This window comes from Elgaria multicarinata, chromosome 5 (genome assembly GCF_023053635.1).
Source record: "Elgaria multicarinata webbii isolate HBS135686 ecotype San Diego chromosome 5, rElgMul1.1.pri, whole genome shotgun sequence".
In the NCBI taxonomy this organism is placed as follows: Eukaryota; Metazoa; Chordata; class Lepidosauria; order Squamata; family Anguidae; genus Elgaria; species Elgaria multicarinata.
Genome location: NC_086175.1, coordinates 82,340,273 through 82,484,451, shown reverse-complemented (window position 1 = coordinate 82,484,451; position 144,179 = coordinate 82,340,273). Strand labels below are relative to the sequence as shown.

Here is a 144,179-nt window from a genome sequence, read left to right as displayed (position 1 = left end):
CTGTGATTGTGAAGAGGGAGGTGTGTGTATGTGTGTGTGTTTGCAGTGCTGGTGCATCCTTCTTAATTCAAAGTATAAAGAATATATGGCAAACTTTCCTTTGGGGTGGCAGTTCCTCACCCAAGCCTCTTAAAGTTTAAACTTTATGGAAATAAATATTCAGACTAGTAATGAGAGGAGGTTAACCCTGGCCTATCTGCCATGAGTTTAAACTTCTTCAGGTAGTGTGTGTCTCTTTAAAAGGTGCTGAACTACATTTTAAGCTTTCTTTTATAGATTTGTGTGTGTTTTGAATTTGAACACAGATATAGGTCTCTTAAATAAAACTCTGGTGTGAAGGAAGGTTTTGGTGTGAAGGAAGGTGAATAGTTTTGGTTGTATATAGAAAATATTTTCCTTTCTCTGTGTACCTGCTTCTTATAAGCTAAATCTGCTGCTTTATGTTTGTATGAAAGGAAAATGTTTTCTAAAATGTACATCCATGAATCTTATACCCAAAACATTACTTCACACCAGAGAAATTTGCTAAAACCTGGCACCCTCCAGTTGCTGTAGACTTAGATTCACAGAATTATAGAATTCAATGCCCCTCAGTAGTTGCAGTAGTCCAGGGCATATAGTCCTCTTCATCCTCCTCTTCATTTTTTCCTCATAACAACCCTGTGAGGTAGTGTAGGCTGAGGGAAAGCCGGGAAGGGGGGCATAAGGATTGCATTTATATACCGCCTCATAGCCTGGGTGTATTTATTTATTACATTGATATACCGCCCCATAGCCAAAGCTCTGCAATAAATACCTAAATGTGTTGTTAACAATGATCTCCAGTTATGGACATAGCAAGAAAATACGAGCAAGGAAGCAACATTTGGTGATGCCTTTCATCTGGAAGTTCTGTGATATGTGGGTTATCAAGCAGTTATATGAAAAATGCTAGATACTCTGATCCTTGGTTTAAGTGGATTCTTTACATAGTAAAAATTATAAATTTTAGTGTAATTTTTAAATAATTACACTATAGTGTCATAATTTAAATTTTTAAAATAGTGTAAATTGGGAAATTATTTAAAAAATAATTTTTTCTCCCCTGTGTGGGTTCTTTGATGTCTACTCAAGGTCCCACTACAGCTGAAGTTTTCCCCACATCCCATACATTTATATGGCTTCTTTCCTGTGTGGTCATCCGTTACACAAAGCCATGAAATTCAATAAACAAAAAACCTATGGTTTATAAAACAACATTAAAGGCTCTATAGTTTTCAACCAAACTCCAAAAAGCAGGGAAATTGGGAGTTAAGGCTCACAGGCCTATAACGCCACATCCTCACTAAGGATGCAGAAAGTGCCAGTGAAATTCTCATTCCCCCAAAGCAGATATAAACCATGAGGACAGGATGGAGAATAGGATATGCAGAGGTGACTGTGGGGTTGTGGAAAACTGATGACGAATAACTTAGGGCCACCTACTTCTTTTTGTTTGTTTGTTTGTTTATTTATTTACTTATTTATTTATTACATTTCTATACTGCCCAATAGCCGGAGCTCTCTGGGTGGTTTACAGCAGCCCTTCCCCAACCTGGTGCCCTCCAAAGGTGTTGGACTACAACTCCCATCATTGCAAGTCAGTATGTCCCATGGACAGGAATGCTGCGACTTGTACTCTCAAACATGTGGAGAGGTGACTGGGGTTCTGGAATGTAGATCTCTAGATGTTTTGGCATTCAACTCATAAAAGTCTCTGTCAGCATGGACAGTGATCAAGAATGCTGCGAATGCTGTGACCGCAGAGGATTTTTCTTATGTGTTCAGCAGTGTGAGATCAAAGGCAGAGCTACCACTTAATAGATTCATGTGTAAGGAAGGATTGTTTTAAAAAACTATTGATGAAAATGATTTTTGTCCTCACCGTAACATAGGAGTTGCAGCGCAGCACATCTGGAGAGTACCAGGCTGGAGAAGGATGGTTTATACTTGGATCCTATACATGTCTTCTCAGAAGCCAGTGCCACTGAGTTTACTAGGGCTTCCCCCGAAGTGGTATAAGATTGCAAACTAATCTCATCTCAAAGGAGTTCAAGGCACCCAAACTAATCCTTTTCTGTTCCTCTGTCACTCTGATGAGATGATGTATTGTGGAGGGATTGTGGGGAGTGAACAGTATATTTTGTATGAACACATTATAAGAAAAAACATTGGTTCTTTGAAGAGCAGGATATTTACTAGGGATGTGCTCCGCTTCTAATCGGACTGGCGAATTAGAAGCAGAGCGGGGTGCTTCGCCTCCCCTTAAAGCGGAGGCAAAAAGGATTGGGGGGCCGGCGGAGCGTTGCAAAGAGGATCGAGGTGAAGGCGGATCCTTCGCCTCGATCCGGAGCTCTGCAAGAAAGGTAAGTGGGGTTTACCGGGCCCTGCCGCTGTCGCTGTCGCCCATGCGGTGACAGCGGCAGGGCCCGGTAAACCCCTCCTCCCTCCTCTCCGTTACCTGCATCTGTCCGCGGTCCCTCGGCTTCTTCAATTGAGCCTGCGGCTCAACCAGGAAGTCTAGGCCGCACTTGCAGCCCAGACTTCCTGGTTGAGCCACGGGCTCAATTGAAGAAGCCGAGGGACCGCGGACGGACGCAGGTAAGGCCCCCCTCCCCCTTGGTCCCTTACCGGGCTCTGCAGGTAAGGGAGAGGAGGGAGGGGGGCCTTACCTGGCGCCACTCCCCTCCACTGTGGAGCTCCGATTCAGAGCCGGAGCTCCGCGGCGAAGAGGAGCGGACTATGGGTTGAGCGGCGCGGAGCGGGCCTGATCCAAAATTTTCGGATCGGCCCACGGGGCAGATTGGGGGGTCCGTGCACACCCCTAGTATTTTCCAAAAGCTGAGAGTACCAGCCCTTGCTCTGGTTCTACATCTCCAACAAATAGTGCCTCTTCTGTTATCAATCGTGCTGCTCTATACGAGATGTGTGTGAGAAAAAAAATATTGCACAGCCCCTGTATTTGGTAAGGATATAGAACAGCGTTTCCTTTCCTGCTGTCCCAGCTTTCCTGACCATGGGACATACTGACTTGCAATGATGGGAGTTGTAGTCCAACACCTTTGGAGGGCACCAGGTTGGGGAAGGGCTGCTCTAAACAAAAAAAGAGAAGCAGGTGGCCCTAAGTTGTTCTTCATCAGTTTTCCACAACCCCACAGTCACCTCTGCATATCCTATTCTCCATCCTATCCTCATGGTTTATATCTGCTTTGGGAGAATGAGAATTTCACTGGCACTTTCTGCCTCCTTAGGGAGGATGTGGTGTTATAGGCCTGTGAGCCTTAACTCCCAATTTCCCTGCTTTTTGGAGTTTGGTTGAAAACTGTAGAGCCTTTAACGTTGTTTTGTAAACCATAGGTTTTTTGTTTATTGAATATAAGCTACGCTGTGAACAGTTTACAGGATGGCATATTCTAGATTTTCAAAATAGGAATTTTTTTTGCTAATGAAGTTATATTAAAGCCAGACTACAAAATATGAACTAGGCTTTAGAGAAGTCGCGTGGGGCCCATCCCGTGAGTTCGCCAAGCACTGCTTGTGCAGCCCAAGGAGCTTCCTGAGCAAAGTGCAGGCCAATGCGAGGTTAAAAGGGCCTTTAAGGCCCCGATTGATGTGCAGGGGAGGGGGAAAGACACAGTTTCCCAAAGGAAAATCTGCCTGGGCCCATGAGGGCAGCAGATGCCCCTGTGTCCAGCCCTCACAGGCCCAGGCAGACTCACCCAGCACTAGGACAGGCCCATGCCCAACTCCTCTTGAGCCTTTGAGAGCAGTCAGGCACGGGTCTTCCTGACATGTGCCCTTTGACCTTTCCACCCACTGCATTAACGGCGGCTGCCATTAGAGTGGAGGGGGGAAATACCTGGTGCTTGTCTATACGGCTTCTTTACCCCAATGTAAATGCGCAGATTCACATTTCAGGACACATGATGCAGCTGTCCATTTGCCACAGCGCCAGGTTTTTAATGCGATAATATGCATATTCACATTTGCGATTTAGTGAAACTTTTAGGTCAGTGTCTGGTCTGAGTTTGCACTGCATTATAGTTGTGTGTCATTGGGGGTGATATCCCCAACCTTGGGGAAATTGTGTTTCTCACCCCCATCTAGCATGCCAATCAGGACCTTGTTAATAGGGCCTTTAAGGCCCATTGGCGTGGGCCTGTCCTAGTGCTGGGTGGGTCCATCTGCACCCATGAGGGCCAGACTCAGGAGCATCCACTGCCCTCATGGGCCCAGGTGGATTTGCGCTCCAATGCTAATATGAACATTTGCCTCAGAAAATATCTATTTATCTCTCTATATATCTCATTATATCTCTATCTATGGTGACACAGTTCTTCAACCTCCATTTATTTAATCAGAGGAGTTCCAATGAGGAACTTGAAGTGATTTTTGCTGGAGGCAGGGAGAGGCACTCTTAATTAATAAACAGTCATAAATGAGTGTTAACTTTTTCAGCACTATTATCAACAAATGGGCAGGGAAACACTTAACCAAGAGCACCTATGAAGCATTTGCCTTTTGCATTTGCTTTGAGAAGTGCTCCCCTTTTTCCCTCTGCAAAAATTCTTCTTACCCATTTTGCTGCAAGAGCTGACGATATATGACTGTGATGCCCAATAATGTGCAAATTGAATCAAACTAACAAGAAACAAAAGCCAGTCTGATGTTTTTGGAAATGAAATCATGGCCTAGTTCTACTTCCTGACCCGAGGCAAATGATTGACATTGGAGTAGAGTGTGACCTGCTTGGAGTGGTTTAGTGTGTCAACTGCCACCTGGTTTTATGTCACTGGGCATGTAATGAAGCTGACTAAATAAGGCAGAGCTAACCTAGAAAAAGACATCAGACTTAAGTTATATTTTTAGGCTGATTTCTTTTCACATAAATTTAAATACCTACTGGAGTCATTCACTATGAAAGATTGTGCAGGCTTTTTTTTATGCTATCACGGAAGATTAAGGGCTCAGGTTGCGTACGTGGTGTTCTGGTTTTGCCTGGCTGACCTCCTTGGGTTGAACAGAAAATCTCTAGTAAACTAGGTTTCTTTTCTCCTACGATGCATAATGCAAATGATGGCCCCCTTTTCCCTCTGAAATACAATTACATTTTGCCTCTGTAAAATACAGAAGAAAAGCTGCCTTAGCAGGCAGTGTCAGCACCAATAACAAGGCAGACGGCTGCTTTTGACTGGCGACAGCAAATATTAAATCTATTTTTATTAATGTAATTAGAGTGGTTTCAAGATTTGGCAAACGTACCCCCTGCTTTTTGAATGCTGTGGAGAAAGACTGCACTGCACTGGGTGTGTCCTACATGAAGAACTACATTTTGTTCCTCCACTTAAATAATCAAGTCTAGATTATTATTTTTAAAAGCAGTGCTCAGTTCTTATTATGGATGGAAAAAGACGTTGAATAATGCTGTGGCAATATATTGTTCCCTTGAATTCTAACTATACATGCAAAAGGTGTCCACTGTTGTACCTTCCTTGGGTGGCTCAAGGTGCAGACTGTTTCATTCCCAAAATATCCTATCTGGATTTGTAATATCAAAGTGGACTGAGACTGAATTGATGGGAATGAATTTGGTAGTCTAATTTCTTTCTATCCCTAAAACTGGCTGAAGATTATTTGTGTCACCTAGTCCATGGCATACTGTAGTCAGGATGAATCCTGGCCAGAATTGCTGACTTCCAAGAATTTCAAATTATCTATTAGCTCTTCAACCCAACTGAGATCAATAGGCACTAGAGATTTTAGTATACTTCTAAAGCATCCAGTCAAGCTGCTGTCAAAGACAAGATGTTGAATTAAAGGGAACAACCCATCAGATACAGTAAAGATATGCATTATCTTCTACCACTTACAATGTCTTCCTTTTTAAATAGAGGAAAAAAATGTGAGCAATGTAGACCAATTCACATGCAGACTGTATGCATTCAAAAATGTTAAATATCAAGTTTTTTCTGCCCCAGATATGAAGATGTTTGTGAATTTTGGTAATATGTTATCAGAAATTAAATTCTTACCCATCTGCACGAGCAAAATTCAGTAGGTACAGCTGTTCCCAGCATGTAGAGGACCAAGATATACTTGCCTGCCATATTGCTGTTATAGATGAGGAGCCTGTCAGAAAAAAAGAGGTGGCAACCCCAATTCAGCACTAACAGTTAAATTTACAAGGTTTCAAACCCAATTTTTAAGAGCTAAGCACTCAAAGCCCTGGGCTTGGAGGGACAAATCTGCCTGTTTTGGTTTCTCCCACATTTGATTTTAAAAATAATAATAATCCCAAATTCATTTGTCCCTAATATGAAGAAATTTGCATGTTGTGGTGCTTTCTTACTTCCATTCTTAGCTTTATATACCATTTAGCTGACAAATGCCTTTGGAGAGGTTTACAATAATAAAATCACCAAACGACAGTAAAATAACAATATGGCTGATGAAAATGTCCAAAAATAAGATATTAAAGATATTGACGAGCCAGCAGTAAAATTGTTGATAAAAACAACAAATCAATGTCTAAATGCCTGCTGGAAGTGGAAGGTCTTAGCCTTGCCTCGAAATGTATATAACTAGAATGCCAGGTGGCTCTTCCTGGGAAGGGCATTGCACAGATGGGGCTGCTAGAGGGAATGTTCCTTCTCTGCTAGCTGCCCATCAAATTATTGTAGGTGGTGGCGTCCAGAGAAGAGTCTCCAAAGATGATCTTAATAGTGGGGCAGGAACGTATGGGAGAAAATGCTCCTTCAGGTAGGCTGGTCCGAAGTTGTTCACTTGGACCCAGAAACTGACTGGCAAGCAGCGCACGTGATGCAGCACTGGAATAATATGTTTGAACGGGCCAGTCCCAGTAGGCAGCATCACTGCTCTACTCTGTACTAACAGAAGTTTCCAGACTATCTTCAGAGGGAGCCAGACATATAGTGCATTGCAGTACTCCTGCTGCTGCTGTTGGACTCAAATAAATGCCCTTCCCTCACAGTTTCAAATCAATGGTTGGTTGGAATGCAGCTAAAGTGATTGTCACTTCCACCTACCCCGAAATACAGCTGGCTCTCCTAAAGGAATTTTATAAATTCTTATTAAAAACAATCTGAAACAAATTTCTTACCAATTCTTAGGAGAGAAATTTCAGGCTCACAACTGTTCCCTATCATCTGTATAGCCAAGAATGAGAATGAGAGTCAACATGGGCAAGCCCTATTTATTTGACAAGGCCTATAGGTTCCAGTTCTTGCTTCAGGTCATACATGCAATGCAGAAGCATCTCCACATCCTTCCGTGTCAGTAAATGATGAGGCTGTATAAACCTGTCCCTAGACTTTGTAATTTTTGCTTTTTATCAGAACAGAACAAGTGTCTTTAAGTGCCTGTGGTGGTGCTCCGAGTCTGGAATGCCCTCCCAAGGGAGGGACACCTGGTGCCAGCCTTGTACTTTTTATCAGCCCCAGGTTAAATCCTTTTTTTTATTTGCCTGGTGGTTTTGAAATTTGTTGGTTGTATATTTGAATACATCTCAATTATGTTTTATTTACGGCTGTTTTTAATATCATATTGTGCTTGGTTTGCTATGTACAGTAAACTGTTCTGAAATTTATTTTTGATGAAGTTTTTTAAAAAATAATAATGTGGAAATGGAGGTTCTTGTGTAGATGTGTGTACACCAGGAGCAGGGCATTTATGACGTTCAAATATGTGTGAATTAATAAAAAGCCCAGTTTGCTGGATGTAGCACAATAGTCTGGACTTAAAGTAAGATCTGATGTACATGCATAGTTGGTCTAAGAACATAAGAAGAGACAACCTGGATCAGATCAAAGGGCAGCCAACCAGCTGCCTATGGGAAGCCCATGAACAGGATATTAACTCAACAGCATTCTCCGACTCATGTTCCCAGCAACTGATATTGAGAAGTATCCTGCCTCTGATAATAATGTAGCCTTATCCTCCATGTATTTGCTTATTCCCCTTTTAAAGTTATCACCACACACTTCCTTTTATCTGCCCTGCATCTCCCACCATTTAGCTCCATTGGATGACTCCAGGTTCTAGTACTAAAAGAGAGGGCATAGGTTGCTTCCATTGAGATATTTTCTCTACACTACTCTAAAGTTTCTTTTGGGCAAGAAACTATCCATCTCACACCTTCCAATCTTCACTGCATGCGGTTATGCATCAAAGGAACACTGCGTGGAGGCAATTTAAGACTCTGCTTGTTCATGTGCATCGGTAAAAGCCCCTCTTCAGTCCTCTTTACATTACATTGTATGACCAGTGTATATTGTCTTTTTTTCTACACAGAACCAATTCTAGCAGCCATGTCATCTAGTCCAAGTTCAGGCTCTGTTTCCAAGATCAGATGTTCTGGAAAACCAATCTTTGAATTCATTCCTGCCTCTCATTCTTTATACCCTTCAGGATGTGAAGGCTGAAGCAAATTAAAAGGCAAATTTGTTTTTCAGAGATGAGAATTGTTTAAATTGCAACTTTTATGTCTAATTTACTAGCAATTTAATTCATCTTGCAGTCTCAATCTTGCTCTGTTGTTTGTTTGTTTTCCTCCTAAATTCTGTATACAGTGATGTATGTTTGTGTAAATATGGTATTGTAAGGCTTATTGCTCAAGATCTACCAGACCAATTTTTCTTTTGTTTGTTTGTTTAAACTGAAGCTTGAGCAGTGTAGATGTGAAGAACATTTTGCAAGTTTGAAGATGTTCAGAGTTCAAGCTTTAATAGCTATTGAGTTTCTCCATGCCATTCAAGTAGGGCAGCCTGTCCGCCAGCGCAATGATGGACAGCTCTGATTGGCCAATCAGTTTTGTGCAGAGGCAGGCCCTGGGCGCAGCCATGCAGTTAGGCTGTCACCACTAGAGGGAAGGGGAAATGGACAGAAGTGGCCAATCAGGGTGCATGAGGGAGGGGGAACCACGCTGCATGCAAATTTCACAGGGGGATTCACTATGCATGAGCCGCATTATTCATGAGCCCCTTAGTAGTAAGGGGTCTGAGGGGAAAAAGCGGGAAAGGAGCAGGACTACTAGTGCCCATGGTGGCATAGGCTTTACACTAGTATAGATATATAAAAACTAGACTAAGAACTGAGTAAAATATCTTTAGAGCTAAATGTTTCAGCTTCTACTGTGACATTAAAACACAAACATACATACACACACACACACATATTTTACATACATATGCATATTACCATACAGGAAAAATACAAACTGTAAAAAAATTACCCCCAAAAAATGGACGTAGGCAAACAACCCCCTCCCCGTGAACAAAACATGGATAACTGCAAATGAAAAAAACACACATTAATAATTAGAAAAAATTGGACTGCTGTAAGCATTTGTCTTCTAATTTGTATTCTTTTATGATATAGTGGATTTTTTTTAAAAAAAAGATTCCTAGGATCATTACTCTGAAAGTCCCTTTGCTGGCAATATCTCCCCTGAGTAGGTGATTAAGCTGATTAAGTTGTTGGAAATGGTTACTTGCTTGGCTTTCATCCATAAGCATTTTTCCTGTACTTTTTATCTGTCTATGCCAATACGGCCCCCAAACGATTATGTATTAAACTCGAAACTTTCATTTTTCCCACCATCAAAGATAAGGTCTGTAGCCCGACCAAGTTCCTATAGTTAGTTATATAAAAACAGAGTATCTGCCAAAGTCTGCTTTTTAAACATGTAGCTTGGAGCCAGTATTGGCAAGTGGAGGTCCACTTGCCCAATGGGACTTCTCTATCCTCTACCCTGCAGCCACCTGCATGCCCCACCGAATCTTATCTGGAGGGTACTCCTGGAATAAATGGGGATGGAATCTGGTAAGTGGTTTCCATTCTACTGGCAGGATGGCACCACTGTATCCAACTCTCCTCTTGAAGTACAATCCTATGCATGTTTACTCAGAAATAAGTCTCACTGTATTAAATGGGGTTTATTCCTGGCCTGATCAGTGTGTTTAGGAATGTAGCCTTAAAAGATAATAAATGAAAGATAGAAGTAGTATTTGTATAATCAAAGTGTAAATACCATTTTGAATACAGGTACTTGGATTTGTGGATTTGACCAATATGCACAGAGTGGCTTTTGTTTCTTCTCAGTGCCTGCCTACATGAAAGAGTCACCACACAACGCTGGCATCCTTCCGTATAATGGAGGTGGTTGCAAGCATATTAGAGGGGGATTATGAGGGGGCTGTGCTATGTTTTAAAGCTGTGTCTCTTTCTGTCCATCATGGTCATTTCAGCACCTCAAGAGGCTTCACTAAAAGAATGTTTCCAAAAGATAAAAAATGAAAATGGCTGGAATCATGCCAGAAAGTTATTAAAATAAAGAGAATTCTCTAGGATCTCATCCTTGTTATTTGCTGTTGTTCTATCTGGCTGAAAGAGCTATAAGTATTGAGGGACTTCAGATGATTTTGTGGTTTTTTCTCCAGGTTACTAATCTTTACCATAGGCATGTTCTTCACAAAATGCAGGTGTATTATTACTGTAAACAACATCAATTGAAGTCCAGTGCAACAGAGGGTCTAGGATTTTATCAGTGCAGTGAGAGGAGTGTTAGACTTGGACAGAGAGAGATGAGATCAAATTTCTGCTTACTCATGAAGCTCATTGGGTTGTGTGGCCATGAGCAAGTCACTATCACTCAAGTTAACAGGGTTGTTGGAAAGATTTAATGTACTCCTTGGAGAAAGGATAGAACACATGTATGGTAGGTCTAGGTTTTTGTACATTTATTTTTCAAAATTGTTCAACTTTTATAATTCAATTTGGCATCATCCAGTTATTCCTGTACAGGCAAATTCTTGCATGAAGCATGCTATCAGCACAGTAAGGAATTATTTGCCTAAGGTAGGAGATGATATATTCCAATTAAAATGCAGCAAGAGCCAAATTCTAAAGAAGAGCTGATGCATCAAATCCTTTATTAGATTGAATGCTGAACCTTGAATTTATTGCACTGCACAGATTCCTAGGGTGGAAAAAGGAAATAAAATATAACATTAATGGCTTCAATTGGTATTAATAATTTAATATATGTTTTTCTTAATATTTCCAGCCTCATTAAGTGCATTTTAAAAAAGGCTTCAAAACGTTGCCAACATGCTCTTTCAGTTGTTGTTTTTAGCATAAAATCTATTAATGCTATTTAAAACTAATTTATTTGTTTATTTTTATTTTTAAAGTTCTATAAGCTCCTTTTTTTAGGGTCAATAATCTCATGAAGATGTTCCAGAAAACATGAAATCATAAAATATAAAACAAAGATAAGAACAATGATATAAACCACAATAAAGTCAAAATTAATATTTAAAACCATATAGCACCATATGCACAATGGCCCCAGTAGAGTCCTATTTCAGTTATATGCCAAGATAAACAGATAAATCTTTAGGGAAGACTTCAAGGCCTGAATTGATGGGATTTTATTGGATCTCTTCAGAATATTACCTCATGAAAAGTGTATTGTAAATGTTACATATTATAAGAAATATGGGGCTGCCATAAAACAAGTTCAAATCAAGCTTCACTGTCCATAACATGTAGTATTACTACATTATGTTGAGCATTTCTTCACCAACCATACTTCATATCATTGCCTGTCAACAATATTTGCAGGAAAAGGCTCAAAATAGTAATGTTGGAGGACAAGGTAAGTTGTCCAAGGTCGAAGACAAGTTATTATTTATTAATTTATTTGAAGTATTAATTTATATGCTGTTCCTCAAAAAAGACACCCAGTGTGGCCTACATATAACCAATTAAACAAGGTAGGAGGAGCCTTCATGGGGGAGGTCTTCAGCAGGACCATTAGAACTGCCCTGCTCTCCCTCACCTTGTATGGGCAGAAACAGTTTTGAACCAGGCAACGCCACCATGGAATATAACCTGATATCTAGTTCTGCCCTAAAGCAACAGTCTGTGTTTGCTATGAGGTTTGCAACATGGCAGAAACTTTTACTGATCTTGAACATGATTCAATATAAGTACAGGGGCTTGATCATGTGTGAAGAAAAATGAGGAGCATAGATGTCATCTTATACTTTCTATGTGCCATCTAACAAGCAATATCAGTTTTCCCTTGAACAAGGCACCATAAAATAAAGATTTATGGCTGTGATCCAAAGAATCTATAGATATAATGACCGTCTCCCTCCTTATGGTTTACTCACCAATTGAGATCTATTCAGCAAATCTTATTATCTGTTCCAGCATTGTGATAGGTTTGGAGAGCAATGGCAGGAGCACATGTTGACAGTGCTCACCCTAACATTATGGAACACCTTCCCTGTAGAAACTAGGTTGCAAGCTGGTTATGATCTGGATTGACCCAGTTGCATAGTTTTCAGTAGTGATGAGGTGAAGGTTCTCCATTCAATCAACATGAGACCTGATTTGTGAACATTGCGATCCCTCAGAGGTGCTGCTATCATTTCCAGCTTCCTCCCATGTGGGGATGTACCATGAGAAACAGACATAGGTATGGAGCCTGGAAACTCAACTTCATGTTACATGAGGGTTAGACTCAGTTCTTTTCTTAGTAACTCTGTCTACCATGACAATGTATTATTATTTATTAAGAGCAATATACAAGGGGCATTAAAAAAAACCCAACCCCAAATATGCTACAATATAATATAATGATAAGCATCTGATCTATCAGTTAGTACATATCTGCTTCTTCCAGGTGCTGATGGGTGGCAGAAAATGAGAGAGGTAGAAGACAGCTGAATGACATTATCTGCAATCCTAAAATTAATCCACATAATCCAGTCCTGCATAAACCACAAAACACTGGCTGTGATCCAACAGAGAAATACAGAGCAGCCACAGCTATATATGCATAGTCCTTTTTTCTTTTCTTTTTTAAAGTTGTAACCCCAACTACTGCCTGTTTGAAAATCCTGGGCAAGAACTGAATCCACCCCTCACTCCCTTCCTTGTAACTAGATAGTGAGGTTTCCGTTAGGGATGTATGAGCATTTTGTTTCTGCTTGCAAACCATGCAGGCATCTTGAATACAAGTACAAGCAGGAGTACTGTTCGCAAATTCCCGAAATTGTGATCACATTTAACAAAAAAAAGTCTCTTTTTTAAATGCACTTTAAAAGGCACCCCCCTGAACCCCCCCCCCAAACAAACTCATTTTCAACCTTCGATCAATGAGGTGAAAGTGCACACTTTTGAAAAATATGCAGAGAAATAAGCACTTTCCTCATTCAAATGAGCTGAAAAACAGGTCGAAAATGAAAACAGGAATGAGCTGAAATGATTTCTGGAGTATTTAGGTGAACTCAAAAATGGCTGGGTCTCCCATCCTGAGTTTCAGCTTTGTTAGGGTGACCATATGAAAGGGAGGACAGGGCTCCTTTATCTTTGACAGTTGTATTGAAAAGGAAAATTCAGCAGATGTCTTTTGTATACATGCAGCACCTGGTGAAATTCTCTCTTCATCACAACAGTGAAAGCTGAAGCAGCCCTGCCCTCTTGACCAGATAGAAAAGAGGGCAGGGCTTCTGCAGCTTAAACTGTTCGGATGAAGAGGGAGTTTCACCAGGTGCTGCATGCATAGAAATGATACCTGCTGAAATTCCCTTTTCAATACAACTGTTAAAGATGCAGGAGCCCTGTCCTCCTTTTCATATGGTCACCCTAGGTTACACATGTACACTTCTAGCTGTTTGATTGAGAACTGAAATGGCACACAGACCCATTTGTCTACACTATTTCCCATCTTTTGTTTATGAAAATTCTAACTGGATTTTGGTGAGACTTTTCAAGAGAAAATATCCCATTATGCTTAATCTTTATTGGTTAGGTGACTGTTGGAATACTTGTGGTTGTTTTTGAATAACTACTCTATGTAACTTTTATTTATTTATTTATTTATTACATTTTTATACCGCCCAATAGCCGAAGCTCTCTGGGCGGTTCACAAAAATTAAAACCATCATAAAACAACCAATAAGTTAAAAACACAAATACAAAATACAATATAAAAAGCACAACCAGGATAAAACCACGCAGCAAAATTGATATAAGGTTAAAATACAGAGTTAAAACAGTATAATTTAAATTTAAGTTAAAATTTAGTATTCAAATACTGAGTGAATAAAAAGGTCTTCAGCTGGCGACGAAAGGAGTACAGTGTAGGCGCCAGGCGGACCTCTCTGGGGAGCTCATTCCACAACCGGGGTGCCACAGCGGAAAAAGCCCTCCTCCTAGTACATCGTAGGCCTGCATTAGGGGCTTGAACTCCAGCTTCCTTCCCCAAAGAAAGCAGAATGTTAAGGCCTTGCTCTGTGAGTCTCAAATGAGTGAGAACTGGATATATATAAACTGGACTGCGGCGGTTGTGGCCGAGCCAGGTAAGCCCCCCTCCCCATTTCCCCACTTACCTGGCTCTGCCGCCGTTGCCACATGGACTGCAGCGGCCAACGGGGGAGCCAGGTAAGCTCCCCTCCCCACTTACCTGGCTCTGAAGCTTCTGACCGGTCTGAACTGCTTTGGCCCGATCCAGACCTCCCCCGATCCGCTCCAGAACCGGGCTTTGGAGGTCCGGATTGGCCTGCTCCGCCTCGGATCCAGGGATCTGTAAGAGAGCGGAGCACACCCATACTACTAATATATATAAGATTAAAAAATTAAGTAATCAATAGTTCCGCTTAAGCTGCAGTAACACGGGGTGTAATTTGCATCAGTGGATATGAAATGTAATCCTGTTTGGGAAATGGATTGTTTGCCTGATTATTCATTTATTTCTTTGGCTTCTTGCCAACATTCCAGGGCAAAAATAGCCTCCACTTAATGCTTTAGTTCTAATACAAGATGATTTCTAAAATGCTCCTCTCTTCCCATATATCCGATCAAATTGCCCATCCCATCCAAACTTTCCACTCTCTTACTCTTGTCTTCAAAGTCTTCTATATCTACATTAATTCACTTATGCTGTGGATCTTTAATATAGCTGAGACTATATTCCCATGGTTTACCATTACTAGCAATTACTTCATAAACCCACCCCTCCCCCCTGTGATGTTTGCATAGTGCTGAACTCCAGCGATATCCAAAATGCAGCATTGGAGTAAATGTTAATGCTTTATAGCTTCAAATATCTTGTCCTGTCTGAAGTGTTTCTCAGATCTCATAGTAATGGCTTGATGTGGCATGATCTAGAGGTTAAGCATAGGAGGGAATATTATCCTGTATTCTTTATTAGGGATGTAAGTGCAACCAATGTAAGTGCAACACAGCCAGGTGTCTACCCATTTGAGTGAGTGGTCCTCATACAGTTGGGTGGATTAAGTTGTACCTCCTGCCTTTCCCAAACCAAACATGTTCCATAATTTTAGTGCTTAAAAAGTATTTAAAATTCAAAGTGCTGTGGTGTTGCTAGTAGACTAAAGAAACTGACCACTGTAACTGTTTAACACTAGACCCAGTTTGCATGATGAAACAAGCCATTGTTTGTTTTTAGTGCATCCATCTCTGGTGCACTAAAACAACAACAACCCCAAAATCAAGGACACTGGGTCCTTTTTCATGATGTCCAAAACTGGAACACTGGGTTGTTGAGAGAGAAACAACTCAAAGTTATAACCCAAGAACAAACTATGGTTTAAAACTCTGGGTTTGGATGTTAAGAATTCTGGGTTTGGATGTTAAGGAGAACAACCAGGGATGGAGTATCCCTGGGTTGTTTAGCACACCAGAAATGGTTGAGCAGTCAGGATCCAGCATGTTCACTTCCTTGTGAACAATGTTTAACAAGCCTGAGTGGGTTCATCAGGTAAACTGGGTCTTTACGTCTAAAACAGAGCTCCTACAACAGTGCCACTACTACCACTGGAGCAGCAGCAAGGTAAACAGTTAGGGTAGATCGAGAGTCCTGATGAAGAGAGAGATATGGAAATTAGCTGGTGAAGGATTCGGGATTGTATGCAGTGCTAGAATAGCTGAAGTTCCATTCATTTCAGTGGGTCCACTTTAAGTAGAAGTAACATTGGATACAAACTTTAAGATCTCCTTTGACTTTAATTAACATTCAAACCAGAAAAAAACCAGTTTCCCTCATACTTGAAATAAACATTATGAGTTGCAGAGATTTCTATTTTAAGCCAGGGAGTATGACATCTCTGTTCATCCACCCTTGCTATGTTCAAGGAATCACTGAATTCTGCAAACACCAGACCAGCCATGATGGGCCAAAATTAGGGTGACCATAAGGAAAGGAGGACAGGGCTTCTGTATCTTTAAAAGTGGTATAGAAGAGGAAACTTCAGTGGGTGTCATTGGTATGCATGCAGCACCTGGTGAAATTCCTTCTTCATCACAACAGTGAGAGCTGCAAGAGCCCTGCCCTCTTCAGTGACCAGATAAAAAAAAAGAAGGCAGGGCTCCTGAAGCTTTAACTCAGATTTTGACACCTGCCACTGGGCTGCCACAAGTGGACTTCCCTGTCTTCTCTTCCCTATGGCAGCCTCCCCAGATCCACCCCCTGAAAATGCTAGTGGGCTCTGGGGAATAGGGTGAGCTGTGGTGCAAAGGGGAGAGCAATGTTCCAAAATTAGGCAGAGCCATCTTCCATGAGCGGTGCAGGACAGAGATCCTAGCTGTATCTAGAGCTATATCAGCCTTTCCCATCCTGGTGTTCTCCAGTAGTTCTGGACTAAAACACAGAGGCCATAATTATAATTGCAGAGGCCAATTATAAATTGAACTGTGCCTCAAATTATGTGGTCACTTTATGGTTTATCCCACATTTTAGGGGAATTCCGGGAGTTAATGAATTAAAATCTGGTCATTTTGATAGGACACATCATCTCATCCATGGCTACCTCTTGGTAGCTTCACCTTGTTTCCTCATCAGCAATTAATTTGAATGTAGTTTCAATTATGTTACAAAATGGGCCAAGAAACTGGAAATAATTTTTTAAAATCTTTTTTTTAATTGAACCCATTGTCAATTAATCAAAAACAAATATCACCTATGGTTACTTTATTAAGATTTCCTTGTAAAATGTTACTCGAAGGATGGCAAAGGGCTTCACATTGATAATTGGTATCAAAGTGTTTGGCAGATTGCCCTTTTAGAAAATTGACAGATAAAATGAGGGAAGTGCGAGGACAATTAAACGAAGATCAATTTGATTTGGTTTGGAGGAAGTTTTTTGACTTTGTGAACAAAGAAGAAGAGAGTGCCTGTTTACCCTACCCTGTGCCTGTTTGCATTCTCTTCCCCTCCTTATTGTTTTATTATGATTTTATTAGAATGTAAGCCTATGCGGCAGGGTCTTGCTATTTACTGTTTTACTCTGTACAGCACCATGTACATTGATGGTGCTATATAAATAAATAAATAAATAAATAAATAAATAAATAAAAGAGAATAACATCCCCGTTGTTATATACAGACATTTGGAGTGGATAGGAGGATGGTAATACTAGAAAAAATAACTTCTGAACCAGGCAGAAACTTGTAATTTGTATCTGAATTGATATGGGATGTATAGATATATGTGTATATATAAATGATGTAACACCTGACTTATGTAACCAGAACTACCAGAAATAAAAATTAAAAAAAGATGTGAGCTAAAGTTTACTCCATTTATTATAATGCTCTTAGTAATACAGTGCAGTCAAGTGCAAATGATTTTCCACCTTCTCAATTAACAGAGTATTAAGTCTTCCCTGAAGAGCAATAAACTCCTTTAATATGACAGGGGTACAAGTTCATTTAAGCTTCTATCAAGGTGTGTTTCCAAATCTGTGTGAAATTCCCTAAGCTGCTTTTTGATTGTCAAGGTGAAGCAATGGTGTTCAAATCACATCCCACAGGAGATAAGTTAGGAACTCGGGCGATAAATCTCTTTCAAAATATTATTTTAGTGGTTTCTTCAGTGGCTGTTTTGAGGGGAGCATGAGCTAACTTTCAGAGAGAGCTTCTCCCCTCACCACCAATTCTTCTCCTGTTCAATATTTTACTTAAACTATCTGCCTATTGAGCTGTGCTGTTGATGTCGTAGACTAAGAGCTCGTCTACATCAAGCAGGATATTCCACTATGAAAGCAGTATGAAAGTGGTATATAAAAGGCAGGAGCCATGCTACTGCTTTATAGCAGTATTGAAGTGCACTGACAACTGTTGGGGCCCATTGACACATACCATATACCACTTTCATAGTGTTATAGAATCATAGAATCATAGAATAGCAGAGTTGGAAGGGGCCTACAAGGCCATTGAGTCCAGCCCCCTGCTCAATGCAGGAATCCACCCTAAGGCATCCCTGACAGATAGTTGTCCAGAGATGCTTTAGGGTGGATTCCTGCATTGAGCAGGGGGTTGGACTCGATGGCCTTGTAGGCCCCTTCCAACTCTGCTATTCTATGATTCTATGATTCTATAACACTATGAAAGTGGTATATGGTATGTCCTGCTTGGTGTAGATGTGTTATGGGCTCCAACAGTTGTCTGTGCACTTCAGTACCACTATAAAGCAGTAGTGTGGCTCCTCCCTTTTATATACTGCTTTCATAGTGGGATATCCTGCTTGGTGTAGATGAGACCTAGGCAATAATGTTCTTCTCCAGCTTGGACATGCAGTTCTGTGAAGGAGTCAGATGATTAGATCAACACATGAGATGTGCACATGGGCACAAAAAGGAATGACTGGGCTAGGGATGGACGAATTTGTCAGTTCCGTTTTCTCTTGCATTCCATTTGTTTAAAAACATCTCCATTTCTTTTCTTTCCCCAAAGATGACATTTTTAAATTTTGATAAATTCTTATTAAAAAAATGAGCTGAAATTTCCATCCATTCCTAGGCTGGGCACAATGGGATCCTTAGGCTGAGAGGCACCAATCCCAGAGAGATCAGAGAAAAGGGCTGACTTGTAGGGAGAAATGGACACTTGCCCATAGGTGTTTTTTTTAAAATAACTGTGCTTCAGCATATATTTAGACACTGCAGATATGATACTCACCACAATTCAGAGGGGCCATACCTCTGTGTGATAGAACTGACATGCAGAAGGTTCCAGGTTTTGCATGCAGGTCTCAGTTTTGATTCCTGGCTGTTTCAGGTAGGGCCTGAGACCTGGGAGAGCCACTGCTCAATTTTTGTAGTGAACATTGGATTGTGGCTGCACAGGCAGCTGTTTTACTTGGAGATGGCTGAACTGCAGTCAGGCATTCCAATCTCACCCTAGCTATACATAAAACATTGATGGTAATGCACAACTTATTGATATCAATCACGTTTGGAGAAGCATGTGACATACCTTTCTGTTTTCTGATCCAGAGAAGTTCTGTGCATTCAAACTGCTTTTGCATGAGGATTTCCTACTCGGGATTGGGATGCATATAATCTAGATCAATCAAAATATTTTTGTGATCACACTTTTTTTGAACTTGCTTGTTTTTGACATTGTCTAAAAGGAAAGGTTGAACAGACAACATTGGACATACGTCTACACCTGGAAATATCACTTTAGTAATTGGCATTGGAATAAGATAGATTCAAATTAATTCAGAATGAAAAACTGTGAAATGATTTCCCCTCCAATTTAATGTAAAAGGAATACAATTACACAGGGATGGTAATTACTTCCAATGGGACATCACTGATCTCTGATATATTTATCTTTCCATTTAAAATATCAATGGATTTCAAAGTAAATACAATGATTAACTTCTTGTCACATATAATGCAACGGCATAAAGCAGCTATTTTGCTCTTAAATGTGAAATTTTGCTACATTTCAGTTGTTTAGATCCCAGTACACTAGAAGTGCTGAGTTTCACTTGCCCTTTGATTTCTAATGGAAATGTCAAATTAAAAAAAAAGCACAAAGGGGAGAGGCATTGAAACATTACTGAGCAATGGACTTTACTGAGAAATAACACACTGAGTATGAAGTAGGGATGTGCTCCTTTGCTTAGAATCGGAGAATCAGAAGCGAATTGGCCTGCTCCGCCTTGCCCAGAGGCGGAGTAGAAGCGAACCGGGAACCCTTAGAAGCATGGCGAAGAGAAGCGGCCATAGGAGAAGCGCTTCTCTTTTCGCGGAGCGATCCGCCTGCCATTTTGGATAATTTCGCCCATAAGATTGCATTGCAGAAAAGATTAAGGCATAACTGTGTTGTTTTTAAAGCTATCTTTCTGAAATTTCTTGTGCTTAGAGAGTTGTGGTTGGGGGTCATTTTGAGCCTACTCTCAGCACTCTGCGTGGTGCAGTTCGCTTGCTATAATTTTTTAAAAAAACGGGTAAAAAAAGCGGGAGAGGTACCTTTTTGAAGTGCTGAGAGGCAGATTCAACTCCCAGTCATGATCACATGATCCCAAAGTTGGAGGAGGGGATAGGCAAAATGGGATACTTAGTAACTTGGGATACTGGGAAACTTCTCTTTCTTAGTCTGAACGGACTTTTCCCAGTGTTTTTTTAAAACAGTAGCCCCACCAAATGCACAAACACAACCTGAAATCATATACTAAGCAAATTAATAACAGATAGGAAACACAGCACTGCTACCCACCCTAACCTTGGTGAACAACTGAATAGATGTGGTGCAAGGGGATGAGGTCCCCTAGGGCATGTTGACATGCCCAGTGCACACACTCTCCCACCGTGGAGGGTCATCAGAGCCCTCCAAAGAGTAACCCAGTGGAGAGACTGAAGCTAATGCCTGTCATGAGTTGAAGTGACAGGTAGCTTCTTAAGACTGGTACTTACTTAGGGCCAGTCAAAAATTGGCATATCCCCCTCCCCCTGGGCACGTCCACTTTCCTCTTACTGGTAAATGACAGACAGACATAGCCTTTTAAAAAAAATTCTTCTTGTTGTTTATGCAGCAACACAGCTGCTTTTAATTCCACCCCTCCTTTATTTATTTATTTATTTAGTTATTTATTTATTCCATTTTATATTTACACCCCATAGCCCAAGCTCTCCTGGCTTTTCCTCTTCAGTGAAGTCAGGCAGGCTTTCATTGTGGTTCAACTCCTTATTGTTGTTGTTATTATTATTATTGCTATTAATATTAATTAGTACTGCTATTATTGTTACTATTGTTGTTGTTGTTTAATAATGGCTGTGATCACAGTGCAGTCAATCAACTCTGAAGCAAGGATCACAAAGCTTTACTCTTATCCTCCTAGGCTCCTAGCTATGGGATGCAAAAGAAAAGGCATCTCTCTGTGCTGCTCCTGCCTCACAGGGATGGCTTGCATTACTGGCTTTGAAACTATCCTTGGCTCACTTCCTTGTGCCCCCAGAAATGTCTGCTGCCTGCCTGCCTTCCCCTGGGGAGCTGCTGTGGTGGGGCATCTGCCGGGACTGACTCCCCCATACTAGATCTATGGCATATCTCTGCCTGGCTCTCTGCCCGCCTGTCCTCCTCCTCTGTGACCGCCTCGCAGGGATGGTTTGCAATGCGTTACTGCTGGCTTAGAAAGAAACAAGCCATCCTTGCCGCACTTCCTTGTGCCCCCAGAAATGTCTGCTGCCTGCCTGCCTTTCCTCCCTCCTCCCCTGCCCGCCTCGCAGGGATGGTTTGTGTGTGTGTTGCTTTGACTCAGGGGATAAGTCCTTCCTGCGCTCACTTATACTTTTTGAAGTTCCAAATAATTTTTTCAAGTGTGGAAGAAGATTCATATTTAGGTTTATCTACTCCCCAATTCATGGCATGTTGGGATTTCCTTTGAAATGGCCCCATTGAGCTGTCTGCAGCTTTTAATCCCTGAGATACTGGGGTGTCCGATTTTCAAAATTTCCCCCAAAATCAGCGGAGGCTTGGATTGGCTTGAGTCTTGGCATGCATGTGTATACGTGCATGAGGTGTCATGGTGCCTAACTTGAGGTTTCTAACATGAAAATTGATGGAGATATAGAAAGGGGTGTTTGAATTGGGGTTAGGGGTGCTGCGTTGGAGGTTAAAGCCCCCCCCAAATCAGGGGATGATGGAATTTATTTATTTATTTATTTATTTATTTATTTATTTATTTAGAATATTTATATACTGCTCCCCATTGAAAAATTTTGGAGCGGTGTACATGGTAAAATGAAAATAAAAGAATAAAACAGTTAAAACAAAATTTAAAAAGAAGCAAAAATCAGAAATCCAAGGCTGCATGTTAAAGAAAGGCTTCTTGGAATAAAGATGTTTTCAGGAGGTGCCAAAAGGAGTACAAGGTCGGAGCCTGCCTGACCTCCAGAGGCAGGGAATTCCACAGGAGGGGCGCCACCACACTGAAGGCTCTTCCCCTGGTGGATTCCAATAGGAGGATGGATCCAGGTGGAACCACCAGGAGCAAGCCCTTGGATGACCTCAGTGACCGGCAGGTTGGTAAGGGAGAAGGCGCTCTCTCAGGTATCCTAGTCCCAAGTTGTTTAGGGCTTTGTACACAAGTACAAGAACCTTAAACCTGCTTGAAACTTGCCATGAATGCGGATGTGCCTGCTTCCAAGTTTTTATCTGTCAAAATGTCGGAGAACAGTCCATGTCTGAAAATGGGGTGTCCGATTTTCAAAAATTCCCCAAAAATCAGGGGAGGCTTGGATTGGCTTGAGTCTTGGCATGCGTGTGTATACGTGCATGAGGTGTCATGGTGCCTAACTTGAGGTTTCTAACGTGAAAATTAACGGAGATATAGAAAGGGGTGTTTGAATTGGGGTTAGGGGTGCTGCGTTGGAGGTTAAAGCCCCCCCAAAATCAGGGGATGATGAAATCTGCTTGAAACTTGCCATGAATGCGGATGTGCCTGCTTCCAAGTTTTTATCTGTCAAAGTGTCGGAGACAGTCCATGTCTGAAAATGGGGTGTCCAATTTTCAAAAAATCCCCCAAAATCAGGGGAGGCTTGGATTGGCTTGAGTCTTGGCATGCGTGTGTATACGTGCATGAGGTGTCATGGTGCCGAATTTGAGGTTTCTAACTTTAACAGAAAAAAAGTTGTAGGTTTTTTTTTTATTATTTCAATGCAAGCCTATGGGGGGGAAAAGCGGAGCCCCGATCCGGATCTTCGCAGCGAACTGGAGCGGACTATAGGCGGAGCGGACCCGATCTGGAAGTTGCAGATCTGGAAGAGAAGCGGATCGGGGGGTCCGTGCACACCCCTAGTATGAAGAAAGACTGTCACTCTCTCTTTCTCTCTCTCTCTCTCTCTCTCTCTGTGTGTGTGTCTGTGTGTGTGTGTGTGTGAGAGAGAGAGAGAGAGAGAGAGAGAGAGAGTGTGAGTTGTACTTTTAGGAATACTTTTTGGGTTATGACAGTCCTGCATATACAGGAGCTGCTATTTTTTTCTCCTCCTTATGCATAAACTTTTATATAGGCACTAGGGATGTGCTCCGCTTCTCCTTGAACCGGAGAAGCAGGAGCGGAGCGGGGGGGCTTCGCCTACCCTTAAGGTGGAGGCAAAGAGGATTGGGGGGCCAGCAGAGCGTGGCGAAGAGGATCGAGGTGAAGGCGGATCCTTCGCCTCGATCCGGAGCTCCGCCAGAAAGGTAAGTGGGGTTTACCGGGCCCTGCCGCTGCCGCCCATGCATCAACAGCAGCAGGGCCCGGTAACCCCCCTCCCTCCTCTCCCTTACCTGCGTCCATCCGCGGTCCCTCGGCTTCTTCAATTGAGCCCGCGGCTCAACTAGGAAGTCTAGGCTGCACTTGTGGCCCAGACTTCCTGGTTGAGCCACGGGCTCAATTGAAGAAGCCGAGGGACCATGGACGGATGCAGGTAAGGCCCCCTCCCCCTTGGTCCCTTACCTGGCTCTCCCGCCGTCGTCGCACGAGCAGCGGCGGCGGCGGGAAGGCCAGGTAAACCGCTCTCCCTTACCTGCGTCCGTCCGCGGTCCCTCGGCTTCTTCAATTGAGCCCGCGGCTCAACCAGGAAGTCTAGGCCGCACTTGCGGCCCAGATTTCCTGGTTGAGCCATGGGCTCAATTGAAGAAGCCGAGGGACCGCGGACGGACGCAGGTAAGGCCCCCCTCCCCCTTGGTCTCTGCAGATAAGGGAGAGGAGGGAGGGGGGCCTTACCTGGCGCCACTCCCCTCCACTGCGGAGCTCCGATTCGGAGCTGGAGCTCCGCGGCGAAGAGGAGCGGAGTATGGGCGGAGCGGCGTGGGGTGGAGCAGGCTGAATCGGGGGGTCTGTGCACACCCCTAATAGGCACTAAATGCTTTTGTGTGTTGGGCTAAGGTTAAGTTAGTTAAACACTGGTCCTACTGAAATCAGTGGACCACTCATTCATGGCTTAGTTCCCCTTAAACTCAGGGGGAATGATGTTCAACTAACTGTATGATCCAACCCTTTGCCTTTGCTGTAAATGAGTACGACCCTCCATCCAGTTGTATTATCTCCCCACACTACCTCTTCTTAGTTTATTTGATCTTCCATGAAATGTTGAAAGAAAATGGCCATGTTTCCCCTAGTTTTTCTTTTCTCTTACATTTCCCGAGGATCTACTGATGTACTTTCGACCTACATTCATTGGAAGATAAAACTGATGAAGTGATCCCCTGTACTCTGCTTCTTTTCCATTTTGTCATTCTCAGTAAAAAATGTATAAAAAATGAGTGAGTGATGAGGGCACTTTTTTAATTCTTAATTTCCAGACCTACTGCAGTGCCTCAGCTTAATACTGAGTAAAAAGAAATAATGTAGTACATATTATTTATTCTATTTCTTTCTATCAAAGTTCAATCCTACACACTTACAAGGGAGTAAGCCCCACTGAACTCTATGGTACTTTCCTCTGAGTAGAGCAAGCATTCCTATACATTCCTCTGAATAAGGAAAAATATAGGATTGCAGTCTGCAGCACATCTGAATAATAAAACACATCTAGATCTAACCATCCAGGTGCTCTGGACAGGATCCCAGATTAAGACTTAAGAGTAGACAAGTCAGAGGACAAATATCTGCATGAACTTTGAATTCAGGCAGAAAGAAATCCTCATAGGGATACACAACTATCCCAAATACTCCCACTTAGATGATGTATTAAGAATTAAACCAGCACCAAGGATATTGTTCGCTGGGATAAAATTCGTGGCTTGCCCAGTTTAATGTGACTGAAAATAACCAATCATATAAAATGGTAATGATGGTAGAAAAAACCCACTGCGCACACAGATGTATGCTTCGGGATCATTCTAAAAGCATGTGTTTTACAATGCGTCTGTTTCAGTATTCTACAATTTACAAGTTCCTGAAATGCTCTTCTGCCCCTTTTATGATATAGGAAACTTAGATGGTGCTAGCTTGTCTCTTAGACATGATTGGGTTCACACAACACAACAACCCATATACAAGGTTGACAATACTTTGTTGTATTGTGTAAACCCAGCCATGCTAACAAACCAGTTTAACTACAAATAACAGTTTATTTTGGGGATGTGAATTGTGAGTTGTTCATTGTTAACAAACGATGGTTTGTTAGTGCAACTGGGTTCACACAACATGGTTTAGCAACCCACACTCAACCCTGAGTACGGGTTGTCATGTTGTGGGTGCCAAGTCAATAAGACTCTGCTCCACAATTGTAATTTAGCAACAAACTTACAGCCACACAAGGGGAGAACTACCAAATATATAAAATGGGAGATAACAAGCCTAGCTACCCATTTCAAAGCAGTGCGACGTGTAAGGCGCTTCAGTGGTATTCTAGTGTTTGACTTTAGCAGTTTTGAATGCTTTCATTTTTTATCTAAACTATCTTTAGGATGGGATAAGATATAAGCAAAGCAAAGAACATTTTTTGTACTTTTACACGTTCATAGCGTTTTACTTTGCTTTTATGTGCTGCATTGTTTTTACCTCTTGCTGATGGTTTTATCTTGTGCTTTTACAATTATTTATTGTTTTGCAGCAATTGTTTTTAATTTACCCTTACACTGCCTAAAAACTCCAATGTATAGTCTAAAAGTGTGATAAATAAATAAATACTTAAATACATTGTTTCTGAGTTAACTAGCATATGAATTGTTGTCTGTTGTCTGTATATATATTGTGTGTGAATCATGATTATGATTCATGAATATTCCCAAATCACAACTCTTCTGGTGGTTGAGCTGGAGTTTGGCTCTGGAATCAGTGCTTGTTTGGAAAACAAAAGCCCACTTTGGGCCCAAGTAGCTCTTTGTCTTCTTCTGGTCCTCCTCACTATGATTGTGGCCACAGCTAGACCTAAGGTTTATCCTGGGATCAATCAAGGTTCATCCCTGCCTGAGCACTGGATCCCCTGTGTGTCACCTAGATGAACAGGTTTGACCCCTGGACGATCCAGGGATAAACCTTAGGTCTAGCCATAGTCTTCATTTGGTCCTTTGCCTATGTACATTTCATTTCCTGTTGCCAAACCTTGTAAACTATGTGTACTGGTGTTTTATTGCAGACAGGCTTTCTTCTCCACTCTACAACACTTCACTTTTCTAACACTTTTCTGATTCCTTAGCCTTGTCAGTCCCACTTCAATTATGCCATTCTCATCTACTAGGAACTGATCTTGTCTTGCCTGTCTGCCCAATGAATTTGCTGTGACATCCCAATCCTACAGGGAGGGCCTAGGTTCCATTCAGCGTGTATAAAAATAGTAAAACAAAATAGGATAGCAAAATCAAACATATTTGCAAAAATAAAGGAACAAAAGCAAATATAGTAGGAAGGACATGAAAGGAAACTTTATTTTACTGATGTTACGAATATTATACAAACCCTTCCCCTAAGATGATCATTGCTGGGATTTACTCACATGCATAGCAATGATGAACTTGACATTTACTTTTGGTATATATGAATAGGTAGTTATCCTAGGGCAACACCATTATGTACTTTCAATGGGATATCATACCTGGATTAGAGAACAGGGTCTGAACTTGTCCCAAAAGACTTATGGCACAAATATGGGGCTATGGAACCAACACAACTGCTCTAGGAAGGACATCATGATGGTAGATCAGCTGGTCAATAAAATAATCATAGAGCTAAGTAAACACAGGCCCAATTTAGAAACTTGGTGGACTCTATGTGGTTTTTACACTGGAGGACGTGAAGCTGCTTGCGATTTCCAGATCCAGCAAGTATTGCATGGGGTTACTGATTGTATGTGTCTATGTGTGAATTATGCATATGGCATTCCAAACCATGCATTGTTCTGTATGACTAGAAAGTGCTATTCCACACTGCAAACAACAGCCCCTGCCAAAGGAAATGAGGCAGGTGGCTACCAGGAGGAGAGCCTTCTCTGCTCTGGCACCCTGGCTGTGGAATGAGCTCCCTAAGGAGGTTCACTTGGCACCTACATTATATGCTTTTAGACGCCAGGTGAAGACTTTTTTATTCTCCCAGCATTTAAACAGTCTATAAATAAATTTTAACTTGGTGTTTTAAATTTGTAATTTTGCATTGCTGCTGTTTTTATCTGGTTGAGCTTTTATATTGTATTTTATATTATGGTTTCATATTGTTGTTTTATACTTTGAAAGGTTTTAATTTTTGTGAACCGCCCAGAGAGCTCCAGCTATTGGGCGGTATAGAAATGTAATAAATAAATAAATAAAGGGGACTTTTGTGTAAGCATGTTTGATATTTAGGGTGCAAATAGAGAGTGGTACAATAAATAGATTAAAACTACATATTCAATGCATTTTCTCATTTATTCAAATTTTCTGCAGGAAGTAAACACTGAAAGAATTAAAAAAACTTCACACTGCAGTATATACAGTTTTGTGACATCACATGAATAAATCATTTACTAAAAAAAATTGAGAACAGTTAAATTAGTGAAAACTCCACAACAAAAGATTGCATAAACCCCAGAATTCTTATGTATGGCAATGAAAACCAATATTACACTATCTGACAGTACTATAATAGAATTTCAGTAGTTTGAAATGGAATCAAAATGTGAATGATGTTTGTGGTTGGGGACAGGGAGATGCTTTTTATGTTTAAAAAGAAAAAAAGTTGATTTTTTTCCCAGACCCTTTCATTTGAAGCACATTCTTTTACAAAGCTAAAATACCACAGCAGAAGTCATGTCCAGAAACAGAATACAGTTGTTTGATAAACATCTGGTTTGACTTAAGACATTTTTGCCGTTGCCGAGATGCACAGGGTCCCCCATGCATTTTTCATGCAGCAGGTAATTACAATTTTAAATAAAACATTTTCTATACATTCTTCCAGACTTGCAACTGTATACATACATGCAAAAAAATTTAAATCTGTGATCATATATACACTTAATACATGGAATATACATAACAAAAAGATTAAAATGTTTATTCCTTTGCATTAGAATACAAAATATGTATTTTTCATTAAAGAAACCACTATTTACATCACTTTTTTAAAAACCAATTTCAACATGTAGGTGTAACAAGTCTCTATATTTACATATGTATACATATATATATATTTATCTATAAAATATAACTTCCCAGTTTACTCAACTAAGATGCAGCAGAGAATAAACTGGTAATATTTTGCTATCATAAATGACAGCTCTATCACATTTGACTGATGTTTTGTTGGGGAAAATGACATTATTTATTTTGAAAAATGTAAAGTAAGCACTTTATAATCTATTTTTTAAAAATATATAGTTTAAAAAGTAAACACATGGCTGATTTCCCATTAAAACTATTGTGTTCTATCTTCAAAAGATGAACTGCTTCTACAGAAATGGTTTTCAGGGTAATCCTAAACATGTTTACTCAGTAGTAAAGCTCACTGAATTCAATAAGGGTTACTCTCAAGTAAGTGTGCATAGAATAGATGTGCAATGTCTACTTGGAAGCAAGATCCACTATCCTTAATGAGGTTTCTTTCTAACCATAGATAGGACTGCAACTTTAAGCCATTTTCTCAAGTAAAATACAATGCAAATGTTTTCTGAAGTCCTGGATTGTGTTTGCCTTTATGGAATGGTAGAGAAACGAGAGAGAAATGTTGTGCTCTACCTCAGTCCTCTTTTAGATTACAAGGGAAGAACAGCTGCTTATTTTTCTGCTGCCCTTATTGTCAAAGTCTGACTCCATTCATGTATCAACTGTATTTTCGATTGTATTTTCCACTCCCTGTAGCTGAAACTACAAAGGTTCATCGCAGATTCATGTTTTAAATCTTCTACAATCATGTAAAAAGTGGAGAATGTAGGAAATCTGACTTAAGCAAAAGAGGTAAGTAGGTGAGAAGTGCAGAATCCCTACTTCCTTAGTTTATTTTCCTGAGCTTTTGTTGTTGTTGTTCTCAGCTGACTTTGATACCAGTAGAAAGCCCATGTGAAAGAAACACACTCGGAAGGATGAACTGCAAGAATATTGCATGCAGGTATGCGTACTTGCATGTGCCTTTTGCTCAAATCGGACCCCCATCTCCCACTTTATACATGTTTGTGGCAGATCTATGCCACCATCATGTATAATTTGATCCTGTATCACATATTACCTTGATTATTTGTCTGGTAGATACATGCCTTTTATAGTGAACTATGTAACACTGTTACAACCAAAGCATAGCTTTGCACACACCCTAAGTTGCTTAACTGCATGTTATTGGCCAAGTGGTTAAGGCAGCTGATTTACATATCTAAAATCTTTTGGTCCAAACTCATTTGCTACCCAATTCTGAGATTTGTTTTATCAAGGAAGTAAATGCTTGGAATGGGATATACCAACTGCTGTCATTATAAAAATGTTTGTAATATGGAACATAATTTGTAATATTTGCCTGTCTTCACAAAATATACACAAGTTAACTGATGTCTGTGAGCATTTAAATATTTGTATAGCTCTCACCCGAAGAAAAAATATGTAAACTGTCATCTTCTTTAACTTCTGTGTTGAATAGGCCACAACCTATTGAAACATTGCTTTAGGGTACAGAATTGCAACCTATAGGATTATGTTCAGATTGTATAAGGTAACATACATTTGTTATGGAATTAGTACATGCATAAGTACACCTGAACGCTCTATCAGAAATAGGAGTGGAATGACTAAAGATTGTGATACAAGGGTTTCAAGTCAAAAATTTCATGCCAATTTGTATTGGATTGTTTATCTAAAGACATAAGGAGGGCCTCCTGAGTAAGTTACAGCTTAGTATTTCCTCCAGGTCTGTTAGCCCACATAGCCTCTGGTTCACAACTACACACATACATTATTTCAACAACAATTACAACAACAACGATAATAAAGCAATATTTCGTAGACAAATTTAATAGAACAAAAGTCAACTCCTCTAACAATGATTTCACCAAAAGAAGAAAGAATGAAGTCCATTAACAATGATCTAAAACATAACTGTTAATAGTTTGTGTGATATTTGAATTCTTACTGGCTACATCAAAATGCTATGAGACAAAATGAAATACTTCAACAGGGCAATCCTATACATATTTGCTCAAAAGTAAGTCCCATTTAATCTGATGGGCTTTCTCCCAGGTAAATGGATACAGAGTTGCAGCTGAATTAATATACTGTTACAACTCAAGCTAGGCCATGCTAGAAGTTAAAACCACATCTGATTTAAAATATGTAGCCTCTCTCTCTATAAAACTGAACGTTATGTGTGTGTGGATTTGTATGTCCAGAAATGTTTATCCACTTCTAGATGAGCTACAAACTTGAAATTTGGGGTGCTGATAGGACTTCCTGTATAATGTACCAAATAAATAAATCCACCCCACTTTTTTTTTGCAGTTTAACTATTTTTAAACAATTTAAATAAAATATTACTCTGACTCCTACAATTAACAGCATGCCTACAACTCCCAGGAACTGTAGGTGTTTCAGAGATCTTGGGGAATTGTGCACAGCCATGTGGGGGGATCGCCAGAGATCTCTGAAATGGATACACATCCCAACATGCCTTGCCTGGAGCTGCCCGCATCCACTAAGTGCTGCTTCCCTCCACTCCTCGGTGATGCTACTCATTGAGTGGCGAGGAGCAGAGGGAAGCGGGTTAACATTATTTGGAGGCCCAAGCAACACCAGGAATATCTGCTAGTCTTATATATAAAAGCTTTATCTATGCTTTCATCATAGTTAAAGTCACTCAGCGAGATGAGCTGCAATGAACATGTCTATTTTCCCTAAAACACTGATCAAGAACCCTTCAAAGTCAATGGAAAACTTCAACTATTCTGGACTGGGTTGTAATAAAATCATGTTGAGTAGAGTATTTTTATTAAAAGAAAACTACAGGAAATTATACAGAAAAGTAAAAGCAGTTTGAAACTTCATATCTATGATTAACCACAAATTCTGAATAATCTGAGTATCAGAGTCCAACTTAATCATTGATATCCTGATTTAGAGTGCTACGTGTTTCAAGTTACTGCAGTAGATAGAAATATATTTAAAGTAAAATTCAAGGCAAATTCAAAATAACCTATCCAGACAAATCATTTCTAAGAATTATGAGGGTGGTAAAATGAGTTTTGATAATAATAATAGTGAGAGTTTTTGTCTGGTTGCTCCCAGACCTCTAATCATTTATGAACAGGGTAGTCAATTAAAGAAAAGCTTGCTTTTATATTGGGGAATGTTTCTTTTGTTGATTTCACCAGTTTCTCCAGTACAAAACTCAAATTTAGAGGGTGTTCCAACAAATTCAGTGGTATATACTGGGAACATGTCTCGACTAGTAACTACAATGAAATATGTATTTTGTTTTGTTTTGTTTCATGCGTTCTAATTTTTAAAACTGTCATTCCACTCTTCCAATTTATAATAGCCCCTTAATTCTGGGATAGTAAAAGTTAATGAGCTATTCACAAACCAAATTATGTTGTTACATATTCCATCAACATGTCAGCAACATAATTTTCCATACTTTAGTAGCGCTCATATTGTACACATGCATGAACTGATGGGAAAAGAGACCAAGGTGATGGATTAATCATTATATTCTTCTCTGTCTTATACACAATTAAACATGTGTTTTGTAAAATCCCAACTTTCTTCATGTGTTAATCTAATTGGATGACTTGTCTAAGTATAAATGAAAAACAAAACAAAAAAACAAGTGAGGAAGAGACTTATCTTTTACTGCCAGCATTATAAATCAAGCATAATAATAATAATAATGATGTAAAGTCATATACCAGATTTTATATTTATTCCAGCCGAGTGTCTTGGGAAGGCATTTTCCAAATGCAACTACAGAAAGTACATTATATATTAGTTATGGTTCTCCCAGATATCAAAACACAATAAAAAGCCATTTGGAAGCACTAAAAGTTTCATTTCGGTACATTTCCCTAATTAATACTGATGAGAATTAAAAGTACAATAAACAAATGCCTTGGTCTGAGCGTTCCATTTATATATATAAAAAAATCTTCACATTTCATAAATGTATGAAAAAACACAAAATCATACTGTCCCAAGACTTAGAATTTCAGAAAGGAAAATATATCATGTAGCAAGACAAAATGGTGCAAAATACTTTGCCACCAGCATAGGCTGTATGTTACATTGCATGACATGCTAATACCAGTAGTTCAAACAAGATCCTCTTTTACATTTCCCACCATAGTTGCTGCTGCTGCTGCTGCTTCTGCGTTTGTTCCTACAGTAGCCCAGGTATATGCAAAGAATTCCACCCATGTGGTTCAGTTTTGTCATGGTTTGTATCAAACATTAGTCTAGTCCCATTCATTTCAATGGGTCTACTCTAGCATAGGATACAACCCCATGATTACAAGCTCTTAAGGAGGTCTGTGGTTCATCACCTGCATGATATGGAAACATATCAGGAAGCTGAATCACCTGGGATAGAATTCTCACCCATACTCAGACCAGTGTGTGATTCCTGTAGTTGGCAGAAGCAACTGCGCCAGGAAAAGCAGAGGCCTTTATCTCCAGTCACAGATTTCTCATGGAGATTTATATAATTAACAACTCATGAAGATAGATACCTTGTGAAAAAATTCCTGTAATGCAAAAATAAAAAATAAAGAAAAGCTAGATGTATTTTAAATATCAGTAAAACGTTCAACAAACAAAACCATGTTTTAGTTATACCATGCTTTTCTCAAATCATGCTAGATTTATACAACACTATTTTTGAAACGAGAATTTAAACCTGACTGTAAACACTTTATATGATTATAATTTACTCTGGTTCTTTTTTTATTGTTAACACTTTTTCTAAGAGTCCATATACTTCTCCATTCACATTGTGTTGAAGGGACACCTTATTACTTGAATGGCTATTGTATGTATTTCTTATATTATGAAATGGTATTTTACATTCTGCAACAGGTGACAACTCTTTCTTGAATGTGACAGCTGATGAATTTTCTGTAAATGCATCACTCCAAACATCTTTGTCATGTGCTTCCTGAATATTAACAGAACTCCCCCCCTTTTGTAACATGTAATATAGTATTGGATTTGTTTTGGTCAGTCTTGGGGAATCTCTCTCATGTTCATTTTTGTCTGTATCTGTGATGACCCACTTCATAGGTCCTCTTTCATTAGGTACATGGCAAACACTAAACCGGTCACATTCGGGTTTCGATGACACAGTGCCTCCCAAATGTTCAGCAAAGGGAGAACTGCCAGGGCTCTTCATTGCAACTGAATACTGAAATGTTCGGTGATCCAAACAACTGCTTTGTTGCCCAGGATTCGCCACTACCGAATGTACTGAAGCGACACTGAATTCAGCTTTGTTATTGTTTGTTAGATTACTTTTGTTTCCTTTATTTTTGCCATCAGTTACTGTTAAATTATTCCTATGTGGAGACATGTCTTTTTCACAATTTTCTGACAGAAGCAATTGTTTCAATACATTAAATCCTTTGCTTTCTCTAGCCCAACTCCTATTTTCACTTTCATTATTTGAACCATGGCCTGAAGAATATTTTAAATCAAGATCAGTTCTGCTAAATTTCAGTTCTTTCTGGGTAGGTCCAGTTCCATATAAGGCATCCACAGAAGACTTATGATGGTTTGCAACATCAGAGATATTACCTTTGTTAGCTTTTAGTATTTTTAAAGGACCTTCTGAAGGCTCAGAATGCAGCTTCCTCTTCTTTGGGACCATGCTCTGACTTTTTGATTCCAGAAATGTCCGTTCATTATTTCTGTGGCTCCTGTCCAGATCATCTGCAGAGTAGCTATCTTGATTCTGTCTCAGCAATCGACTTAGCAGGCCATTCTTTGAAAAAGAAAAGTCTTGAGGTGAAAGAGGGTTGGGTTTAAAATCCTCTAATGCTGGAGATGTAGCTGTGTTTCTCTCTAATGAATGAGCTAGTCCATGAAATTTCTTACTAACACTTTCCCTTATTTGTTGTGCATTTGGATTCTGAAGGGTATTTGAATCCTCAGAAGGTTCAGCTTTTATTTTTACAGTTAATATTTGCTCATTCAAAGCCTTTTCTGTTGGATCTTGTAAATTCTCTTCTTTTGAAAGCATTCTCTCTTTTGTTTCACTCACGCCTTTATTGGAGGTTCCCAGAAGCAGTTGGAGGACAGTGCGTCTTTCAAGCAGATTCTGGATTTCTGAACTGGGAAATTTTTGTTCTGCTGGAAGAATCTGATTACTGAGTATTTTGTTTTCTTCAAGTGTACCTGATGTGCTAGTAAGCAGGGAGCTATTTAGCCCATCTATCAATCCTAATGGTTTCTCTGTATTTAGAGTCATCATCTGTTTGCCTGTTTGCCTTTGCTCATCCAATGACATGGAAGACTGCATCCCACATTGAGCTAAATTCTGCAATAATTTACTTGCACTAAAAGATGAAGATGTTTGTACAGTTTCTTTCCTGTTCTGCTTATTTCCTTGAAGTTCTTTGTGTACTGTAAGATCTATCAAATGTTTAGAAGCTGGATTAATTAGTCTCTCAGGTTGTATGATGCAAGAATATGGTGGTGAATTATGTTTGATCAATAAAGGAGAATGATGTGAAAGGTTGATGGGTGAATCAGGTTTTGAAGATGCTAGCAAAGGGGGAGTGTTTATTGGAGTCATTCGATTTGTACTAGGGCAGTCTGTCACAGGAGTTCTGTTACCAGTGGGTAAATTAAATTTTGACACATCAGGTGTAACTAATGTTCCCTCAGTTTCTGAAATTTTCTCTATATTGTCTTCATTTTTATGGCCAAGTAATAACTGAAGCAAAGTTACTTTCTGATGTGGATTCAGTTTTGCACTTTTAGAGGAATCTTTTTCTTCTATATTTTCTAGACATGGAACTTTGGATTCCCAGTTATGAAGCAAGGATTGGGTTAAATTATCTAGAGAAGCTGTCTGCTCAGAATCTGGTGTATTTGTTTTCTGTTTGAAAGATAAATCTATAGGAAGACAATTAGAATGGGAACTTTCATCATCACTGCTGTCATCTTCTGTAAAACTTGGATTGTTGTCAGAGTACTCATCAATAGTAGTTGGTGTACTACTCTCCTCAAAAATACTGGCTCTCTCATTCTGTTCATACCCCTTTATCTGCTTAGTAGCATTGTGATTTTTAAGGAGGTGCAGAAGTAAACTACTGTTGGTAGGTGGCTTCAAATTGTTTTTTTCCACTGTTGCCTTGTAGCCTATGCTTTTGGGAGATGAATGAATTATGCCCATAGGACTCTGAAAATGTGTCATATTGCTTTTATTGGTTATTGACTTGTTTGAAGATCTTACATGACCATTCAGATGGCTTTCCATTCCTTTCGATAGTTTGAAATGGCCAACATCTTTTGGAATACTTTCTTTTAATCTTGCCATAGCAGCAAGCCTCTCACTTGCAATTTGATTTGCATTTTGTGCTTTTAGAGCATGTTCCCTTGAGTACTGCTGCAAATGTGCTTCGCTTGAAAGAAGCAAAGCTAGCTGACTGCAAGCCACACTAGGTTTAGGAGATGTAGCAGGACTAGACCTTTTTTCCACCATGCTTGCAACAGCTTGTAATCTTGCAGCACAAGATAGTGACTCACTCATCACCTTTGGACCACTCTGTCCTGTGTGTGAAGACTCTATAAACCGATCTTTAACCAGGTTTGTTGTTATCTCAGGGAGACTGGGCTCCAGCTTTTCATCTTTTGCTTTGTTCTTCTTCAATAGAGTCTTCAAGTGACTGGATGCAGCACCATAGCACCTTAAGTCTTTTTCAACTTGTAGAGAATCATGGCTGAGGGAATAACCTTGCTCCTTGAGGCTCTGCCTAATCTGTTGTGACAAAGCAACACTCTGCAGCCTAGAGCTGAATGACTGAAGCAAAGAGGCCAGTAATGTGCTATCCTGTTTGCCTTTAGGCACATTTTCAACCATGCCAGCTAACAAAGCTTCTTTTTTCCCATTTAAATCCACAATAGAATCAGACAACCGTCTTCTCTTTGCAGCATTCCAGTCTTCAGAAGACTGTAACAATCTTGCCTTTTTGTGATGTAGCATGCCAGAACTTCGATACGTAAGTGTGTTAGGAACTGGACCATCTCTCCGACAGCTGGGAGATGTATTTCCAGAAACCTTGAAGTTTTGATCTTCTGTACCAGGCTCAACAGGTTTTTTGTCAACCACAGAACCCGAACCTCCTGCTGCTTGATGCATTAGTAATCCCTCTAGGTAAGTTAGAACAATGGAATCTTGGTGCATCTCAGAGACAAGCTCTTCTCCATGAGTCATGTTCAATACAAGTATCCACACAGGCTCCCTTTTTACTCACTTTAAAGTCTGTTATAGGTGAACTGAGATTCAGCTTAATAAGGATGTCTATAGCCTTCTACAAAATTCGATGCAAAACAGGTGCAACAGTCCTTGGATGTTTTTTCATTAAGTATTTGTTGAAGACCCAAAGTTCCATTTTTATCCATCTCTGTTGTAATATATGCATGCATTCATTAAGATGATCCAGAAAGTCTATTTAAAGCACAGTTCCACAGTAAAAATAGTCATGTTCTTCATAAACTTCTGGGACAAAAGATTTCTTTTTTCAATCTTTTCTTATTATATTATGCATGATTCCTATAAGGTAAGAAGAAGAAAAAATATATCAGTCAAAGTATTTAACACATAACTAGGATAAATTCTAAGAGTTCCACTCTTAAAGGTGGCCTGGAAATAATTTTAGTTAGAAAGATAAAAATAGAGGGGCATTCCAGAGATGTGTATATAATCTCTAGACAAACTAAATCTTCCTGAACGTTCTTATAATCTTGCATTTTCTTGTGTATACAATCTCTAGTCCAGTTAAATATTCCTGAACACTTTAAAATCTTGCACTTTCTTTTCCTGTATAACATTCATTGACAATCCTACTTACTCAAAACAATAGATGATAGTTAAAGTTAAAGGATGCTCATTAGATTTCAGCAATTGAAGAAATCACTGTCTTGGACAGTGTCTAGGACTTACTAGGACCACTACTAGTTACCCATCCTTACCACGTTTGAAAAGGAAAAATTTAAGAAGGCTTCCATATCATGTTCCCAACTGCATCCGTTCATTGGATAATGCATTAATTCTGTTTAATTAGTTCTTCAAGAATAAAGGCAGAAGAAATCTGCCCAACATTAATTTAAAGTCCAGTTTAGGGTTTCCTGGTAGTGGTGAATGGGAGAGGGAGATTTGCTAATTCAGAAGCGCTTTAAAATAGCAAAGAAGTAAAAAAAAAAGTGTTGTGCATGGCTTGATTATGTCACCAAATTTTCAAGTGATGGGTTGAGAGATGGGAATAACAATGCACATACAAAAATAGTATTTTATAGTAATTTTCTGAATACATTTAATGCACTGAGGCTTAAATCCTAAGCACACTTGTTAAGAAGCAATACCCATTCAATACAGTAGGATTTAAGTAATCATGTACAGAATTACACTTTAAGGTTGTTTTTCATTCTACAACATTGTGAAATTGTACTTTTACTCATATTGCTTCCAGCTTTCAAAATATGGTTTATGTTCTATATTTATTTTTAAAATGCTGTTTGCACAGTCTAGGACTCATACATTAACAAGCTGTTTTAGATCAATTTCCAATTTTTGAGAAATATTCTGTAATGCTGCTCTAATATACAATTTTAAAACTGGGCATCCCAACAGTCAATAAATATTTAGTGACCAGGAGACATCACAGTCATTCTTGCCAAAAGTCCCTGAACATCTAGGGAATTGGCACATAGCAGCCAAAGAGCAATCTTTCATTCAGCACCCATTATTGCAGTTCACCCAAAAGATTGCTCTACTCAAAAGAAAACCTAGGCAGTGGCTGCGTTCGGACATCACTTTATGCCATGATGGGTTAATAAGCTACTCACAGTAGCTTATTTTGAAAATAACCTACTATCCCCCACACCATCAGACAAATAAGTTACTGTGAGTAGCTGATTAAGAACATGAGATGAGGATGATGATGACGATGATGATGATTTCATTTATATACTGCCCCATACTCGAAGCTCTCTGGGCGATTTGCATGCTGGATCAGACCAAGCGTTCATCTAATTCAGCACTCTGTTCACCCAGTGGCCAACCATCTATCAACCAGGGACCCACCAGCAATACACGTTGCAACAGCACTGTTCCACCCATGTTCTGCAGCAACTGCTGAATATAGGCTTACTGCCTCTGATACGGGAGGTAGCACATAACCTAGTAGCCATTGATATCCTCCTCTTCCAGGAGGTACTTTGCATAAACTGAGTCATTCCTCTGTCCTGCTGCAGTCCTCCCGCTGCAGCAGTGGTGCTGTTTCACCCACTGACAACATCTCAGCAGCTTGTTTTAACCTTTGATATCCCAATTAGAGGGGAAGGGTGAATTCAGCACTTACAGCATCACCACAATGGGATGGTGGCTTGAAGTGCTGGAAGTTTGCAAGGTCAGAACCAAACTTTATACATAGCCTCCCCTAGTCAGGAGGCACCCGAGGCACCATCAAAACCCTGCATGATTACACACAAAGGAGCAAAAACTCCAGGTGCACTAAAAAGGGGATGACACAAATAAATCGTTTGAGGTTTGCAGGATTGGGACCATACTTCATAAAACGCCTCCCCTAGAAGGGATGCACACCAAGCTAATGGAAAGCCCTGCACACTGGCAAAGCCAGACGAATGAAAGCACCTTTTCACCAAAAAAGGGGTGGCAGCTATAACTCCATGGAAGTTTGCAGGAGCGGGACAAAATTTCACACACAGCATCCCCTGGCAAGGATGCACACAAGGCAAAATGACAAGCCTGTGCGCAGCTGCGGCCAACGGACCAAGACACTGTTTGACACTTTGGGAGGCTGCCGTGTGCACTGCCAGGTGAAGTTTAGGGTGGGGTTGGGCTGTGAGCACAATCAGTTGCTAGGCAGATCTGCTGGCTGAAGGAGAGAGGCAGCTCTTGCCAAGTGACTTTGTAGGCAACCCAAAATAACTTTCAACAAGTTTTTAAATCTCCCACTTAGCACAAGATTCGTACTTGGGATTCCTTACAACCCCATTTACATGATATTTTGAAGGTGGGCATTTTGGTTCTTTAAAAAAACAAAAGAACGAAACAGCCAGCAAGTCAAGTATGCTGAAAGTGATAGAAATATATTAGTATATTCTTCTGTCTAGTGCACTATAAGTTCACAAAGTAGGGATCTCCCAAAGTTATTTCTTTCAATATTTCTGCTGCACCGTGTATTTTTACAGAGCTCTGCATAATCTCTCTCTCTCACATGTATGTGTATTTTAAATATAAGCGTAACATTTAATGATCTGAAAGCATTTGCAGCTAAAGCAGAATTGATCTTTATCATTTTATCAAATATGGGCAATATTTTGAAGCTTTAAGAAACAGAAGATTGACATGACCACAGAACTGACGACATGGAGAAGAACTATTCTTTTCTTTCCAAGAAATATAAACAGATAACTGAAAAACCTCGGTAGTACATGCTATTGCTTTGAAACATCACTTACTTGAAAACTAATATCTGAACCATAACTTGTTTGCAGAACCAAATATGAAAATAAAAAGGCCCTAAGAAAACCCAAGATAAACGGAACTAATTATAGTCACCTCAGTGATGTGGGGTGGAAAATTATTCCAGTACTATACTTTTCTGTTTATTGTTTTCTGCTTTTAGAAATGCACTGTTTCATAAAATTGTCTAGTAACATAATGACCAAATGTAATATAAGTTAAACTAGGCTGAAATGGATCAATATTAGTCAACTCTAAAATCAAACTTGGAATTATTATTTTTTCAGGTGACTGTCACGAGGAAGCACATATATTTATAAATACAGCACTTTAGTCCTACTAAAATTCATATCCTAATACTTTTTAGACTTCTTTTTTTCTTCCCATCCCCAGGCTGCAACCCCAAATGCACGTACTAGGCAGTAGGCTCCTTGAGCTCAATACCACTTCCTTCTAAGTAAACATGCCTAGGATTCTCCTGTTAAAAACTAAATAATGTAAAAAAAGTATATGCTATTCAGTTGTCATATAGTAAAATATTTACGAATATTCCAATAAAATAATTTCAACATAAAGCCTTCAATTCATTTGAATATATTTAAGCTACACTAAGACCCCAATCCTGTACACATTTACCTCACTGAACTCAATGGCACTTACTTCTAGACATGTATTATAAGTGTGGTTTATTGATTTCTACGTATAATTAAATATTTCAGTTCAACTATTTTGGCTATTAGAACTCTTTCCAGGTATTTTATACAAAAAGATCAACAAATTTTGGCGGGCCTTGGTAGTTATCAGGATGTAAGGTCTTATTCTTGACTTCATGCTGCATCTAAGTGAGGGACCTCTGCTGCCCTCACCAACTCAGAACTAGTGAGGAGTGGATGTGTACCAGCTTCTCTGACTCTACCTGTTGGGCTGCTGGAAGCTCCTCCTTCCCTTCAGGCACAGAGACAAATGTCTGCTATGCCCCTACCACCCAGAATCAGTGTAGGGAAGTGGAGGTGTGTCTCTGAGACTGTTGGACATCTGGAGACATAACCGTCCAGCAGACACAGGGCCAAACTTCTGCTCATTCAGGAATGGGAAAGGACATTTTGAAAGGAAGCCTTGGGCTTGTCTCACTCATCAGAGCCTGGCTGACCAATCAACATGTCAGGGTGCAGGCAGTGAGATTGTTTTCAAATGGGAGTGACACCCTCTACCACATAATTGTGGGAATTGTAAAGTCAGCCCAATTAAATCTCCAGGGAGCATACAGCAGCCCACATTGGCCACTGACGAAGACTTTGTGTTGAAACGCGTTTGGCCTTTTTATTCAACGTTGTTTCTGCTAGACATCTGTTTTTGTACAATATGCTATTGCGCTTTTAATGCAACTTTATTGTTTATCTTAACTTTATACTCGTACATTAAATACTATTGTTTTACCGTATACATATCCTTAACTTTTTGTTTAGTATTTATTAAGATTGTTGGACTTGTCTTTTCAGCATGTAAAATTAACATAACATACTTAAAAAAAATTGTTTATTAAATGTAAGTCAAACAGACATGCTAAATCAGATTTCCATTGATTTAGAGCAGCAGAAAATATTCTAGTTTAAAAATGTCGAGGAAACCTGCATTACTTAATTTCAGATGTGTTTTCAAGATAAATGGGTAGAAGGTCCCAAAATATATACAGACATTTATCTTCTGTCTAGACAGAGAAGGGTCACTCAGTACAAAGTGCAAGAAAGGGGGCAGGTTAATTCTAAATGAACATTTGATATTGCACAATTACTAAAAACATATATGTGACAACTGCTTTTTAAAAACATAGGAAAATATGAAATGAAAAAAGGTAGTAGACCATGAGGTAATGTCAATTCATTCAGGTAAAGAACCAATATGTATGGAAGAAGTGTTAAGGATCTACTTACAATTACCCTGCTTGGATTTCCCTGCTAATCTTTTGGATTTTGGCTGAAGTCCGGTGTTAGTTTGAATCTTAGCCAGAGCATGCTACTCACATCTAATACAGTGCCTTTTGCAACCAACTGAGATTTATTCTATAAGGGATTTGAGAATATAAAGGAATGCTCATATATTTATAGTTTGAAAAAAAATCAAACATCAAGGTGTATAAAGCATATTTGATTTCCTAAGACATGTGTTAATTGATAAACAAAGGAAACTACTCTCCTCTTAGCTATTATTATAAGGCAGCTGCTGGCTATGACAAAATGGTACTTGTTTTCTATCCTCTCTAAGAACAGACCCTGATGAGTTTTTTTCTACTGTGGGAATTGAGGGAGGAGAAAGATGAGAGCATGGGGGACAGGGTTTGCTGAAAGTTGGCAGCCCAACTAATGAAGGGTCAGAACCTGAAAGACATCTGCCAGGTGGGAATCAAAGGAAACTATGATCTGAGGCAGGCAAACAATCAGGTCACTAATGAGGAGTTGGACCAGGTACCAGGTCAGGTTCTAGAGGTAGCATGTGGAGGAGTTAAACAGGATGAGATTCGTCTCACTAGATTATTTGCTCAGATTCAAGCATAGGCCCCAAAGATGAGGTTTTATAGGTCCAGGTTGAGCTACATCTGCTTCCTTGGTCACAAGTGTGGACTCTAATGGTAGTGTTTGTAATGCTGTCTTGGTTGGTCCATAATAAGATCTACCTCATCCATGGTATGATCATGGATTACGGAGCAGACCTAGTGTGCACTACAGAGATCTGGAAAGGTGAACTGGGCAGTCTAGATTTAACTCAGCTTTGCCTGCCTGGTTATTCAGTTTAGCAGCAGGTCGCTCCCTCCATGATCCATAGAAGTTCCATCTTGCTTACCAGGAAACCCCTCCACCCTGGGATGATGGCGTTAGGCCAAAGGGGTTTGCGCCACAGCCTATTGTCCTCCCTGAATAAGCTGGCTGAAGTGGTCTTATCTGTAGTTTTGTAAAACCTTAGGACTCTTGCCTTGGGGAGCTTAACAGGGCCTTAACAGGGCTGGCTTGTGATTTCATGACGTCCATCACAATCATGGGACTTTCTCAATTTGTCATTGGCCTGACACATAGGGCAGGGTATACATGAGATTTGACCTTCACCTTGGAAGTGTGAGGAGGTGGCATGGATATTGGGGTGGAAAACATCCCATTGTTATTGTGAGAACAATTCCTGGTGAAGTTGGTTTCACAGTGACGGTCCCTTCTTGCAGAGGTGGGAGAACCATTAAGGCAGAGACATAAAGAATCCGATGGATTTTGTAGTAGTAGGAGGACCTTGATGCTCTGTGAATGGCGAGATGCGACAGGTCATTGCCACAATCACTCCTGAGTGTTCTCTTTGGCACTGTGGAGTTTACATGACTCCTTGGTTTATCAGGGAGCTCTAGACCATAATATAGATTGGAATATGGAACAACACTGATCTTGAAGGTGACTGAATATGAGTAAGAGCACATAATTGTATCTACTCTGCCACCAGCATCATGTACTTGAGTAATTATCCAACTGAATTTTCCTGAGTTTTAAAATTTAATTTATATCTTGCCTTTTTTCCAAAGAAGGGTATTCAAGGCAGTTTCATGCCAACTTGAATGCCATTATTGATACTGTGTCTGTTGATATATCCAGAGCATTGTCTTGTCGTGTTTTGAGGAATCAGTTTCAGTTTTTGAAGAGTGAAGATGTGGACACGATGCTTGCATCTGTGCAACCCACCATACTCTCTTGCCCTTGCCCTTCATAGTTTCTTCAAATTAGCTGTTTCAAGCTAGATCAGGCAAGTGGTAAGCACATCGTTGTATGAAGGTTTGGGCCCTGCTGCCTTGAAGGAAAACATGGTGTGACTACTCTTGAAGAAGAAGAAAATTCCCTGGAACCAGGGATTTATACTAATGATCATTCAATCATAACAACTCCTTTTGGGTCCAAGGAGAGAGGACAGCATTTCAGTTGCAGGTGTTCTTGAATAAAACTGATTACCTTGACCCATTCTAGTTTGGGTTCAGGCCCAGTTTCAACACAGAATCAGCCTTGAGTGCCCTGACCTTATTCAGGAGAGGGAGAACGCAACCAGTTATTTCTTGATTTCTCAGTAGCTTTTGCCACCACTAACCATGGTTTCCTCCTGGCCTATCTCCATGACTTGCAGCAGAATTTTATGATGTGTTGGCTCTTACTTACGGGTTCCAGAGAGTAGAATTGGGTGATTGTGGGGTATCACAGGGCAGTATTTTGTCCCCAATGTTGTTATCATCTATATGAAGCTGCTGTGAGCTGTCATTTGAAAGAAGGTGTCATCAGTATGCTGATGACACCCAATTCTATTTCTCTGTATCATCTGAATTAGGAGAAGCCATGCACGTTCTGATCCAGTGTTTGGATGCAATTATGGGCAGGATGAGGGTTAATGAACTGAAACTGAATACTGATAAGACAGGAACATATGGGTGAGTTCCCAGGCACAGGAATTGAGATGTTTACCTGTTCTATATAGGGTTGTATACCCTTTGAAAGAACAGGTAAGTAGTCTGGGGATGCTCTTGGATCCATCCTTGTCACTGGAGGCCCAGTTAACATTAGTAGCCTGGAGCTCCAGTTATCAATCTCAGTTGATAAATACTTCTTCTCCTGGATAGATATAGTGTAGGCACTATGGTCATGCACTAGACTACTGTAATGAGCACTATGTGGGGCTGTCTTGCAACTGGTTTGGAACCTCCAGCTAGTGCAGAATGCAGCAGGTAGGATGTTCAGGGGCACATATCTCTATATATTACAGCTATATTTGAAGTACCGCCTATTAGCAATCAAGCTATGTTCAAAGTTCTGCTGTTGGCATGCAAAGCCCTGAATAACTCCAGACCGGGATACCAAACAGACTGCCTTCCCCTATATATACGCAATCAACCCTTGAGATGCTCAGATGAGGTCTTATTGGTTGTTCCACAACCAACAGAATGTTGCCACGTAATATTACAAAAGTGGGCCTTCTCAGAAGTTACACCCACCCTCCACTGGTGTTCATGTTTACAAAGTGAATGTTTGCAGAGGGAGCACCTGAATATATATCATATTTCTTCGATTCTAAGACGGCATCGATTCTAAGGCGCACCCCATTTTTATAGATGTTTATTTGAGAAAAAAGGGCATCTTAGAATCGAAGAAATACGAACAAAGACACACACTTTACCAACATAACTGGCTTCCTCCTTAAGCATTCCTCACAACCACTTCCCTACTCTAGCCTTACAGAAAAAGGACGGTAACATACAGCCCAATTTCCCCATGCTAATCTCTCCCAAAAGCGCCGAGCCCGCCCCTGCACGATTGCGTGCAGGGTGGGGAGAGCGGCTGGAGCACAGAGCAGTAGGCGCCGTCCGAGGACCGTCACGTGCTCGAGACCTTCTCTCGCCCCCTCTCTTGGAAAGAGGCGACAGCGGCTCCTCATCTCGTGGCCTCCTCTGCTATTTCTACCGAGACAGGATTTGTGTGTGTGTGCGCGTGTTTTGTTTTGCGATCCCATCCGATCTCTCTCTCTCTCTCTCTCTCTCTCTCTCTCCAATTCTGGGTTGCCGGAGGGTTCGCGCCCCGCCCATTTGGCTGGGGCCTCGCGCCAGGCTTTTGCTCTCTTGCTTCCCCTCTCGCGCCGGCTCCGGTGAGCCGGGAAGGTCAGTGCAACTGCAGTTCACAGGTGAGACAGAGCAGGCAGGGCACAAAGGGCGGTAGATGGTTGCTGCTGCTGTCTCCCCACCCCCACCCTTTTTCTCCAGAGGACGTGGGAAGTGGTGTGTGCTTAACCCCACACCAACAAACTGTTGCTTGCTTGCTGTGATTGCCCTGAGGCGGGGGCTAAGGATTAAGCCGCTCCCCTTTTTTCTTCCTTTTATCTCTCTTGCAAATGTATGTTGCTGTGCGGGGAAGGGTTAGAGGCGATTATTACCGTATTTCTTCGATTCTAAGACGCCATCGATTCTAAGGCGCACCCCATTTTTAGAGCTGCTTATTGAGGGGAAAAAGTGCGTCTTAGAATCGAAGAAATACGGTAGCTGTATGCACAGAGTTCCATGTGACTGGAATCCCAATTTGTACTACAAGCATGCATGCGGGAGAAAGGATTACTTAATATGTGTGAGCTACTTGACATGGCCCCTTTAATATGTTAGATAACTGTTAGGTTTAACTCTTGAACAGGGCTAATATGGTATTATGTTTCCACACAATTCTATTCTATGCATGGCATTGGTACTAAACAGTGCTACATTCATTTTACTAATTCTAAACTACCACCCCTACTAAAACGGGCATATTACTATGAAATAGTTGGTGACTTGCGAATTAAATCAGCTATAAAAGAGTTAAATTTCAGTGATAGCAGTCTGAATCTCAGACAATCCTCAGAATTATGGCTGCCTTCCAAGTTTCTCAACTTACAAAGAAAGATCCCATGCAGAGGATTTTTCATTGGTGTAATTTATCTTAATTATACAAAAACAGATATTAAATGAAACAATACAAGTAATGATATTAATATTATTAATAATATTTATTTATAAAGCGCCATCAATTTTCATGGCACTGTACAGAATAAAACAAAACAAGACAATCTGCCATATGGCTTACAATCTAAAATCACCGTAACAGACAGGGGAGGGAGGGAAAAACCAATAGGGGTAGGGGACATTAAAACTAAATATAGACTAGTATGACCATGCTATGGTTAAAAATATAATTAAAAATCATACGGTCATGTTATTTATGGCATTAGAACAATCTAATTCCAATTCAAGCCATTCCGAGTTAGGAAACTTAAAATCAATGCAAAGTCAGCTATTGTCTTAAATGGGATATACAAAGCAACAAGGGTTGGTAATATGATAGACATCTTTTAATGAACATACAGATTTTAAAAGTGAACTTCCATTTTCAAGTATTTCACATGTATATCAAGACTATAAAACTGTATAGTTGTCATTACCGTATTACTGTAAGAAAAAAATGTTCATATAACCAGTGACTATTAGATGAAGACGGGCCTGCAACTTGAAAGGTGTTGCTCTATTTTGCCAACATAGTTGTTCCAATAAGACTATCATCAGAAATTATTCTGATTGTATCTTACTTCAGGGTTTCCTTATTTACAAATCTAAATCAGCAGTAAGAAAAACATGAATATCTATCCAAATGCCTTTACTGTAAGGGTACTTTTAATGTTTTAATATTGTAATTTTTTTGTACATTTCTTTTCCTAGGTTTTAAATGTATATGTTTTAAATTTTGTAAGACTGCCTTGAGGCCCAGTATTGGGCAAAAGGTGGGATACAAATATACTACTACTACTAATAATAATAATTTTAGTGCCCCAGTCTAGTGAAAAGTGATTTATCTGCAGAAAATGTTTCTATTTGTGGATTGCTACCACAATATGGGCAAGGGACTACTGAGCTGGGAAGATAAAGAGAATCATTTCTTTCAAGAGCTCATATATAAACACCTCCAAGCACTTGAGGGTGCTGTACCATGTTCTTAATGCTTAACTGATGTGCTATGTTTTATCTTACCATAGAATCATAGAATAGTAGAGTTGGAAGGGTCCTATAACGCCATCGAGTCCAACCCCCTGTTCAATGCAGGAATCCACCTTAAAGCATACCTGACAGATGGCTGACAAGCTGCCTCTTTAAGGCCTCTAGTGTGGGAGAGGCTACAACTTCCCTAGGTAATTCATTCCATTGTTGTACTGCTCTAACAGTCAGGAAGTTTTTCTTGATGTCCAGCCAGAATTTGGCTTCCTGTAACTTGAGCCCATTATTCTGTGTCCTGAACTCTGGGATGACAGAGAAGAGATCCTGGCCCTCCTCTGTGTGACAACCTTTCAAGTATTTGAAAAGTGCTATCATGTCTCCCCTCAGTCTTCTCGTCTCCAGGTTAAACATGACCAGTTCTTTCAGTCTCACTTCATAGGGCTTTGTTTCCAGACCTCTGAACATCCTCGTTACTCTCCTCTGAACACGCTCCTTCTTGGAGTGTGGTGCCCAAAACTGGACACAATGCTCAAGATGAGGCCTAAACAGTGCTGAATAGAGGGGAACCAGTACCTTGTGCGATTTGCAAATTATACTTCTTTTAATGCAGGCCAAAATAGCATTTGCTTTTTTTTTTGCAGCCACATCACACTGCTGGCTCATATTCAGCTTGCTGTTATTCTGTCTTGTTGTTTTGTCTTGGGAAAGCTACTGTAAAGGGCAGATCTATGCTGGCAGTCTGTGCTGTTGGTTTAACTTGTAATTTGGTGAAAGAGTGCTGATGGAGAGGTAGGCTGCTTCTGAGTTGCTGGAGGAAAAAGCTTTAGTCTCTTCCCCCTCCCAGCAACTGCCACCAGCATCACTACTTCAGCATCAAGCAGCAATCAGGCGGATTGCTCTTAGGTTGCTGAGGGGAGGACAAAGCTTTGGCTCTTCCCCCTCCCAACAACCCTATTTGGAATGCATGTGTGTGGGTATTGGAGAAAGAAATGCGGGTGCCCCCCCCCCCTGCACAACAGGTCTCCAGGGCTACATGTGACCCATGAGCTGTAAGTTGTGCACCTCTGCTTTAAGCAAGTATTACAATTTGGAAAATACACATTTTCCCACATTCATACAATTCTACAATTATTTAAATTGATCAATTTTATTGTTTTCTATGTATTTTTGAACTGAATAATTTTGGAGTACCAGGAAAAGTATTTTGGTAGTCAAAGTATTTTGACTCGGCAGAGTCTTGCTATTTATTGTTTTACTCTGTACAGCACCATGTACATTGATGGTGCTATATAAATAAATAAATAATAATAATAATAATATTTCAATGTTGCAGCATAGTCCCTGTCCAAGCTTAACTAGGCGTTTATTTAACTTCAGTGCTAAACTGTGACTAGTAGGGTACACATAAATTTAATACAGAAATAAATATATCCAAGTTAAATCCAGCTATTTATCAGAATTTGAGAGCTGGAGAAGGACTGAACTGGTTCCATTACTGACAAATAATGCTGATTTTAAAATCCTTGTTAAAAAGATGCAATTGTTTAAACTGTAATATGCTTTAAAATGACTTTAAGATAATTGGATAAATAATGGAAATGAAATTATTGTTTTCATCTTTAAAATTCCTTTGAACAATTGTGTAAGGTTGCACTAAGAATTCTATGGATTGCCCATCGCTAAAATAGATTTGACATACAGACACAGTACAAGGTCAAGGTCACAGATCAGGAAGCAAGATTACAAACAGGACTGATGTAACAGCTGGCATTTGATCAAAGCTTCAGGGATTTTAGCACACTTACCAGAAAATACAGTGCTTCTCCTTATATAGTGCAGTTTTTATTTTAAAAAAAACCTTTTACTTTTTAAATAATGCAATGTTTAGAAAGCAGCATCAAACTAAGAGAAAAATAGCTTATGTTAAAGAAAGAAGTTGTACTGCCATAATCTTTTGTCTAAAGTAACTCAATAATCTCCCTCCTCAATCTGCAGTTCTATTTGTGTAATCCAAAGTGGCTCATACACATGTGCAAAGCATTTATGCACACAGGGGCTGCTGGTTTTCAATTTCACTGGCAGTCTCTTATTGTCAGTAATCAAACAGGATATAGGCCTATACAATTTTGTAACTATTAAGTCAATAAATATTTGCTAAAACTCACATATAACTCCATCTGGGGGTTCTCATTTCTTTTCCCCATCCTTGGTTTTTTGCCCCTGCATATCTTTATTCATACTCCATTTGATGTAATGGTTTAAAGGGGGGAAGTGCACCTATTCACAAAGAAGGTGTGATTTTACTCATCACTGTGACAGTCTGGATGCTTGCAGGACAGAATTTTATTTATTGACGAGGCATGTATATGCCACCCTATAATCAAGTTCTCAGGTGTTCAGGGAGGCATATAACAAGAATAAAAAACAAATTAAAATATGTACAAGAAAAATGGCCAACAAAAACATAAAAGCAACATAAAAGAAGTGACAAACCCCCCCCCACCACCACCCTCCATAAGACCTGGACATAAGAACATTAAAGGGTTTGAGAAAATATAAAATATAAACCTGGTGCTGAAATTTCATGAAGGAAGGTGCCAAGGGAGCACCTACAAAGAGGAGGTATTTTCTTTAAAGAAAAAGCCTAAACATTCCAGCATGTGTCCCTCCCTGTTAGTTTCCAAATTTTCTTAGGAGCAGTGGGAAAGAAATATCTGGTTCCTATGAATGAAGAGAGGTAATTTCTTGCTCTCATGTTTCAGTTAATTTACCTCTTTTTCTAAATCACTTGTTTGCTCCCACTCCACTGATATCCTAAGCTGGAGGGGAGCCATCAAAGCGGCAACATCTGAAAGACACTAGTAAGTAAAAATGTCTCCCATTGTTTATAAGTTTCAGGAGAAACTAGAGACCCACTGAGAGTATGAGCTGGTTTGGGAGTTCATAGAGAGGAAAGGACTGTGTGAATTCGTGAGGATTGCTTTTCTTTCTTGCATACTCTGTCTGCAATTGGGAGCCAGATAGATTGTCTAGTCCTCTAATCGTGGACTGTAGTAATACTATTGTTGAAGTGGATCAAAGGTTCAGGGCAAAGGGACACTCATCTCCTGCTGCTCCAGGCTGCAGCTCTAAATCTAACCCTAAATCCTCTTCACAAAGTGAATGAAGAACTGACTGGGTTTTGATAGCTTTAACAATCATGAATGTACTTCTTCTTTTTTTTAGAAGCAAGTGTTTATTTGAAGGAAAAAAGTATCTATCCAAGCATATGCCCTCGTAATTCTTAATAGAGATTACCCTCTGGAAAACATGATTCAGTCTCAAAACATCTTATGTATAGTTTTGGTAGTCATTTCAGAAGCAACATCTTTAAAACATCTTTAAAACAGGACCATTATTGGGGTTTCTTTCTTTTGCCTATAGAAGACCATTAAGATAATCATTTCACTATTATTTTGTGCCAGGAAAAATACTACGTAGTACTGAGAAGCAAAACCAAATGAAAGAAGTAGGCCACATCATACTGAAATAGCACTTGTTTGTGACTAGATAGAGAATAATAACCATTCTTGTGTAAGCACTAAGATTTAGCTTAAAAACAGTGGTAACATTATTCCTCCACATAAACTCACCCCAATATAAAATCTTAGGTTTCATGTCTAAAATGCTTCCTTCTCAAAAATATTCATTCATTGCACATACTGATTAAGAATCAAAAGAATTTCTTCAAAGCAAAAATGTCCTAAAATGGTTTTGTCTCACAGGAAAATACATGCATATAATTCACTGCAAGCCTACTTTTCCTTTGCTGAACAAATAGTCTTTAATGACAAAGTCTTCTAACTGTTGTAAAAAGTAACATCTTTTTAAAAAGTGGACTAACTATCCAGGTTTATGTAGCAGTTGTGGGCAAAAGGAGGGGTAGAAATATGAAATGTAAGAATATGGTTATAAACCTGAGCCAAATTTTATTGAAAACCTGTGAAGGGGAGTGGGGACCTGAGCAGACAACTAATCTATGCTGGCAACTAGCCAGGCAATATATTAGGTGGAACATTCTATGCTTGTTGAGTGGCATCTGTAATATCGCCACCCTTCAGGATTACTCTTGTCACCTCATCCTGGGTGAGTGAGGTGAGTTGTTCCCACTGGGGCTGCAAACCCTGAGCAGGAAGCCTCAGGTTTCACCTGTCACTGAAACGGTGCCTCAGAAAAGGCCATAGGGAGGAGCCTGCAGGCTAAAACGCCTCATAAGACCCTCCCCCGGCTGGTGGCACCACTGGCTGAATTCCAATGGTGTTCCCCCCTTCCCCCCCACCCCTCACAGCCTCCTCATTGTAAGGCAAACTGGACACGGGGTAAGACTCTGCGTCAGACCCCAATCTAGAAAAGGAAGAAAATAAAGATCAGATAAAATGTTGTTTTATAAAAATAAAAGAAAGCACTAACTTTTAAATGGCAGACATTTTAAAATACTAAAAAGAGGAGAAGGGAGAAATATCCCATTACACTGATTGCACAACCATAATTAAGCCATCACTCTTTATAACCATGTACCTTGGAATAAATCCCACTGAACTCAGTGGAACTTACTTTTGGATTGACAAGTATATTTATTTATTTATTTATTTATTTATTTATTACATTTTTATACCGCCCAATAGCCGAAGCTCTCTGGGCGGTTCACAAAAATTAAAACCACAGTAAAACACCCAACAGTTTAAAACACAATACAATTAGGATTGTATTGTAGCACAAGGGCAATTTTTATTTCGAGTGTTCCTGAAACTAATGGGTTTTGGAGGAAGCAATCTGAAATAAAAGGTTGGGACTACACTGCTGAATGAGATGACACTGCTTTTAAATGTCCATGAGGAAGAAGATCAAGAGAAGCAAAAGTATTATACCATCTCCTAGTAGTTTATTCAAAAACAAATAAAGAAAAGGGACAGGCCATGATGTAGCGTCATTTTGATGAGACTTCTGGGTTACTGGCTGACAGAAATGCTGCCATAGCCAGAGATAGTGGCAGTAAACAGAAAATGCCAGGAAGAGACACCACCGCTGTACTACCTTCCAAAACTGTCCCCCTGGTCTTAGACCCCCTTTCACCCATTCCAAATTTCAAGCCAAATGTTATCATTGGAGAATGTTTCACTCAGTCCCATGTTCATTCTTCTTAAAAGCATTCAACTCCTTTAAATCATTCAAATCATCTACTAAACCAAATATAGTCATTGCTTTGCGTGTACATTTTCAACAGCACTGGAAGATGCTCCTCTTTCAGCAATTTTTAATGAGTGCTTTAAAACTATCTTCCTAAATCATGAAGCATTGCCCTCATTCTAGATTAACTTTGTTTTCCCTCAATGAAAACAGGACATAGCAAATTATAATCCATGTGACTAATTCAGGAACCATTCATCCTCAGTGAGATTTGTTTGACATTGTTAGACAGCCCCATTTGTTTGTCTACTATTTTATTTTTTACTTATTAAGTTTAAAGCCTGCCGTTTAATCACTAGGGTGGTTTATGTAATATATTAAAATAAATACAATAAACTATGTAGTGATCTTGTTCAGTAGATCGTTTCCTGATTGTCTAGTATCAGTCACATATCTAATTCAGGAAGTGCCATTAAGAAGGGAAAAACAGCACCATCAGATAGATGAAACAGATGGCAAGAAACAGGATAAAATAAAGTTAGCCTTCTTACAATTAAGGGTTTTCTCAGCACATACTTCTGCCCCCACTCAAAAATACTACTACTAACCTGAAAATTGAATCAGAACATTTAATCCAACCCTGCTTCCAAAGTACTATATGTCAAGATGTAACTAACTACTCAAGCCTATTCCTAATCCATCATATACTCATCTTCTTTTAAATTTTATAATTACATTACAATCTCACCATCAAACAGCATATAAATACACCACTAGCAGAAAATATTTTCCATTTTCCCTAACAAGCTTCTGCAGGAACCAATATTTTGCATCATCTTAATCTTAGCTACAATTCAACTTTGATCTTTGAAATGATGCTTTTTTTGCAAGTAGATTCTATGTGATTCATGCATGGTGCCAAAGTAACAACAACAACAACAAAAAGCACGTTCCGCTTCTGAATAAAAACGTACCTCAAGTCTTCAGACAAACATAGTCTGATTTCCACTTGACACTGGGTTTTCTGGTTTGCTTATTATTTTACAAAATAGATGCATACTTTGTCAACTAGCAGGGTACATACACACATTTTTATACAAATACCTTTTAAAATATCAGAAGCATTTGGGCCTAGTCTGAGTTGCTACTTACATGTATTTTAAAAGGAAACATGACCCCAAAAAGTACGTATTTCCTTTATAGTGGACATGGTGTGTGAATATTTTGTAATTATGTGTATGTACATGAGTACTAAAATTTAAATTAGAATCAGACTTAACATTTATTAGAACTTCACCTCCAATTCCCAATGGCATAATTAGATTTGAAGATCAAGGATAAAAAAAACCCCATTACTGATGAGCTTTTGAGTCATGAGGAGTTGGAATTTGGCTTGGGCAGCATTACAGCTAAGGGATACTTCCAAAAACGTTCTTATCCAAATTTATGCCCAATTCTGCCATTTGCATTACCTGATTTTGTTTGTGGAGTTAGTTTGATGATGATTCTTCTTTGTTTCTGATATCTAAACTTGAGTCAGACTTCTGAGCATGCACCATTTGCCACAATTTTTAGTTTGTCTCTTTTCCTCCTCAGAGGTGACTGATCTGAAGTTAGTACATTGTTTTAATAAATGTGCAGACGTGCTCATGCATCACAGTGATCTGAAAGAAAAAAAAGATATGAACTGTAAACTGTGCAGTTGTCAGAATTAAAAGTTAAGGATTGATAAGCATATATTTTATTAAATGGGAGAATACTGATGCCAGCTTCACTTTTGGTAAAAGGAAGAGGACTGTGGCTCAAATACAAGGGCAAAATGTGGGTAAATGCAATCTAAGTTCCTGGATCTAGCACTGCTCCTGGATGGACAGATGGTGATCAGGAGTGCTTTTATCTAGCTTGAACTGGTTTGCCAGCTCTGTCCCGTCCAGGAGAAGGCAGATAAGGCCACAGTGTTCTATGCCTTAATCACCTCATGTTAGATGACTGTACCATACTCCATGTGGGTCTGTCCTTAAAAAGTGTTCAGAAACTACAGCTAATGCAAAACGCAGCGGACAGACATTTCTTTAGTGTACATTTTATAAACTACAATGAAACAGCTTCATTGACTTCCTATTTGTTTCTGAGCCCAATTCGAGGTTACATCATAAATTTGTGAAAAGGCATTTATACCTTTAAAACTCAACATGGGTTGAGGCCGGTATACCTGAGTGATTGTCTCCTCCCATATAAACCTACCCAGAGCCTACATTCTTCATCTGAGGCCCTGTTATGTGTCCCACCCTCCTGGAAAGTTGAGATTGCTTGGGACACATAACACAGGGTTGTGCAACTCCCTTCCCAGGGAGGTTAGGTTGGCTCACTCCAAACTGGGGCAATAGGCATTAAAATGGCAAATGCATTTCAATGTAATCCAGTATAAGTGATTCAGATCAGGGCAAATGATCCTAACTACACATATATACTTAGGGGGATGAGCTGGCAGTGAGTGACCAGGAAAAGGATCCTGAAGTTCTGGTGAATAGTTCGACACAATGAGTGCCTGCTATGTAAAAAGTAAATTTTACATTGGGGATCATTAGGGAAAGAAATGAAGCCAGTATCATAATGCCTTTATACTAATCTATGGTGTGACCACATCTGGAATACTTTTTATTTTTGTTCTTGGGTGTCAATATATCTTGAAATGGAATGTTTGATAGACAATGCATGCAACTTAAGATGATTTAGTTGTTACATTGAGTAATTTACAGACACACAGCAAACATGAGCTGGCAAAAAAAAAAATGAAAAAAAATGAAACAGAAAAACATCCAAAAATGCTTGCCTGGCTGTTTGGTGCATGCGTATGTGAGTGCATGCATGCGTGAGTGTGCACATGCACACAAATATACATACGTACACACAACCACTTTCAAGCAAGCTATAGCTAGTCAAATATAACATAGTAACTTTATATAGCTATATATAAAAGCAGTCAAGTTTTGTTCATGGCTGGCACGCTGTCTTTATTTCCAAAATGCTAGATACTAATTAGTGCTAATTGACAACCTAGTTTGCTTTCTCAGGAAAGCCAGGTCAAAGATTAAATAGGCATAGAGAGGAACTACCATGCAAGTCATAGTTTATAAAAATAATAAAGATCAATCCCCGAGACAAAAAAGCAAGAAGGTTACAGTTGTTAGCCACTATCTTGAAGACTAGTTAAAAAAATAGATTTTAAATATTTTATTAGAAGATGCCAACCTAGACCTTTGTCTAAATAGGAAAGAGAACAATATAAAATACATTATAAACACAATCCTATACAAGTCTACTCAGATGTAAGTCTGAATGAGTTCAAAGATCCTGAGTATAGGATTGCTACCTAAAAATAGTAGGCTCAAGTTGGTGGAAATTGTTCAGTTTTACCCTATTAAAGGACATCCCTTTAAATTTAGCAAGAAGGGGAACTTTACCCAGTGCTAAATCAAGTGTAACTTTATCTGAGAGACCACTTCCCCTATATTTAGGTTTTGAAATGATCCATCTCCTAAAAGAATCATGGTCATTATAGTCAGTACTCAACTAAGCAGTCCAATGAAGATGAATGTTCTCTATTTTACCTTGCTCCCTTCAACGTCATCATGCCTATATGTTTTGTAACCCAGATTCATAACCAGAATATTATCTTTTGTCTAATTGCTAAAAATTTCATTATTGCTGGACTCTCACCTTTATGGTATTCTTAGTAATCACAGAACTCCCCTCCAAATTCATAGATAATTCTAATTTAAACATTGTGGCTTCTTCCATTCTGCCTGGGGGCCTAGAGCCACTGGGAGGCTGCATGCCTGCTTCCCAGGAATAGCATCAAGCAAAAAGTGAGGCCAATCTCACCCGTCCCTGCCAGCAGAAGTTAGGGGAAAGAATGCTCTGGTGCCATCCATTGGCCAAAGGGACAAGAACCACCAACTGCTTTTCAAAAAAAGAACATAGCAAGGAAGGACACTCCAGCAAAGGAAATGATAGAATGATCTCAATTCGAATTCAGGGTAAGCCATTTAACATCACAGTGATCCAAATATACGCCCCAACCACAGATGCTGAAGAAACAGAAGTAGATCAGTTCTATGAGGATCTGCAGCACCTACTGGATAATACACCAAAAAGAGATGTTATTTTCATTACAGGAGACTGGAACACCAAGGTGGGTAGTCAAATGACATCTGGAATTACAGGTAAGCATGGTCTAGGAGAACAAAATGAAGTGGGACATAAGCTGATAGAATTTTGCCAGGACAACTCACTGTGCATAACAAACACTCTCTTCCAACAACCTAAAAGAAGGCTTTATACATGGACTTCACCAGATGGCCAACACCGAAATCAGATTGACTACATCCTTTGCAGCCAAAGGTGGCGGACATCTAAACAGACAGTAAAAACAAGACCTGGAGCTGACTGTAGTTCAGATCATGAACTTCTTATTGCACATTTTAGAATCAAACTAAAGAGAATAGGGAAGACCCACAGATCAGTTAGATATGAGCTCACTAATATTCCTAATGAATATGCAGTGGAAGTGAAGAATAGATTTAAGGGACTAGATTTAGTAGATAGGGTCCTGGAAGAACTATGGGCAGAAGTTTGCAACATTGTCCAAGAGGTGGCAACAAAAAACGTCCCAAAGAAAAAGAAAACCAAGAAGGCAAGATGGCTGTCTGCTGAGACACTGGAAGTAGCCCAAGAAAGAAGGAAAGCAAAAGGCAACAGTGATAGGGGGAGATATGCCCAATTAAATGCAAAATTCCAAAGGTTAGCCAGAAGAGATAAGGAATTATTTTTAAACAAGCAATGCACGGAAGTGGAAGAAGACAATAGAATAGGAAGGACAAGAGACCTCTTCCAGAAAATTAGAAACATCGGAAGTAAATTCCAGGCAAAAATAGGTATGATTAAAAACAAAGATGGCAAGGACCTAACAGAAGCAGAAGAGATCAAGAAAAGATGGCAAGAATATACGGAAGATCTGTATAGGAAGGATAATAATATCGAGGACAGTTCAGATGGTGTGGTCAGTGAGTTAGAGCCAGACATTCTGAAGAGTGAGGTCGAATGGGCCTTAAGAAGAATTGCTAATAACAAGGCAGCAGGAGACGACGGTATCCCAGCTGAACTGTTTAAAATATTGCAAGATGATGCTGTCAAGGTGATGCATGCCATATGCCAGCAAATTTGGAAAACACAAGAATGGCCATCAGACTGGAAAAAATCAACTTATATCCCCATACCAAAAAAGGGAAATACTAAAGAATGTTCAAACTATCGGACAGTGGCACTTATTTCACACGCCAGCAAGGTAATGCTCAAGATCCTGCAAGGTAGACTCCAGCAATTCATGGAACGAGAATTGACATATGTACAAGCTGGGTTTAGAAAAGGCAGAGGAACTAGAGACCAAATTGCCAATATCCGCTGGATAATGGAGAAAGCCAGGGAGTTCCAGAAAAACATCTATTTCTGTTTTATTGACTATTCTAAAGCCTTTGACTGTGTGGTTCATAACAAACTGTGGCAAGTTCTTGGTGGTATGGGGATACCAAGTCATCTTGTCTGCCTCCTGAGGAATCTGTATAACGAACAAGTAGCAATGGTAAGAACAGACCACGGAACAACGGACTGGTTTAAGATTGGGAAAGGAGTACGGCAGGGTTGTATACTCTCACCTTATCTATTCAACTTGTATGCAGAACACATCATGCGACGTGCTGGGCTTGACGAATCCAAGGCTGGAGTTAAAATCGCAGGAAAAAACATTAACAATCTCAGATATGCAGATGACACCACTTTGATGGCTGAAAGCGAGGAGGAGCTGAGGAGCCTTATGACAAAGGTGAAAGAAGAAAGTGCAAAAGCTGGGTTGCAGTTAAACCTCAAAAAAACCAAGATTATGGCAATCAGCTTGATTGATAACTGGCAAATAGAGGGAGAAAACGTGGAGGCAGTGACAGACTTTGTATTTCTGGGCGCAAAGATTACTGCAGATGCTGACTGCAGCCAGGAAATCAGAAGACGTTTACTTCTTGGGAGGAGAGCAATGACAAATCTTGATAAAATAGTTAAGAGCAGAGACACCACACTGACAACAAAGGTCCGCATAGTTAAAGCAATGGTATTCCCTGTAGTAACCTATGGCTGCGAGAGCTGGACCATAAGGAAAGCTGAGCGAAGGAAGATAGATGCTTTTGAACTGTGGTGTTGGAGGAAAATTCTGAGAGTGCCGTGGACTGCAAGAAGATCAAACCAGTCCATACTCCAGGAAATAAAGCCAGACTGCTCACTTGAGGGAATGGTATTAAAGGCAAAACTGAAGTACTTTGGCCACATAATGAGAAGACAGGATACCCTGGAGAAGAGGCTGATGCTAGGGAAAGTGGAAGGCAAAAGGAAGAGGGGCCGACCAAGGGCAAGATGGATGGATGATATTCTGGAGGTGACAGACTTGACCTTGGGGGAGCTAGGGGTGGCGACAGCCGACAGAAAGCTCTGGCGTGGGCTGGTCCATGAAATCACGAAGAGTCGGAAGCGACTGAACGAATAAACAACAGCAAAAAGGAAGGACCAGTCTGACCTGAAGTGCATGTAAATGTCTGCTTATAGTTGACCACCGTTTTCTGGTCTTGAAAAACTCCCTCCTCTTCCTTTTCCCTCCACTTTCCTTTTCCTTGTGTGTCTTGTCATTTTAATTTGCAAATGTGATGGCAAGGCCTGTCTCTCTTTCTTTTAACTGATGCGAGCTGCTTTGAGAGATAATAACTGTCTGAAGAGCAGAATAAAAATGCAGTAAATAAATAAATAATACACCTCCACAGCTTTCAGTATGCCTTCTGTTCAGTTAATATTTTCTTAAAAGTTATTTGCAAAGCTTCTTTGTATTCATATATCTTGCAAAAGGAACACTAGGTGGGTAAATCACTAATAATTATAATAAACCACAGCTGAACCAACAAAAAGTTCATATATTAAAATAAATTATGAGAAATATATTCCGTTTCTTTCACCACTCTTCCATTTCCAGTTGTGTGAACTTTGTAAACACTGAGCCACCATCTCCCAAAGTAGCTTAACAACTGAAAATTGACTATATCAGTGATGAAGTCTGGAGCCTAAAATGTAGCAATGGGAAAAGCTTGAATAAAGAATTACTGCATTTGAGAAGCAGCATACCTTTTGTAGTTTACAAACAATTTAAGATACACAAAATTGAGGTTATTTATCCATTTTTGCAACCATTTAGACCAATTAAAACATAACACCACAGGAAAAAACAAAACATACAAACAAACAAACCCACAAGTGACATAAGTAGCAGTGTAACAATGAATTCCCTCAGCAGCATTTCCAACTTTATAATTAACAGTACAATCCTATACATATCTGCACAGGATGAGTGCCACTGGATGAGTTATTGGATGAGTTTCAGTTGCTGATGGCTGAGGATGTGGACAAGGTGCTTGGCAAAGTCCAGTCAACCACCTGTGCACTTCACCCTTGCCCTTCATGGTTTATTATATCTAATAAGGAGGGGCTATTGGTTGGGTCCAGGAGGTTGTACGCTCCCCCTTGAGAGAGGGAGTGGTGCCAGCCACTTTAAAAGAAGTGGTAATTAGTCCACTCCTGAAAAAGCCTAATCTGGACCTGCATGATGTTGTAAAGACTGAGCAGGTTTTCCTAACTCTGGATTTAGCACGGACCCAAGCCAAGACAAAGAGGGCTCACAGATTGTGAAGCAGAAGACTTTATTAAGACTAAGAGTAGGGTAAATACATGGGGAGAATAGTTAAGAGTGACTTGAAAACAGGCATAGCATAAAAACCCAAGAACGTATAAAACAATAAAATCTTAACTGATATTACCTACCTACTACCTAACCCTTGCCCCATTCGCCATGGTTCTCTCCGCATGCTTTGGCAAAGACGAGACCAGGAGTTTGGGGCGGGTCCTCAGCTGTAAACCTTTTCCCTAGTTTCATTTCGCCCCCCCTCCAGGTGGTACCTTTGTGTCACGCCCCCTTTGTCCTCTGAGGTGCATGGCTGACTGCTGACTGGCCTTCCTTCCTCTTCCAGGTGGTTCAGCCAGGACTCTTTGTCATTCAGACTTGGTGCATAATAATACTAGAACAGAACTACCTTTCAGACCTCCGCTTCACCCCTCCCTTGGCCTCCAGGCCAAGGTTCTTTGGCATTTAGAATTTGTACATGTCAATATCAAGCCCACTACATCACCCATTTGTCCTCTGCCCAGCACAGTCTATCTGTTCTCCTTTACAGATGTTAACAACTATAGCCTGGTAGCTAATATCCCTTTCCTGGGCAAGGTGCTTGAATGGGTGGTTGCTGGACAACTTCAGGCACTCTCAAATGAAACTGATTATCTAGATCCATTTCAATCAAATTTCAGGCATGGCTTTGGAACGGAAACTGCATTGGTCACTTTATGGGATGACCTTTGCCAAGAGAGGGACAGGAGGAGTGTGACCCTGTTGATTCTCTTGGACCTTTCAGTGGCTTTTGATACCATTGACCATGGTATCCTTCTGGATAGGTTGTCTGGGCTGGGAGTTGAAGGCACAGCACTGTATTGGTTCTGATCCTACTTGGATGGCCAATTCCATAAGATGGTGCTGGGGGATTATTACTCTGTGCCATGGCATCTAGGTCATGGGGTTACACAGGGCTCTATTCTATTCCCCATGCTATTTTAACATCTACACGAAACTGCTGGGGAAGGTTATTCATAAGTGGGGGCTAAGGTGTCATAAAATATACAGATGATACCCAGCTCTATCTCTCCTTTTCATCAAATCCAAGTGAGGTAGTGACTATTCTGAATCAGTGCCTGTGCATGGTAATAGACTGGATGACGTCCTATAAACTGAGACTCAATCCAGACAAGACACAGGTACTGTTAGTAGGAGGTTCATCTGGCCAGCTAAGTGATGTTCAGCCTGATTTGGAAGGGGTTGTATTCCCACTAAAGGATCAAGTTCATAGTTTCTACACTCTGATAAGCGAGATTGCCTTTGAAAACAGTTTGGAAACTTCAGCTAGTCCAAAGTAGGCATCGAGATTGGTAATGGGGGATTGAACAGCATGGTCATATTTTGTCAGTACTTTCCCATCTGCACTGGTTGCCAGTCAAGGTCCGGACCCAATTCAAAGTGCTGGTATTAACATTCAAAGCCCTAAACCTGGCTTGAGGCCAGGTTATCTGAAGGATCACCTCCTCCCATATGTACCTGCCCAGACCCTAAGATTATCTTCAACAGTCCTTCTCTGGGAGCCCAACCAAAGGAGGGGGCCTTTTCTGCTGTGAAAACACAGTTATGGAATAAGCTTCCCAGAGAGGACCACCTGGTGCTTACGTTGTAACTCTTTTGGTGCCAGGTGAAGACCTTTTTTTTTTTTTCCCCAGGCATTTTCTTCTGTTAGTTCTGTTGTTGTTTTATCTGTTAATGTATTTTTAATTGCTGCACTGCTGTTAGGTTTTATTGTAGTTTTAAACTTTTTAATTTTATACTTTATTTTATGATGCATTTTGTATTGTTATTGTTGTGAACCGCCCAGAGAGCTCCGGTAAATGGACAGTATAAATATGTAAAAAATAAGTAAATATATAATTTTTATTCAATGGCACTTACTCTCAGGTAAGTTTGTGTAGGATTGCAGGCTAAGGGCTGAAAACATGTGTGGTGTGGGAAATCCAGCATCAAATACCCTATTTTTTCTAGCTTTTTAAAATAGCTGTGGGAATTCCAATTTTAATTGGAGCAGTGTCATTAATATGGTGGTAGGGCGGGGAAGCTTAACTCTCCCCTCCAAAGCTGCCATGAAACCTACAGCAGAAAAATTTCAGCTATTTGCATCAGGCTTATATTTTTCCCACTGGTGGGCTAAAACTAAAATAGTTCTGGAAGGAGAGGGTTGATTTAGACCAAGAAATCAACCCTGGAAGGAGAGGGTTGATTTAGACCAAGAAGTTTAAAAATTGGAACCCTGTTTGGAAAACTTTAGTTGCCCTCAAATAAGAGGTTCCAACGCTTTAGGACTTTGCCATAAAGATCTTGCTGCTAGGTGCTACAATCCTTACTTGGTCCAAGGATGAAACAGTAAGCAATGCCAACTGGTCAGATCTCAAACTGCAGAGATGGTTCTTCAAGTATGTCAGTCCCAGGTTATGACGGGCTTTAAAGGTTAACACCAGCATCTTGAATTGCATCTGGAATAGTAACCAGCGTAACTGGTACAGAACAGCTTAAATATGCACTTGCCTTATCCCCACCTTTGCCGAAGATGGACATCTGCATTGTACAACAATTGAAGCTTCCAAAGTTCTTTTCTCGAGTAGCCAGCTCCATGGAGGCCTGGAAGTTAACCGTAGGTCACTTTAGTGGCATCCCTTCTATCAAAAAGTAAAGAGAATCTACGCCACTGCCCTTGGAGATTAAAAAAAGGGGTGTGGGGGGAGGAAGGGACTCTTAGCAAGAGCTTCTACCTGTTTCACTGAGATACATCCAGGCTCCTTACCTCCTCAGACACAGTTACACTCACCCTATATATTACAGGCAAACTAATCTCCTGCAAACTAGTAATTTCTCTAACTAGCATCTCCTCCACCTTTTCTGGGTTCAACTTCAATTTATTAATGTTCTTGAATTTAATGGGCCTCTAATCGTGTTCCAGTGTAAGACCAGAGCTCTCAAAAGTACTATACATGGGATGTGTAAACCAGTGGCTTAGAAATAGCAAAATGCCATTAATTATTTAATATGCATCTGAAAAAAATCCAGTATTTGTAGCCACCAAAGACTGCTGCTACCAACCACACAAACAGGAGAAAACTGTAATCAAATGTTTTCATGCCTTGTATATGCCATGAACAACAAGCGTGAGCATATCATTCAGTCTACACTTTAGAAATTCATCCATAAGCATATGGGCACTTGCACATAAGATAAAACATTCTGCTATAATAATATACAATGAGACATAGTAACAAGATGTGACAGTGTATCCCTGAAGACACAGAGGCCTGCCACAAGTGCCCAAATTCTCCTTGCCACTCAGTTATTAGCCAGGGTGGAGTGAAGAGGACTGTGACTGGGAGGAGGTGCAAGGGAACGCCATCCTCCCTGGGTAAATCATGTTTTGGCCAGCCCACCAAATAGCTATTGAGTGAGCTGAGTGAAGCACACGTGGGATGGGGCACAAGACACATAGGGACCTGTGTGTGCTATCCTCTTCACTTTAGTTGTGCACCTCCCCATATGCCTGGCTGATTGATGTTTTCCCAGCTGGGCAGATAGGTGGGAGGGTATCTCAGCACTTGGGAAGGGGGAGTTAAACCTTCCCCATCTCCATACGCAGTTGTAGGGAGATATAATGTATTATGTAGTGTTTAAGACTGAGGGAATGTTTGCGAGTGTGTTTAAGAATGGGGACGTTCATGGGGGAGTGTGTGTGTGTGTGTGTGAGAGAGAGAGAGAGAGAGGGGGTGGTGGTGGTGGAGGGGAGAGACAATGGTCCTGGACATGCAGATTACTGCCATTAGTCTCAGCTACCACAAGCATGCAGCCCCCGTCCTACAGCCACAGGTGGCCCTCGGGGTCAAAAAGGCTGCCCATTGCTGTGCTAAAAGAAGTGCTCCTGTTAGGGTTCCAGCCAGCATGGAACAGAAGCCTTATTTTTCTGTTCAAGCCTTCTAGCAGAAAGAGAAGAAAAGGCAAACCTTTTCAGGCATACCTCTGAGACTGTGCTAAAAGGGAGACTTCTTCCTGAAAGCCTAGAAGCGCCGCAATCAGAGTACTGGGTTAGATTGATTAAATGGACAAATAATGCAACTTCCTATGTTCCTACAGGGAATTGCCAGCCCCAAACCTGCACATTTTATTTCTAAATAGCAAGGGTGTGGGGTCAGAGAATGGGAAAAGAGAAGGGCCTTTTCTTTTTGTCTTTTAATCTCATGGCACCTACCGCAAATTCCCCCTCCAGGATTCTGATTATAAACTCTCAGGGGCTTAAAAAGGTTAATTTCCACTTATTTCCCACATCTTTCTTTTCTCGTCTGGCCCACAACTCATACCTAAATATTCCGTATCTCCTTGTCAAAATATTTGGGAGTTTAAAAAACATTAATTATTTTTCACTTAAATTAGCTAAGTAGTAAACATTACTTTGGGAGGGATGTATTTTGCATCAAGGGACATGAGTTTGCTATCAGAGGAAACAAGTGGGATCTGTAAGAAAATGATGCAGTATAATCCCAAGTAGTACTCCAGTTCAGGGTTCTAACCAGCCACCCATGACTTCTTCCTCAATGTGAAAAGCTTTGGGGAATCTTCTGTAAAGCTCAGAATTCCCAATGGTATCTACCTTTTGTTTCTCAGTGGCTGCATTTTGGCTTCATTTCTGTAGGCTTGGCGGCACTGGGTTTGCTATTAAAGGTGTGATGATCTATTGACTTGTTTTCTAGAATGGAATAGCTTCCATTCAATTCTACAACTACACTGGCAACATACACACAATTTAAACTACGAATCCATCTAAGGGACAGTTTTAGACCCACTTTACATATCATTCTGGTGACATATATTTTTCCATTTTGCAAAGCAACCTTATTGGTTAAATCACCCAGGTATGTGGAAAAGTGGATCTTAAATTAAGAAAGCAGCTTGATATGGGTCCTCCCTATGCTCTTTTCATAACCTAAGTATGTAGGAAAATTGGGGGAGGGCAAGAACACATGGGAAGAATCACAGAAATGTTGATTCTCCTTTGTTGTAGCTTTTGATGTGATGCTAGCATAATTCTTCTCACATGAACCTATCTCTATCTTGAAAGAGCACATTTGCAATTAAAAAGTTGACCTGGACTCTCCTGGCTGCCCAAATGTTGTTTGTCTTGGACCAGGATTGCATTTTTTTATCAGCTGATTTACAGACTATTCTCTTTCCTGGAGATTAAATATTTGGCAGATTGCAACTACAATCAGCTCTAGCATAGCCAATGGTGAGGGCTGATGGGAGTTGCAGTCCAACAAGTTGCCCACCACTGATCTAAGACTACTCTTGAAGACCAAGACAATAAAACTCCAGTAGCAGAACACATGCTTTATATGGGAAAAGTACTGGATCCAATCCAGCATCACTAGGTTAAAAAAAGAGAAAGATTTCATATAGTGTGGCAGGGAAAGACCCCTCTCTTAAAGGCTGAAGGCATGGATGAAGTAGAAAGTACTGGTAAATGGATGACATGACTCAGTATACAACAGCTTCATATGGTAGGGGAAATTGGTACTATTTGGCTGCCTTCTGGTATGTATTAGGTCTATCAATGTAGACATGAAGAGAGAGAGAATTAACGCAGACACCCATGCATTCTCAATATCTGTCATCCCCTCCTAATACATAGAGAAACTTCATTAACAGATATCCGGGCATTCTCACTCTCACCCCCAAGGATTCGACTGCCTTTGCAGTGGAATCCTTGTTTCCTCAGTCCCTACATCAGCAGCCATTCTGCAACTGGACTGCTAGGATTGCCAGCTACTGAGGGAACACCCACCCACACCCACACCCACACCCACTAGATCACCAAACAAAATTAACATTTTGAGCCCTTATGAACATGGGAATACATTTGCAAGTGGTTTTTTCAGGGTCTTGTGCAAGTGCAAGAGTGCCTGTCCATTATATAGCCCAGCATACCAATATGCTCTCTCATCAATGACCTTGTCAATTTTTTCCTCTACTTCTGCATTTGCCTTGCTAGAGAACACCTTTTCTAAAAAAGAAAAAAAAAAGGCTTCAGGTACTACTAGTTATAGCCACCCGAAAAAGCTCCTTTTCCTGCAGCCACGAGCTGCTTTCAGCTCCCACACCCCTTTGTGCTTGGCACTTCCCTCCACTGGTCTGTTGCTAGCTGTCAGATATACAAGATCCATAAAGATACTCAAATTTCAAGGCAGAGCAGGGAGTGAGGGGAAGGAGTAAATACATGCAAATTTCAAGGCACAACAGTAAGTGGAATCAGTAAGTATATGCAAAATTTATGGGAAAGAGGAGGAGAAAATTACACAAATTTCATAGCTGTGGACTTTTGAATGTGCACACTTCCACAAGAGCAAAAAACAAAAAGTTGTGAATGTGTTCACTCTCTGGTGTCCTTTCTTCTCAATTTTTAGAACTATGGGGCAGAGGGCACTGAGAAGGGATGAGGAAGAATAGGGGTGGTACTAGCAAGATTGTGAAGAATGGCAGGTGTTTTTTTTTTGCTGCTTTTACCAGGTGGCCCTCTAGCTGTTCCTGGAAAACCATGATAAAGTCACCCTGCTAGGTTCAGATATCACAGCAAACCACCCTGACCATGGGTTCTCAGGGTGGCTTCTTCATTAAAAGTAAGCTACCCTGCAGAAACCACACTGGGTTTGGATGTCACAACAACCCACCATGGGTGATTACATGTGGTGGGTTGTTATGTCATGCCCTGCACCATTACACAGACTCATTCAACTCAAGTGTTCTTACTTTCTTACACAGCTACCTGAATTGGGTTCTCTTATCTCTCAGAACCCCACAGTGTAGCTTCTCTTATTCCTGTGCCCTCAAAAAGTAGAGATCAGGGTGCTCCAGGCATTCTGAACTGGCAGCTCCCAACACAGTGAATTTTCTACTGCAATACAGAAAGGGCAAAATAAAGAAGAACCCAGGAATCGCTAGCTCAAGGGTGCTCCAGGAGCTCTGAGCAGGCGTCTCCCAAAGCAGGCAACTTTTCTTAGCCTTGCCATCCCCATGGATCAGAAAGGCAAGGCTGAGAAAATGGCAGTGGAACTCACAGACGACCCGACCAGTCCAGCTGCAGCAACAGTGCAGCGTGGGGAGGAGAGGGGGGAAATACACAGGGAACTGCACACAGAGCAATCAGCCAGTGCACTCCCACAACAATTTGTACTAGCCCATGTGGTCTTACAGCCACCCATTCTTCCCCCAACCACCTCAAGCTGCTCTGATTGGCTGCTGCTTGGAAATGTTTTCTTTCTTTCCTTTTGGGGAAATTCAGTTCAGAGGAATGCAGGACCTGGCTGCCCTCCACAAAATCTTTGTTATGGGAAATGGTCAGCTCCATACATGTGATATTGCTATGTGCAACGAAAACAGTGAAGTTATCTCACCCATTCAGCACATGCCTGAGCTGCTATTATTGTTGTTGTTGTTATTGTTGTTATTATTATTATTATTATTATTATTATTATTATTATTATTATTTATTTATACAGCACCATCAGTGTACATGGTGCTGTACAGAGTAAAACAATAAAATAGCAAAACCCTGCCGCATAGGCTTACATTAGGCAGGGGTAACTGTTTTACACTGTTTTAAACAGTTTTCTTTTGGGGAGGCAGGATGCTGACCCCCACCTGCCCAGTACTGTGAAGAACACCACCACTGCTTACACCCCAAAAGGAATACTTTTAGGTTGTATATGATTAAGAACTATCGGTCCATATGAAGTAGTCTCTTCTGAAACACTGTTTTTAATATTTCCTGATTGAAAGATTAAACTACATTTTGTGTCAAAACTCCACTTAAAAAGATAGCAACAATAAAAATCAAGATTACACACACACAAGGGATGCCTGTCCTCTAAAAATCCAGCCCTTTGGGGGCATGACAGGTACCTGCTGCCCTCTCGGCTCAACTTGCATTTGCGAACCAAGCCATGGGCTTTCCCCAAAATCGGGGAACTTTTTGTAGGTTTTTTTCATCGTCAATAGAAAGTTGTGAAAATTATGCACGCAAACTGTATAATTTTCTATTGAACTTGGGGGGAAAGGGGAACATCCATGAGCTGCCCTGACTCCATGTAGAGTTGTGCCAGCTTGTGGGTAAGCGAGCCGAAGTCCAGTGGCTTAGCCGCTGAAAGTTTGGCAAACTCCATCTGAGATCCCTAATATATACACACATATAACACATGTGGTGGGTGCATACAGACACAAGTTTATAAAGTTAGCAGTGCCTTATAATCTTCTATTTGTAGTTCTATAATTAAGATAGAAGTTATTAGATAGTTAGAGAGTGGTTACTAACAATTGGTATGTGTGTGGTTTGACAAGAACAGGAACAACTTGGACTTGGCCAATTATCTTAAGAGATTTGACTTGAGTAGAACACCTTTTTATTTTAAGTGCACTTTATTTTTTCCATCAGATTTATTTATAATTCAGAGAAAGTAATTGCATTCAAGTCTAGGTTTATTTCTTAACGTTTGTGTAAAAAAGTGAAAAGAAAAGTAACAGAAATACCCATAATTGGTTCAAAATTATAATCACACTAATAATGCCAGATAAAATACAATGATTTATTGCAAATTTATAGCAAATATCTCCTGGCCGATGCAATAAGTTTGCATAGGACTACCAGTTAATTACTAACTGGTAGTCCTATACAAATGTATTTGAAAGCAAGTCCCATTAAACTTTCATCTAAGTAAACATGGATAGGATTATGCTGTTAGGCTAATGAATATTAATCTTTCGTTTTATTTTTAAGAAATTACTCATTTATTTCTATTCCTTGAATTACTTTCAGTTAACAACCAATATGTCATAGCAATAGAAAAGATTAATTCTAAAAAAAATTTCTCTTGAAGTATAACTTTACGTTATTTGTTATTTATGTGTAAGAAAACACATTATAATTGTGCAAGTCTGTGCTTATATTGTCAATGGTTTTTCATGTTTAGTAACTTTGAGGTATTCACACACATTACATTTAAACAGTCCAATTATGAAATCAAAGATTTTCTTATTACAAAAGGCACTCTGCAAATCTGTAAAAATATTAATTTGAATGTACAAGGCCATGTGGTGCATCAAAATAGTTAAGTTGTAAACCACCCAGAGAGCTTCGGCTATGGGGCGGTATATAAATGTAATAAATAAATAAATAAACAAACAAACAAAATAAGTTCTTTGCCTACAGCTTACAGTAATGGATATTACCTTTTCCTGGAGTTATTTCAAACCAAACTGTTTAAGATCCAATGTTAGTTTTGCCACATACTTCTAATAACTTAAGGCTCCAATCCTTTACATACTTACTGGACAGTAAGTACATTGAACACAATGGGGTTAGTTTTGATTAGATGTACATAGATAGGATTACAATGTAAATGTTTTAACAGAACTGCAAGAATGGGATTTTCATTTCCTTGTCAAGCTGTTTGTTTTGGTATTCTACAGATTGAGAAGCATTACCCAAGCATTACCCAAGCTTGCTCCCTATCCCACATCTTAACTGGCTAAGATTTTCTGTATTTCCAGGTCTGAAATAATTTAAAAGTTTTAACGTAGCCAAAAGAAAATATCCAAATAATTACAAACACAACTTCAGTAATGCCAGGAATGGAACACTCTATATAGACCACTATGAAAGAGTCTGAATCTTTATTAATAGAGTGCTGTGCACTTCCTGTCACACAGACAACTGTCATGAGCACAAGACTCAAGGAAAAAAAAATACAAATGTCTCCTGCACGATTAACTGACGAAGTCTGCAGCTGATGTGTTAAAAGACAGACCACCACAGCATTTTTAATTACAGAAAATAGTGCCAGCTTTCTTGTGAAAAAATAAACACCTCTTTAGCATATTAAAGCACATAGCATTTACTATTTATGAGCATCTTCCTTTAATTTAATTCTTTGAGCAGTACAGTTTGCAGTAACAGTGCAGTGAAGGGCAGAAAATGTTAAGTTGATCAATGAAACAATGTCCACATCCAAAGATTTCCCCTAAACCTCTAGTTGTTAAAACTTACAAAATTACTTTTAAATCCATTCATCTAGGCATGTTTCAAAACACTGACACACATTTGTGTGACTGAACATTTCATACAGGTTTTTCTTAGCATTCCATTTATGTTACCAGTGGAGTATACAGGGGGGAAACGTGCATTAGAACTGGCTACATAGTTTACTGTAGTGAACAAAGATACATCCTCAATAGTCTCTCTCATACTTTTCATTCCTTTATTTCATTTCTTTACCGAGACATATAGCATATGCCAAAGAAAGAGCTTAATGCTAAATATTCTTGGTGTGTGACAATAGGTAATACAATAAAACAGATTACAACCATACCTTTCTTTCACAGCAGTGGTGCCAAGCACAGGTACACTGTAGCAATCAATTTGTTCTGCAGACAGTAAGGCTTTCATAGAATACTAATGCAAAATCTCTTTTCTTTCTCCTTCGACTTTACTCCCCAATGCCTGGGTCCCAACCAATACCAGGAGGAGGGCGGAATGTCTTCTGCTGAGATAACCACAACTACTAATCAAGCATACGTGTACAAGGGCACAGGATTAAGCCTCCACCAAGCTTGACTCAGGCACTGAGAGTAGCTAAACACATGCACAGCAAGGTCAAAACACACACACACACACACCCCTACTTGAGTGAACTAATTCATCATACTTTACTATTGATGGCTCTTTACCTGAGGGAACTAAAATTCCTTCCTAGTGAGATGCTAGAATTTAGACACAATAGCATCCAACACTGATTCTTTTCACCAAAATGACAAACAGTGAAGTGTTTTCTGTACTGAATAGTTTATAGTTAAAAATTGAGGGAAACTGTGTGTTTAACAGTAATTCTGCAGCAGCAAAAAAATAAATAAATACAATTATGCTCCTACTGTTAGAACTGGGGCTGCAAGCCTATACTCAATTACTCATGAGTAAGCCCCATTGAAATAAATGGCTGTTATGTCTAAGTAAAGTATTAGATTATGCTGTTAATGTGTCTCATAGATAGTTTAAATCTTTTTGGAGGAAGCAAAAGATCCCAATATATAGAAGTGAAAATATTTATAAAAATATTACAAGCCATATAATATTGTCTAAAATAGTAAATATCAAACATGCTGTCCTTCACCTTGATGTTTATCAGCATAGGAAACTAGATTCAGAACACTTGTAAAATTCTGGCACATTTACACAAGCATATTTACTATAAATATTTAGAAGCGGAGTTTTGCAATTTTTTTGGCCTGCAAAATTGCATAATATGCTTTGATTCTTGAAAACAGTTAAGATCTCTCTTGAATATTAAAATATGATGTAGATTTACCAGATCATTTATATGTAGTATGCTTTTCTTAATTCATATTATTATAATTTATCACTGGATTTGTATAACTTTGGTGATCCCTTGGTAAACTGGAATGTAACATGTTAAAAGATTCTACAGCAACTGGCTATTTGTAATTTGTCAGAAGCCTTTAATTTATCAAGAGCTGTAGTATTTCCCAGGTAATGAGATTGAGAACCTGAATCATTATCGACAGAGCTTTATTATATGTGTGACCTGCATTTGGAAAGAAGAGGGGGGAAACCCTCCTTGTACCATTTGGAATTTCATCTCCTGTTAAATTGGCAAAATACTTCTGAAATAACAGTGCTTTCAGTGAGAAATCATAAAGAGAGAAGCATAATCAATACAGATCAGTTTGTCCTTGACATACTGACCGTGTCATCAGGCTATTGTCATGTGATATCATGTCATTTCCCCACCTGGCTCATGACCTTGTCCTTTAAATGACCCAAAGCTTCCCTGAAGTAGCAGGAGGCCCCTCCCCACTGTCTCAGCAAGGTCGAATGGGTCAGCATGTCCTCATCTATAATCCACCACCATTTGTCAGCAGGGAGGCTGGAGGAGGCAGGCTTGCTACAAGGGGAGAATGCCCAATTAGGCAGCTGTCACACAAAGCATAGGCTGCAAAATTATCCCCTGTCAAAAGAAAGAGCAGCTGCGGGTGCCAATTACAGCAACCTTTCAACCCTTTAGGTACTGGAAACTACACAGAAGTAAATGAAGTACAATTAGTGGTAACAAATCAATGAATTAGGGGAGTAAATTATAAATTATTAGCAGGTGAGCCTAGGTCTTACATACTATTAAGGGCATACTACACCTCAGGCAAGGGCAAGAAGGTACAAATTTCATGCTGCCTATCAGTTTTCATTTATATGTTTTCTTGCTCTGAATCTCCATCATTTTCTCTATACATGTCTCCTGCTAGGGAGGAAGCAAAGACTAGGGAGGAAAATAAGTCATATTTTATTTTTCCTCCTTAGACTATCAAGCACTCACATACAGAAGGTAAGATTATCTGAACCAAAATTTGAAATGCGTTGTGAACAAAACCAAAAACATGTTTTAAACATTAAGAGTATTATGGTCAGAATAACAAAGAGCCACACAACTTTGTGCCTCTTGAACAGCTCAAATGTCACACAGCAAATCCCTTTTCAAAGTAAAGAGATTTTCAAAAGCAGTTTCTGATGGCATGGCAAAAAACACAAAGTCAACAAACTTTAAGGTATGCTCAACAAGCCTTTGGATGCACCTAAAGTAGCCCTTTGAATTTCAGTCATTTTCATATACTTATAAGAATTGTTATAGTCATGTTTTAGTGAATTGTATTTTAGCCTGGACAGTGTTCTGTTTACTCAGTTCTGTCTGATATTTAAAGTATGTATAAGCCCCAAACCTTCAGTCAAGAACAGCAAGCCAGTTTTTTGGGTTTTTTTGTTTTTGTTTTAAGAAATACCTTGCTGGCTGAATGAAAAGCATTTAATAGCCTAGGGACTGCTTTCAAGCTTACACTTAAATAATTATGCCATTAGATAAAGTAAGCACCCAATCACCTTTATAAGCAGCTGTCACTGGGGAACCACTTCTGGCTGTTGCATGGCAACAGAGGTGAGAGGGGAATTCCTGCCCTTACCTTTAGGCACTAGGAGGAAGTGGAAGTTGCTGAGTGAATATTGGTTGCCTCACCCACACTAGACGATCTATTCACTGAGCAGTTGTGCATTTGCCAGGGGGGCCTTTGCATGTATCAGGCTGCCTGCACTTTAAGGTCAGGAAGAGAGCCCCTTCTCAATGGCCTGCCATTGAAGGCAGTTGCATCTGGCAAATACACAAGGGAGGGCCTTCTATGTAGCAGCCCCACACCTCTGGAACAAGTTACCATCTGGGGTCTATCACTTCCTATCTTTGTAGGCTTTTTAGAAAGCTCTGAAGACCCTTTTTTCCTTTGGCTTTTTCTTGAGTTGTGTTTTGTGCTGATAGATGTTTAACTGCAATTGTCTTATTTTCTAGCCTGGATGTTTATTAACATAATAGATATTTATTAAATTTGATTATTGTTTTATTGTTTTGCATTTAAATATGCAAGCTACCTTGAGGGTTGTAACCTTAAAGGTGGCCTACACATATTTTAAAAAAAATAAAAGTAAAATAAACAGTGAGTACACACACGCGCGAAAGTCACAGAAATTTTCTCTCACACCTTAGCAGGGAATGAAGGCCCTGCAAAATAAGGGGCAGGCATTAAGTACATTTCTAGCATTTGCACAGTTCTGGTTGTGATAATTCCCACCTCTACCACTGTCCCCTGGCACTGAAAGTTAAGGGGAAAGAATGCCTTTCCCTCTCTATCACTACTCAGTCACCGCTGGCTGTTTCACCTAGCAAACTCTTTCACTAACCACTGCCTTTACCTTCTGCAAACATTTACACAATTTTATTTTAAAAGCTGCTACCATATTTTTCCTTGCAAATCCTCTCTTTTCTGGTTTTCACTCCTCTGAGAGAGCTTCTATGCTTTAAATTGACACTCTGGTAACACTTCCAGATTAATTTGTGAACCGCCCAGACCCGGCTACTGGGCGGTATAGAAATGTAACAAATAAATAAATAAATAAAATAATTTTACTATGTTACACAATAATTTCTTCTAAAGCAAACAAACGTGTATTAATCAAGTGTATTTTTAAGTTTGGCAGAAAGAAAATGGAAGTAAAACTCTAATACAATTCATAGTATTGTCAATGCAATGGTTGCCATTTGTAAGCAAGGAGCTTATAGACCATGACACACATCCAGTTTTACATTGGGCCTGTTCAGACAACACACTAAGCCATGGTTAGACTGCTAACTCTTTTGCAGAACATGGTTAGTGAGCGTATTTCACCTGTAGTTATGTAGCCACCATAGCAAGGAATAGTTCACAAGGCACACTAAATCATGGTTCACACAACACACTAAGCAATCATGTTTAGCTCAAAATGCTTAACCACTATCTTCTGTGCAGTGCAGTGCCTAGCACTGGAAAAAAAAAGTACATAAGGAAAGTGGCAGTAGCAATAATAGCAGGAGTTTCTCAGATTGACTAGATCTTAAACCCCATGTATCTGTAAATAAGCTCAATTGAAATCAAAGGGATTTATTTTGGAGTAACTTGTACAGAGTTGCACTATTACAGCAAGTTAAGTTTTAACTGTCATGAATGTACAGTCTTATTTAGAACAAACACCAAAAGTTAAAGAAGCAACCCACAGTTCTTTCTTTTCAAAAGAAAACACATATACACATATGTATGATTCTCTGATAAAGTTATTTCCTGATCAGAGAGAATACTAATTGAGATTTCATCAAGTAACAGTCCGATATGAAATTCAAATGAACTTTTTATAACAGAAAGAATGCACAAGTATTTCATAAGCACAGTGGTACAGTATTATCCCTTGTTCTATAGCTGTCTAATAGCAACCTCTTGGAAAAAGCAATTAAAATTTCATTTGGATTTTCATAGTTCAAATATAATAGGGCAAAACAATCTAAGACTTTACTGTAAATATGTGTGACACATTCATATGATTTGGAATATTGTTCTTCAAGGTTTGGCATTTCTTTTTGGGGATGCATATGTACACTGCAGTGAAGGAGTTAATGTCTTTAGAATTCTTTCCCCATCATACTTGGGTAACTATCTCTTTAAATAATTTAAATCCTCTCCATCAACTACAAAGCTGTTTTGAAGCCATTTAGCTTTGTTCTTTACATGTGTTCTAATTAAGAAATGACCTTGACATCACACACACCAGAAATCCTGGATTATTTCCTACAGCAAAAATCTACGAAGGAAAAAAAGGAAAGAAAATAGGAGGGGGGAGGCGGAAGCACACACTGTATTTCTTTTGGTAAGGAACTGAGGAAGTTGTTGGTTGGCTGAATGCTGAAGCAGTTTCACTGCATCATTTTTTTTCTGTTGTTGTTGTAGAATGTCACAGGGCGGGTTAGTATGACCTTGAGCTGCATCAGCAGCACAGCAAGGGTCGAGATGCCTGCAGGCGCCCTTGTACTGGATTTGCAAGACAAAAACCTTCAAACTGGCTGAAGGACATCTTAAATCTCTTCAAAGGTTTTCTGAACTAATCTGGGCTGCTCTTAGCCGGATCTGTGCCAGTGTGTGAGGCAAAATTAAAAACAAGGTCTTTGACAGGATGTTGTCTCCTTTTAACCCTGGAATGCCCAAGTTATGCTGCAAGAGGCAGCGTAACTTGGGTATTCCAGACAGTTTAACAAGCAACAGAAAAGTACACAGTTGACACACACAGAAGCAGTATTCTTTCATAAGAAATTATATTATCAAAGTGATAGCACGGCTATTAATATTGAATATGCAGCAGCTTAATTGCACAACATTTTGTTTCCCCTTAACCATGAACTGTATTTATTCTGCTTTGGTTCTTTCTACAGAGTGCTTCAAAGGCAGTCTTAGGTTATTGGCCAAGAGAAGTGAAAGTTCAGCATTTTGTTTGCAAGTTTGTTAGTCAGTTTGTCTGAAATGACATGACTCCACTGAACATTGAGACATCAAAATGAAATTTGATACACAAGGTCAGGTCGCAAGTTTGAATAACAGCTCGTCTCCTACACCCATTTTCAAGGAAGGCAGGATAGATGTAAAAGACAAAGCAATTAGGGGGTTTCAAAATTTGGTTAGGTTTCTTAACCAATTGTCCTGATAGCCAGTGAGGCTTAGTTTCTTGCTTCCACTCCACAGAGACCCAGTGATATCACTTTACAGGGGAGGAGCATAGGATACATGTGTGTGCACATGTGTGTTTAGCAAGCTCTCCATCCAATCCATGATATTGAAGCTGCGTCCCCCTCAGCACAAGACACAGTTCATAATTATTTTGAAAGAGATACACTCTTTCTCCCTGTACTACTGATGTCTTTTTGAAAATATATTCTTACAATGGCATATACTAAAAGGCTTTCCCTATTAGTTGCAAATATTAAAATTTATGGTTACTATTTGGAGCATGGTAACCAAACTGTTGGACCCCTGGAGACACCTCCCTTGAAGCTTGCAACAAAAGTTGGTATGAACATTCATGCCAGTACTGTGTTTCACAGAGAAACCCTGAACCCATTTCCAAGGGGTGTTTGTAAAACATAATGTAATGTGATAGCTCCCTTGAAGACTGAGATATTGGAATGAATGCTGATATTCACAATTATATATTTAATGTACACCCACATCCATTTACAAGCGTGCTGGGAGTACCTGAGGCTTTTAAAACACTGTGCTTTATTAGTATAGGCCTGATCCTACAAATCTTACAAGACACAGTACTCCTTGTCTAATGGGATTAGGTCTTATATGAGCATGTAGGGCAATCAGAATTTCAACATGAAAAAACAAATGTGACAGCTATCAAAGGAAAGTTGAATCTGCATGAAACAAAAATGCATATAATGTGGTTTGCTTGGTATGCTTAGTGAGCTGTAGACAAAGAGGACATAAGGAACCTCATGGGTTTATCTGTGGTAAGAATGAAGTCTGATTCAAAGACTCACATGAAAATAGGGAGTAACCATGGGTTGACTGGCCATTAAATATTTCTGGCCAAAGCTTTATGGTCTTGATGCCTACAGGATTATCATGAGTTACCAACCCAATAGAAAGCATATGGAATTCCTAGGGAAAGCATCACATGGGCCCTTATGACTGTTTCAGTACTCTTGTATTGATTCATAATAAAGCAGACAGCTAAGAAAAATCTAAGATTTAAAATTGTTAACTCTTGTTTATGCTGAGTTTTATTCAGACTACACTGTTGTAGAAAGGCTAATGGATTCAGGTGGTTTAAACAACAACCACAAAAAAACCTAACCCTTCGACATAAAGTAGATATGCCTGAGTTAATGAGAGGCGATTTGACTCCAAGTGTTAATAGGAAGTGAGGCTTCAGCCAGATTTGTGGGAAGTTCAGTTACAGTCAGAACCCCACTATTGCAAACCAACTGTAGATCTACACACATTGCCATGTATGCGTCCACATCATGAAATATAAGCAGAACTTGCTAGCAAAAATGAGCAGAGCTACTTCAGCCACACTGGGCAGATAACTAAGCTCACACAGCATTATACAATATCATCACATCACAGTGCTAAGGCTACCAAAACAAAGCCCTCTGCAACTTTGGACAACTCAGAACATAGTTGCAATTCTACCAGTATTGGATGGGGTCACACTTCCCTTGAAATCGGAGGTTCATCATGTGGAGGTATAGTGGATTTGTGGAGAGGGATTCTTCTTCATGGATGCCCATGTATTGGCTGTAGCCAGGGGTACTTTTTCCTAGCTGAGAGTGGTGCATTACGTCTGCTCCTGGCTATGGTGATATGTGTCTTAGTTAAATCATGTCTCAATTACTTAGGACTGCCTTTGAAGAATTCTCAGAAACTTCAATTTATCCAGAATGTGACATCCAAATTGTTAACAGGAACTGCATATAGGGAGCATGTGGCTCCCTTACTGAAACAGCTGCACTGGCTTCTGATTCATTTCTAGGCACAAAATCCTGGTGATGACCTTTAAAGACCTGAATGGGTTACGCCCAGAGTATTTGAAGGAATGCCCTCTCCCATATTAGCCTGACCATTTACTGACATGAACTTCTGAGTGCCACTTAGGGGTCCCAACTTCTCTAGAAATACACATGTTGGGTCCAGGGGGGGAGCCTTTTCTACAGCTGCACCTAGGCTTTGGACATCCCATAAAGCTTGCCCCCTCTGTAACGGCCTTCTAGTTGTCAGTAAAAATCTTCCTTTATAGGATGGTGTTTGTTTACAGATGGTTGTTTTATTATTCTGATTTTCACTGTTCATCATCTTACTGCTGCTGGTGGTGTACTGCTGTTGTTTTTTCTACTGTGCTTTTAGTGCCATGACATTTTTGGAACTGATGTTTTTAAACTGTTAATTTATGATTTTACTATTTGTTAATTGCCTTGAAGAAAGGTGAGATATAAATGTTTTAAATGAATAGGAGGTGAGGTATTTCTTATAATAATATGATGAATTATTAGTAGAAGGCTCCTTGCATTTTACCATGTCAGTACAACGGTTTGTTCAGTGTTACCCATCAAAAAACTAGAGGTTGAGTTATTTTATTCTTGGCTTTAGCTCTTGCCTCCTCACATGTGGCCAATGGTGCATCCACATGATGCACAGGTGATCCTGGGGGCAGGGAGGGATGATCCCTCCCTTCCCCCAGGATAATCAGGACGGCTTTAATCCTGACTTTTCCCGCGGTCTCGGGATCACTCTGAGACCGCGGGACTTGTGGTTGGCCATCCTGGCTTTGTTCCGGCTCCTCATGAGTAAACGCAACGAGCCGGGAACTGGTTTTTTTTTTAAAAAAAAAAACCAAACAAACCACAAACCTTTTTGTTGGAGCACTTGTGCGCTCATCTTCAATGAAATAAAAAATTAAAAAATGGCTGGCGGGCGCGACATCCTCCCGGGACGTCGCGTGCCACATATGGACTGAGGGAGAGGATCTCACGAGCAGAATACTGCGAGATCCTCCCTTCTGGAACGTCGGGAGGTCTAGACATGCCCCCAGTCTACAGGCTCAGGAACTCTATGACAGAACAAATTCAATTGAAAGCGAGCCCTTAGTGCTAGGGTGTCCCCATATTTCTCTGCACCACAATTTAAAATTAAAGTACTACTGTAATGCTAAGGCATTCAGACATACAGTAGCAGGACTGATATTTTTGTGCATTGATCTAAACACTGATATTATATAACAGCTGCTTCTATTCTAACACACATTGACTGCTGAAAATGCAATTAAATCTGTTCTGCTTGTGAACATTTCCTGTATGTCTTACTTACATACTGGTAAAAATTTCTGAGCACCCTTCTTAGAAAGAAAAGAATAATAAAATTTTAAACATTTTAGATTGGAGCAATCTGTGTTCTGTTTTATTAACATTTTATTCGATTTTGTTTCATACCCTTTTAATTTTGTCTAGATATAAGCACCTTATCCGATGTGTCTAATTATGTGTGTGTGTGTGTGTGTGTGTGTGTGCATGTACGCATGCACCTGTGTGCATGTTATTAATTTATATAAATTTTATACTGCTTAATATCCTAAATTCTCTAAGAGTTATATTGCAGCATAAACCAGTATAAAAACAGTGAAAGAACAATAAAAACAATAAGTACTTAAAAGAATTACAACTGTGTAAACAAATAAGACAAACATAAAATGGAGCAGTGTCATAATCTCCTACAAGTCAGGGAAAGCCTGTGTAAAGAAATATGTCAAGAGGCTGTGATGTAGTATTAATCTGAGAATCTTCAGCCTAGAATCTTTCCTCCCTGAGGCAAAACACAACCAAAATAGAGGAACCTGAGGATACAATAGCTGACCAATAGATGCTTAGAGTAGGAAATACTCACAAATACAAACCTGCACTTGTCTGTCTCACATAGTATCTACCAAGAAAAAAAACAGTAGAGGTCACAGCTGAAATACCACTGCACTGCAGCAATCCCTGGTTGTCAAATCAAGCCTATGAGCATACAAGACCATTTGAACTGAATGAAACCATGGTCAGGTCTGTGAGTAATGCAGGGATCAGAAATAGCAAGAAGCCAACCTTACATACCCTCATGATTTCAGGCTTTGTAGTAATTATATTAGTCTTACTATGCTGAAAGACTGGCTCCATTGACATTTTGCCTTTAAGAAATAGGTCACATGGGAACAGGAAATGAGAACTGCAGCAGGTCATCTGTACTATAGAATTGCTGTGTGTTTGAGGTGAGGGAAAGCTAACTAATATAAGCCATTAACTAAGTGAAATCTTATGAGATGGCAGTCTACTTTCCTAAGAATATAAAAAAATGCTTTGCAGAATCAGATCAAATCCCATCAAATCTAGCATTCTTTTTCCAGTAGTGGCCAGCTAGATGCTTTTACAGAGTTCATAATCAGGACTTAGAGATTATTCAGTTGCTTAACCTTTGCATCTTGTATTCAAAAGTATACTGTAATGGAACATGGATAATCCCTTTAGGTGTCATAAACTGCATTCACACAACACACTCAAGGGTGAGTGTGTTGTCTGAACACAGAGTATTTTCTGCAGGAGAGGTTAATGTGTTGTCTCAATGCAGCGTGTTTTCTGCAGGGTGGCTTGTTAACCATGCAGTGTGGTTTATTATTCTCAAACAAGCCACCTTGAGAACCCATAGCTTGATGCTGGGGTGTTTAGGGTGGCTAACAAGCAACCCCATGGAAAACACATGTTCAGACATGCTAACCCACCTTGTGGGGAAAGCGCTGCATTCAGACAACACGATAACCCATGCTGCAGAAAACACGGTTAACCCACACTGGGTGGGTTAGCATGTGTGATAAGTAGTCACCAATTTATCATCTTTCTCTCATCCTACTGAAAACTGTAAAAGGTAGTTGCCATCACCATTCCTGATGCAAGGAAATCCACAAGCTGCATTGTTAGTATTTCTGAATATTTTTAATATATCCTAACTCCTTAATATTGTTTCTGAGAAGAGACAACTGGACTAGAACTTTCAATAATATTTTAAACGTAGCTGAATGACAGATTATATAATGAGATTATGACACTTGCTATTTTGGTTTCCATTGTTCCCTAATATTTCCTAACACTGAATTTGTGCTTTTTATTATCACAACACACAGAGTTGACATTTTCAGAGAGTTTTCTGCTATGGTCAAAATTTCTTTAGATCCTATCAATGTATCTGTGCAATTTCCCAACAGGCCTGACAGTAAATTTAGGAAAGGAGTAATTTACATCAATTAAAGGACATGGTGCAGAAGAATTACCATCAGAACTTGCTGAATCAAACCAAAGACCAGTATTCTGTTTTCACAGTGGCCAACCAGATGCCCAGGGGAAGTCCACAAGAAGGACATGAATCCAAAAATGATCCCCACTCCCAACAACATTGACTATTCCCCACCGCCTTTAGGTTAGGTCAATAATACTTAGCTGTCACTCCGCTTTGCTCAGAGCAGTCCCTGGAATGCTGCCATTCCATGCTATATAGGCTTGTAGCCTAGCATTCCTGCTTGACATGCTTTCTGTCTGTTTTTAGTGACAAGGGGAAGTACCATGGTCCAGACAGCACATATCTATCTACAATCCCCCATAAGTGCACCAGAGTGATCAATGCTTTATAAGGACTCAGTTGCCTAATCAAGAACAAAATGATCTCTCATTAGTTTAGCACAAGCTTTTATTCACTTATAAAATTTGTATCCCACCTTTCAGTAAAACATTATAAGGGCGACTCAATCAGAAACAGCAGTAAAGGTTAAAACAACAGGAACAAGCAAAACTATAGTAGTATTAAAGACACAGGCAAAAAACTAATTTAGTTAGTATTTCAAACAGGCCTGGAAAAATAAAACAACAACATTCATCTAATACCAAAACAATGTAAGAGTAAGTGTCAAGCAAACAGAGCATTCTAGAAATGGTTCACCACAACTAAAAAGGCCCTCCCACTGGTAATCTCCACCTAACTTTAGAAGGCAGGAGGGCAACCAGAGCAACAGCCTCTTAATGAAGATCACAAGTCAAGGGCAACTACATATGAGAAAAGATGGTCCTCTGAATATCCAGGGGCTAAAACATGTAGCAACCTTCTCCATCTGGTACCTTCTAAATATGTTGGACTGCAACTTCCAGAATTCCTAGCCAGCATGGGCATTGCTGGATGGGAATTACAAGAGTTGCAATACTATGCATCTGGAGGACACCAGATTGGGAAAGCTGCTGTATATAAATTTAAAGATAAGTAACAGAACTTATGAAATGGACCAGGTACCGGTGAGGCTGTTTCAGAACTGGTGAGATATGTTCTAAGAGCCGGTCCCACTTAGCAGCCTAGCAGCTGTATTTTATACTAACTGACGTTTCGGAGAAGTCGTAAAATGGACACCCACATTTGGACTGCAAAACGTGGCAGCCAAATTAATAGCAGGGACCAGAAGGTCTGATCTCTAACACCAATTCTGGTCTGCTTGCTTTGGCTGCCTGTATGTTTCCAAGCCCGATTCAAGATGCTGGTTTTAACCTGTAGTGGCTCAGGAGTGCAATACTTGTTGGAGCACTGCTCCTGACAAAGTTATTCAGAAACTATGATCAACATCTGAGGCCTTCCTCTGAGTGTCTCCTCCAAAGGTGGCAACAAAGGAGAAGGTCTACTCAGTGGTGCCTCCACCCCCGAATATGTAATGCTTTCCCCACTGGTACTAACTCTGTCATCTTCTTGGCACCAGATTAAGATTTACCATCCAGGGGGATTAAGACTCCCCCTGGATGGAGTTACACTCCCCCGAAAGACTGTGTTCACAGCTTGGGGGTGCTTCTGGATCCGTCGCTCCAAATGACAGCCCAGATAGATGTGATGGCCAGGAGTGCTTACTATCAGCTTCGGCTCATACGCCAGCTGTGCCCCTTCCTAGAGTTAGAAGACCTAAAGACGGTAGTGCACGTGCTGGTAACTTCAAGACTCGACTTCTGCAATGAGCTCTACATAGGGCTACCTTTGTGCCTAGTCCGGAAACTTCAACTAGTTCAAAATATGGCAGCCAGGCTGGTCATCAGTACATCTAGGCGTGACCATATTACACCAATTTTAAAGTCTCTTCACTGGCTGCCAATTAGTTTCCGAGCGAAGTATAAAGTGTTGGTTATTACCTTTAAAGCCCTATGTGGTTTAGGTCCAGGCTACCTGTGGGATCGCCTTCTCCTGAACAATCCGCCCCGCACACTCAGGTCCTCTGGGAAAAATCTACTTCAGCTAGCAAAAACTAGATTAACAACTGTTACCCAGAGGACCTTCTCTTCTGCTGCTCCCAGACTGTGGAATGGCCTGCTGGAGGAGACTCGTCAACTTAACAGTCTACTAGCATTCAAGAAAGCTATAAAGACTGATCTCTTCCAGCAGGCCTATCTAGTGGAATTTTAAGATGTTTTTAGAATATTTTAGGATATTTTTTAGGATGTTTTTAGCAATGTATATTATGTTTTAATTCAGTTTTATGCATTTTATCGCTTATTGTTGTTCCCCGCCTCGATCAAAATGGAGAGGCGGGTAAGAAATTATTATTATTATTATTATTATTATTATTATTATTATTATTATTATTATTATTATTCCCAGGCATTTGGCAGCATATGATAGGCTTTATGTCAGTTGCTTTTATCAGAGAGCTTTGGCTATTGGGAGGTATAGAATGAAATAAATAAATAAAGATGATGATGATAATCATCATCTATTGCAATAATGAAGTCTGGAAATTACCAGAGCATAGTTAAAATGTGACCAAAGTATATCTGCCCAGCGTCTTTCAGTTTGAGTGTAGTATCTGGGGTTTAGACATACTGGGATTTGGAGCCTCTCCAGGATTGGAGATCAACTTTTTTTCCTCAGGAAGCCGATAGATCCAAATGGTTTCCTGACAACTTTGAACCTGCCAGGCTTGCTTAATAGTGTATTTGCTATGACATACATTCCTTATAAGATGGGACATTTTCCACAGAAAAATAAAGCACTAGAAATATTTCCAGAAAATTTTCCACCCCACACCACTGGTTCAAATCGAGAAACATTTATTATTTGAAGTTAAAGGTAGTCTAGTTTTGTGTCGCACACAGCATAAATGTAACATAGCTGACACATACTGATGAATGTTAACAGTGACCTTACATTTCCATTCACACAGAGACAGAAGCCAGATGTGGTAACCTGTTATCTCCTTTGTAGTGAAGATTAATTTAATGGCTTTATATCATATTAAAGTTGTACGGTACTACAGGCAAGCAGCAGTAGCTTTTTCTTATTCACTGCACTGAGCTACTTCCTTACAAAGCATTTGCGACAGAATGGTATTTTTCATGAACATAAGCTCCTGTTTTGGAACAAAAAATCTTCCCCTTTCAGATTAACACAATAAAGTGTAAAGATTACTGTACATAAGTGATTAGCAAAACAATCCCATACGTGTTTTCACAGACATAAACCCCATAGAGTTCAATGGGATGTATTCCCAGGTAAGTGTACACACGATTACAGCTTTAGGCTGCTATGCTATGCACCCTTACCTGGGAATAAATCCTACTGAATTAAGTAGGGCATTTCTAGGTAAACATGCATCCATTTTGATCATATAATTGCAACAGTCCTATTCAAGTGTTATGCCTAAATATGTCACAGGAATTTCTGTAAGTGGACAGGTCTACACACACCAGTATTTATATTATTCTAGTACTTATCAGTGGGATCTTAAATTTTTTAATTACATTTATATACCGCCCCATAGCTGAAGCTACAGGTTAAAACCAGGTTAAAAGCTACAGGTTAAAAACTTTTGTAACACATGTACATGTGTGTGTTAGAAATAAAATCTGTAATGTTGGACTGGAATGGTTTTGTTTGAGCTGATTTTCCACAACTTTAGAAGTAGCTATTCCCTACTTTGTTGAAGCACAGTGCATAATAAAACTGCTGTATCCAAGCCATACCACTGTAAAAGATCCCTTTATTCCTTCATTTGTCATTACACATGTGAGTTCATGTATGCGTGTCAATGAGGATGTGTGGCAACAAACATTATTATTCACTGGTCCCTAAAATTATTTTTTTTAAAAAAATCACACTTGATTACTGCTGGATATAATACTTCAAATTCCATTAACAGTTACAGGGAAGCAAGATACAGTGTACTGTTGTCTGAAAATTCCTTACAGAACATCTATTATTGATAAGTTCCCCAACATATAGATGGAAATTGTTGGGAAGACTGAATATTTGAAACCACATTAGCAGAAAATGAAACATCATTTTTAAAAAGAAGGGATCAAATTAATTATTAAGCAGTAAAAAGATTAACATTTATAATACTATTCAAGAAAAGAAAACAGTTTTCTAAAATATAATCAATTTGCATCACTGCATCTTAATTGTTTCCTATTGTTCAAAAGCAAGAAATCAGTTTCATTATTCTAAAGGGCTATGTGACAGTATGAGTATAATTACTGAGATTTCATGAAACAACATATCATCTAATGCCACGTAAAGGAAAATTCTGTGGTAGTTCAGCACTTACTCATTACATGAGATAATAGTTACATATTTTGAGTACCAATATTATTTAATTTAGTTTTCATAAATTTTGATGCTAAGTGCATTTAAAATCACATTAAAACATAACTTGAATAAATACACTGATGTATAAATTCTTCTGTTTATAATGTCTCCCACATACATACTAAGTAAATATCCAGACTAATTTTTCTAGGAGTTGTCAATCAATTTCCCAAAATTGAAATGCAGCTAAATGGAGTTGTCTAAGTATCAGGTCCCAGCCCTAGTGTTGCAGTAAGCCCTAAAGTTTAGTCAGAATCTAATCAGAAGTGGTCTGGAAGGATTTGTAACCCAATTCAGTAGTGAGAAGCCCTAGAAAGTCTCAGAGTTTGGCAATGCTTAGTTAATCGTATAATGGCAAGGGGAGGGATTGGTTTGGGTCTAATCAGTCTGTGGAATGTCAGAATAAACGTGAGCTTATCTCTATCAGTTTTCTCAGAGGAAAGCAGGGGGAGTTGAGTCACTCCTGTCCCGCACTAGTTTTTGACCTTGAATGTCATACCTATAGTTAAGAAAGCTAGCAGCCTCTCCATGAGAAGGGGTGGGGGTTTACAGAGGTGTCAGACATCAACTCAAGAGGATGGAGTAGAAATGCCCTGTTTGGCACAGAATTCATTTATGGAATAATATCCACCATCAATTAGATTGTTAGATGTTATTGCAGCCCCACCCTGGGTTTTAAGCCATTGCCCAGGCTGGAAGCCTTTTTTGAGAACATCGTCTTTACTGTCTGTCTTTTACTTTCATCATTACCATACATTGTTTACAGTCTCTAAACTTCATGTTTGGGACTTCCTTCCCTCTGAGCTGCAAGAGAAACTTCTTACCTGGACTTTACTCTGCTTAGCATGTGAAACCTATATTATTATTATCTCTCTTTTCTCGCTAGTGGCGCTTTTTCTAGATGGACATGATGGGCTTTGCCAAGTCATGATGTCTTTTATTGATTCTGGAATTTCCTGACTACTGAGCATGTTTTAAGTATAACTGCTTTCTGGATGTTGGTTTGGATGTATTTTGGTAGGTCCAGTTTCTGAAGGTTTTCTGTATAGTTTTTTGATGTGGTGCTGATGTGACTAATGGAAAAATTGTGACCTTTTCCTGTTGCCATAGTTCTTTAACTTCCACAGCCAGTGGCGTATATTTTTCTCTCTTTAACTCTTCCTTTTCTACATTTTTGTCATTAGGTATTGCTATGTTAATGAGGTATGTTTTTCTTTCTGTCTATAACTGTTATGTCTGGTCAGTTGCAAGGTATTATCTTGTCTGTATGAATTGTTCTGTCCCAGTATATTTTATGGTCTGCATTTTCCAAGTTTGTTTCGGGAGAATATGTATAGTATGGTATAGGTTGATAAGGTTGAATTTGATGGCCAGTTGGTGAGGAATTATTTTTGCAGCTGTACTGTGGCTGTCTGTATTGGCCATTCCTGACAGGATTTTACATCCTCCTTGGAATTGATGACATTTCCTACATCAATGTGTTATTACACTATCTTTTATGATGTATTTTTTGGTAGTTCTTGGTTGCTATGACTTGATCCTGTATGGCTATTAGATATCCTTCTGTTTCAGGAAATAGCTCGCCCTTTCTAAGCCGTTCATTAGTGCTTTACATGTATTTATCATCATCATCATCATCATTTCTATACTGCCCCATTTTTATATTGCCCACAATTGATAAAAATACAAAATACAGCATAATGAAAAATAGTCTAAATGTTTTAACACAGAAAAATTAAAACAACATGAACTGCTAAAAACAAATAAACAATGTTTTTCCCCCTAATAAACCTTTTCTAGGCCAGCAGACATTCAGTAGATGCCTGAGAGGAGAGGATGGTCTTTACCTGGCACTAAAAGGATGACAGTGTTGGTGCCAGGCAGGCCTCAGTGGGGAGCTTATTCCACCACTGAGAAGGCCCTAGAACACTAACTTTTAAAAATGTGAATAATTGAGAACCTGCCATAGAATGTATTGCTAAAGTTTCCAAAGTCCCCAAATTCTTGTTCGCTTTGATAGCCCAAAAGGCCTGCTGGCTTAGAGTGATTGTGACTCTTGGATTTTCCTATGCTTTGGCCCATATAGCATGGACATACCAAAGTGGAAGCTATGGTCTTCTAAATATCTGCATGTGTGTAGGTTTACTTTGGATTTATACTTGCCTATGTTTTGACTCCTGGATTGATAGGCCTGGACCCATTTAGCAGAGAGATACCAACAAAGTATTCAAGGTTGGAAGAAATCTCTGCGTGGATGGTTATATCTAGGTCTTTTTTTTAGAAACCTTATATTTGATTGCCTGGAATAGCTCTGGAAAGAGTTGCAACCATTATGCCTTTGCTCTAAGAGCTAAGAAGCTCATATATGAAACCTGATTTTGTTACCAATGGAAGTTTTTACTGTTTCTACTGTTTTGTATCAGCTTGCTGGAATACATTTGTGCCAAAAGATGGGGAAATGAGTCATGACACGATGAGCTCACCTGAGGAGTTTGGCTATTCTCTTTTACTAAGGGTTTTGCAAATGTCAATTTGGGCCAGTTTCAGAGATCAGTCAGTGGCACTCAGTCACTGCCACCAGCTCTTATGAACTGTGTTTTTTTTCCTTCCCAAGGAACATAGCACTATTGGGGAGATAGCTCAGGAGGGTATATTCTGAAGGCAGTTGTTTCCAAACTCTGTAACATTCTCTCTTTTTTAGATCAGTACTACTACAGAACACCTGAGCTGTAATATACCACCAGGCCACAGAAGCTAAATAACATAAGGGTATCATTACAGGGAAAAGAAAAGAAAAATACCGAGAAAGATAAGTATCAATAGGCAGTTGATTAAAAAAGAAAAGCAACTGGTAAAATACTTCTAACTATACTTTGGATCCTACATTTATTTATTTATTGCATTTTTATACTGCCCAATAGTCGAGGCTCTCTGGCCAGTTTACAAGTAAAACCATAACATACAAGACTTAAAACTTTTTTTATTTTATTTTTTAAAAATATCATATAATAAGGTCCTGTTTACAATGCACATACATGCAGAATGTTCTTACTTTAACCCTTTAGTTACTTTTGTCCTGCCATGGCAAACAGGTATTTTTGTTGCTGCTGCTTGGTATGCCTCAGTTGCTGAAGCCCCACCTGTGGCTCCATGTCAATCTACTATTGCAAACAAAGCATGTGTCATGATGCAGGAGTTTGTAAAGCATGGGGTTGGAAAGCAATGCAAAATTATGCATGCCATATTCTGAAGATACACTTTGGTAGCATGTATTTGCACAAATTCAAAGATAGTACATAATCTCATCATATCAGAGAACATTCATCTAAGGCCACAGCTAGACCTAAGGTTTATCCTGGGATCATCCAGGGTTCGCCCCTGCCTGAGCACTGGATCCCCTGTGTGTCACCTAGATGAACAGGTTTGACCCCTGCACGATCCAGGGATAAACCTTAGGTCTAGCTATGGCCTAAATTTATTATGTTAGATTCTTAACTTGGAGAACAAATTACAAATTATGATGGGGACAGTTCTCTTATTACTAAATCAAGCAATGAGTTTACTGATCCAGTCCACAGATCTCACAATAATAACTATACACAACCACCGGCATAGGAGAATAAAATATAAAGCCACCACTTAACTTATGATTTTGTAAACCGCCCAGAGAGCTTCGGCTGTTGGGCAGTATAGAAATGCAATAAATAAATAAATAAATAAATAAATAGATGCAATCCTATGCATATTTAAACAGAAAAAAGTCTTACAAATCCCAGCATTCCCCAGCCAGCTTCTGTGCCCTTAAAGAAGTAAAATCCTAAAATATAGTTCAGATGTCTCTATTAGTACAAAAAATATATAGTCTAGTTAGATAATACTTTAGACTGAATCCTCATTGCTCTCAGCAAATACTTAGCTACAAGGACATAGTGTTCAGACAATCTTCTAGGATACAAATGGAAGCTTAGTGTAAATTACTCCCAAATAAGGGTTGGATTGCAGCCCTTATCAAATATGACGTGTTCTTCCCCATATACCGTATTTCTTCGATTGTAAGACACCATCGATTGTAAGACGCACCCTATTTTCAGTACCACCAACAGAAAAAAAAACCCTAAGACACACCCGCGATTCTAAGACGCACCCCATTTTTAGAGATGTTTATATGGGGGAAAAAGTGCGTCTTAGAATCGAAGAAATAGGGTAGGTGATGATTGATCCCTATCAAAAACCAACCAACCAAACAAAAAATCCTCACTTTTTCAAATAGCCACTCTCAAGTGGCAACAGTATTGGGATGTTTGAGCAATAAAGAGTAAGAATTACAGGGACAGTAAGTATGTGACAGGATTGCTGCGACACCATTTGCAGTTTCGCAGAATGTGATCATCTCAGCCTATTCTCAGGGCAACTGGGGATTAGATTAATAGTCAGCTAACATATCAAAGCACATACAAAAATGGGTTCAACAGACTGATTTCAAATTAAATGTATTAAAACACCTGTCAATGGGCTTTCCAGCAGTAGGTGATCCCGTGATTTAAAGGACACTTATAGAGGCACTTCATTAATGCAATGAAGTTCTTACTGTATTATTATACAAAGAAAAAGAAAGAATAGCTGATATAATTATGTACAAAGTAGTATATATCAACATGTATATCCTGAGCTCACAGTCATAAACAATAAGGTAGTGCATGTCACTGCTACAGCTCATAGAAAAACAACTTACAGTTGCACCTTTAAGTACATGTGAAAGGCATTCCCCCTCCTATGGTACCCGCTGCATGACTCTGTGTGCATATAAAGCCAACTATCTGAGAAATCATCAGGGAGCTAATGTCTTAATTACCATCTCCTGGAAAAATCATCATCTGTATGTGCATGATTTCAGATGACAATCATAGAGCCTAAGAGGAAAACATTTATGAATGTGCACAGTCCTTTTAAACAGTTTACTGAAAGAGCACAGTTTAGGAGGCTTGGTCTGCTGTCATGATTTCACTCTGCCCCAACGTGTGTTCGGTATACACACATTGGTTGCATGTGTACTGCCATTCTGAACATTACTGAAGGGGAAAGGGAACAAAGGAAATAGTCTACCAAATATACTGCTGCTATTTTGCTACTACAGCAAAACACAAAACAAGAATCATGTTCCATGTACTACTGTAGTTGTGAATTAGCATTTCAGCAGAAAAATATGCAAGTTCTTCTAAGCTACACACTGAAAATTAGACAGCCTTTCAAACAACCTATCAAAGTGTTTGCAATTGCTGTTTCAAGGCAGATTAAACAACTCCTTCTGAAGAATTTTAGCTGACGCTGAAGTCATTTTAATACGTTATTTTAAAATTGCTGATTACTGTTTACTTACATAACAACATGGACATTCTTTTGAGGGACAGCATTAAGAATGTAAAGAAATTACAACATTTTTTCTCAATAATAATTTCAAAGTAGTCGCATAATATTTCAAAATTCAACATTTAATATCGGATAGCTTTTTGTTTTTAACGTCTGAAATTCTGATGTTAAAACCAACCATATATTAGCTGATATATTGTGATTGATATAACTATGCATATGAAGGCTGTACATCTCACTTGAACTCTTTTATCTCTTACAGTATTCCAGGTTTTCAAAATATTCAATTTATCAATCAGAACTGAAGTGTAGAATGTCAACATCCTACATCTCCAGGAAGCAAATTACCAAACTGATACTACTTTAGTACCCTAATACTTTTATAGATGGGGGGATCTGGATAGAAACCCTCTGCGTATCCAAAGTCCTGCAATTTCAGATAGACATGCTTCTAAGCCCATCTAGCTGACTTGGCGGAGGTAGGCAGGGATGGCAACTGAGAGGCTGTAGGATCCTGGAGATCCATGCCTCTCTTCTAACCTCCATGCCCACCATCCAATCCCCTTTTTGCTCTTCCGGAGCTCTTCTGAAGTTGCTGTTGAGTTCTCAGAAGAGCAGTCCTGCAGTGCTTTCCATGGCATCTGCAAGGTGGTTGTGGGGGGGGGGGGGAGTTTTTGTTGTTTAGTTTAACCACTGTTAAAATCAGTGCAAATGTATCTCCTAAGCTGTTCAGGGAAATAGATTTACTCTAGAAAATGGTTGCGAGAAAGGAATGCACCATAGAATAGCCCACTCCTGATTTTTTACTCATTAAGGTAGCATGTAGTTAAGCTAATCGCTTCATTATGACTCCACTTATTATTTTTGCTTGGCTCAAAAATACCTCAATTTTTCTTCCCTTTCTTTGTAGCTGTTGCTGCTGCTGCAAAAAAAGTTCATAAATGTCCACTCCCTCTAAGGAAACATGGAAGGAATCACTTGAGGAAGCTGCCTATATTTTCAGGACCTACTCAGGGACTTTATAGCTCTCAGGCTGGCAAAGAGGACAAAAGAGCTTCAAAAAGTTTGATAGAAAGCTTAGGTCTAAGCAGCAAGTTTCTATGTGAAAAGCAAAGCCTATGATTTGGCTCAATTCTAGTTAATACAGTAGTCAGTGAGTGCTGGTGGCTCTGATTTTGGTGGGGCTGTGAATCCATTCCATATTTCAATCTGAACCATCCAGAGCTTTAAAGGAGCTCTCAAAGGTGCTGAACCTATTTTGGGGATAAAGTTTAGCTCCTTTAGAATTCTGGCTGGTTCTGACTGAAGTCAGAAATGGATTCACAGCTCCACCAAAACTGAAGCCACCAGCCACCACTGACAGCAGTGCTGAGAAGAACCAGGGGACCCTATTTTACAAAGCATTTTGCCCTCCTCAAAAAGTGACCCATTCCAGGTCTTGCATCTTCTAGGGATGGTTGAGGTGCAGGGAAGTGTTCACTTCCCCCCTCCCCCCAAAGTGGCAATTTAAATGAAGCTGATGCTTCCCCCTCTTGGAAACAGATGAGGCAATCCACAGTGAAACCTTTACCTTTCCCCCTCTCATGGAAACGACCAGACAAGCAAAGGGGTAGGATGCAAATCCTACTGCAGTTTATTTCCTTTGAAGATGCCATTTCAAAGAGGCAATAAGTAGCACAAGGCACAACATGATGCCTCAGACTCTCTTGACAAAGTGAGAGATGAAGAAAATATTCTGTCAATTGTTTAATGCAAAAAAGGGTGGGGGGTTGTGGGAGCTGGCTTTACTTTCAGCAGGAATTCTACCCATATGAAACAGCAACTTTTGTGTCAGATATTGAAGCCCACAAAAGTTTGGTATAAGTGTATATTTATATTGCCCCAGGAAATTATTAAACAATTAGACTAATTCAGTTTGATAAGTCTTGCAATAAAAAATACTATATCCAGGAAATAATCAGAGACATATAGGACCTACAACAAAATGTTAACAGTCCTTCTTCATCTTCTGTTCAGGGTTCCAGTCAGCCATGCTCTCTTCTAGGATACTGGGCAAAAGGCGGAATAATAATAATAATAATAATAATAATACCACCACCACCACCACCATACTTTTCCCTGCTGATTTACCATTATCTTTTCAAATTAACACTCAACGTTCTGTGGCTAGTGAACAATATCAGTATTCACTGAATTGTTGTTGGTTTTGCTCTGTTAGGTGTTAGGTTTTTGTTTTGTGTTTTGGTACTTCTGCAAATCTTGGGGTTTCTCTAAGCATGATGGTATCACCTTCTTCTTTCTCAGTACAATGTTTCTGCCACTCTTGGCACACACACCATCTGAGTTTCTGTTAGAGCAGGAGTATCTGTCGGTTTATGGCAGTTCTTTGCCTGAAGTATAATTTCAACTAAGGATGTCAGTTGATCTGAGAAATCTCCCACCAGAGGCACTCTCCATTCCCTGATGGGAGGGGTGCTTAGAACAGGAAGATCAGGGACTCTGTCACACTGTTTAATTTGTCAGCGCCCAGTCCCATAAGGAAACAGATCGCCCCTGTGTCAGTGTAGGACCTCTGGGGCAATTTTCTATTTCCTAGTGGTGGAGTGTCCAGATGAGGCACGAAGAGGCCAAATAGAGGATAGCTGTCAGGAATTAAAACTGAAATAACTGGATGACCTCAAGAATGACATAGGGGCAATGTTGAATTAATTGGGCTCCAAAATTTAATGAAGCCCAACAATTTTAATCAATTGACCCAATTAATAGATTAATGTGACAGCTTTAATTTCAACATATGCTGCTTCCACTATCTTTAAAATGAGTTTACAAGTGATGAGAACAGTGTCTGCATTTTATACACTAAAATCTGTATTTGTACACATTTAAACACATCTACTGTTCACAGGCATGTTCTGTACACTAAAAGCCTATAGTAATAATTTTAAATCAAATACATTCAAACTATTGAATGTTGTTGTTGTTTCTTTAAAAAAAAGCAGTTATGGGGCAGATGGATTTCTATTGTTTTTTGTAGGAAAGCAAATGGTGAGATTGCCAAAACTGGACCCTCCCAATGTAAAAAGAAAAAGAAAAAAGATGTAGTTCTTAGCCATGCTTTTAATGTAATGTGTATTTTGACCCTAAGATTGCAATCCTATGTTGACTTTCTAAGAAGTAACCTCCAATGAATTCACTGGGCTTATTTCCAACTAGGTATTCATAAGACAAGTGCATAATGATATCAGAAATTTCCTCCATTACTTATTTATCAATTATTCATTGATAAATATAGCTATATGTTCAGAAACAGGAGACATTACTTCCAGCACTCTTTGTGAAGTGACTGTATCATTCATCCAGCATGATCTAACACATTCTGTTCAAATACAACTTAGACTTTGTTTGTTCCTGCTTATTATCCGTATTCCTGAACCTCTACCCCTAATACTTGATGAATAATCTGCGGCTTTGCTGTCTTGACTTATATTTTAACAAGAGCTCTACCAAATGAATATATTTACTTTTCCTCCATTGCCCTCAGCCTCCACTTTTCTTAGCCTTCCTCATCCTACCTTCTTTGGCTTGCCTTGTCCAATATATATATAAATAGACAGTTCTTAGTACAGGCAACTAGCATATCTAGGGTCAACAAATACAAAAAATATATGTGGAAAAGATGTAACACTGACAAGGGACACTCAGTTATATGGTAATAAAAAGCTACTGAGCATAACAGGCACATGAATGTGGCTCTGTTTTTAGCTACATCTGTAAAATAAAACCTCATTAAAGCGTTCTGCATAAAAAATGCAATCATCCTGCATTAGGAAAAGTCCAAAGATGTGACAACTTAGGAAAAAATATTGCTGATTCTATAGAAAGGAATATGAAAACATGACTGAAAATAGTTTAGGATTTCACTTTAAGAGGAGTGCATGATTTTTTCCTGTATTTTCTTGGTTTTGCAGAGTCAGCTATTTCATCACATCTCTAGTTTCAGTTATAGCAGAAGGTTCCTGTGTGGCCTACTTCCCCTTAATAAGAATGCATGTGGTAATTTGATAGCAGGTTTAAGTATACAGTCTATCAGGATTATTGAAGAAAAAAGCCATGTGTTAGAGTTTTCATCCCTGGAATAGCACGATAGTACTCTTAAGAACTGAAAAATTAATTCCACCTACAATGACTAGAGGAAAGAGATAATCAGTAGCTCAATATACTAGCCCATCACCTATAACACACAGCCTTTCTTATCTCCTACTTATAGTCCTTTACTCCTCTAAGTTCATACAAGAGCAGTAGCGTTATCAGACAGAGTGACAGTTATGTGTATACTGTTATGTGTAGGGAACTGCTAAAGATTTCACTGGGTCTTGCCCCTTCATAACTGTGTGTGGAACTGTAAGCTAAAAGTATGATCTGCAACTCAGGGCTCCTTTAATGCAGTTTTTAATACTCTACAGGTTAAACACATCTGTAGCTACACTGTACGAAGTTTGCTTTGCTCAAGTTGGGAACTAATATTCTTACGGTCCAATCCTTTAAGTAGTCTTACTCTGCCCTACACGCCTTACTCCCTTGTATGTGTTTTTTAGGATTTCAGCTTTAATTCTAACATTCTCAGACAAAATCTAATACATCGTTCACTTTGACGTCTGCAGCTTACCTGGCTTCCAACCCATATTTTTTTTGCTTTGCTCCCAAGCCTGGTGAGACCCAACTCTCCATGACAGCCTGTCCCTTAAAGTACAATTCCACTTAAAATCTGTCTTAACTCTCATTGTATCTCAATAAATTCTATCATTTCACAAGCTATTCCTCAACCCCAAGACTGCTCAATTCCTAACAAGAAGCTCCCTCTCCTTAAACCTTCTGCAATTATTTCAATTTGAGGTATAAATAAAAGCCTATCCCAAAACATTTTTCCACATAGTTACTGTGAATAAGTTCCTCCACTCTTGGGCCAGGTTCAGGCTATCTTTCCTGGCTTCATAATGAGCACAGGGGATGAGCATTTATCCCTCAGCCCTCCCACTCATGCACCAGCTTCAGAGCTTCATTCCTGGCTTGTATTACACTAGAGTTCCCTGTTACTTTCGAACAAGCTTAATGTCAGTAAATAAAACAGAATAATAGGCCAGGATCTGAGCTGAAAAATATAGGGAAGGGACAAGGGAGATTTATGCAGCCTCAACACTAATTCCGAACTTTATAAACCATGGTTTTTGAAGCTGACAAATATTATGAGACCTAACTCTACCCTTGTTTAACATGCTAAACTATAGTTTCTCATATACATGATGCTATCCACCACATATAAGTCCTATTCAGGCATTATCAAATATAATGCTATCAACCACATTCAGGGATTAAGAGGCATACTAGCATCACTCCCCTCTATTTCCATTTTTTCACCCTCTATATGTAGAGGGCAACTTTTTGAAGGAAACAACATCCTCTATCTGTGGCCTCCATAACTTGGCCTCCATAAGGAGAGCACAACGGAACAGCAATGTAGTGAGGCAAGGCTGTATTCAGTTCATATACATGCATTATTTCCAGTAATAGACATAGTAATTGTATGCTGGATGCATATAAATTTGTGCACCCGTATACATAATCCATTGGTACAAAAATCAGTTTGCATGGATTAGGGTCACTGTGACTAATGTATTTTACACAGGTAAGTGTGACATTATGTTTATAACTATGTATTCTTGTAATAGATCTATGATTTGGTAAGTATCATGGGAGTGAGAATGGTGGATTTGCATTTGTGAGCTGACTGATAGAGTGAGGAGGTGAAGAGGGTGTGCTATATAAACTGGGTGCTGTGCCTCTGTGAGGCAGACAGGGATTATATTTCAGATGGTTTAGATCAAGATAGGATGGGAAAGGGGCAAGATTAGATTGGGTTTAGATCAGATAGGATTTTAGGTTTGAAAACAGAGAGAGAGAGAGAGAGATCTGTGGTAATTGTGCAAGGATTGGTTGAGAGTGATTTTGGAGTATTATGTATGAGAGAACCTATATTAATAGTTTTATTTAAGAGTTACTTGTTTATTATTCATCAACTTATTATTGTAATTAACAAAGCTGTCTTTGTTTATAAAATCATAAGCCTTCTGTACTTGGCTACATAAAAGGGAGGATATAAGGTTAAAGCGTAAAGTTTGTGCGTCCTCACAGAGAGAGAACTGAGTAAGGGTTGGGCCTGAGCCTTAAAGTCCTGGTTGCAGCGAACCCAAGAGGGTGTTGGAGAAGATGGTTCCTGCTGGGGCTGAAAAAGGGAATTCTCATTAGGATAGGGCCAGGAATGCCACAGATTTATATGTAGACAGTGAGTTGAATTCCATCTAACTTATGTCTCATTCTTTTCAATGAGTTTACACTAAGTAGAACTAACAGAGTAAGTAGATCTAACAGAGAGCTTTGGCTATTGGTCGATATGAAAATGTAATAAATAAATAAACATGGCTACAACCCAGTTTGCTTCCTTGTTCCTTCTGGCTTGTCCAGGAACTATGGTAGAGAGAAGTAAGAAAGCTTGATTACTGTAACACAAAACCTTATCTTAGTTGATAGAGAATTAAAAATAATTTTTAGCAATGAAAATGTGTCCATAATGTTTTGTATAATTTGCAATAATATTGCAGAATACAGATACAAATTTTTTTTTATAAAGAAAGCTAAAGCACTCTGAAGTGAAATAAATGTATTATTTGCATTTCCAAACATTTCTGTGTTTAGGAACTAAATAAAAGCATTACCAAACCATTTTAGGCAATAACATTTAACCGCAGCTGACCTTTTGTATTAAGTAAACAAACCTTTCTAGCCAGTTTGCTTCCCTCTGAACTCTGCAAGATGATAAGCAATACCTTAATTACATTCATTTACATGACTTTGAAATTGTTCCAGACTGAAGTCAATGACTACAAGGTCATAGCATATGGAGAAGGGAGACACAGACAGATAATTAGGGGGAGTTTATACAACACAGCTGTGGAAGTTTCTTCTTCAGAGTTAGAATAATAATTAGAACAAATAAAAAATAATGGACTAAACTTTCATCATATTTATATGGAAAACAAACATTTAATAGCTAAATGATTTAGTTAATAAGTTTTCCTTTACTGAAATTAGAAACTCCAAAAATTAGGATTTTTAGAACCCAATGGCAAATGCAGGAGGCTGCATATTTTATGCAAATGTTGTAAAAGTACAGGCTGGAAAGCACTCTTTAAAATCAATGTTACTGGACACTATATGTGCTGAATACACAGAATACATCTAGGTTCACTAGTATATTGATTGCATTACATCAACTTATTTAGAAATGTGAGAAAAACCACAATATTCATACTACTCAATTCTATTCAGTTCAGTTGAATAGAAGTCACAATTAACTATATGTTTTGCCTTATAAGGCATTTTAAAATGCTAGCTATTTAACCTCAAACATTCTGTAGAAAACCAAATAGATTGTCCTCCAGTTTGCTGAACAAAGCTGAAGAAAGCATTCATTGGCCCAATTCATATTTCATGGCCAAATCACCATTTGGCTGTTGGGAACATACTGCAGGTTCTCTATTCACCTAATGAATATCACTTCTCTCTTCCACTTTCTGGTTCACACTAATATTCATTAAACAAAAACCTACGGTTTACAAACATTAAGGCCCTTGCTAGACCTACCTTTGAATCCAGCCTTCAGGCGCGGTGAGCCTGTGCTACAATTAGCACGGGCCGTCGCGCCTATCCAGATGTCGCCCATTTTTAAAAAATCTTAAAGGGGCCATGTGTGCTGGATCGCACCAATGAAAAGGTAAGTGGTTTTTTTTTAAAAAATGAAGTGTTCCCCACTTCCCCCTGCCCCCGCTTGTCTGATGCATGTCTGATGCACCCCTGCTGGCCAGTCTGCCCCCCCCGCTCGCTCGCCTCGCCTCACCAGGTCCGCTCTTTCCCCCCTGCCACCCATCTTTCCCCACCCCCACAATTCCCTTGCCCCTGGCCCGATGGGCACAACGCTCGGCTTCTCCCAGCTACCGGGAAAAGCCGTGGAACCTGCTAGACTTTCTGCAGCCCCGTTCTCAGCCTGGGGCTGCGGAAAAACTGGCCCAAAAGTGGTGCCGGTTATCCTGGGCCAAGGGAGGGTTTAGCCCGGCCTGACCCCGGGATTCCCTGTGCATCATCTGCACGCACAGGAGGGAGCCCGGGCCTCGGATCGGGCTAAATCCTCTTCTAGGAAGGCCGTAAGGCTCTAGAGCTGTCAACCAAGCAACAAAAAGCAGGTAAATTGGGAGTTAAGGCCAGGTTATCATAGATCCAGAGGAAGGTTGAAAGAAATCTCTCCTAGAATCCAGGGTGTAGAACTCAGCAAAGTCCAGGTAGGAAAAATTAATCCAGGCAGAGAATGTAGAAAATATTTTAAAATGAAAAGTGCAGTGAAGCCCAACCTTCACCAGTGAGCAAAACTTCCCTTTCTCCCTCAATCTTTAACCAACCTTCTTGAAATGTTAAGTTTATGTAAAATAGGCATTTCTTTCTGGCACACATACATTTCAAGATTGGTGAAAAAAATCTCAATTTTATGAATGTTAGAATAACCAAACCCCCAATTACCCCTTTATAATGGTAGAATTCTTTTTCCCTGTTGAACCTAAGGACACATGGCTGTGCATCCTTAAATTTGCTGCTCCAGTGATGGAGAGCAAGTATGGAATAAAGTTTACTTAATACTGTGTAACGTGCAAAGCTGATTTCAAAATGGTCACTGCACTTTGTTACAATTAACTGCTGGTGTTTCCCAAAACTGCTTCCTTCCATGTATCCGCACATACAACACTCTGATTGCTACAATCATTTCTCTTTTTTTATGAATATGCAATGGATTTTCTTGTCATTCCTCACCTTAATGTAGTTAGTTATAGGCTTCTCAGTGTTCAAAAGAATCTCTGAAGTCTCGTTGGCACTTTCTACTGCAAAAGTTTCATTTGTTCTGTCTTGAGAGTCTGTATTGATTGTGTCATACATCATTGGCTCAAAACGTTTTGTTCTCTGCAGACATCTTCTGTACCTCCTTTAGACAGCTCCATTATCACTCTAAACCAAATAGACCTTGGGCTCATATGTTGCTCAGTCACTTTTGTAGGTTTTTCATACTCCCCTTTAATAGCTAGTATGTCGTTTATGACTGTATTGTCTGGCCAAAAGATAGGTTCTTGAGCCATAGCTCAATTCACAGGTGGCTGTCATGCATGAGATTATGTATCCTGAACAGCTGTCTAAAAATATTTTTAATAGAATAAAAAATAGATATTCAGTATTTCATGTCTTGTGTAACTATGATTCGGTCACCTTAAACAAATTAACTTTAATTCCACTTAATTCCTCTCTATAGTTCCAACAAGCATATCTGTTTTTTCAAACTTCTGCTTTTCTGTCAAGCCACCCCACCAAACTATTTTTTTTAGCTTTGCAAAAGTTTGCAAGTAGCTGTTTGGAATTCCTTCAGTTTCAGTTCTGAGATTGACAAATACAATACCATGAAGTTTATAGCAGCAAAATCTGTTTTCCCAGAATTTACTCCTATTCTTTATTCCATATGCCATGGAGAACACACCAGTAATTTTAGCACTTCGCTTGGTATACAAGTAGCTGTTGGAATTCCTTCAGTTTCAGTTATGAATCTGACAAATACAATACTATGAAGTTTATAGCAGCGAAATCTGCTTCCCCAGAATTGACTCCTATTCTTTATTTCATATGCCATGGAGAACACACCAGTAATTTTTAGCACTTTGCTTGGTTTACAGACCATTTATAGTTATTTCTGTAGTGTTAGTAGTACCAGCCACTTTTGAGCTCTGTAAGGTGTACTATTATTTTCAGTCTTTGTGATCTGTTTCCACAGTTACTGTTTTTCCACAGTGCACCAAAACACTATAACCAATATTCCTTCTTCTATTAGTCACCTAGTAGCCGCCATCCATCAGGGAGAGAAGGAAGCAAGGCCACACTATCAGCTCAGCTGAGAGAGCAGCTGCCTTTAGCTATTCCTTTCCTTCAACTGCCACCTGATATAAGAGATGGGAAGCAGGACTACTCCATCACCTCTGCTGAGACCAGCTATGTTTGACTCCTCCTCTTCCCAAATTGTTTCCTTCACAGCTGTTCAGTATAAGAATTCTTAAAGGAACAGAGGAAGCTGCATTATATTGAGTAGACCTGACTAGCAGCAGCTCTAGAGCATTTCGGGTGGGATTCTTTCCTAGTCCTACCTGGACACGTTAGTGGTGTGCTGGGGGAACTGTGTACTTTCTGGAACCAATAGCTGCCCTTGCGGGCCCAGGTGGATTTTCATCCCAGCGCTACCACTAAGCTATGGCCTCTCCTTACCAACAGAGTTTTGTTGGATAGTTAAGAACATAGGAGCCATGCTGGATCAGACTATGGGTCCATTTAGTCCAGCACTCTGTTTACACAACAGACAACCAGCTGTCGACCACAGACCCACAAGCAGGACATGGTAGAACAGCACCCTCCCACTCAAGTTCCCCAGCAACTGGTGTATATAGGCTTACTGCCTCTGATACTGGAGGAAGCACATAGCTACAAGGACTAGTAGCTATTGATAGCGTTCTCCTCCAGGAATTTATCCAACCCCCCTTTAAAGCCATCCAAATTGGTGGCTGAATCTTCTGGTAGCGAATTCCATAGTTTAATTATGCAATGTGTGAAGAAGTGCTTCCTTTTATCTGTCCTGAATCTCGCAACAATCAGCTTCATGGGATGACCCCAGGTTCTAGTATTATGGGAGAGGGAGAAAAATGTCTCCCTATCCACATTCTCAACACCATGCATAATTTTGTACACCTCTATTAGTTCCCCCCAATCCTCTTTTTTTCCAAACTAAACAATCCCAGCTGTAGTAACCTTCCCTTATAGGGGAGATGCTCCAGCCCCTTGATCATTTTAATTGCCCTTTTCTGCAGTGTTTTTATTGTCAGCGCTTTGGAAGCATAAGCATCAGGTGAACTTTTCTAAAACAATCTAACATCTAATTTCATAAAACTGGCATCACTGACTCAGCTACTTGTTCTTTCACATGCAATATTTTCAGCCTTTGTTAATAGTTCCTGTAATTACAAGAATATTATTTCATTAATTGGCATCAAGTAAAGCTCAACAACTTGGGTCAATAACAGACTCCTATACATACTTAGCTGGGAGTAAGTCCCATTAAACTTTATTATTATTATCATTATTAGTCTTGTTCTTTCAACTGGCCGTATCAGCTTTGGCCTCTATTTTAATTGCAAAAGGTTTTAATCCTTTTTAGTTAAGACATTCCACACAAACACACATTCATCTAACATAATCTTCTAGCATAATATGAATTCCCTGTTGGTATTCTTCAGAACTGCTTCCTTTCATGTACAAACATCCCCCTGCCCCGCAATATTACAATAGCACAGACTGCCAGGATGTCCAGACTAGGCAAACTATGGTTACTTCTGTCTACTAGTGGTTTGGAGGTGAACCAAAAACCAGGAAACAGCATCCTGCATATTCCTGACAGCCAACCATGGTTTGGCTGTAAAGCCTGAACTAATCAAAGAAGTGTGCTTGTGATAAAATGAGGGAATCAGCCCTAGTTTTCAATTGACTAGAAACCTAACTGAAAATAGTATGTGATTTCCTTAGAGTCATTAAAGTTATTGCCAAGATGAAGGGCAATGTATCAGATGAGTTAGAACAGCAGAAGATCGAATCAGATGAACTATATTCCACATGGAAGTCATAGTGAACAATATTGCTAAGAAAATGTTATTTTATTAATAAGCATATTTACTATAAAGTAATATAAATATTTCCAATACTGCCTCTCAGTTACAAATAAGCTAAAAAAATCTTAAACTTTATTTCACTACACCATTGCCTTGAGTCACTAACCATGCAATTTATGCACAACTCCTATATCAATAAGGTGCTGCTGTTTAAGAATGATTTAATGCAATATAATGTATAAGTATTGTCACTTATAAGTATTTGCATTTCTCTTCATACCCATTTCACAACAGAGGGAAGTGAGTAGTTGGGTTCCCCAAGGATCTGTACTGGGGCAAGTACTTTTTAACTTGATGATAACATTTTTTTCAGGATGGTGGAAACCCAAGGAACCTGTGAAGAGCTCCAAAAAGATCATTCAAAACTGGATGAGTGGGCAACAAAGTGGCATATTTGCTTCATTATAACTGTGTAAAGTGATGCACATTGAGATAAAAATACTAATTCCACAAATAAACTGATGGGGTCCAAACTAACAAGGAAAGAAATATTAGTATCATGGAGGATTGCTCAAAGAAAACATTAGCCCAGTGTGCAACAGTTTGGGGGGGGGGCAGCAATTCTAAGTTAGGGATAAATAAGACAAGGGTTGAAAATAAAAACTTCCAGTATCGTAATGTCCTTACACAAATGAATGGTATAGTCACACTTGGAACACTGTGTACAGTTCCCAGCTGCAATAACAAACCATAGTTTAACCCTGAACAGCTCAGGAACAGAACTCATGGTTTGTTGTTGAGTTGTGAATGCTCTTGGTCTTTTAATCCATGGGTTATTACATGTGAATCCAAAACTGTGGGTTGTTTGTGGATTCTTTCACCAGGCTATAGAGGTGGCAGGCAAGAGTGGTTAAAAATAACCCAGCTGCTCTACAGGTCAGTACTGCAGTGTTGCGAAGGCATTTGGAATATAGAGAGAGAACAAGTTAAGGAGGAGGGAAACAAGCAACGCTGAGACTTATAAAACAAACCCTCGTTTGTTTGACCATCAGCCAGACAAACCCTGGGTAGGGTAACAAGCCATGGGTTAACAATGGATTAAATAAACCATGGGTTAGGGTTATGTGTGAACCAGGTCCCTGGATGATGGATGAATCCGGGACTTCAAATATCCTCTTACCTCTCGGCAGTTTTGCCATTGCTGCACATTTTCCTCTTCACTTTGTTAAGGAGAAAGGATTAGCATGAGTTTCCAGTTGGGCAAATGATGAACAGTAATCTTAATGGATTGTCATAATGTCTGACTTCTTGTAGCTATATGCCACTGCTGCCCACTCACCTCTTCAATTTCTCCCTTCCCCAGCTTCCTTTTATGACAGAGTTTGGTGGTCACCATCTGCTGCTAACTTGTTGCTCGTAGAAACAGACTGGAAATTGAGAATGCATGGATCCTTGTACTCCATGAACAGCCCAGAAGCCTGTTTTGAATTCGTCCTTTGTGATTCAAAATGGGGCCAGATTCATTGGAAGGAATCTAATTTTTAATCATTCAGGAAAGCTTAAATTGACTGTTTGATCAATGAAATGTTACAGCTCTATTTTAAGTACATAAAGTCTTGTAACAATATTTTCATTTTAAAGAATGAGCATATTACAATAATTAAGAATTACCATACTATTCATAGTATCATCTTAATGAACACTGCATATTTGTTTGTAAATCAAGATTTGTTACTAACTCTGAAACTTGGACACAACACATCGCTGTAGCCAAAGTATATATAACATAATTTGACCTCTGCCTTACTTTAATTAGGATAACCACATTTAGCTGTGCAGGAACCTTGAGCATTATCAAAAGCACTTTTATTACAGAGCATAAGAGATGTTATTTTCCCAAGTTTACAAAGTCAGAAATGTGATAAGACAAACTGTTTGACTTGTTGCACTACTTTATTTTAAACTTATACAAAGTCTTCCGACACAGCAGTTAAGAGATGATATAGTGAGATCACAGAATATCTTTTGTTATTCCTTCCTTTCTATATCTGTCAACTTCATAACTCTTCAGGCATATGTAGACTTTCTAGAATATCTATGCATGGTGTGACTAAAGATTTTGGGTGATACTAGAATAAAAAATAGCATACAATTAAGCGTTAGTTCAGACCACATGCAATCTTTTACAAAATTCCACCTACGCAAGAAAAATAAAAAAGTTGGGAGTACAAGTCACTTATTAAGCTTAAATTACTAGAAATTATATGTTTCGGGAGTTGTTAGAAGGTTTAATAATTTCTACCATCAAGTTGTATTTGTTCTTTGAAGACATAACCCTAAATCAACCAACCATCTGAAAAATACATCCAACAGGGTCTAGCAAACTGTCAGGACTGATGAAGTAGGCAAGCCAGAAGAAACGGGACCCTAACACACAGACATGCATTTCTCTCCAAGCATACACTCACACATTCTCAAATCAATGTACATCATCTCATGTCCATACACATACTTCTCTGTATGTGTGTATGTGCACGTGCATGTGTGTACATACATGTACTCACACACAACTGGGAATTTTCAGTGTACAAACTACAATCCTCCCTTGGTCTGCACACCCACGTGAGTATTCTCTCTCTTCTCTACCCCATCTCTAGATCCTCATAGTGGTCTGCCTCTCACTATCTCCCAAATCATCTATCTATCTCTATCCATGTTTCTCTCCCCTATCTTCCTTTTGTTCTTCCCCCTCTTTCCATCTCCTCTCCCATCCCATTTCCTGATCTCTCAAAAACCTTTAGCTATCTCTCCTCTGTCCTACAGCTCACTTTGCCTTGTACCTCTCTTCCATCATCAGTGACAGGGCTTTCAAAACGACACTTTCCTCCTGTGCCAAGCTGTTATTTGGCTAAATCATCCACTGCAGCATGGAAAGAATAACCCATATTGAAGGCACTTTCTCCTATTTCAAGAGTGCAGGAGTGGTGGCAGGAGTGCAGTAGACTGGCAATAAAAGAGAGGTAGAGAGATGAACAAATGGATGGGAAAGCAACATACACATGAGCTTCACAGGCTGAGACATTCTAGTCCTGACAACCCGAACATGAGCTGGCATCAGATATTGTGTTTGGACACATAACAAAGGGAGGTGGTTGACCCTTTCAATATGTTTGGCAAGTTCTGGAAGGTTCTACCTTCATCACAGGCAGTGTTGGAACCCTATGTGTACAGGATTATCCCCATACATTGGTGATGTGGATAGATAATGTGAAGATTATCAGAAAAATAAATATTCATGGAGACCTCACCAAAAAATATTTCCATGTGAAGTGAAATCCTTAGAAACTCAGTTCACAATGAAAACTTAAGGAAATATACCATACCAGATCTGTTTCAATTCATGCCACCTGCTCTAGTAGCTGAGTAGTGTTATTTTTTATTCTGCAGCAGCTTTATAGACAGTTAGACTCAGTACAAAACAGTTGACAGTTAAAGAAGTACTAAGAAAGTGTAACATTCTTTAACTGACATTTACTGCACTGGCCTTGGACTTCTAATCTTTACCAGACAGGCACACAAATCAATCCATCAGCTCATAAAGGTGTGCTTTCTTAACCTCTAAAACAGATGGGATTGGCTAGAAATGTCTAGCATGTCAAACTGTTAATCACCATTGCCCTTTGCACAAAATAACTCACTTAAGTTGAGGCATGGTTGCACTGTAACTGACATTAGTCTGTGGGAAACCCATTTAGCTGTCACATACTCCTGCCACTCCTGCTCTCCCTTAATTAAGCCTAATGCCTTATAATTTGACCTTTTGTGCTAACCTATTAACCCTATCTAGTACAAGTTCAAATATGTTAAACTAAAAACTTGCTGTAAAATATTAAATGCCAACCTAGCTGCTGGAAGTAGAAGTGCTACTTTTCTCAACCCACACATGTCAGGTCTCCAACTATCCTAAAAAAATGCCATGGAAATTGGAAAATGCTACTGATGTTAAGTAAGGGTTACATTCAATAAACAAAAGATACAACTCAACCACTGTTGAAACTTGCTAGGTTATTTTAATACATTTCTTTCAAGAATATAATTCTCTCCCAAATTTGAGTGGTCAACTGTCTACCATTTTGGAAGCAAAACAGGGTCACCCAAAAATAAGGAAGCAGATTCTACATACTTGGAAGTCCCAAGTATGTAGAGTGGCAGGACCAGCCAGGTCAGCTGGCCAAGCAGGTCGAGTGGGCAGGAGGCGTGTGGGTGGGCAGCCACTTCTTGGTCCTGCTGGCCACCTGCATGGTTGTGGTGGGCTTTTTTGACGGGAAGAGTGATGCACGCCACTCTTCCCATATTCTGCTGCATGCTACTACCGCATTAGGCAGCTTCATAGTAGGGCCAGTCCTGCCTTTCCCCCTAAGAGCTCAAGGCAGTATACATTTGGCTCCCAGGCCATCTCCCATCCAGGCTTCATTATACCCTATTTCTTCGATTCTAAGACACACTTTTTTCCCCATATAAACATCTCTAAAAATGGGGTGTGTCTTAGAATCATGGGTGTGTCTTAGTTTTTTTTTTTTCTGTTGGTACTGAAATTAGTGTGCGTCTTACAATCGAAGAAATACGGTAGTTCTCGTCTGTGACAACAGAACTGACACTCTGCCTTTGAAGTGCATAGCTAGGGTTCAGCTCAACATTGGGGCTCATTTAAAAATGTCATCAGGAGCCAATACAGCACCCAACCAGGGTTCTTCGCGATCAAAGAACCCAGGACTGAAGCATGTGAGATCAAAGAATCCCTCTAAAGACCACAAGAACACAAAGAGATAGAACTGCTACATTTGTTGGAGAGCGAGCTCGATTGATGCCTGACTTTGATATCATTTGGCTGGTAAGAGATGGCATAATCGAAGACTGGTAAGCAGCCAAAGTCCTATCGAGCCACATCCTCCATCATGGCATGGAAGTTGTTCCACAACATCATGCACTTTTAATGTTTGATTGTCTCTGTCCAGTAGGAAACAGAGAAAAGTTGGAAGAGGTTGTTTTTGAGTCCCTGAACTCTCCAGGGATGTATGTGAAGTCTCAGTCTGCCTTCTCAATGTATCTTTATGAGAAAGTGACTGGATTAGTGGTAGATTTCAGCGATGGCATGACATACTCTGTTCCAGTCCAGCTATTGTACAGTAACAATGTTACAGAAACAATGGACATTGCTGGAGCCAAGATGACATCTTTTTGATGGATCTTCTTAAGAACAAAAGGTGTCACTTTAATAAAATAATGGTGGATGTCATTGATGACATTTTAAAAAGTGCTGTTATGTTGCCTTAGATTTTGCAAATGAGTATACATGGAGGACTACCGGTTGCCCAATGGTCAAGTGATCATTTTGGGGAAAGAGAATTCCAGTGTCCGGAGATATTGTTCAACCCTCCACAAATGCCAGGCTTGAATCCTTTAGGAATACATACAATGGTCCTAAAAAGCATACAGAACATCCCTGAAGAATCCAGGCAGGAAATGTATGAAAACACCATCTTGTGGGGAGGGTCGTCCCTCTTTGAGGGCTTGAAAGAGAGGCTTACTCATGAGCTCATGGCTCCCATGCACACAAATCACCATTGAAGCACTACTCCATTGGGGGCAAGGGTCCAGCCTCACTTTCCTGAAAACCTTCAAGCAATGTAGTATCACAAAAGAGGATTACCTCGAGCATGGGCCCTGCATTGTTCAGAAGAAGTTCTATTGAGATGTGCCAGCTATACCCTAGGGGAGCTCAAGGCTGAAATGGCAGGGGAAGGCAATGAAAAATAAACCAGTAGTGCTTGTTTAATTCATGGAAACACTTTAGTTCTTTCACATAAACACATTTCTAGTAAAATGCATTGCAACTGAAAGGCAATTATTATCTTCCTTGGTGCTAGGAAGAGCCTCAAAAACGTATTCATGTTTATTGGGAATGAGTTATTAGTCTTTCATAATCTTGAAGGAATCATGCCTGCCTTTCATAGCTGATTTGACACAGTTTACAGGATAGCCTAATGGGTGTTAACATTATTATTAGTAGTAGTAGTAACTACAAAAATTAGAGAATGTGTGATTTTTTAACAATCTTTAGTTAATTATTACATTACTGATACAACTGGTGGTATTTAGTATTTGAAAGCTGAGAGCTTATGTGATTTCATATTTCATGCCTGCCCAAACAATTAAGATATGGTAATAGATCTCAACTCAAAGACTGAAATAATAAAACTTGAGTGGTAATTTTGGGACAAAATTGGACTCCCATTAGAGATGAAAGCCCTCAAGGCTCGAGAGTCCTTTGCACATGCATACTCCCCGCCACACACTTACCCCATATACTTTAGAGTATCAAAAGAAGTTTTCATTAGTTAGTACATCTCTTCTATGGTTTAGTGGTTAGAAAATTGGACTGGAAATGGAAAGACTTGGATTCTAGTCCCTACTCATCCATGAAACTCACTGGGTGGTTTTGGGCAGTCATTGACTCTAAGCCTAACCTACCACACAGGGTTGCTGTGAGGATAACATAGGGAAGAAGAGGATCAGGTACATCACCTTGGATTCCTTAGAGGAAAGGCAGGATATAAATGAAACAAATAAATAAATGAAAAAACCTCCCACCCAGAAAAACAGTATTTGGAATTAAGAGATGGGAACAGAGAACCAGCTTGTAGGTTGGGGGCTCTGGGGTTTGGTTTTAAAGAACAGTAATTCCTTGTAGCTTTAAACAAGTCCCCTTAAAGGATTTTCTCTTTGTTTGTACTCCTCATTTTGAAGCAAACAGAACAAGAATGGTCTAACACAATGCTGACTGTTCAAAATTTATTATTATTATTATTATTATTTATTTATATAGCACCATCAATGTACATGGTGCTGTACAGATAACATTTAATGTCATGTCTAGAGATCCAGGATTCATACATGCTTTTGTTTTGTTTTAAGTTTCTGTTCTGATCCAGTGGCTATTGAAAACTCTGATCACAGTGATCATATCAATTACAGGTGATTGGTTTAGACAGTTTTGTAAGTAGGCTTTCTTTCCTCTTTTCTTTTAAAGCCATCTTTTAAAATAGATTCTTCCAAGCCCTCATGCTCAGTGAAGGCAAAGCCTTCTAACATATCAGAATCCACCAAGTTTTACTTCCTTCTGGTTTAGGACGTCATCTTAAAACCAATGCATACAAACAAAGGTTGCTATGTTTTGAGGGTGATGCCCACAGATATTATATATTTTACAAGGGAAATAATAATAATAATTTTTAAAAAATCAAAGAACCCCATAAAGACAGAAAGGTTGCTATCCAATGTTAGCCCTATGTAGAGTAGACCGATTGAAATGCATGGAACTTTTGTGACTAACTTAAGTTTCATTCTTTTTAATGGGTCTCCTCTACACAGGACTAACATTAGATACTACTCAAATACACCAGAAACAAAGCAAAGGTCTGTCTAGCGGAGCATCCTCCTTCCAGCAGAGGGTAGTCGGGACAAGAAAGCAATCAGAGATATACTGCCTCTGCAGCTGAAGGTTCCAATTAGCTCTTACTTCCCATGTCCTCCCTAAGCTATAGCTAGACCTGTTCTTGTCCATGGATTTGTCAAATTTAAAGTCATTGGACACTTATGCCTTGTCTCAGCCAACTCCGCAGGTTCATTATGCCTTGTATGCAGCAATCTAAATATGGGAAATGGGAGGTCCTTAATAGAATTTACAAGACTCCTGTCCTGAATCTTTTCAGCTTTAGCCAATCATGCCCCCTAGCTTTCTTTAAAAAACAAACAAAACTAAGGCCTCAGCTAGACGAGGGGTTCAGAGGAAGGCGATCTCACAATTTTACAATCACGAGATGATCGCCCTCATCTACACGCAGTGTGTGACATCGTGGCTGCCATTTTTTTTCAAGGGGACAGAGCACACGAGTGCTTGTGCGCAAATGGTGAGGGTTTTTTTTAAAAAAAAAAATCCTCGCCCTCTCCCCTACCTCACCGTGCCCAGCTCCCAGCTCCTCGCGGTTACTTGCGAGGAGCCAGGACAAACAGCTACGCCTGCCCACACGTTCCAGTCTTGGGATCATCCTGAGACCATGGAAAAAGCGGGCTAGAACTGTAGGGCAATATCGCAGGGAAAGGGAGGGACTTGAATGCACAAGGGCAATCCCTAGCTATGGCCTAAGAGGAACTATCACAAATAGTAAAGGGGCAGACAGTTCCCCTGGGATTCAAGCACTGGTTGCAAGAAAAAGTATTTCCTTTTGTCTGTCTTGTATTTACTGAAATTTATTCATTGACCCTGAGACAGGAAAAAGAATTATTTCTCCACTCTTTCCAGCCTGTTTGTAATTATATAAACTTCTATTAGATCACTTCTCCTGAAAGCCTTCCTTCCTTTCTTGCTCCCTCTCCCTCTTCTTCTTCTTGCTGCCCTTAAAAGACCACAAATAATTTCTGAGAATCATCTATAGAGCTTCGGCTATTGGGCAGTACAGAAATGTAATAAATACAACTAAAAATATTTATTTATTTATTTATTGCGTTTCTGTACCACCCAATCACGAAGCTCTCTGGGCAGTTCACAAAAAAATTAACCTCTCCTGGCAGGTATGTGCTGCAAGATTCCCCCACCAGCACCGTGGTGATGTAGCTAAATACCCATACATAGCCTCCCACCCCCCACCCCATTTGCCATTCCCCACATCCCCACGCAAAAAGTATTGCCAAATAGATATTTCCATATTGCATGCAACATTTTACACGCGAGGCAAGATTAGAATGCTGCTTCCACATTCAGCCACCCACGAATGTGGGAATACTGCATGTATTTATAATCTCACTTCTACTACGTCAATTCCGTTTGAAAATTCTTACATACAATATTAGAGATGTGTGCATTTATTACATAATATGCATTTATATTGGATTATATCTAAATGTTTGTGCACATATAATCATAGGTTATGCTCAAAACCTTAGAACAAATGTGTGTAGATAGGCAGAAAGGAAGGGAGGCAGGCAATGTTGTATATTTACCTTTGAAGGAAACTTCCTTATAGGACCATACCAGAATGAAGCATTATTATCATTTTAAAAGAATATGTAGAGAATATTTAACATTTAATACTTAGATTGGGGGGGGGCAATTGAATGGTGTTCTCGGAACTGAAACAGGTATGACACTGAATGGGTGTCTAGAATTGCATCCCAATCCCAAACCATTTTAATGGACTGCAAATTGATTTCAATGGAACAAAGAAATTGACAGATTATGTGGAATGAGAGGGTAAAATTCTGAACTGGACCACTTTAGATTGCAAGTGAAATGGGTGGCATATTTTTTAAATGTTCCTCCCATATATATAATAAATTCCTTGTATCTATTAAACTAGCAGATCAATGAGAGGATTACACTCAGCCTTTCAGTCTGATTGGCTAGCTTTCTATATGCAAAAAAAGTGTGTTGTGTGCGTGTGTTTAACACAGTAGAACGTTCTAAAAAATATGATCCCCAATGAAATTACTCTTATTTCCAGGTAAACTTTGTGCTTGCAGCCTTAGTGAAGGGCAAATATAAATACAGTGGCCCTGTTCAGAAAACACCTTAAAATACAGCTTTAACCATTTACCATGGTTAAAGCCATGTTTTAAGGTGTCTTCTGAACAGTGGGTGTGTGAGAGAGCGTGAACTGCAAAAACAACAACCTGCTGACTGGTGCTCTCCAGTGTAATGTGCCTCCCATTTCCCACCACCACCACATTCAGTGGCTGAATGCACATTATTGCATTTGTTGCAGGCACCGGCCACTGAGAAGCTGCAGTTGTGGCACTCTGCCTGGCCTTCTGCCCTTACTCAGCCTCTCTACAAGATGGTGTATCTGACTTTATTCCATATTAATTTAACACTATCTTAATAATTGCTAATATAATATGATCTTTGAAGCTCATTTCATCTAAACTACATGTGCTTCCAATGGCTCACCCTATTTACACTATTCTGCTCTCCATGATCATGGGACATTTAGGTGTTTGCATTGCTACATTATTTTAAAAGCTAAACTAGATGTTTCTCCTCATCACATGTAACTGGAACTCCAAGGGCCATGCAATTTCACTCTAGCCGAGGGCATTCTTTTCTTTTCTTTTCGAGGTCTTCAATATTTCTTTGCCTTCTACCAAGAAATTCACTAAGTTCTTAAGATTACAGATATGGGTAACAATGAGATGGCTGGATAGAACAGAGCAGAATATCTGATTGGTAGATTAGGCACATTAAAATGAGACATAAAGATAAGAAGAACAGTGCAAAAAGACAGAACAGGGCAAAACTAGATAGACATAATATAACAGACAGTTATAAAGGAAGAGAAGAACAGCAGATAATAGTATGGTCATGTAAAACACAATAACTGTACTAGATTAGATAGAAAAGAACAATAGCACATGATAGATAGAAAGATAGATAGATCAGACAGACCACAAATAGTAGCAGGTAGAATGTAGGTTGCTTATTATAGGATGTTTAATTCGGATCCCATCATAAATCCCACTAAAATGTTTGAATGTTAAAACCAAGCAATCAAGTCCCTATATAACCTAAACTGCACATTCCATTTCTCTTCCACATTCTCTCCCACTTTCTATTCTGCATGACCAAAATTCACATGTGGCGCAAACAAGCTGCAAGTGATGTTCAAAGGTGCCTTTAAAAGAAAAGAAAAAAAGGGGAAAGAGAATAAATCTTGCGTTTAAATACTTATCATATAATGCAAGGATGGGCAGAAGGTAGATCTCCAGATGTTTGGGACTTTTAACTCCTAGAAACCCCTGCCAGCATGGCCAGTGGCCAGGAATGCTGGGAGCTGAAGTCCAAACATCTGGAGATCTAATCTCTACCCATCCTTGATATAATAGATCCGAGTGGATTAGAAAGGAAGTTCAGACTATGGCTCCATCTAGCTCAGTATTGCATAAAGCAGGGGTCAGCAACTGTCTGTCCTCTAGAATTTTGGGCCACAATCCCCATAAACTCCAGCCAGCATGGCCCATGGTACAATTCTGGGAGTTTTAGTCCAAAATACCTAGAGGGCACCAAGTTACATACCCTTGGTCTCCAGTGTAGACCAACCTTCCCGAACTCAATGCCCTCCAGATGTATTGGACTACAACCTCCTCCTGATGTGGATGATGGGAGCTGTAGTCTAACAACTCTGGAGGCCATGAAGGCTAGTGCAGACTCTATACCGGGGTGGACAACTTGGGATCCTACATACAGTTTAGAGTATAACTCCCATTGGCTATGCTGGTTAGGGCTAATGGTAGTTGTAGGCCAAAATACTTGGAAGGCCGCCAATTGCCCAGCCATGCTCTACAATGACTTGTAGCAGTTCTCCAGGGTTTTGGACTGCAGTCTTTCCCAGGATTGAACTTCAGATCCTTCTCCCTGCAAATAATAGGCTCTGTCCCCAAGTTACAGCCTTTCCCTGCTTGGTATGTCCTGTCTCTGCCGTCCTAACAAGGTGAGCGAAAGCCCCACTGGAAACGGCTTCATCTCCATTTAACATTTTCCTAAAGGCTGCCCTAATAGCGGCATATTGACATTGTAAGAGCAATGCCATTTTTCATTTTTGTCTAAGGCCGAGTGTCTATGTGTGCTTTTCTGCCTCCCCCCCCTCTCTCTCTCTCTCTCTCTCTCTCTCTCTCTCTCTCTCTCTCTCTCTCTCTCTCCCCCCCACCATTCGCTCTCTCACTCCAGTAGTCACTTTCTTGCCAGGCCCGTAGCTAGCCTTAAATAAAAAAAAAAGTTGGCAGAAGGGGGCAATTCATCTATTTGCAGGCCTTTTAAAGACAAAATTGTACACTATTTTTAATTATTTGTCTGTAAAACAAAATTAGAGGCAGAGAAAATTTAGGGGGAAGCCCCCTAGCTCCCCCCCCCCCCCAATTCCTTGCCTGTGATGGTTTTTCTTCTTTCCTTTGAAAGTGTTGCTGGATTGTTTGCTGTTAAGTGCACTTTACAGGCATGGGTGGGTTTCCCTTTGTGGTGGGGGATGATAGGTGTTTCACGCAGCTGTTTTAACTCGGGCAATACAAGCACATTTCTGCTTTATTTATTCTCAAGTGCATAGATGACCAACAACAAGTTGGTCATTGTTTGCTTGTTTGCTAGCTGAACAGTGTTTGTACCTCATAATCTGTAATTTCATTGTCATGATATTGCATTTGTCTTTTTATAATGTTATGTACACTGCCATGGGAACCTTTGTGGATGATGGGCAGTTCGTACATTTTTAAAATAAGAAAATAGATTCTGATCAATATTTGTTTTCCAGTTCAACATGCAATAGATCTTAACAAATGCATCATTATCCAATGTTGCACACTTCATAAACAAAATTTTCACAAAAAGCACACTAGTTTGCAACATCTTTACTTGGAGCTCATTTGCCATAGGGTTGGGATTACCTTTACGAACCAGCTCTGCTTTTGTGCCTTTTGTTTGTTTTTTAAAGCAACCTGACACAGACGTAAATGCAGGTGAAGCTTTTTGCACCGATCAATCAGTCTCCATGCCAGGGAATGCTTCACCAGAGACGCTGCTGTGTTTAAGGCTGCTGCTAAAGTCCCAGCAAAGGAAAGGACGAGAGCCTCTACATCACAGATATTCACAGATAATCCCAAATGATCTCAAAATAGGATGCTTTTCAAAGATTCTGTCATCAGGCTGGAAGATATGCTATTTAGAAAAAAGAAACTACCGTTTCTGGGATAAAAAAATACCTTCTTTATATTCTTTAAAAGGAAAACTAATCCTTGCTAGATGCAATGTGCGACATGTTTTTAATATTTCACATAATATTTGACAGGAATGTTATACTAATTTTGAATCTGCGCACTATTGAACACACATAAACACACACTGGGTAAAATAACACATCCACCCATGGAAGAAATTGACTTTCCTGTCCCTCCTCTCCCTGCCAGTCCTGAAAGTCCAATCCAAAACACCCCAGGGGTTAATGGATCCTGCTGAATCGGGCAGGCTATAGCAACAGGGAGTTGAGTGGGAATGGAGAGTTTGTGAGAAATTAGGTAGAGGTACCTTCTGCCCCATTCACACAAGGTTTCTTGTCCCAGTTTTCTGCAAACTTTTTTCTCCACCTCAGTCTCCTGTGCCATAGCGCACCCACTCAGCAAAGTCCTCTGATGCTTCGAAAGTATTTGGCGGGGGGGGGGGGACTCTGGGAGGTGGCAGGGAGAGAAGGGATGAGAAAGTCAGCTTCTTTCTGCTTCTTCTGCAGGCAGATATCTGGATGCAACTCAAGGAATGGATTTACCAATTAGGATATGTGGAGTCAAACAAATCAAGATTATAAATCTTTACAATCAGTAGGACAAGAAACTTATTCAATGGAAGAAGACCATAAAAAGAGCCAAGGTCTATCTAATCCAACCTTCTGCTCAAGAAAGTGCACAAATGGCATGAAGGCAACAGCTTATGCTGTGTGCATCTGATAATAAGAAATATACTGCCTTTGCACATGGATGTGGTGGCGCCCCTCCTGTGGAATTCCCTGCCTCTGGAGGTCAGGCAGGCACCAACCTTGTACCTGAAAACATCTTTATTCCAAGAAGCCTTTCTTTAATATGCAGCCTTGGATTTCTGTTTTTGCTTCTTTTAAATTTTGTTTTAACTGTTTTATTCTGTTTTTTATTTTCATTTTATCTTGTACACCGCTCCAAAAATTTTCAATGGGGAGCAGTATATAAATATTCTAAATAAATAAATAAATAAATAATGTTCCAGTTAGGTATCATGGCTGTCAACCATTTATAAACCAATTATCCATTAATTTGACCAATCCTTTTTAGAAGCCATCTCAGAAAAATTAATAAATCCAGCAGGCTCTATCTATAAAACAAATATCTATAACAAAAATAGAAGAGTTCTAAAAAAATATTTTTGGGAAAATATTGCTACTGCATTTGAATTGATGGGCCATATTTTTGCCATAGTATTTTGCCTTCAGAAGAATTTTTTAAAATTAATTTCACTGTATGTTTGTATTTCTTATGTAACCATTCTAAATTAACTTAGAAATTAATGTTCTATATTCCTTGTTTTACCTTTTCAAATGAGAAATGACAAAATAATTAAATTATTCTACATTCCTTTACGTATTAATCAACTACTGATATTTAAATAATTCTTGTTCCAAAGAAGTTGCAGTTTCTAGCTCCATTCTTACTATTTCTAGAATAAATTGGTCTTTATTTGCATCAGACCAAGACGTGTTAAGAGAAATTTATTTATTTATTACATTTCTGTACCGCCCAATAGCCGAAGCTCTCTGGGCGGTTCACAAAATAAAATATAAAATATAAACATAAAATATAAAATATAAACAAAATAAAATAAAAACATGGAAAATATATTGTCTTTCTCAAAGTGATACTAATAAAATTCGTTTTCAGTCTTAGGACAGTATCCAACACTGCCGCTCTGCTTATGCAACTCATGGAACGCTAACATAAATCCATTATGCCAGCTTATGATACTTGGTATAGAGGTTGCTTACACTAGTGCTATATCAAATGCGTAAGTGGAGCAGCAGCGCTGGATACTGCCCTTAATATTTCACAAATTTACTGTGTGAAAATAAAAGAGAAGATGATTGTGAGATATGCAGAGTTATGAGAATTCTAAGGGGTTTAAAAGGAGAGTGCTGTCAGTTTAATAATCAGATAGGTTTTAGAGCTTCATCAAATGTACATCTAGTGATAGTTTTGGGGTGATGGGTTTAGAAGGGGTAGGTAGGTAAGGACTAAGTATAAGATATTTAATAATAATTTACAACCTTCTTGTATATAATAAAATTGTACTTGTTTTATTATTCATAATTCCATGTGTCAGCTTGATTTGTTAACACTACCAAATAAAAAATATATTTTCCTGTTACTATACCTTATATAAGTTGAAAGAAATCAGTTAAACCATTGAGTGACTCCTTGACACAACGTAAAAGGGCTGAAGCTTTGGGGATTCAATGTGGACAACTGGCCAAAGCAAAGGCAGACGTCCTGGATTTTTTTCCAGTTTCCTGCGGGTGGAAACTGGATGGAGAATAACCCAGAGTCAGAAACGTCATAATGATTAATAATAATAATAATAATAATAATAATAATAATAATTTCTATATTACTTTGGAGTTTTCTAAGTGCTTCACACAGATTATTTTAGTAATCTTTACAACTTTGTAAGATAGTAGGCTGAGAATGAGAGCCACCTAGTGATTTGAACTGGAAGCTTCCTGAACCTACTACACTATGCACAATTCTACATTTGTCTACTAAAAGGTAAGTCACGTTGAGTTCAATGGGGCTTACTCTACAAAAATGAATATAGGGTTGCAACCTAAAACATTTTAACCCATAGAAAAAATGTGTGAGTGCTTGAGAAGGCTATTGCTTGCTCTGAAAGAAAAAAAACTAAAAAGTGTCCTAATTTTGCCTTCAAGGATACTCTGTTCTCATGACAATGGTTTTTGAACAAAAGTGTTTTTTAACCTTCTAGTTCCATGGAATCCTTACTGAATCTACTTCCAAGGGAACTGTGCATATCTATCACTGATCTGCATCTTGAAGAGGGTTCTAACAAATATTCCACAGCACTGGTCTCACCTTTTAAGCTCTCTATTGCTCCATGCAAACTGAAATTGCACTCTTGAATACCAAAAGTCTCTTGTGGTTGCGAACAACAATGGACAATATCTTTCAGAAAAATCTATCTAGCGTTACACTGGTCTCATCAAGGAGATCCAAATAAACTTCCAACGAACCCAGCATTCCTCAGAAGAATTTGAACCACTGATCGACAATTAAAATGAATACATAGGCATTTTTATATCCTCATAGGGGTGGAAGTCTTGTCCAGCAAGCAGGATATAAGAAGAGTTTATGCAAAGTCAAGACATCTTTACATTTTCCATTATTATTATAACAATCTGTATGTTTGCTGGAAAAAGTAACAAGGATTTTTATTTTTACATAATTATTGCAAAACACATCCACCCCATTGTTGTTCAAGGCTTTAGATGCAGTGGTATTAAATGATAAAAGAATAACTTAACCAAATTGAGAGCCAAACTAAATGTGCAATTAAATGGAGGTTATTCATTTTGTTTTTAAATTGCATACTGCATCAACTTGGGGATGGGGGAGGGGGCAATAATTAACAAGATCAGAACAGGCAAGTGAAGGAATTTAATCATTTCCTCCCCTTCTTCAGTCCTGAAGAAAGTCCTTCTACTGAAACTGTATTTCCTCTGGAGAAATCCCCCACTGGCACCAAGAGGAATTTCCTCCAAATGCAAATGCTACCTTCAGAGCAGGGATTTTCCTCAGGACTGCAGCATGCCTGCTCTGATCCTGTCAATTATTCCACTGCCCTCCCCACTAAGCTGGTGCAAGTTAATTTTCTAAAAACTGCCCATGTTAAATGCAAAGACACATTTAATAGCACATCTAGTTTAGCCCTGAGATATATACACTGGAAAGTCCAAATAACATGATGTAGGTCAGTGATCTTCACTATTTTTCAAGCAGGAGCCACTTTGGCTCCAGAAACCACCAGCACCACCACTGAGGTCAGTTGGGGGCCTGTGCTGTACACCACTGCAGCTAGCCAACACATTACTCTTTACCTCTTGGGCACCTCATCCACCGCAGCTAATAGGCTGATTGCTCCTGCATTCTGCTGTCTCCCACCCTACCCACCCTACAGCTGAGGAGTGGCAGGTCTCCTGACTCCCACCCCCAAAGCCCAGATCACAGCAGCTGGTCCACCAGCAAAGCAAACAACAAGGCCCCTGCTAAGACCAAGCAGCTTATGCAAAATGAAAGAGAAACTGGATGGGACAGAGGGAGAGAGGAGGACTTGAGGTGATCAGAAGCTGCCATTGGTTCTAAGGCCTTGTTGCAGGTGTTCTCATCCCTCACACTGAAACTGAGTTTATCATGGTTAGAGCAGGAAAGTGTAAGAGTTCTTGACCAATATTTTAATTTTTAGAATAAACTGAAAACACAAAGCAAATGTAGATGTTCCAATTTATACCTTTTATTTTTCATGCCCAGGACTGACCATCACACTAAGGCGCAAATGTTTTCTAACCTCTGTGTAGCAAAATAACTTAGAATGACAGAAAAACAATTTGGGCATAAAATCTCTTTTAATTTATAACCCAGTTTTAGACCCCATAAGGAAGATTTGCAGACCTCTAAGCATAGAGAAGAAGTCACAATAAAACGCAAATACCTGGTAAAAAATTAAGTATAAATCACATTTTAGTATCTCGATGGTAAATTCAGAATATGCCAAGCACTCTTGTTGTGTTTCATTTTAGTTTTGTCCTTCACTGGCTAGAAACTATACTTTGCACTTTCCCCTTGCATGTCTGTTTCTCTCCTCTGAAAATTATAGCTTTGGGGTTTTTACTTAATAAATAGTTTTAGGCGCCTTATGAAATAATTATAATCTGAGCAAGAGCACCCAAACACTGATAAATGTGATGTGGTTTGGGGGGAAATGGATGAAAAGACAATCTTATAGCCAATTTTAGTTTTTCCTAAAATAAATTAGTAAATTAAATTTAAAAGTTTGCCTTGGTTGGAATGGCACTATTTCACTGTTAAATGTAATGGTCAGTCTGGTTGTTTTTTAAATGCTCTTTAAAGCAGAACAATGGCCAAGAACATGGGTGACACAAGACTTGTTCAGTTCAATCGTGCAAAATCTTGTACCTCTTTAGTAATCAGGAAGTAGAGAGCAAATTCAGACAGCAAAGACAGATCATAGATGCAGCACAAACTACAGATTCTCTTCACACAAATATCTGTAGCAGATCACACAACTCCCCATGCCACACCCTGAGTATCAATCTATTTGTAATTTGTCTATTTTTATAATCAGTTTGTAATCCGGACTTTATTCAAACACTGAACTATGATCTCTTTTACAAAAAAAAAAAAAGGACAGCCAAGTAATTTTGTAAACTTGTACTTTAGTTGGCTGTATCACATGAGCAGCCACCCAATAAACAGCCATCATTTTGCAGCAATTAAAAATGATCATCAACAACATTTCCCCATCAAATGCATTTATACTCAATGTTCTGCAGGGTCTTATACCAGAAACTTTTTTTGCCTTAAGCCTTACCAATGTGTCACACAGAAACTCATAACCCAGTAAAGTTTAAATGGGGACTCATACACATTTGCAATTATAAGCTAAAGGAGCAATATCTACCATGAGGAAGTCACCTTCTCTCTCTGAAATCCAGTGTGTTGATTTGGTGCTATTTTCCTAATGAACTGTGTAATTTTTGTGTATGATATTATATGCTGCCATGAGTCAGTCAAAATTCCACCTGTTCAGTTTGGTACCAACTGAATAAAGCATCTCTATTGTAGAATTAGTTCTGAGTTAAATGCACAAATTAGATTTTCAGAATAAAGTTTGTCTTGCAAAATAGACATGCACTAGAGTGTTTCCCTACATGATACTGCCACATTTGCAAATACTGCATATTTTATAACAAGAAGCCCATACGGGTCAAGGATTTACAATCTTATCAAATCATAACACCTTTGATTTAAAAACAAAACAAAAAGAATTAAAACCTCTTAAAGTGACACCCACACACCCCATGACATTACAGTCACATAACAATATTTCTGTCATTAAATTTGGACAGTGACTATTTGCAACTGCAGTCCAACATGTTCTGCAGGGTATTTAATCATTTAAATTCATCCCCAATTTTCATACTGAAAGGGAGTGAGGAAGCTACCCTCAAATATTAATAAACCCCCCCCCCAGGGTGAAGAACTCATCAGTAAGCATATAGGGTGCAACAAAATGTGGTAGCGCTTGAAATGCAGATCTTAAGCAAAAAAGGAATTGAGAAGATACCAGGGATGGGGTGTGTGTGATACTATGGAACCAAATAATGAGAAAGCACCTTTCATGGAAAATGGGGATGGAGTGGGGCTTAGTATGTGACACACAAGAGGGGTGGAGGAACAAAAACCTTAACGTCTGTCCTGCCTGTGCGTGCGTGCGTGCCTTTGGCGATGGAGAGGAAGTGAATAAATAACAAGAGGTGTGCACAGACAGAAAGGAGGCATGGCCTTGCCTAGTGCGGTTGTGAAGGCAATTAGGAGTAGGTGGTAGCTTAGACCGGAGAGAGGATGAAAGGAGACTTTGGAGCGAGGGCTGGAGGAACGAGGCGGACTCTTGAGGGGGACGCCGGGCTTTCTCCTTCCCTTCTAAATCCCGCAGAGCCGCTGGTGGAGCTGCAGCTACTGCGCACAAGACTTTGTGTGGCTCCCTAAATAATTCAGGGAAAGGGGAGGGAGAAAGGTGGAGGATGCGAATGTCTCTCAGGGACGGGGTTCGTGATACTTACAAACCACCACAACAAAAGGCGAGAGAGGGAGGAAAGGGTGTGTGTGAAAGAGAGACAGGCAGACTACAAACTTTGCGTGCCTTTCCTTCCTATCCACCTCCAATTACTGGTCAAACTTTGTCTAAACGCCACCCGGGGGGGAGGAGGAGGAGGAGGAGGAGAGAAAGAGGGACTGCCTGCCACCGGAAATAATCCCTCGCTTCTGAGGGATCCAAAGCAACCCCCCGGTATTGTTCCCCGGTTGCCTCAGCCCCTGCGCTCCACCGCTCTCCCTCCAGTCGCTCCCTGGTTCTGTCAGGCTGCCAAAGCAGCGCTCTTCGCTCGCTCTATCCACGGAGCCCCCAACCGCCGCCGCGGCCATTTGCCATTTCCCTTCGCCTTCTCCTTTCCCGCCACCCCCTCCCCGCCGGCCCGCAGAAGGCAAAAAGCCCCCACCTCCCGCCCGCCCGCCGCGCGCCGTGGCCCTGGCACTCACCTCCCAGAGCGAGCCCACGAGGGTTCCCGCCGGGCCGTTTCTACGGCGATCTCCGCCGTTCCCAGGAAGCGGCAGCTCGGTCAGTGGCTCACGCCGCCTGCTTTGCCTGCCTTTCTCTCGCTCGCTCGCTTGCTCGTCCGTCCACTTGAGGGAGGGCTCCGAGCGCACGAGAAGGAGCGCGCGCGCGCGCCCCCGCCAGCTCCAAATGCCACCCCTGAAAGCAGGGCGCGAACTCCGGCGATTAGTTCTAGTGCGGAGAGCTCCGGCGGCTCGCGGCAGTGGGGAGGGGAGGGGAGGGGCGGCGGGGAGGAGAAAGAGGGCGGCGAAGCGCCGGTCGCCCTCGCGGCGAAGCAACTCGTGAAGCCGCCGCCGCCGCCGCCACCTCCAACAGCCACATCTGCGCGCGCGCCCGCCCGCCCGCGCACACACGCACAAAGCTCGCTGGGGCCGCCGCCGCCGCCGTCCTCCTCTCCAGAGTGTATCTGCGTCTGTGTAAATGTCTTCGTTCGGGGCTCTGCTGCAATGCCTGTGAGGCTGACTTTCAAAGCCTCACCCGCAGCCCGTGATCCTCCCTCCCTCCCTCCTTTCCACCCTGTCAGTCCCTCCCCCGCTCTTCTCCTCGCCTTGCCATTCATCGGTTTAGCCAAGTTTCCCCGTTTTTTAACCTCTTTCCCTCCCACCAGCGTGGTGGCTGGCACAGGAAAGCAGATGTGCGACGGAGGAACGGGGGAATATCCTTCACACGGATCACTGAGTAGCCTTACCTAGAACCCTATACTGAACTGGAACAAGAGGCTTGAAATAAAGTTGATATTTGTATGTAAGGGTAAGGGTAGTAAAGGGTAGCCCAGATTGGTGGTGATTGGGGGTGGGGGAGAGAGAGATGTATGAGACATCATTCCTCTTTAATATTGCTCTGAGCTCATGTGAGATGGCAGGGGAGAAAATTAAACTAAGGATGTTCCTGTTCAGAAGATCCCCAAAAGAGAAAAGCTTTGCCCTGCACAAACAAAAATTAGCCCCTTCCATTACCTCTGATTTTTGGTTCAATGTTCATTCATAATTATTGATGTAGAAGAGACTCCACTTCACCCATGACTATGTGTTTAAAGAGTATATGGAAGATAATGAGTGACTGATCAACACATTTAAGCACATTTTAAGTATTCTGATTTTATGGTAGAGATTGTGAAGACATAACAACACTTTGTGCATGCAACTTTAGAGGCAGACTTGAAAGGGTTTGAAGATTAAAAGGGGGAAGGAGATATAGTTGATAGGTATTCTGTTTAGAGACATACTTTCAAGGTTTTTGTTGTTAAGCCTGAGCATGGATTAGGGAACATAAAAGGAAGAAACCCAACAATATCAAGATGCTTTCATACCACTCAAGTTGGGTGAATGTGACTGGTGAGGAGCAACTGACTTTGGAAGCTTTTCCCATCTTAGGCCTCATGTTTCCTGGACCTCGCTAGGAGGAAGGGGAAATAATTTTGGTAAAACTGCATTTCTTCCTAGAATTTTCAAATGAGAAGACAAGACATAAATGTATTTCCAACTAAACCCCATGGAATCAAAGTACAGGCTGGGATCCAGAAGTGTCCATGCATCAAGTCTGAATGCATATCAAAGCATTTCTCTTAGTTTCTATTTCAGGACTCCCCAGCAGTCACATTTCCTTTGGAAAAGGAAGCTAATAAATACCTTTCATTGTGTCTACACTTTTACACAATCACATCACAAGATCACGCAGTGACAGCATGGCAGATGCACCACTTTGTTCCTGCTTTCTGTTTATGCAACAGTTATATGGGTTAATTGTGGCAGTGGGTAGGGGAGGGGGCAATGGGTGAAGAATCCTGCCTTGGGACAGAAAACTGATTTTGATGACAATCGTTATATTATTATTATTATTATTATTATTATTATTATTATTTATATAGCACCATCAATGTACATGGTGCTGTACAGAGTAAAACAGTAAATAGCAAGACCCTGCCGCATAGGCTTACATTCTAATAAAATCATAATAAAACAATAAGGAGGGGAAGAGAATGCACCGAACAGGCACAGGGTAGGGTAAAACTAGCAGTATAAAGTCAGAACAAAATCAAGTTTTAAAAGCTTTAGGAAAAAGAAAAGTTTTTAGCTGAGCTTTAAAAGCTGCGATTGAACTTGTATAGAAAATATAGAAAATAAGGCAAGCAGCCTCATCCATAAAGATTTCAAAGTCCAACCCAATCTTGAAGCCTTGGCTATGGCAGATATAAGATCAATGCTGCAACATCTTATTCATTGAAACAATTATTTAATGGGAGAGGGGTGTTTTCCAAAAATGACTACCTAGCCTTTCCTCTGATTAGTAGTAATGTCTAGACGTTTTTAAAGTCACTTAGGGTAAATGTGTGATTTTGACAATTTCCCTCTCCTCTGTGGGGTAGTCAGAGGCAGTCATGTGAAGTGCTGAAGCCAGAAGCTTTTTGGAAGAAAAGTGTGATATTATGATTGCCTATCTGCAGAGTGGGAAGAGCACCACTCAAGAGGAAGAAAAGTTCTGCAGAAGAATTCACCTTAAGTGGGTTTAGAATTTGATTCAAGATAGTAGTTTATGAATGGGCAAAGAATACTCTTATATGTATGCAAGAAATTAAGTTCAGTTTTAAGAAATTATTTCCATCAATAGCTAGATTGGAACCATATAAATTTATATGTGTGAAGTAGTAAAAGGAAAGAAACATGAAATAAGCAGAAAGAAAGACAAAAGAAATTGCATCCACTGCAGAATTAACTTGCAATTTTACTGTTATTGATGCATTTACAAGGTTGATAAGGGCAGGTAGTGATTTAGTTGAGGGTTCTGTTTCATTTGTCAAACAGAATGAAGGGTTTTCTAGAAACTATAATAACAATATTATCTTAATGCATTGACACTGAACTAATATATAATGCAATTTATCACAGTAGTTTTCATAAAGTTCAATAACATTTAAGTAAAAGAAATGAAGATAGAAATAATAAGTTTTCACAAACATATCAGAAAACAGGTGCATACCACCTGCCATTTATGCACAAATCTAGAGAAGATAATCATTGGTTTAATTCTCATTGGTAATCTAAGTATGCTTGTACTGCTGTGTTTTAATTGTTCTGTTGTAGTTGTTATTTGATTGCTATAACAGAAAAATGAGAACTATAATGATGTGTAAGCTACTTCCTGTTCTTTTGTACATTCAAAGATTTACAATAAAGTCTTTAAAATCAAGAAGAAAAAAGAAATAACTGGAGTTTCAGAAATGAAATGAGTACATTTGTAAGGGATGTAGAAACTGCCCCATCATATATAGAACTGGTCCTAAACATTAAGACTTCAGAAGTAGTATGAATAGAATTTTGGCCTGCAACAAAATGTTCTGGTGTGGAGTTCTCCTGATCAGTGTTCCAGTCAGCCAGCCATGTCCACTTCCAGGACACTCCATTCTATTCCCCACCCCAATTTTCATTCTCCCTCCCCTGCAACAGACACTTGGGATTCTGTGGCTGCTGAGTATGCTCAGTCCTCATTGAACTGTTTTGGGTATATTTGGGTTGTTTTTTAAAAAATATATTGGTTTCTTTTATTATTAAGATTTTTTTGTTTCCATTGGAGGTTTTGGGGTGGTTTTTTTGCTAAATCGGAGTCCCCACCCTCCAAGCATCCTGATACTCTCCTCTTGTTTCTCAGCAGCCCCATTTGGGTTACAATTCTGTCAGCACTCACCAGCTGTATTTGCTATTTGATGGAATGATACTGTAGGTTCTTTCACTGTTCACAGTGGAGTGGTTTTTCAATCTCATGCTATTACCACAAGCATGGAGTTTGAAAAGCAACTCTAAAACGAATAATGAAAGAATCTGTAGTACATCTACACTACTACTGCAATCTAAGTGTGTTGCCAAGATTATTCAGTATATAATGGTCAACAGTATCAATATCATTTATCAATGCACATATTCTGTAACTCCTGGTTTCGAATATGTGTGTGCTAACAACAGCATTATTAAGAAGTCATTCCATGGTTGTTACACCTAGTATATTTTTATTTTTGCCTTTTTCCTTGCATGTCCTGTATGTTTCTGAAAGTCACTGTCCTCTTTTAGCTGGATAGCTGTGCTAAAAATATACTTCTCACTATTCAGAATCAGAGAGTTCTGCATTATTAACACATAGATCAGACAATCATGCTCTGAGGTCTAAAAGCAATAGGAAGAAGTCCTGAACGCTGTAGTCTTTTCCTTGTGTGATCTTGTAAAATACCCTTTAATGCTGCAAACAAGGCTTTACATACTTGACCCATCTTACTTAGTCCATGGCTTTGATGTATATGTGTGCTACCAGTTTCTCCTTTCCTTTCATGTTACTCTGCCCCTTCCACATATTCAGTACAGCTACAGCTACACTTCCTATGTAAAGACATCCCAAACTACATGGATGCTACTTCCTAAAGTGGCTAACTGAACAGCTTTCTTTGAACCATGCATTAGGGTTACCATGCTGCAACCTGGAGAACACACACACACACATACACATGGACATCTTTAAACAATTATTGTAAACTGACATTCTTCCACCAGCCCCACTGTTGAAAACTATAGGATCTGGGTTGTTGTTTTTTTAGATGAGTTATGATGTGTGAGAATGATAATGCATAGGGTTGCTATTGCCACCTGAAGAATTAATGCTTACCTTTAAACATAACAATTGAGTGAGAGACAAGAGACTGCTCCTGCAATTTTCTGTCATTGTCCTTTTGCCTTCCTTCCTCCCATATCTACAGTGTCCACATTTGACAAAAGGGCCAATAAGGAAAAGGTAAGGAAAGAGTAAGAGGAGCCACAGCTACTTTGTCTCCTTGGATAAAACAAACTGTCACCTTCCCCTCAGTTATCCCAGGAAAATGGAGGGATAGTCCCTGCCTGCTCCTGGGACACCCTGTGTGTCATTTGCATGCACTGGGGTGATCCAGGGACGATCCCTGGAAAAAAGGCAGGTGAATATCTCATAGGTCTGAGTATTCAGCCTGTGAATTATAGGTCCCAGAGCCCTGTGGTTCAACAGCCATGTGTGCATCCCAATGGACACAGGTGCTGGTCCCTTTGCCCAAGATGTGTTGTAGTTTGAAAGGGGGATGGTGTTACGGTCGAAAAACATGATTTCCCAGTTTTTGTGTGTTCAGTTCAACCATAATTCACAAACCACTGCAGGTTTTGCCAGTGCTACATGTAAGTCATAACAAGAATAGATTATTTTTCTAGGTTGCTTTGCATGATCACATACTCTGGATTCACCTGGGTCAGTCACTGTCATTAGGATTTCCATGCTGACCCACTGTGGGAATAGTTTAATGAAAGCATGTTAGGTGCTGTCTGGGTCAATTTGACCAGAGGGTTTTTGTTAAAGCAAAGTATTGTTGCATGGCAAATAAAGCTTTGTCACGTTGATTATAATCTGATTAAAGGCTGGAGGGCCAGGATAGCCGTCTGACTCATCCAACACCTATTAACATCTGTCATCACAGGGCATTTCTTCCTCCTAGGTGTAGAACCGTCTCTATCTGCCTTTCCATGTTTGCCTTAAACAGTCTTCGGAAGTGATTTCTCCTTGAAAACTCTTTGATAAGATGGGGACATACAAAGAGCAGCTGTTGTAGATATATCTACAGGATCCAAATTTAATTTTGTATAGATAATTTTGAGATTTGAGCTTTCACTCCGAGGTATAATGAAGTAAAACATATTGCACTAGAGGGGAGAAAAACACCCTCCCAAATAAACAGGGAAATCCATTAAGGCTTAGGGTATCACAGCACACAATCCTGTCCTTCAAAAAGGCCCTGCTTCCCAAGTGCCATTTGTTGTCTAAAGGCCTCACTAGCATGGCATCAGTATAGTTTTTTCCTGATCCTTTCTGAATAATTGGGGGTTTGTACAAGTCATGTACATTTGTTTTTCATTTGTTATAAAGAGTCCAAACATCTTCCATCAAGATAGAATTTCTGTAGTTGGAACATCATACTTTCGCAGTATACAGTCCACAATATTTTGTACCTCAGGAAATGTTCTTTCCCCCAGACAATACCTTCAATGCTATGGTGACTGACCTGAGTAAGTGAAGTTCTTTTTGAAATGTTCTAAAGCATGATATAAATGTTGGTTGTTGTATTATTGTTTTTAGAATCATAGAATCATAGAACAGTAGAGTTGCAAAGGGCCTATAAAGCCATGGAGTATAAGGGAAGATCTACACTAAGCTGGCTATACCACTTATAAATGTTTTTTATTGTGTATTGAGTCTTATCTCTCCACATTACACTTGCTTTGTAACGTTGCATCACTTACTCTTTCTGTTGTTCTATTTTCTGATCTTATCCATATAAGTCATTGTATTTTCTCTTATGTGGCTGATTGCATCGTAAGAAACCTTCCTTTTTTTCATATGCTTTTCCTTAGCCAATCACTTTCCTCGGGGCATGTTTCCTGTGTTTCCACACCCAAACAAGCAGCCGTTTTCCCTCTTTCTTGCCTAGTGTTCCTCTTTTCAGCCACAACCTCCCTTCCCATGATCTGCATGTGTATGGGCATTGTTCTATATGTGTTTACTCAGAAGTAAGACTCTCTCAGTTCAATGGGCTTTCCTCAAAGGTAAGCCAGCATGTGATGTTAGCAGTTGAAATCAATGGGATTTACTTTTGAGTAAGAGAACCAGCACACCTGTAGTTCATGAACTTGAAGATGCAAGCAAGCAGGGAGGGAGACTCCAGGCAGGGTTAGAGGATTTACTTTACTCAAAAGTAAATCCCATTGATTTCAACTGCTAACATGACATGCTGCCCCTTGGTCTGTGCTTAGGAAAAGGGTGCAGAAAGAGGGGAAATCTTTCCAGCCCCCCTTCTCTCAGTTTCTCTCCCCTCCAAGCACAGACCAAGGGGCAGCAGGTCACATTAGCAGTTGAAATCAATGGGATTTACTTTTGAGTAAAGTAAATTCCCTAACCCTGTCTGGAGGCTCCCTTCCTCCCTCCCTCCCTTCCTCCATGGCTCCTGGTCAGGGCCAGTGCCAGGCTTTTTTGCTCCCTAGGCAAGGTGAGCTGCTTTCACCCCCCCCACCCCACTGTACCCCCCACCACCCTAGGTAGGCGGAGACAGGCGGGGATGAGGCCACGTTACCTATCCCTTGCCTGAAGTCCTCCCGGCTTGGCGGGACGCTGTGGTGGGGTGGGTGGGCGGGCAGCTCCACGTTCTGACTTCCGGCATGCCCGGATGCCAGAACGTGGAGCCGTCCGTTCCCCCCACCCCCAGCGTCCTGGCTTGGCTTTAGTTGGGAGGTCCCAGCCGAAGCCAAGCCGGGAAGCTGAGGGAGGGCGGTCAGATGGCAAAAAGGGCAAAAAGGAGGAACCTGGGAACTACAGACCAGTCAGTCTGACATCCATCCCTGGGAAAATTCTGGAGCAGATTATAAAGAAGTCAATCTGTAAACACCTTGAAATCAATGCAGTGATTACTAGAAGCCAACATGGATTTGTCAGGAACAAATCCTGTCAGACTAATTTGATCTCATTTTTTGATCAGGTAACCTTCCTTGTGGACTGTGGGAATGCTGTGGATGTCATATATCTTGACTTCAGCAAAGCTTCTGACAAAGTGCCCCATGATATTTTGATTAACAAACTAGCTAAAAGTGGGCTAGATGGAACAACTATTAGGTGGATTCACAGTTGGCTACAGAACTGGACTCAATGGAACCTTCTCAAACTGGGGAGAGGCAACGAGTGGGGTACTGCAGGGATCAGTCCTGGGCCCAGTGCTCTTCAACATTTTTTTAATGATTTGGACGAGGAGGTGCAGGGAACGCTGATCAAATTTGCAGATGACACAAAATTGGGTGGGATAGCTAATACCCTGGAAGACAGAAACAAACTTCATAGTGATCTTGATAGGCTGGATTGCTGGGCTGAAAACAACACAATGAATTTTAATAGAGATAAATACCAAGTTCTACATTTAGGAAATAGAAACCAAATGCACAGTTACAAGATGGGGGCTAGTTGGCTCAGCAGTACTACAAACGAGAAGGATCTTGGAATTGTTGTAGATCACAAGCTGAATATGAGCCAACAGTGCGATATGGCTGCAAGAAAGGCAAATGCTATTTTGGGCTACATTAATAGAAGTATAGCTTCCAAATCACGTGAGGTACTGGTTCCTCTCTATTCGGCCCTGGTTAGGCCTCATCTAGAGTATTGCGTCCAGTTCTGGACTCCACAATTCAAGGACGCAGACAAGCTGGAGCGTGTTCAGAGGAGGGCAACCAGGATGATCAGGGGTCTGGAAACAAAGCCCCATGAAGAGGTACTGAAAGAACTGGGCATGTTTAGCCTGGAGAAGAAAAGATTGAGGGGAGACATGATAGCACTCTTCAAATACTTAAAAAGGTTGTCACACAGAGGAGGGCCAGGATCTCTTCTCGATCCTCCCAGAGTGCAGGACACAAAATAACGGGCTCAAGTTAAAGGAAGCCAGATTCCAGCTGGACATCAGGAAAAACTTCCTGACTGTTAGAGCAGTACGACAATGGAATCAGTTACCTAGGGAGGTTGTGCCCTCTCCCACACTAGAGGCCTTCTAGAGGAAGCTGGACAACCATCTGTCAGGGATGCTTTTTGGTGGATTCCTGCATGGAGCAGGGGGTTGAACTCGATGGCCTTGTAGGCCCCTTCCAACTCTGCTATTCTATGATTCTATGAATGGTGGAAGTCATAATCAGCATTTCATGCCTGCATTAGTTTGTAATGTTTTATTCTATGGTTGCTACATATTATTTATACAAGGGAAGTTGTCAAGAAACCATAATTGGCTGCAGCTTCCTGTACACTTGGTGGTAAATCTAGATATGAGTTCATAACAGGAATCCAAAGTTAGATACTGGTTTATCCCCTTCTTCACCTTTAGGGATGTATGCTTTATGGCTGTCATTTAATATCTTGCCTAGACATTAAAAACATAGACAGTGTTTTTTTTTAATGTCTAGGCAAGATATCAAATGTTCTGTCCGTGTAGCATTCCTTTTGAGAACTCCTGAGAACAACTGAAGCCCTACTCTTAAGCATCTTTTGGGGACAGGGGTCCAATCCCATACACATTCACCTAGGAGGAAGCCCTATTGAACTCAATGGAGCCTACTTCTGAGTAGACATAGGATTGCACTGTAAGTCACAATAGCTGGCTGATGTGATCATTTGTAGATAGATCTTATGTTGTACATCCCAGATGGAAAGTCTAAAGTACTATATTATAATTTACCCCCACTAAAGTCAGGGAGAACTTTGTCAATTATTCTCAAGGATACCTCAAACTCTTGCAATTTAGTCAGCATATAACATTTAATGAAATATAGATTAGGAATAGCTTTCACTTAACTGTAGTCTGTCATTCTCTTTCCATTTACTTATTCAACAACTAACTGCAATATATTTCCAATGGTAATACATACCCTTCCATTAGTGTACTTATCTCTGTATTTCCATGGGTTCCATTTTGTCTGGTTTGTCATTCAGCACTCCTAAACTACCTTAATGCAAGATTACTCATTGATGTGAAATTGGTTTTCATTTATATGTCAATTCACCAACCCATCTATCAGTTCAATCAGCTATTTCTAACAGTGCTGTTATGACATGGACTCATTGGGAACTATGAAATACTAGATGATGATTATCCATTTTCTGCTGTTAAAAATAGACAAAAGAGAGTTGTTTATATATGGCTCTTCTCATCATCTCAAAGCCTCTTAACTGACTCATCTTTAAAATCCAGTCTAGGTTCATATTATAAAACCCATGCTGTGTAAGTTGGGGGTGGGGGTTGACTTTCTCCTAATATTGCTATTTTCAGCCAATCAAAACCTTTTGTTATTCACTGGAAATAAATTTGCAATCTTTGTCCATGTTTCTATCTTCTAGATGGTTACAACAGCCAACCTATTGAGTTAACAGATGATCAGATGACTAAACTCTGTCTTGTTATGAATCTTCTTTTGAGGTTAAAGATGTACCTTCTACACTGGCCTTTGCTAGACCAGGCTATATCCCGGGGTGATACTCGGGATCGTCCCTGTGCGTCCAGGTGATCAACCCTGCCTGGCCCCGGGATATTAGCCTACCCTTTGGCCCCGGTTTTTCCCACAATCTCGGGCTGAGCCCATAACCGCGAGCGTGTGGCCCGTTACGCAGCTTTTCCTGGGCGTGTAGCCTGGAGAAGCTGCACATGGAGCGCAGCACTCCCTGGGAGTGCTGCGCCCATCGGGGGCAGGGGGAAATGAATTTAATGTAAAAAAAATACCCTTACCTGTGTGCACGACCATTCGTGCACATTGTCCCTTTAAGAATGAAAAAAATGGCGGACGCGATGGCTCTCTTATTGAGCTTGTCGCGTCTGATGTCTAGACTGGAGCGACATCCCACAATACTAGCATCACGGGATCTCCCCTCCTCTCCCCCGGATTTTAAGGTAGGTCTAGCAAAGGCCACTGTCTTTCAATTTTAGAGTCATCTGAACTGAACAGAAAACAAAAGTGTTTCATACTTCTTTCCCTCTCCATCTCCATCTCATGAGAAAAGGAAAGAAGAAGAAATATATTTTACAAGCTATCCCTACAATGACAGTTTTTGCATGTCCCCATATTCACTTCTGTGTATAGTCTGAAACAAACTGCTTTCAGACACACATATCCCTGGGATTGTCTCATTACTTATCTGTAAACTACGGAACTACATTTGAGGATGTTGCCATGGATATAAAGAGAGATGCTAATGAGTGTGGTTCTTCATGTAATTGTCTTCTGTTCAGTATGATATTTCCCACAAAATGGCCAGAAAGGTAGTTGTGTTAGTCTGTTGCAGCAAAACCAACAAAGAATCTTGTGCTACTTTAAAGACTGATGGATTTATTATGACACAAGCTTTTCTGGTGACTAGTAGGGATGTACAGATTCTCTTAAATCTGTTCCAACTGTATTTCATGGATTGTCAGGCATCTTTCATTCCATCATCAACTTATTGATGGAATTTGATTTTTTGTGAACTGCCCAGAGAGCTTCAGCTATTGGGTGGTATAGAAATGCAATAAATAAATAAATAAATAAATATTTTTAAAACAAAAACAAAAACAAAATTTCACTCTACTTGTGCTAATTCACATTACTGCAAATTCGCATGACTGCAATTGTACATTAGTTAACTAATGCAAATTTGTGAAACTGCACATTAGTGCTAATGCAAATTAGTGCAAATCCCAAGCCACCCCTCCCCAGACACTTCAAAACCAGCCTGTGGAATTCACGTGACTAAAAAAGAAAAGTTGTGCTGCAGAAACTTCAGGGTGGAGTCCTAGAAATCTGAACACATTTGAATTCATTGTAGATTTCTCCAACATCCTAAGTGACTTCCATACAGTCTCAGTGGATGGGGTCACTCATGAACCCAGAACAATCCTTTCTGTATTCCCAACAGGCAGTATAAATTTCACCATTTCAGGGCTATTCCTGCATCTATTCCCTGCTTGTGTAGCAGGTTGAGGTACTGGACTTTTAGACGGAAATTAAAATATTGTCAGTGCATAGTGAAATGCAATTCCCAGCTACATAGTGCCCATCTCGATTTTACATATTTTACTGCTTAATAAACTTGGCTTTTCCTCACAAATAATTCAGAGTGAAGTACTAGTGTTCATCAGTTCAGAGAACAGAGCAAACTTCATCTGCTTCCAGTTTTACCACCGTACACCACAATAGTCTGGCAAGAAAACTCCAGCTTTTTAGGGGAGTAAACAACAACAACAACTAAAATCACTGCTTAGACATATAAAATACTGCTCACTATAACTGGCGCTACATATCCTAAAGAGAGAAATAAAAGTATTTTGCCATATAGGTTTTTATTTATTTTGAAAGATTTATACCCCACCTTATCTCTGAGGAGTTGGCAGTAGCTTGCAACATAGTAATTTAACAGTTAAAAGTATCCATTCAGCTACAATATAAACATTTAAACATGAAAAGAGCTGCAGAAAACTAACAATGCATCAGCAAATAATTATGCAAATAAATAAATAAGTAAATAAAATAGAGACATATTAAAATTAGCCAATTAATTTTTTCCCCCTAAGGCTTTCCTAAAAAGGAAGGTCTTTCCTGTCTTCTGGAAGATTGTTAATGCGGAAGTGTGATGGGCCTCTGTTGGAATGGAGTTCCAGATAGAATGGGAGATCAGTTAAGTCCATTTCTTTGGAATTCTTTTTTTCCTACTTCCAAGTCCATTCTGCACTGCTCCTGTATGTATTTTTTAATGGAAAAATAAATCCATATATGTCCACATTTTTCAAATTGACATATGAGCATGCGTCCATTGGCTAAAGGATGTTTCTGCACAGTTTAGAAATGCCCACAATGTTTTCTGTGCATTTATCAAATGTGCACATATTGTCAAACACATTTATTATTATTATTATTATTATTATTATTATTATTATTATTATTATTTTGCAGAACACGTTGCAAGTATGGAAATGTACAGATTTCTGGACACAAAGTCCAGAAATCATCCATGTCCATTTCCATATGATGTGGATTGGAGAAATTGAAAAAATAATCCAATGGAGTGGATTCTTCATACATCCCTAGTTCCAGAGCCTAGGAGTAGTCACCAAAAAGACCCTCTCCCTAGTCCCAGATATGGATAGATAGACAGATAGAGATATATAGATATATCCTACACATTTTAGAAAAAAGTAATACAAATCTAAAACACCAATTTTAAGGAATAATCAACATGTCCAGATATCCTATGCATGTTTACTCAGAAGTAATATCCACTGTCCTGGGCCAGATCTACACCAAGCAGGACATGACACTGAAAGCAGTTTGTAAAGTGTCTATGGAGTGTGTCCTGGACCCCCACAGTTGTCACTACCGTTATAAACCATTTTAAAGTAGTATTGTAGATCCTGCCCTGGTTCGCAAAACATGGCAGTGCCTACGGGTGCCACTTTCCATATCCAACCCACACTTGGGGGTTGCTGTGTTGTGCAAACCTTGCTATTTTTTAAATTATTTATTACATATCTCTACCACCTGGTAGGTGAATCTGTCTGGATGGACCACATAATAAAATTTAAACCATAAAATACAATAACATAAAACTCTTACATTTAAAAGAGAACAAAACCAGAGTAATACATGTTAACAGTACAAATGTTTGGAACATTGTCACACTATTTTCCTATGCCTTAGAATCCACTAAGAATGCCATGATCACCCATAATTTCGCATTCCCAATGTGAGAAACGTATTTGCTGTTTTAGATAAGTGTCCCAAACAGACAGCATATTTGAGAATATTATCAGCAGTTAAAAAAAAAAAATAGCAACTCTGTCGCTGAGCAAATGATGTGCAATGATTCAAACCTGCATTATACTGCTTAAACAGGTAGTATTTTTAATGGGGAACATTATTTATTTATTTATTTATTTATTTATTACATTTCTATACCACCCAATAGCCGGTGCTCTCTGGGCAGTTCACAAAAATTAAAACCATTCAAAGTATAAAACAACAGTATAAAACCATAGTACAAAATACAATATAAAAGCTCAACTAGATAAAAACAGCAGCAATGCAAAATTACAAATTTAAAACACCAAGTTAAAATTTATTTATAGACTGTTAAAATGCTGGGAGAATAAAAAGGTCTTCACCTGGCGTCTAAAAGCATATAATGTAGGTGCCAATCGAACTTCCTTAGGGAGCTCAGTCCACAGCCGGGGTGCCACAGCAGAGAAGGCCCTCCTCCTGGTAGCCACCTGCCTCACTTCCTTTGGCAGGGGCTCATGGAGAAGGACCCCTGAGGATGACCTTAGGGTCCAGGCAAGTACATATAGTACACAATTAAGTCAACTGTGTAACCAGTGGAGACTGGTGGCTGCGATTTTGGTGGGGCTGGGTTTCAGTCAGAACCAGCCAGAATTCTGCAGGAGCTATCCAAGGTGCTGAACCATTTTGAGGGTCGAGTTCAACAACTTGGATAGCTTCTTTAGAGTTCTGACTTGTTCTGCTTGAAACCCAGAATGGAATTCAGACTCACCAAAATTGGAGCCACCAGCCTCCACTGTGTATAGCAATGGTTTGGATCTGCATTGAGAAAAGTGCACATCTGCTTTTGGAGATAAATATACAAAACATGCAATGTATCAGCATGCAGAAATGCAGAAATAAAAGAACAGGTTTCACACAGTCCTAATGTAAACATGGATTGTTTGAATGGTGTTTTAAAGTGCATATTTTAATTAAAAGTTATGTTCAATTGTCACTTTCCAAAATTGTGAGCCTTCATAATGACATTATGTTTGCTATGATATTCTGGTGACAGCCGTCTCTGTGTTCTATGCAATACAATTAAGTAAAAAATGCCACTGTAGTTATTATAATTAGATATTAAATATCTTTCTGATCAAGCTGGTTATGGACATGGGAATTCAATAAATATCTGTGCAGTAACCTTGTCCCTAAGATGTTGCCCCCAAACTTTGTTTCTGATGATCAAAGGCTTTGGCTGAGATCTGAGACAAGACAGAAATGCAGACAGCTTTACAATATTTTTACATTTGAAGTGTTGGGTTAAAAGTACTGTAACTGTTTGTTTGAGCAAAGAAATATATGCAGGATAAGATCATGAATTAAAATAACAGAGAGTTAACAAATGTCTTGTGTGAAATATATTTTCAGAGTAATGACTATGTGTCAAGCTCTTTGAAAAATCAGAATACCTGTGATTTTCGAATTGGTTCAGGGGTGTGGGGGCAGGAATAACTCTTCTTAATTTTTGCTAGTCAGCAGTCTTTGTTGCTTCCTAAAGCTGGAAATTCTAACACTGTCTCTAGTGAAACATTTTATTAAAAAACTTTGAAGGCTGACTTCTCTCCTTTCCTTTATCTCAACCTTAACAAGTTCCACTTGTGTTCATTGGTATCACCTATTCACATCCTGTGAAGAAAATCCAGCCAAAGTTAAGCACTTTGTTTAAAGCTCATTGATATCAATGGGAGACTTAAGGACATGTTTAACTCTCTGCCCCTGGAATCAGTGGGATTTAGGCCTGAGCTAGACGTTGTTCTTGATCTTATTGGGAAAACTTAATATTCTGCTCTTCAGCCGACAATGCTCCCAGAGCAGTTTGGAAAGAATTAAAAATTCAACTCCCCAACTGCAGTAAGACCCAAAACAATAAAAGCAATGCTGAAGCAGAGCAGATAAAAATCCCATAATTCAAACAAATAGATCTAAAATGCCTGTTAAAAAGTATTTACTGAGAGTGCAATCCTATGCATGTTTAGACGAGGGTGGGGGAAGTCCTACAATTCCCAGCATGATGGAGTTGTAGCATTTTATTTATTTATTTATTTGGTCTAAACATGCATCGGTTTTGCACCCTTAGTGCCAGGATTCAGTTTCAAAGAGAGGGAGCAACAAATGAAAAGGCCCCATCTCTAGGGTAATGCCAAAAACAGCAATCTTGCATTTTCTCCTCTTCTCTTGCCTGGCCAGCAATACAGTATAATACACAAGTAATTTTTATTTTTATTTTTGATTTGTGGGATGATTCTCTGACATGAACCATCTATTGCCATGAAGGGGTCAACGATGGAGTGTGACAAGAATGGGAAATGGGGAGTCTCATGGACCGTAGGCCCACAGAGTGGGGGTTCCCCATTCCCGGTTTAACAGTTTTGCTCCTTACTATGTCCTGATGTCATACAATTATTCTGGATCTAATTTAGCCCATGGCTGTTATGCCATGAGAGCTGTGCTGGTGACCATTGGTCACCGATGTGATCAAATACTTAGGACTTTCACTAAATTGTACCCATTGCAATTTTCATAGGAAACTAAAGAATATGGAACCAGCTTGAGGCCCACGTTATTTAGAATATCCTATTAGTTGCTACAGTTTAGGGGGTGGGGGTGGTAGTCGAAGGCAGGGACTGGTGTCTGAATGGTATAGCAGGCCTTTTAATGCTTTGGTCTTAGTTGGAGGGAGGATTTGAATTTTGCCTCAGGCAGTCAAATATCTTGGGATAAGCCTATAAATAGCTACTAGTCATGATGGCCTATATGGAAACTCCATGAAATTCCCTCTTCATTTCAACAGTTAAAGCTGCACTAGCTATACTAGACTGACCAGATGCAAAAGAGGGCAGGGCTCCTGCAGTTTTAACTGTTGTGATGAAGAGGGAATTTCACCAGGTGCTGCATGCATACAAATGACACCTGCTGAAATACTCTTTTCAATACAACTGTTAAAGATACAGCAGCCCTATCCTCCTTTTCACCCTAAACCGTGCCATCCTCTACAGGCCTACTCAGAAGTAAGCCCAACTAAGGTCAATGGGTCTTACTTCCAGGTACCTGAGTGTAAGATTGCAGCCCAATATAGTAACTAAAAGATGCAATTTAAAGTTGAACATATTAAGAATCAAACATAACTGCGGAAAGATTGACAGAAAACCATTCCAGATGAATTCTTATACAAATAAGAAGTTATTACTCCAGTTCCAAGTGGCAAAACCAGGAGGAACTTCACCAAACCAGAGCAAAGCAATAAAAGAGAGCCTTCCTACTATACATGAGTATTTCTTCTGGAGACAAACAAGCACTTTCCACTTTCCAGTACATTTTAAGCCTAAGTGACTCTTTTTGAGGAGAAAAACACACACTTCAGAATCAGACATACAACAAATATTAAGTAGCAGCGTTAAAAAAATGCTACTGAAAGATATTCCAACAGATTTTGATAAAGTATAATAAACCTACATAGAAACACACTAATAAATTAAGAAAAGGGGAAAATCCAGAGGTTCAGTTACCCCCAGGATATTACCATACTTGGCAGTACTGGGTACAATTCCACTTATAATGATGGAACTTAATAGTCATCACTTTTAATGGATCAAATCTAAGCAGTCCATCAGTGATGCTGTTAAATCTAATCAGAAATTAGGCTGTAAAATTAATGGCCCTATATTCTCTAAAAAAGGGGGGGTATTTAATAAATTTGGAACAGCAGCATTCCTCCCTCCCTAACTCGCAGACACACACAGATGCACACAGCTCAGACTACTGTAAATTTCAATAGTATCTGAAGCCACAACTTAAGCAAACATCCAGTAGATTCACTGACAGGACAATCTGTAACAAACAATGTCTCTACATTTTATATTAAGCAGGTTTATGGTCTGACAAAATGGCAAGTGATGCAAGTTTACATCAAAGTTAATCTATTGAAATATCACAGCCCAAAGTAAAATCAAAAGATCCAGGGCTTTAATATTTTGTATAATAAAGCTCTCTGGCTGGGAAAGATTCTAATGTCAAAATCTTGGATCAATCAATTGACAGATCTATACCTTACCTCGGTTAAGAGCATATAGAAAACCAGTTGCTTCCAGTTGTTATCAAAGTATGGATCATCACATGATTGATTATACCTATGCAGCTTAAGTATTTTTCTCACATCAGAAATTCTTGTCATGTATGAAATTTGTTATGTTTGAAACTACCCCTCAATTACTTACGTACTGAGAAACTATGAGATAATTGTTTAGTCTTTCCATTATTTGGTCATCTACAATATATTTTCAATCAATTTTTAATTTTCTGTCATTTCACTTGTTTAGGTAGATTGCATCCAATGTCCAGCAAAACAGGAGTAAAATTCTCCCTTATTTCTTATTGTTACAATTCCCTGTTCTGAATATTCTGGGTTCGATTCTGATTTTGGCACGTGTAACTACAGTGGCAGACATGGACTATCCCACATCTCTCCCCCTGGAAATGCTACACAGAAGGTCAGGGACCCTTCTGCGTGGGGTGAGCTGTGGTGCATTGAGGGGGGGATGGGGTATCCTCAAAAACAGGCAGCAGCACCTTCAATGAGTGGAGCCCTTCTGTAAATGGAAGGCAGGTCTTGAATCCAACCCTTTTTAATAAATTCCATTACTAACCAAATCCTGAATGGGGAGGGGGGGGAGAGAGGTTACATTTCAAAAACACAAGGACAAATTTAGTAGGAAATGAACTGATATAATTTTAGACTTGAGAGAGGATGTTTAAAGCTGAGCAAAAAAAAGAGAAACTGATTAATGAGATTTTTGCCGTTGATAAACCATTTAAGGGCAGTATTCCTGCATTATATCATAAATATGTGGGAGTAGAAAACTAAGGAGGAAAGGATTTGAATATGCTTTCCAATGGATTGACTTGGATTAAAAAAGCATTCTCTGTCCAGAATTTTGTGCAGCGTGACATGTCTTAGATTGAAGCTGTCATACTATATCTACCCCTTCAGAATATCATATCTGAGTCAATTTCAAAGTGACTCATTTTAATTATGTACTTTGCTGATGAATTAAAACCACACAAGACACTTGTAATGATGAATTAAGTTTTTAAAAAGCTACCAATCTAGCCGACTTAGAGTGATTGCTAATGAAGCAATTTTTTCATGAAACCTATTAAAAAATAAACATCTATTGCTTCACTATTGATAGTCAGGTAGCCAGTAAACCTACATAGTATTCAAATCAATATAACACATTCTTATTTCCTGACTTTCTCACAGATAACACTAGTGGAAATTTCATAGTTTAGTTTGTAAGCTCCTTGGGGCAAGGAGTCAAGGAGCTCTGTAAGACCCTAAGTACTAGGGGTGTGCACGGACCCCCCGCTCCGCTTCTCTTCCAGATCCACGATTTGTGGATCGGCCCACTTCGCTCCGCCCCCGCTCCGCCTATGTCCGCTCCGCTCCGCTGTGGAGCTCTGGATCCGGATCGGAGCTCCGTTTCCCCCCCCATAGGCTTGCATTAAGCTAAAAAAGTATGCAACTTTTTTTCTGTTAAAGTTAGAAACCTCAAGTTTGGCACCATGACACCTCATGGATGTATACACACACACGCCAAGATTCAAGGCAATCCCATCATCCCCTGATTTTTCGGGAATTTATGAAAATCGGGTACCCCATTCACACCCCTTTTGATAGCTCCATCAATTTGCACATTAAAAACCTCAAACTCACCACCATGATAGCTTATCCAGGGATACACACGCACGGCAAGACTCAAGGCAGTCCCATCATCCCCTGACTTTTGAGGAATTTATGAAAATCGGGCACCCAATTTGCAGACATGGACTGTTCTCTGACATTTGGACAGATAAAAAAAGGGAAGTGGGCACACTCACAGATGCCATCTAGACCCACAATCATGCCAAGGTACAAGGCAATCCCATCATCCCCTGATTTTTGGCGGAGCTTAAACCTGCAGACAGCTCAATGGGGCCATTTCAAAGGAAATCCCAAGATGCCATGAATTGGGGAGTAGAGAGATCAACCTAAATATGAATCTTCTTCCACACTTGAAAAATGGATTTGGAACTTTCAAAATTCTAATTGAGCGCAGGAAGGACTTCTCCCCTGAGTCAAAGCCAGACACAAACCATCCCTGCGAGGCGGGCAGGGGAGGAGGGAGGGAAGGCAGGCAGGCAGCAGACATTTCTGGGGGCATAAGGAAGTGAGCCAAGGATAAGCCAGTAATGCATATAAAATGGAATAAATAAATAAATAAACAAAGGAGGGGTGGAATTAAAAGCAGCAGTGTTGCTGAATAAACAACAAGAAGAACTTTAAAAAAAAGGCTATATCTGTCTTTTACCAGTAAGGGGGGGGTGGACGTGCCCAAAGGGGGAAGCATCAGCCATTTGACTGGTCCTGTCTAGGTATCAGTCTTTTAAGAAGCAGACGCTCACTTCAACTCATGATAGGCATTGCTCCACTGAGTTACTCTTTTGGAGGGCTCTGATGGCCCTCCAAGTACAGGAGAGTGAGGGCACGTCCACATGCCCTGGGGAGCTCATCCCCTTGCACCACATGTATTCAGTTGTTCCCCAAAGTTAGGGTGGGTAGCACTGCTGTGTGTTTCCTATCTGTTAGTATGATTTCAGGTTGTGTTTGTGCATTTGGTGGAGCTACTGTTTTAAAAAAAAACACTGGGAAAACTCTGTTCAGAGTAGAAGAAGTTTCCCAGAATCCCAAGTTACCCGTTTTGCCTATCCCCTCCTTCAACTTTGAGATCATGTGATCATGACTGGGAGTTGACTCTGCCCCTCAGCAATCTAAAAGGTAATCTTTTTCCCGCCTTTACCCTACTTTTAAAAAAATTCTAGCAAGCGAACCGCACCACGCAGAGAGCTGAGAGTAGGCTCAAAATGACCCCCAGCCATGACTCTCTAAGCACAAGAAGTTTCAGAAAGATAGCTTCAAAAACAACACAGTTATCCCCTTTTCTTTTCCGCAATGCAATCCTATGGGCGAAATGTTTCAAAATGGCGATTGGAGCGGTCCGCAGAAAGAGGATCGCTCCGAAAATGGGCGCTTCTCTTCGCCTTGCTTCTAGGGGTCCGTGGTCCGCTTCTACTCCGCCTCTGGGTAAGGTGGAGCAGGCCAATTCACTTCTGATTCTCCGGTTCTAATCGGAGCGGAGCACATGCCTACTAAGTACACTGTTAGTGTTCAATAAAGAATAGTAATGTTGCTTATGATAATAAATGAAGTGAACGCTGGGTGAAAGACACAGTATATACAGTGTGCCGTATATAGATTTGAAATATTCCCAGTTAATCTCAATTAGCTGTTTGTACCCTGAAAGACCGTTTCAAAGCAGCCCTGCATTCACAGCAAAGGACACAATGCTCATGGCTCATGGTCAACCCCATGGAGGGTAGAGAACATGAACAAAGAGCTGCACCTGAGCTCTATGGCCCTGCAGCCCATGCTGAGCAGGCATACTAGAGAAGGGTAGCAAGATTTTCAAAGGAGTAATATATTAACATGCTGTATCCCAGGGGATGAGATGAGACAATATGAAAAGGAT

At 39.8% G+C, this 144,179-nt stretch overlaps 1 protein-coding gene and 1 pseudogene across 1 annotated transcript; one reads left to right on the top strand and one right to left on the bottom strand.

The window, feature by feature from the left end:
• Positions 1-27,672: 27,672 nt before the first annotated feature.
• On the bottom strand, positions 27,673-123,262 carry NRIP1 (nuclear receptor interacting protein 1). The gene is made up of 3 exons (XM_063126754.1): positions 123,172-123,262; positions 54,099-54,290; positions 27,673-37,007 (listed from the first exon to the last, which is right to left on the bottom strand). The coding sequence occupies exon 3, from the start codon at positions 36,666-36,668 to the stop codon at positions 33,162-33,164; it is 3,507 nt and encodes a 1,168-aa protein (XP_062982824.1). The 5' UTR covers positions 36,669-37,007; positions 54,099-54,290; positions 123,172-123,262; the 3' UTR covers positions 27,673-33,161.
• Positions 62,967-108,958, top strand: LOC134399616 (actin-like protein 9; annotated as a pseudogene).
• Positions 123,263-144,179: the final 20,917 nt, after the last annotated feature.

Excerpts from the sequence above, each read along its gene's own strand:
- NRIP1 (XM_063126754.1), bottom strand. The coding sequence starts at position 36,668 with ATGACTCATGGAGAAGAGCTTGTCTCTGAGATGCACCAAGATTCCATT.